Here is a 118,862-nt window from a genome sequence, read left to right on the forward strand (position 1 = left end):
TGGAAGAGCAGGAGATTGATGAAGCGTAAAGGAGCAGTATCAGAGCCTATGAGAGCCAGCTGGTGTGATGCCGAACTGAAGGCACCCTCTCCGTTGATGCCCCCCCCCCCACACACACACACACACACACACCACCTCACCCGCCACCCCCCCCCCCTGCCAGCAGACGTTACGTGAAAGCGTAGCTTTGAGTGACTGGGTTGCAGGACACACTTTACAGTACTTACTAAAGCAGACCCAGCTCACGATCCAACATGATCTGATCACCTTTTATTGCAAAGTACTGATCAACTACCAGCTTTCTGTGCTTTCTGTTCAGCAGCAAGCCGGGTGAACTGTTGAAGACAAGGCACGCGGAACATTTATTCCAAAATACGACATTTTAAAGGATATTTTGTTGTCCTACTTATACATATTGATGCAAGGTTCCCCCCCCCCTCCCTGAATCAGACTATCCGAGCAACAGAACCTTGAATATATATCCTCTTTCATGTCAAATTATACAGCAGGTGTAGGTCGCACTTAATGCTCCAAGGAAGTCGTTCCCTCATTTTAAAAAGAGACACCTTTCAAATTACCGAACCATTTCCTAAAATAAATAACGTCTGCACTTGCTCGACATCATTTTACTTTAAAGCAACAGAAGCCTCTGAACAACAGCATCTCTCATGTGATTTTCTAAATGTCTCATTCCAAAAACATAGTAATTATAATGCAGCTACAGCAGCTTCTGCTCTTCCGTGGAGGGCGATGCCAAGACTTTGTGAATTTGCCGGCATCTGCTCTCATTCAGAGCATTAGTGAAGTCGGGCACTTACGTTTGGCAATAACGCCGAGATGAGAAATGCCTCCGTCACAGTCCTCCACACCGAATGGAAAAAAAAAAAAAAATGATGTTTCAAAAGAAGTTTGCATATGCTATACAAGGTGCAATCCAAAAGTTCAGAGACTGTTCCCGTTGCACACCAACGGCACGCTAACGTGGTGATGCGTGCGGAGCAGGTGGAAGCAATAACTGGAAGTAAGCATTGTAAGTTTTGTCGCTTGATCCAACACCAGCAGCTGTTAACGCATGTTTTTTTTTTTGCGACCGCTGGTACGGTACGGTGCACGTTTGCCATCTCACCGTGGACCTAAAACTCGAGAAGAGAGCGCACTTCAGATTTAGCGTCAAACTCGGGGGGGAAACTGGCGACGGAAGATCGTTGAAATGCTTCAGAAAGCCTCTGGCAACGAAGCGGCGAGCCGGGTGAGATGTTCCGAGTGGGATTTAGGTTTCGAGAGGGACGGAACGTCACCATCCGGGACCGAAGAACGTCAGGGGCACAACCGGGAGGGTTTTTCTCTGACATTCACCGAGTCGTGAAAAGGTGAATTCGTCTCCCAGGGTCAGATTGTCGAAACCAAGTTCTGCCGTCGCTTTCTGAGGTGCCCCGAGGGGAAATATTTGGCGCAAACAACTTTGAACTGTGGCGCGATGGTGATCACAGATAGGACAACAAGAAATTCACCTAGCAAGCGCATAGCCTGTGTGATTACCTCGTAGTCCAAACTTGTATCTTGGATGTAAATGGGCAAAATATTGGCAGAAAGACTTTTGGCTCACTGGGTGTAACTCCTGACTTCATTCTTTATCATCAAGTCATCGCGGTGTGGAAAGGAAGTTGTATTTATATGTACGACTCGCACGATATTGTGATATATTTCAGGGATAAAGCATCCTAAGGTAGACAAACCTTGCTGAGGCAAATGTAGGCTTATAAATAATTCTACAGATAACAGGCTGCTCTTATATTAGAAGACTTCAACACAGGGGATTCAATAGCAAGGGAGACACAGAAAATGAATTACGATGGGACGATTCTTAGAGGCAGTAGGAAATATATAAAAGCCTTTGATCCAAGTTAACTATGACAGAATAGTGCTACTACCTAGAAAGGTGAGAATTATAAGTGTCCAGAACCTTGAAAGGTCCCATTACCATGTGATGTAGAGGCAACTTGCTGTATCTGGTAGTGTGCAGTGAAGGGTGATGGCGGAGCGGCTGTATGCTTTGAGGGCTGCTGCTGCAGCTCGGGCAGGGATCCATCATGCAGGTTAGCTGATGGCACAGAGCTTGATGGTGCCTTCGAGCTCTCAGTTGGCTGCAAACAGCTATGTTTTTCTCATTCGGGCAGGAAAAGTCTCCGGCGGGGTGCCGCCAGTGAAATCAGCTTTTAGGTATGTTATGACATATGCAGTACAAAACTAGTCGCCAGCATCCCTTTGTAAACTTTTCTCTAAGGCACATTCTTTTCTACCTTTTTTTTTTTTTTATATATTAAAATGACACGAATTTATATCAAATGCTTCCGGCCTTTGATAGCGATCACAACCCATCTGTCTGTGTGTGTTTCGGTGAGGTATTCCAACTCTTAGTCCATGCGTGTTACTAATCACTTGTAGGATGACTGCATCAGTTCATTTCCTGTGACGGTGATTTAAAGGTTCCTCGCCCTGATCTTTTTTTTTCTCACCGATCCGACTGAACTTGTTGCCTCCCTGGAGGGTTTGGATGTTGTAGAAGGCACTTGGAGAGACTAAAAAAAAAAAAAAAAAAAAAAAAAAAAGGAATGGGGAGATGAAAATGGTGGTGATGAAATGTTGGTGCGTCAACCTGTTAGCCCTATAACCCAGATGAAAACTTGTTTTAGCTCTCTGACTCAATCAGATATGGGAATTCACTGAAGCAGCATAGACGGAGCACGCTCGGGCTCAAAAACACTTTGATGTGCAGAGAGAGAGCGCCGGGGATTGAACCATGCCTCCTGAGCCACAGCCATTGGACATTATGTTCCATGTTCCTCATAGCAGGGAAGATAAATAACTTTGCTCCGGGGCATATTTGCAGCAGTGGACTCGGTTCTATTGCAATAATGCAAATTTGGCTAGAGATCTATCTAGCAGTCTTTGGAGTCTCCATCTCCGTTTCAACACAATCAATTTAACGGCTCAGGGGAAACGACCTGCGCTGACATCCAGGCCTTGAGCCTGCAGACGGACGGCTCACACAGTATCGGCTGATCCACACCCTCACGGCCTGTTTATGTCCTCTCGGAGCACTTCAGAACAAGACCAAATTGTTCCCAAGTCACACATTCCTCATCTTAACAAAAAAAAAAATAGACAAAATGGAGAAGTATTATATTCCTAAATTCAAAGGCACATATTAACGGATTTATTATCTCAACAGTACAAACTCCTATTTCGGCCCCTTGAGTAGTGTGTGTGTGTGTGTGTGTGTGTGTGTGTGTGTGTGTGTGTGTGTGTGTGTGTGTGTGTGTGTGTGTGTGTGTGTGTGTGTGTGTGTGTGTGTGTGTGTGTGTGTGTGTGTGTTGGTGTGCACAACACATGTGCATCCCAGAGGAGTTAACACATACTGAGCCACTTTTACTTTTTACAATATCTCAAAGACTATACAGAGATATATGTGTATATATATATATATATATATATATATATATATATATATATATTTATTTATTTTTTTAGAAACATCAAGTGATGTAACTATTACTTCATACCCAAGAGTCATTTTTGCTGCTGGGCCTGACACTCACTGTAAATGTGTCGACAAGTCTATGGATAGCGTGATCATATGTTCTTCTCAAGAACATAAATGCAGGAGAAAGGACACATCACATCGTGTACTTCATGAATATTCTATTTACAGTGCATTTTATAACCTTTTCACAAGCTACATTGACGAAAATCTTTTGAAGGATTGCAAATTAAAAGCACTTCTTACATAACTTCAGTGTCTTGACATTGAAATTGTAAGGAGTGTGAAACTTCGCACTCATAGTGAGTTGTTTCTATGGTTTTATTTTGTTACGGTGATTATTCTAAAAGCCTTGGGCATAGTGTGCATATTCTGATTCATGGATCTGTCATTTTAATGCTGCTTTCAGCAAGACACAAAGAACACTTTAGTTTCATCAGCCGCAGTCGTGCACTTTCTGTGAGTCAGTCGTCAGTCTGCACAGTATTGTCTCGTGAGTTCTTGAGCTAGCAAAGCCGAGACAATGTTTTGCAAATGAGAATGCAATAGATTTTTACCCATACATGACATTTCGGAGAATTAGCTGACATTTGTCCAGAGCAAGGAGTCAGCAGTGGTTCGCTAATTTCCTCATATTGATAGTTAAACTAGCTGCAGCTTGGATGGAGAGAGCCTCTGATTACAGTGATGACTCGGGCTTCATTCGAAGTCTATGCTTTGTTAATTGTGTGGCATGCAAATTCTTGTTGTTAAAAGGGAAATTGCAACACCATCATCAATACAACATCAATGTAAGTTTCTCATCAAAAGCCAAGAACATTAAAAAATAAATATTGGCAAATTTGTTGCTTTGCTTATTATAGACTATACAAGGAACTCCTCTGCTATTCTCATTGAGACATCAATCTCTCTTTCATTATTCATGGTTCAATGGCACTGCTTAAAGTCATTTTGATTCCAAATGGAAGCAGGCAGTTATTTAGCATCTATTCAGGAGCACAATGTTATTTTTTTTTTCCCATGATGTGAGGTTTTTGCAGTTCTGCTCAAACGTGAACCTTCATCTAAACACCCTCAACAGACAAACACGTGCACATTCACATGCAAACAAATGTCCAATCACACCGTGCACATCTACTGCAAAACCAAGAGGTAGCTCCAGAAGAGACTGAACACAGTAGCTGCTATGAATAATGCACAGGCCTGCAAATAGGTGAGGATTGATTTGAATGTATTACTTGTTGCGAAGTGATTTGATACCATCACATGTTCTCGGAATTGCTCAACTGCCGAAGAGCACGTGGGGCATGCAAGGCAGGCCTCTGAATAATTATGTGAAATTCTATGGTAATGGAAAAATGCAAGCAGAAACGTGATCTGCTGAATTAGTATTGTTGTGTACATTTATATGTAGCCTATATGTAAATATGAGTCTGTAATTCTGACCAGATTTTAATTGACAAAAATAACCCCAAAACAGTCCACAATGATCTTTCTCAACACTTGGCCACCAGTGTCTACCTGTCTACCGAGAGCCTCCGTTCCAGCTGTATTGTTCTCGTGGCTCTTATTGTTATGTTAAACCAAGTATGGGGCATTTTAATCTCAGTTAATTGATGTTCACAGCTGTGTTACAAGCATAACAGGAGACTATCCTCCAATAAAGTACAAGGGCAAGTAGCTTTTTATGACCCATAGTTATGTTTCCTTCATAGACCGTGTACAAAATTGGGCATTGCTCCATGGTCTGAAAAGAGATGTAAATGCACAAGTGCTTTAAAGTGCAATACCAATGAGAGCCGCTAGGGGCTGGCCCTATAAAAAAAATTAAAAAAAAAGTCCTTCACTTCATAGACTCAATTTAAATTCTCTCATGAACAACAAAGTCAATCATTTGTTTCCAGTAATTATGGTGTCATTAACTAAATGTACTTCTTCCAATGAGTGTTCTGATGGTCCATCTTAATAATATAATTTCATAATTATGTAGATGTGAGCTGTGGTAGGTTTGCTGAGATATTAGCATAGTCAGATCCACTGCTTGCTCCTCACCAGTTGATCCAAGTATGGCCACTTCTGGCTCCAAAAAACTAGATCACGAGACCCGATGCTTCAGAACGGCAGTTCTTAATCCAATGACGCCTATCAATCCCATCACGGTATGTTGCCGCTTATTGTGACACCGTCCTCCAGTGACCAAAGTACTGATTATGGAAGCAAAGTCGGTGATCACCAAATTTCCTCCCTGGACTCCTCCAAAAGAGGGAGGAGGGGTTGGTCCAGGAGGAGTAGGGAGGGCAACAAGGCCAAAGCCGCTCGCACCACGCCAGGTTAAGTTCTAAGTCTTGGGCCAGAACCAGGTGTCACCAGAGAGGCTCCCAAACCGGCCACCGCAAGCACGACGTGAAATCTGTCAGCCCTAACAGTAGGATACCTTAAGTGCATTGCGAAAGGTTTAGGTTGTGGAGGACACGTGGAGTTGTCAGCTTGGTTAGCGAGGCCCAGACCGGGGGGAGGGGGCTTCATCTCACAAGGGCAAACGTCAGGTCCCCCACCAACTGCAGTTTCCGGCAGGGGAGGTGTGCAACGTTGACGGGGTTAAAGAGAGGCCAAAGCAGCGGTGGCCCTCACACCTCAGCAGACACAGAGAAGCCCCACGGAGAGCAACAGCGGGCGAAGGGCCGAGGCCCCCCGCCCCATCTTACTGTATTTTACAGTGTTTTTTATTTTACTATATTAGTGGTATACCAAGGTGGAGGAGAAATAAATTAAATACTTACAACACTTCTAAAATGAGTAAAGATATTCATATTTCTGAGCTACGCATAAAATTGCTCACAAACATGAAAAACGTGAAAAACTGCTGAATAAAACGTCTGATAAATAGAAGGCATTAGCGGCGACATATGCTGCTATCGGTTTGCCTTTGCACCATTTGGGTAGAAAAGTTAATTAGGATGTCGTCATTGAAAAACCTGTTTCTGTTCTCTTAAGAGGTACAGCTTCACGTGTGGCTCTTATCAGTGCGATATGCAATGATACAAAGTGCTACTTAGGTAGACATATTTTTTTTTTCCATTAGGAAGCAAATCACATTAAAGATAAACCTGCAGACATCTATGGAAATAAAGGAAACTTCTATGCAGTGTACAATTTCCAATAATTAAAATGAATGCTGTTCATTACAAACCAAGTTAAAAAGAGAACACAATTTCAATTATGGCCGCTTGTGTGGAGCCATGAAATGGCTCTGCAATGACTCCAATCTGAGGTACATCAGAGGTAGAACAGAAGCCTCAGTGACCTTCCCTTACAAACAGAGATGTGATTACTTGTGGTTAACGCGCCTTAATGAAAAGAACACTGCTTAATTTGCAAAATACTGAACGTACCTTGGAGTTGTTTTGTGTGCAATGTCATAATCATCCAAGATGGCCAACTAATAAACTGTTTTTAATATACTTGGAGGTTATACATGCAGATTGTGAGTTCCTGCTGTGTTTTTGATCGGTGTTTGAAGCATCAGTGCTACAAGTCTATTCGTTAGAGGTTCGTAAAATTATACCTGCCAGGTTTGCTGTCATTGGCGTATTCTAACATGGCCATAACTTAGGTTTGTATTATTCTTACGTAAAAAACAACAACAACAATGTGCATCAATGCAAGTATATGCATTTGTCCATATAGTTTAGATTTCCCGTATACGATTCACTAATTGCTCAAGAAACTAATCAAGTAAGATTGTTATTGCTTAAAACTGTTGTTGTTGTTTTTTTTTTTTTACCAAACTGTCAGATTACGTGCACGAGCATTAACATAAATAATTCAGTGAATTGTATCTCGTACAGAAGTTGTAAGAGGGAGACACACAAGGTCTTTGTGTTGTTTGGAGGCCTTATGAAGAAACGTCTGACTCCATCTATCCTTCTCTATCCAACTCTCTTTTCTGTCCTCTCACTTTGGCGTTTGCGTGCCCGCGACATGACTGGCTGCTACAATTAATTCCAGCGGTGTCCTGTCTGTTGTAATGAAAGCTCGGTTCAGTGATGCGCATGGTTTATGAATTAATCACCCTTCGAGGTGGGGAAGGTGCGAACGGAGCACGAGTGTAGGTTTGTGTGTGTTTGCTTGAGAGAGAGAGAGAGAGAGAGAGAGAGAGAGAGAGAGAGAGAGAGAGAGAGAGAGAGAGAGAGAGAAAACACTAGGTGAGGGAGCGTTAACTGCAGCCATCCCACGGAAAAATATTTATAGTGGACTTCAACAGCCTGTAGACCTCTATGGAATCATTTTAAACTTGAGAAGAAAATAGTATTCAGAGATGAGGTGAAATGACCTTATTCTGTATTGGAGAGCGTTGGTTGCAATCTGTGATTCCAGTGAATTACTTCCTCATACACATTCAAGAACCATAAAGCTGTCTCTTAAAATCGTTGGAGAGAGCCATGGTCGCAATCAGCAGTAAGGTTACCAGAGGAGCATAACACTGCCACGAAGTGTCGTTTCCATTGGTGCCGTGAACCAAACACCAACATTACATCTTTTAAGGGACCTGACAGGAGGAGGCCTAATGCTCACAATGTTGTTCAAGCAAACCACTTTTATTGACTTTTCTTAATGCCGTTATCCATACTTCTCCACTGTTTCTGAGCCATACAGGCGTTTCCTGAAGGTAAAGCTTTGTGAAGCGTCAAATTCAAAGTTCTGTTCTATAATATACACCATATAAAGTTGCTGTGTCTTTTCAGACTTATTTACTCTAAATTCACCAAATTTTGAAATATTTCCCATCACTGCTGATAACTGGATTAATTTCGTTTTCAAGTTCATGCAATTTGACCCCCCCCCCCAGTCCTTTTTGGTTTCCATTAGCCAGTATTGTGACGGAGAAGCTATATTTTTATAGTACTTCCATGAGGTTGTATTTAATGTTCACGGGGTGCTATGATGATGTATGATACACCGACACAGGGGAGTTTTTTTTTCTTTAATCTCGGATACATGCCATTAAGTTGTCTTTTCATCACTCTTTATAGCGAGACCTAGCAGGGAAACGGCACGATAAAAAGATGGAACTTCATTGATCCCCAAGAGCTCATTTTGATTTCTGATTGAACTAGAACCTGGTACCATTTCTGTCCCGTAAATTAGAAGCAGGTATCCTCAGGTGTTTAAATTTCATTCAAGAGTCCGAGGTCGTGAAAACGCAATAGTCCAAATTGCATGCAGGTCTGAATGTTTGCGTCTGTCTGCATGTGTTCGCCCCCGATAGGTTTGAGATATATCTGGAGAGATACAACTATACAGCAACGCAGGCTTATATCGCAGAGTATGCAGAATACGCACTGCCGATATCGCGGTATAAAGTGATTGTTAGCTTTGGAAGGAGCTCTGGAGTCAGTCATGCATTCGTCATGTCCTTGGCTTGTGCTGCCGTAGTGGAAAAGTTGTGTTGTATGGCTGTAAGTTGCAAGGCAGCGAGAGCCCTCGAGCAGGAAATGCTGCAACAGATATGGAGAGCGTGGGAGCGCAAACACAGTGGTATTGCCACGGTGTGTGGTGTATTCGCGTCTGTACGTGCACGCGTAGCTGTGTGCTTGTACGTGGATGCGAGTGTGTGCTGTCTTGGCAAAGACCAGCTGCTCACAGCAGCAACATCACTGGCTGTGGGCATGTAATTCTTCACATCAGCAATCCTTACGGATGGAAAATGGTAATGAAAAGGGCCCCAGGAACAGCTTTTGCTACGCACCACATATGGGTGTCTTTATACAAATTGTCAAATATCTATATTTTCAACTATTTTTCTTCCCGGGGTCGGCTGTGGATGTGGCTGTGAATGTAGATGTGAGCTACGGCTTTAAACCGCTGCCTTCATGTGTCACTTCACCGTCACAGCTGATAATGATGTATTAGAGGTAGAGGGCTCTGATGAGCTGCAGAACATCTTACCGACACTGTTTTGAAAGCAACACAACTCCCAGAAGTGTGAGCATCCTTACACGAGTGTAGGTTAACTGTCCTTTACGCCAAGGGACTCTGTACCTGAAATCAAATTCATGCGTGTCCGGTGGGCAAAATAGTTGCATCTGGAATCACAAAAGAATCAAACATTACGGGACACTTGGAAAAAAAAAGAAGTCAAATGTATATTAGTATCTTCTGTTATATCTTGTAATCTGTAGCTGCTAGAGATGATTCTTGACAAGCATGGCAGATGTTCTGAGCCGTATCAGCATCACACAGACAATAATTAGATATGGAGCTCACAATGAGGAAATCAGCTGGATCACAATGTTGCTCAGATTTAGGAGTGTAAATATGAAGCCTCTTTCACTCTTTAAATCATAATTTGTTATATTATGTCACTGTATAAACTTAAAATCAGAAAACATAAACACAAATTGTGGACTAGTTTTTAAAGTCAGATATTTGAATTTATTTCAGTGTAATGACAACCGTAACTCGAACGCCATTTACTGTTGCTCTTCATTTTATCTGTGGTCCGATCCTTTTTTGCCTTTTTTTTAATTGAGTTCATAATGTCCGATGTGGATCAAAACTTGTAAATAAAAGCATCAGTGTAATAATAGCAAATAGTCGATTAATAGTCAATTTGTTACAAGCAATTTTAGAATAGTATTTTTGCTTGAAATGCACATTGCTAATATGAACGCTACTTTGGTGTCTCTTAAACATTTACTACTCCACCCTTGAGGAGTGTGTCTGCCACGTACAGTACATAAAAGTAAGAACGTCACTAACTCTGGCTGAACATTAATTGGAGCCTTTCCATTCAGAACAAAATCCAGTCAAGCTATATAGCATGATGAGATAATGAAGGTGCTACAGCTGTTCCTAAAAAGCGGAAGCGTTTCGGTACAATTGTCTCCCGATGTCATAAGCCATGTTCAGACTGCAGGCAAATCAAATTTTGTTTCTCGTATGACATCTTTTGGGACAGACAGTCCGCACTGTTATCCAACCTTGATAGCGCTCTGCTAGTGGTCGCAAGGATCCTGTTCGCAGAAATCCCATTTCATGGTTTTTTTGTGTTTTTTTTGCTTCTCAGACTTTAAAAATCCATCTGTATACAATCTGGCAGTCTGGACAAGGCTACAGAGAGACAACTATTCATTGTGAGTGGACAATAATGTCAATTGAAGTTTTTGAACAAAGGTAAACCCTCAACAACAACAAAAGAAAAAGAAAAAAAAGACTAATTGAGTTTTGCTTTTTGTTTCTTGTTCTTGAACCAATTTGGTTTTTTTTTTAAAACAGAGAACAAAAACCCTTCGTGATCAAATCCTCTAATAGCAAATATATGACTCCATGGCAGGTGAAACGGTGGCTTGGCACAACTGGCACCTCATAAACATGTAGAGCACTTGAAAAGACAACAGCTGATATAAAAAAAAAAAAATTAAAAAAAGGAAACAAGAGGGGGGGTACTCTAGAATATTAAGTCTATATGACAGATTCTATAGGACAGATTTAGTCTTTGGTCCACGTTGCCGTGTTGTTTTGATGTGATACAGTCTCGGCTCCTTATACAGTACTGCCGACAGCCCTTTCAGAGGAGCTCAAATGTGTTGCCACTTTCATCAGGTTGGCCACAGAGTGAAAACTGCAGAGTCTGGAGAGGGAAACTGGCCATGACATTGATTGTGCCACAATCAATCTCATTTGAGCCTGAAACTGTGGTGCAGAGTGTACAATGAGCATTTACTCAAGTTGGTGGTGAGTGGCTCAAAGTATCACTGCCTCCTGCCTGACACAAATTAATCCCTCTCACTTATGCTCTGGCAGCTCCGAAAATAAGATTTGCGCTTCTTCTCGTTGACCTTCCCAAAGATGAAAAAGTGTCTCTTTACAGTACACTGTGAATGTTAGTTGCATCATTCATATTCATACCCCGGCAGATTCATCTGTACTTATTACAAAAAGCCACCAAAAAAAAACACCAAAAAAAAAACCCACAACAAATAACAGGATGATAATGAAAGACAACAGGGTTGTTCTCCCTAACTATATCTAGTGATAAAAAGCAATTGGAATTCTGTTCCCCTGTTTGTTTTAAAGTGCTGGAACGGTCAGTCCCATTTACAGGCCTGGACAGCTGATTGCAAGGCCACCTGCACAGAGTGTGAGGAGGACTACTTACCAACGTCAGGTTCCATTTGCTGCATGGGCAGCATCAGTAGGTTACGCGGACAGCTGGCCTCAATAGTCAAATGAAGGGTGCAGTGAGAAAGGATGCTCGTCGACTGGTTGTGCAGATCGCTGCAAGTGGGCGAGCACACATCGTTAGATAAACGCACACAGAGACGATGGCAGTCACAGGCCAGCTCGTGCAAATATTTGAGAGCCAGAATCAAGGTCGTGCTGCTGAATGCCAAAATGTGTAACAGTGAAAATGATTTGCTTCCCTTGCTGCGTCCACAGTCAATATAACGGCACAAAAACAATTCCACAGATGTTAACCACGTCCATCGATGCACACGCGAACCCCTGAAGCACGCCCAGCGCGGCATAAAGTGTCTATATTTTTACCGCCTTTGACACGAACACCTGCGCAATCACGCTCAGGTTTCCAGCCAACGGGAAAGCACGGGGGTTTACCGCGATGAAGCAACGGAAGCACGGGTCACCTAACAGCTAACCACGGCCATTTACGATTCCAACCATTCCTCCCAACGATGTTTAAAACAGACGCCATCCTATAATGTGCTGGTTCGACGCCTTTAATATGAAGCAGTAACAAATACAACTCTGATGCGGTTGTAATGGAGTGATGAGACAATGATATAAACTCATAAACAGTAATGTTGGATTGTTTCATGGGAATCTGTTCTCCATTTGTGGGCAACATGCTGTAAAGGTAAACTCAAGACAGTTAACAAAAACAACCTCTACAGAAATATGTTAAAATGAGTTCGATTGTTACGAACATTTTAAGCGTTGCAAGGAATTATTTTGGTTACTAATTCTTTTTGTAATTTTTTTTTTTTTTTGTTATTGATTTTTTTGCCATTCAGATTATAGAAAGGTAAATTCAGTTATGTTTTTAGCTGACTTAAGAAGAAAAAAACCGGATCATTTTTACTTTGAAACAACCCGTTTTCATTTTTCATTCTTTTCCAACTCCCCAGAGGCCCAATTCCACTCATATCAGCCAAAATAGCACGAAACACAAAACTGCACCTGAATGCCAGAACATTCAGGTGGAAATGTCAAAAGTTCCTGCGGCTTTCCATCACTGAAAGTGGTTATAAAGGATAGTACCGCACTGTGAGGTATCAGATTAGTACAATTCAGGGGTAACATGGCTGAGTTTACAGATGCAGCTGACTGCACCTGCATAAAGAAATGTCTTATCTTTATTCAGAGGTAAATCCCACTATTTCAAGTGTACAATTTATCAAGCAGTGGAGCTGTGCAGCCCACAGGCATGAAAAAGCATGATGAATGCCTCGCATAAGCACAAGCAGTTCCCTAAGTCTCTCCAATGGTAATTATAACAGCATAATAGGTCTCTGGAGACTCGTTGAAATTACTAGGCAGGACACAGAGTGTCAACAAAACAATCATCCTCCATATATCACTGTTACTACTGGCGCAACACTGAGAATGAAACAAACTCCTCAAAGTCACGAGGAGTATCTTTCAAGGATCGCAGCTCAGTCGAAGGTGAGGAAACGAGGAAGGACGACAGTCATCATAGATGAACAACGAAAGAGAAAGCTCGGGGTGTTGCACTGGAAGCAAGTTTTGAATCTAGAAATGTCATCGTTAACTGTACATCTAATATTAAAACAACCTCACTTTTCTCAAATTTGACCATGTAGCTACTTAATATGTTGTAACGAAAAGACCAACCAAAGATTAAAAAAAAAAAAAAAAAAAAAAAAAAAAAAAAAAAAGATGCAAAATTCCTGTGTGTGTGTGTGTGTTTGTTTGTGTGTGTGTGTGTGTGTGTGTGTGTGTGTGTGTGTGTGTGTGTGTGTGTGTGTGTGTGTGTGTGTGTGTGTGTGTGTGTGTGTGTGTGTGTGTGTGTGTGTGTGTGTGTCAGCAGTAGTAGAGGAAGAATTGACTGTAAAACCTCTCAATAAAGCAGCTGTTTAGGGCTTTGATATGAATCCGTTGTGGCCATGTCCACCGCTGTAACGGTTGCCAATTAATTGTCCAGTCATCGGTTGTCTTTCACGCTCGTATGCGACCACTGCAGATACAGCAAGTGATCTTTGCACTTCACTTAGCATTGATAGGTAAGTGTGCACTAATGATGAACGCGGTCAACTTGTTCCCCTAGACAAGGCGGTCTGGGAATAGAGGTGACGGTTCAAAATTTAAACGAGCGAATGTTGGTGGATTTGTGAAAACTACACAATTTGAAAACATTGACTTTTTTTTTTTACTACCGTGAAAACACAATTGCATTATTACTTTGTCTCTAGGTACCAGATGTCTTGATGCATTCTGTTTTCTTCTGTTTTTTTTTTACACAGAGCAAAATATCGGGATCAGGAACCAATTTCATGTCACTCAGTGATCAGAGACGGGTAACTTTGATGACATTTGTAGCAGTAGTAAGAAACGTCCCCTGACTTTTTTTTCCCCCAAAACATTTGACAGACTGACATTTGTCAGATTGAGTTTGCTAAGACTGTGAGATACAGTTGAAAGCTTAAAAATAAGCTGGTAAACCTTGAATTAAGATTTTTTTTATTTTTTTAGCTTGAAATGTAACCCAGATTTATTGCTACATGTGTTTAAATATAAACCTTTTATAAGATTACAATCTTTTCCAATAATTTTCCAGCTCACTTCCAACACTTTGGCATTCATTTGTGGCAGAGCAATAGCGCAGTAAATAAATTGTTTATTGATTTAATATATTTTACTGTGCATGGACCATTGCATCGGTGGTTATGATCACGTATCTGTCCTAAATATATGGGCCAGTGGGAACCTACTTGGTTATTATCACCCATTTATTTCATGTCCCTTGTGAAAACAAAACTTATTTTACGTTACTTTACGTACATCTCTTATACTAATTTGCAAACGTACTTATGTTAACCCAGACCTCAATCTTTTGCTAAACCTAACAAAGTAGTTTTGGTGTCTAAACCTCACTAAACTCTGATCGACTATGAAAGTCCAATACGCGTGTCACTGGTACTGTCCAACAGTCATATATTTTGTTGCTCTCTACTACTAGCCCATATATTTGAGACGGATGAGTGACGATAGCTGCCCATTTACTGATCTGGTAGCAGTCAAACCGGGGAACCCATGCATATTAAGTATCGTGAATTATTCCATTGCTGATTCTTTGTTCTCACGGCGTTGTTCCCGGTGGGTGATTTGTTTGTTTCATCTTTGAAGAAACTGGTGTTATGTTGGCACGCTTTGAATCCTCTTTGCACTGCGTAGAGATAAACAGTCCTACATAAAGTAAAGTCACTGCAGCATAGTGGTTCAACTGTGTTTGTAGTCGCTGTTGAAATGTGTGTATTTGCTTTTGGCTGGATCAGGAGGTATGCTGCTGGATAGGAGCTCCACAAACGGTTTCATTTACCACCAGTCTCCCAGGTGTTTTCCTGTAGTTTGCCTGCAGGCTAAGTAAGAAAGTCCAGATGTCCCACTCCCCTGCACTGTTTCCCTGCTCCTTTAGGGGGAACTCGAGACCAGATGAGATATCTAATTTGTCCAGCTTTTTCAGGGTTTCCTACCAGTTGAGCGTGCCCAGAGGGCCTCCAAATCAGATGCCCAAAACACCTCAACTAGCTCTTTTCTTTGTGAACAATCGGTGGCTCCACTCCAAGCTCCTCACCCAGTTTTTAACGCTGCAGTGAATCCAGCCATTCAATGAAGGAAACTCATTTTGGCTGCTTGAAATTGTGTTCTTATTCTTTTGGTCACTAACCAAAACTCACGACCCCATTGTAGGTGAAAGTTGGAATGTAGATCGACTGGTAATTTAGAGCATTTCCCTTTGGATCAGCTCTCTCTTCACCTCTGTGATACATTGTCCAAATTACCGCTGACGCTGTACCAATCTACTTGTCGGTTTCACACTCATTTCACCCTCCCTCATGAACGAGACCCTGCGATGGTTAATCTGGGGCGGCAACTCACTCTGAGCCCGCGGGGAGGGGAGAACCATGTCCTCAGAGGAGGGGCTGACTGCCTTTCTGGCCGCTTCACACTTGGCTGCAAAGTGCCCCACTGCACGCTGAAGGTCGTGGCCTGATAAAGCCAACAAAATCACATCATCTGCAGAAAGGAGAAAGGCAATTCTGAGATCCCCAAACAGTATCGTCTCCAATGCCGCACCTGGAGAGTCTGTCCATGGGAATTACAAACAGAATCAGTGAGATGGGACGAGCCTGAAAAAAGGCCAACACCAACTGGTGGCGTGTATGACTTCCTGCCGAGAACACGCAGCTCTCGGTGACATGAGGACTGGTTGTCTTGTATTATTGGTTCCGGTACCCAGACTCCCTGAAGGTGATGGACATGAGCTCCCTCCATGTCCACAACGGGTTCGGTGTGGACTCGGCAGGCGAAACTCTGATGACCCCTCAAGTGTGCTTGTACAATAAACTCACAAAAAGGCATCTTGGTTGAAACTGCTGCTTTTTCACAGAAAAATCCACGACGGAAGATGAAACTTGGAGGGTATAATTCCAACAATATGCAGAACAGTATATAATTTTATCATGAATTTCAGTATTCTTATTTTCCTCTTTATACATGACAAAATACAGTTCACCTACCTCATAAATTATGGTGCTTGCCAACATCTGACTTAACAGGAAGGAGTTGTTGTTGCGCTCCTTAACAAGTGAAATGTGTGATTCAGTTCCTCTTTTTTGTATTCTGCAAAATAATCCTGTGATTTATGATCTCCTGTTGTGAATATGGAAAAGCTTTTCAGGTTTAAAAAAACCTGACAAAAACCACAGAGAATATCTGCAGTGAAATGTCAACATGCACACTAAAAGAGCTATTTTTCCCATTCTGTTCCTCATTTCAGAAGTCATCTGTTTTCTCTCCGTCCAGCTACTCCCAGTGCTCCTTCATCTCTCCTCTTGTTTATCCTCCTGTCCTTCCTAACCTGGTGGGATTTGCTCCTCTTGGATAGGCTCAGAACCAGATGGTGCTCAAAGGCTTAAAGGTTCTGACTGGCACTGTTTCTGATTTGTGCTTATCTGGCTGCGAGCTGCCTCGCGTGCCTCTGAAAACATCCGGGCCAGTGGTTCATGTCTGTTTATGCATAGCGCAGCTGACCTTTGGGATTCCGGCCTTCTAGTCTGCTGCACAGGGGACAAGCTGCCTGCCCCAAGTGCTCGATGATGCAGGGCACTTGATACTTGATAAATCCCTGACACCACATGCATATGTGTGCGTGTGTGTGTGTGTGTGTGTGTGTGTGTGTGTGTGTGTGTGTGTGTGTGTGTGTGTGTGTGTGTGTGTGTGTGTGTGTGTGTGTGTGTGTGTGTGTGTGTACATGTGCGCTACACACACACACACACACACACACACACACACACACACACACACACACACACACACACACACACACACACACACACACACACACACGACAGCGGGGAGGGGGGGAAGCAAACCAGTGAAAGGGGCAATTTAATATCATGCTCTGCAACTCTGAACAGTATCTTTCCTTATCTGCCTCGTCATGCAAACAGCTGTGGGTGTTCATACTGCATGTGCTCCTGAAGAGGTGCGTGATAAGGAGAGGAAGGAGGGTAGCTAAAAAAAAAAAAAAAAAACAAGGACGTGACGGAGATACTAAAATGATTATGTTGGTCTGCTCCAAAAGACAGAGACCATGGCAACAGCATTATGAGACCAAAAAAGGGATTTAATTTTCCATTGGCCTTTTTTGCAACATCTTGAATATCCCATTGATTGATTTAATGGGATGAAACATTATCTGCCTTCAGTGGCGAAGCTGCAGATTTACTGATGTTTTCATGAGTGCAATTTACATTTTTCCTTTGTTCAGCTCAGAATGGACACGTTGAAGCAATTAAGGTGACCGGGTGCTCAGTTACCACAGTGGATAACAACTAAAATCTTAATAATCCTCAAAACTGTCACATTTTGTAAAAGGTTGTATTGAGCTAAGGATTTACAGGTCCAGATTACCAACCAGGCAAAGCAAGCAAATGCCTCAGGGCACCATTACATCTCAAAGTATACAAAAAGCCTTAATTTTTATTCATGTGTGGTCATCTGATAAACTAATGCAACATCTTCACTGTTTCTTTATTTGGGAAGACATGAAATATACTGCAGAGTGACCGTGAGTCAAAAGTCTCTCTTTATGGGTCTTGGAGATAGATCTGATGTAATAATGATGATGATGTACTTACTTTTGGATATTTAGCAGTTTTAATTTTTTGCCCCACACCTCCCAAGTGGGTTAATCCAGCAATGAGCTTCGTCATGGAACAGGTTGGGCCCTGCATTGGTCCACTCAATGCACAGTTTTAACTAAATTCAGGGTTAGCCAGTAGGTGACACTGTTCTCTGTGAAGATCTTTGACTTTGGAGTATGACTTTCAGTATGTTTTTCCTCTAAAATATTCCATGGATAGAAAGGCAGTGACAGAGTGCAGGGAGAGAGTCACAAAAAAAAAAGTAGGTGTTTTCCTGGGCCACTAATTGTCTCTTAAAGTGATTGATTTCTGTTTTAGAAATGTAGCTCTTTGTCAAGGACAACGGCATCCTTTTCACTCCATAAAAAAAAAAAAAAAAAATGCCACATTTGCATCTCAGAGGATGTGTGCATCCTGCCTACGCGGCTGTTACCTAGATTTCATTTTGTCCTACTTTGCTCAGGTGCATGATGGTTCTATACTATCCGTACCCACGAGTCAAAGATGACGAGAGCAACCCATCTCCTCTAACAGGGGGCAGGAAATTAGTTGACTTTAAATGCCCTTCAAAATCAGGACTCCTGACAGCGCTGCACATCGGGAATGTATTTGTGTTTCGTCTCAGGGCGATGTAGAGAAATGCTGTAAATCTACCGATTACATTGTGGGGACACATCTGCTTTCTTGTGTACGTTTGTGTGTTGACGTGTGGACATGCGAGCGCTAAAAGGGTGCACGCATGTTCAGTGCGTACATATAATACTGCGGTGAATACGGCGGCTGCGCATGTACACGTTGGGCTTAAATAAGGCTCTCACTTCAAAGGCCGTTTCAGATATAAGACGTAACAGATACAGAAATATGTAAATAAATAAACTCTATTTACCGCGTTGCGATTTTATGCCTCCACCAACCAGTCAGGTTGCAGTTGACATCCATGTCTGTCCAGACTCGTATATGCGGTGAGGACATTGAGGTTATTTAATAGAAGGTGTTAGATGTATTTTTTTTTTTGGAGAAATGGAAGTCCTCCGAGGTGTACCTGTCGGGGGATGCAGCTCTAAGTTGGACTGCGAACCTGATCAGCTGCTAACATGAGCATCTTTACTACTTTAAGTAGAGGTAGGGTGCGTTAAAAAAAAATGCTGATATTCTGGTCTCGTTTTTAACAGTTTGAGGTCAAAGTTTATACATTGATAGCTTAACGTTCAGATTTAATTGTGCCTTTTTTTTTCTGCAGTCATGCAACGTGTGTAGTTGTCATCCACTCAAGTAACATTATAAATATAAACAAATAAATACTAGTTACGACATTCTCCTGAGGCGTTCCGGGTATTTTGCGTTCACAAGAATGGGCAGACAAGTAGACGCAAGATAATAACATAACATAAACCATATTTGTTGTGAAGGCATTAAAAATAAATAAATAAATAAAAGCACAAAGGCCTTTTCTTGTACCACTATTTGTCATTATATGACCTTGGGCCTCAAGTTCTCTATACTTATCCTCCTCTTCCTCTTTTCATCCCATTTTTGAAAGGGTTTTCCCTTTTCCTCGGTTACTCGCAACACCTAAAAGTATCAAACCATTAATAGTTCGAGTTTTCTCCTTTCTCTTGACTTTCCATGCCACTCTATCAACCTTTTTTCTGTATCCTGTTTTTCTTAGTATTCCTGCCAATACACATTCACTTTCTTCCTTTCTCGATCACACACACACACACACACACACACACACACACACACACACACACACACACACACACACACACACACACACACACACACACACACACACACACACACACACACACACACACACACACACACCCTTTAGCTCCTTTGTGCCCCCATCATGGGCAGCATTTTTCCCATTCCCCTTCCATTAACAACTGAAGGTCATCCTAATGATCCACTGGCAGACCAATGGAATAGCAATTTAAGACAAAGACAATTAGGCATTGATAGGACAGCCCACCCCCACCTCTGACATATTCATACACACACACACACACAGTCAACAGCAATCATTCTACTCCTCTCACAAATCCCTGCCTTGATCACCATCATTCTCCCACTCTCAGCCATTCCATCTGCCATTCTCTCGCTCAGTCTCCCCATCTGTCCTTTTCTCAGTCTCATTGACCGTTTCACTCATTAGCTTCTTACTCACAGTTGCCCACAAGTGGAGAATTCCAGCACTTTCTGCTCCATAAAATTGCTCATTTGCAGCTGGAGAACACTAATACATACAGGGTACAGGCAAAGTTTCAGGTAAAAGTACAAATCGCCGCATTGATGTGCAGAAATTTCACATGCAAAGAATTTTAGGCAATAAAAGGGAAAGATTGTTTCAGCTAAATCTGAAATAGAATATTTGTCTTGTCTGCTTGACCACAATTTGGACCATTTCAGTATTAACCAAGGTTATAATCCTTCCTAACATTAATCAAATGATGCCAGTAGGTAGAGTATTGTATTGAAAAAGATCACATGAAAGAAATCATTGAATGTTTTGCCGATATGCTGTGTATGGGCATTTGCAAAGATGACTATGTTGATACAAAAATATTGTTTTACGTGGCATTAGGCCTATTTAAAAAAAAAAAAAAATACTGTCTGTGGTAGATTAATACATAGTTTGAAGGTGACATGGCTGCTAATTGAGATTATAAGTACCTTTAATTTAATTTGATGAAGGGTAAGTGTAGGGAAATCACGGTTGGTGTTCCCTGAGATCTGTTAGGATAAGCTAACACACACACATTGGTTAAAATAAAACCATTCAGTTTAAGGCACGATGTGCATTTAGAAATGTTCTCCTGCTGAAATAAAAAACAAAAAGAGAGAGAAGGAGACATTTGAAATGCCAGTCATGAGTCTGTGCCTGGTCTTCAGGGAGGAGCAGTACAAGCAGGAATAACCACAGTGAGCTGTTAGATTTGTTCCTGACTTGAAATAAATCAGTGCATGTCACTCTTACTACCCCACCTTTGACCAATCTTAGCAGCATCAAGAGCTCCCAATGTTCACCCTTCTGCCAGCATGAACCCAGAAGAAACTCCCTGTTAACGGGAAGAAACCGCCGACAGAACCGGGCTCAGAGGTGGGCGGCCATCTGCCTCCACCGGTCGGGGTGAGAGGAGAGCAGAGAGAGAAAAGGACAGCATGGAGATCCAAAACATGAACTGGCGGTGGGGCCGACAAGTGACAGAGCGGAGACACGCGGCTCCACGGCCGGAGACATCTGAGAAAGTAAGAACAGAAACTACGCGAGCGAGGGAACTGTACGGAGAGGCAACAGACAATAAGCAAAAACTATGGGGGAGAAAAAGCATGAAGTTAATGAGATGTAATGGTGAGATACGAGTGTATAGAGAGTGAAAGAAGCTCAGCGCATAACGAGGTCCCCCAGCAGCCTCGGCCTATAACAGCATAACTAAATGAGTAATGAGTAATTTGGACATCCTAACAACAAGGAAATACAATAATCCAGTCTGGAAGTAACAAATGCATGAATTAGCTTTTCTGCATGACGCTGAGGAAGGATTTTCCTGATTGTATTAATATTACGTCGATGAAAGGAGGCGGTCCTGGAGATTTGCTTCATGTGGTGGCTAAAGGACAAATCCTCTTCAACGATGACTCCAAGGTTCCTCACAGTGGTGCTGGAGGCCAAGACGACATCACCTAGAGTAACTAAGTGATGAGAGAAAGAGTTTCTGAGGTGCTTAGGACCAAGTACAACTACTTGTGTTTCCATTTCATACATCACAACTTTTGTTGCCAGTCGGTATTGCAAAACTCCTTCAGCACGAGCCTCATTTTGATGGAAATTGTGCATCACATACTCTAATGATGAAGCGGAAGCAACTGAAAGATGGGGCTAGACGCTGAAATATGTACATAGATTACAGCTTCTGTCTTCCATTGAGCCCGCAGGATAAATCTCTTCAGGGCAATGACTCATCTCGGGAAGTCAAAAGTAGCGCGCGATCGAGTGTTTTCCGGCAACTCATACAACACCCAGACGCGACCGCCTCAATTTGGAGGGCTGTCGTGCTGTTTCAAGGGAGTTGGGAAAGAACAGCACACTTAGCTTCCGTGCGTGTTTGTGTGTGTGCATGCCTGTTCAAATGCTGTGCACTTAACATAATCTCAGTTGATGAATAGTTTAGTAGACTTTCATTCAATCTCATTTAAGGGCGAACATGTCTCCCTGGTTATGGGTTCCTTCTAATCTCATTAAATCGCTCCAGAAAAGCAAAAAACTTCATGAGCATTAGCGAAGGAACATGGCAGACTAAGATGAAGTCGCTGTCGTAGCCCTTTAATGGGTAAAAACTGTGATAAAGTTTGGTCAGTATAAACGATTTGTGCCGATTTGTGTGTGTGTGTGTGTGTCAGATGGAAGACCTTTCTTGATGTCACAGCTAAATAAATATCCACGAAGTATTTTCGGCAGTTGAAATTGGCTGCAATAAGGTCTATTACAGGTTGTTGTTGTTTTTTTTCCACAAGTATATAAACGAGTTGTTCTTTGGATTAAGTTGTGTTTGTGTTTATATTATCTTTTATTAAATGACTTTTAAGATGTGGAAACAAGTCCGTCCCGAAAGTAGGAAAAACGTGAAAGTGACTCGGAGGTTCCCGGATTTTCGCACCAGCGAGCAGTGGCAGGAGCTTGAATGAATAATACCCTGGGAAGGAGGGCTGTAAAAATCCTTTCAACTCCTGAAATTCACTTGAGCGGTACAAAAAAAAAAAAAAAAACACAAGCCTCTTCATAACTGTTGAGCAATAACGCCAGAATTTAGCATGAGGACACAAGTTTTAGAAGAACCTAAATGTCAGCATGGTATGATTCAGTTTTAGTTTCAGTTAAACCACTTAAGTGTAAATGTGATGGTGCGAAATAAAAAAAAAAAAGACCTTTAATTAGAAAATGCACATGGAAATGAGAACACATTAATAATTCAATGGGAATCCCCTTAATTGGCAAGATCAATGTAGGAATGTTGCTGCTGCTAAGGTACGCTAAATGCATACCAATTACATTGGACATACTAATTAAGCTGAGATAAATATGCAGTGTTCTCTGCCATATCTGCCTGACAGTAAATATACAAGTCAGGGGTTACAAGAAAAACACTGACCCTGTGCTGCAGTTGTCTTCTTTTTTTTTTTATTTTTTTTATATCTGCTTGCTTTTCTTGATCTGAGGAAGTGCTGACTCAGCTGCACTTTTCTGGACAATGCACAGAGAACCCCTTCTTACACCAAAACACAAACCACTTTTGGTGCTGCATGCCACTGATAACATACTGGAAACTGATAGGTGAAAACACTTCTGAAATGGCGTCGACAATAAAACTCAGTGAACGAACACAACAGGAATCCGAGGTTAACATCAGAGGAGTGGGCTATTTCCAGAAACAGGAATATCAAACGTTTGCGCCGCAGTGTACTTTCACTTGGTCGAAGGGGTGGAGAGACAGAACAAAACAAAAAAAAAATAACGTATTCTAAATGAGTAAAGGGAGTCAGGAAAAGATAAAGAAAGGACTAGGAGGAAGACTCTCAAATAACATATCTGCGGAAGGAAGCAAAAACCTTGAGGCAACAACAACATCGAGGTGCAACGCTGGGCTGCAGGTCGCCGACTCATGATGTCACACCTTCTACCTCGACAAAATAAATGAAGGACAAAACATTTTTCTCGGGGAGCTCTCCTCTCCACGGCTCACAGAACACCTATTGGCTTGTCGTGTTCCTTGTCTTGCAGGCCGATTGAAGAATAATTACTCCCCGAAAACACATCGGGGTTCTGATGCTGAGTGTGATCCTTTAAGCTCTAAACGGGTCAAAACGGCTTTTGCCTCTCTCCCCGGGCCCGACCCCAAAATGACTTTCCAGGCCTCTTGTTAGCGTCAAATCTCGGGGGACGTTCCCGCTGCGGTGCTGGTAAAGATCGAGCTTCTTTTGCCGGTCCGGGTCGGCTTCAATGTGTTGACGGGGATTGTCAAGCCTCTGTCAAACACTGCAGAGGCCGTTCTCAAATCCCAAACACGTGCCCGCATGCTGTTTATCCTGCTTGTTCAGTGATGCAATCCTAACAGGAATAACACAAAAAGACCTTTGTCTGCAGCTTTACGCGGCGTTCAGCCACTTCGGCAAGACAAACTCAAATTGAAAGCCTGTATCCTGCCAAAGTGTGTAATACATCCGTCGGTCCACTAGAGGATACGGCTTAAAAAAAAAAAAAAAAAAAAAAAGGCAGGTCGGAGGTGTTTGGATTTTCAAATGCCATGTATATGATATTTCTCGCGCAGGTTTTTTTTTTTTATCTTAATTCATCTCCAGTGATTTACATTTCACTTTACACACGACTGACAAGCTTTTGAACACGATGATGTACGATCTGAATGGTACTGTTAATGCATGTGCGGCTCCCGCAGCACAGTCTGACCGCGAGCTAGTGGAATTACACGGGGGAGCTACTGCAGATGCTTTGCATTTGAAGCAGCCATCCCAATTGCCCCCCCCCCTCCGTGTTGGCACACACATATGTAAAACTCCTATTGACACATGCTAACTTGTGCATATAATCTATAAACAAATCAGCACACACACACACACACACAAAATGCACACAAATAAACAAGCACATGCCTGCACACAGCAACGTACTCCTACACGAGTTAAGTGATTCAGGCTTGTGGCGAGGTAAGGCAGAAAACAGCAATACGCTAAAACAGATGCACCCAGTTCAAAGAAGTCAAAGCCAAAAACACAAACAATTAAAGTTAACATTGATTGGCATCTTTGTTGTTAAAATAAGTCGGTAATCTTACATCATCAACATTCTAAACAATGAAAACCGATACGGCAACACAGCGTTCGAGACAACCTGCTATTACCAGAGACAAGCATAGCTTATAATTATGTCGCATCATTAAAATCGCTCTCCGGACTTTTCTGTTTCTGTGAAAGAACAGAAGAGAACTGAATTCTGTTGTGATTGCCTCGGAGCCGAGGCTAATGACTCATTTTCGAAAAGAAAAAAAAAAAAAAAAAAAAAACTGCTGGCTTTGTCAAGTCGCCCTGACGTTCAGTGAGGAGGTGACATTTATGCGGGCGCGCGCACACCGGTTTAGCCCATCTTGACTTGAAGCTTACTATTCGCACGTGCGCCGGCCCTGCCAGAACACCGGTTCACTTCACATAAACGCATGTCAACAAGTCCGCGAGCCTCAAACAGGTTCCGAGTTGAAACACGCGCACCAGCTGGCGCTGCTGGAGAGAACCAAGTCCCCTCTCCACCTCCAGCTGGTGCTCTGAAACACACCCACCCGTGCTGCAAACAAATGCATCTTCACCGCTTCCCTCTTCCCGACGAGTTTCTTTAAAAGACCTTTCCTCTGATTTCCAACCTCCTCTAAAATATCACCGAGTCCTTCGCTTGCTCTGCTACTTCCCTCTGTCCGTATTTCCTCCTTCTAGAAGCATATTTTGCCATTAAGCTACTACTTCTGTGCTTAAGTACACAGCTAACTCTACTTCACTCTGTTGTTCATGCCTTGAGGCAATGGTAAACAATGAAGCAGACTTCTGGTGTCGTCACACCGGAGAGTGGCGCCGAGAAATCCATCTGTGCATGTTTGCTTAAATATGAGGCTGTGAAGCCTCGCTGTCTACTTGCAGGACTCGTTGGTAAACTGCTGAGATAAATGCTACCGTGCTAATAAGTTCGGACGTTTTACCGAGCTCCCACCCAAAGATCAAACCACCAACCGTTTAATCACTGGGGCACTTTTATGTACTTTTTTTTTTTTTTCCTTTCTTTTTTTTTTTTTTTAATAGAGGGCTTTACTTGTAGTTTTACTTTAAGTATTCAGAGTGTAAATTAGAGAAAAGGTGGGAATCAGGGCCGATGGCTGACTTTGCCTGAAGACCTAAATCACTGAATCAGCTTCCTTCCGGCTTCCATCGCTCCTTCTTTTCTACCGTGTCGTCCCGCTCCCTTTTGATTGACGCTCAGAGCAAAAAAGAGACGAGGAAAAAGCAGAACTCGAACAAGTGAAGCAGTTCCTCTGCTGACAGCCTTCTGGCCGTCCCTCCAAACCCAGGTCAGGTGTGAAATAAGAACAGTCCAACCAGAACTCTTTCTATCCGTGTACTGTATGTGATACTGCATGTATGTGTGGACACATGACCTGATGCGCCTTCTCATGTTTCTGTGTACAAGCATGTGTGTATAGGCATGTAGGAAACTACTTTTACCAAGCAGTGCATGCTTCTCTTGTTTCTTCCTTGACAGTGAGTGAACAGAAGGCTGAGAAAATCTAATTTAATTATTCTACCGTAATCAGATCAAACAAAATGTGGACTGTGCAGCCGTTCCGAACCACCAAACCTCCGAATTTGAACATGTCGATCATAATGACGGATGAGAGTATGATAATTGGCTTTGTTTGAAAATTGGTTTTCTATCCTTGGCAAGTATAGATATGTTTTCAAAATGTCTGGACACAACAAAGGCCTGGTTCTTGCCTCAGTTTGCCTGATCTGAACCGTAGATATTTATTATCTTATTGATTCCTACTGGGAAGTCTCCCGACAAACCCTTTCTGGACAAACCTCCTTCCCTAATTATAGAAACCAGAGGTGTCATGATAAAATCATATATCATAGACCTCCTGGTCTACGTTACCTGCTGTCCCAATAGACTATTTTGCTAAATGTTTATCTGCATGAGGCATGAGATTAGAAACGGGTATCAAAAATCCGAACATAAAACAAACAGCCTACATATTCTACCCACATGTCAGATTGAAATAACAAACAGGGCCATCGATTCACCTTAAGTGAAGTTTAACAAAAGCTTGTGGCTGTGGGAATGATAGGCACCTCTCCCGATGCACAACTGGACACAGTGGAGTGATTATTGATTTAGTTTGTCAATGGCTGGCACATGGGACTTGAAAATTGAATGAAAAACAAAAGGCACATGTACTAAAACCTTAATCCAAACTAAAGCCAAAATAAATTCTGAGAAAAACAAACGCCCTAACAAGTCTCTGGTTTATTGTTCAGTACATCAGCATTGTGAATTCAAATTTGTGTATTTGGCTGGTAAACAGTTAATTCACCTCCGACAAATCCTTTGTAGGTACAATTTGTATGCAGTCCTTATACGGTTCCAAAACTTGCAAGGCCATTACGGTCCCTAATTCCCCACAAGCTCTAGAGGCAAATGGAGGTTGTTGGCCCCACGCACAACGTCAACCCACTCCAAATTACACAAACAATAGCAGCCCATAAACGAAACGGGAAAGAGCACACAGACATGCCAATGAGTAGGAGGCTGTGGGAGCAGCTGTCAGTCAGCGCGTTGGCCTAAAAGTAGAGCGGAGCGTTGTAGGTGTTTGGATTCAGGCACTTTGGCCCTTGTCAAGGTTGCTCACCTGAAAGCCCCAGCATACCAATGAACACACACACACACACACACACACACACACACACACACACACACACACACACACACACACACACACACACACACACACAGAGAGAGAGAGAGAGAGAGGAATACTCGTCAGATTGACTGGATGCCTCGGGACCTTTCCATTCTGGGAAAGGGCTTTACGCAGAAGCATCACATTCACCACGCATGAGCAAACATGCACACTAACACGCAGATACATAACCACACAAAATAAACAACAACAACAAAAAAAAACACCTGCAGAATTGAATTAAATACCGTCTCTCTCTGTAATTATTCTACAACAAAACACTAACAAGTCATCGATGCAAAAAAAATGTCAAGTACACTTTTACCCGATTCAACGAGGCTTAGCAGAAAGCCGAGCTGTCCTTAGGAAAATTAAACATTCACATCTTTTAATTGTGCATCAGCAGTATTCAAACAAGGTAGGGAGTTGGGCCAAGCTTCTGCACATTTATCTGGCAACGGGACAAGGATTTTCTTTTGAACTGGAAATCAGGTAACCACAGCTTGTTGGATAATTGGGTTTCAGTGCCAGCTGTTGCCTTTTTAACAGCATTCACTATAGTAAATCTACAAGTCAAATGATTCATGTATAATGAAACATTTTAATACTTAGTTTTTAATATAACATACAATAAAGTAATATGTGAATTTGCATACCATAGAGTTTTGCGCCAAGTATTCTGCTTGTGATGAAAAATCAAAGTGCAGGTAATTTAAGCCGAGTCTGAGACGGCTCGTCATCCCCGTTTGTTATGTAGCTCATTACCGAGATGACTTAAATGCTACACGTATAAGAAAATGCTAAATCTGACATCCAGTCGTAGAAACAGAAACTGCAGCGGAGACAACATGTGCACTCAGACTGTAGGTGTGATGCATTATATATTTCTATAACAGCAATACCCTCTGGATTAGCCGAAATACTTCAAAATGATGTTGACATACTGTCAGGCTCTCCTGTTTATATATTGCAGTTATTAATCCCATTCACTGATACTTCCTACGGTTATGGGAGATTATTTATTTTCTCAAGAGGGAACTTGTTTTTATGGTGAACCTGACATGGCATTGATGTGGAACTACCCATGAGGACTTTGTTTGCCGTTAGTCGCCGTCCCTGAATGGATAAGAAACGTACAAATAAGCGGAGCTCTGTGGGGTGTGAAATATTTAAGATTCCATCTCCACTCCTCTACACACCGGAGGTAGGAATGCAGGCCAACTGCAGGAAACAAAAACTTTAGGGAATACGTTTACTGACCTTAGGACAAAGAAGCCCCAACTTGGAGCTTAAGAGTGGGAGTGTAAGGTTCACCCCCATGGTGCCCGGAGAACTGTCTGCATTAATATCTGTAAATTACTCCAGGGACTTGGGAGTCCACGAGGCAGAAAGGAGGTGTTGCAGAATGTTCATATTTTTATAGCATGGTCAGCATTGGATTACGTGAACAGGATAAACTTGGCATAATAAATTCCAGGCCACACTGTGAAAATTACTTGGGGAACAACACAGTATTTTTTTTTTTTTATCAGTGCACTGGCACTGGAGTTTCCTGGCACTCCTTTATTTACATCGGCCAACTCAAACCGTTTTCATTTTATTTTGGTGTTTCAACCAGAAAAACAGTTTTATAGATCTCATTATGTCTTAATGGGGATGTCGGTACATAAAGAAAATGTATTGTGCAAGTAATGCGACTTTTAAGTGCCACTGTAATGCTTATTATTGACCTTAAAACTAATTAGTAGATAGCCAAGTTCATTAACAAATCAAATAAGCACAATATCATTGTTACAGTGTTTTAAAGCAGCAACTCTTAGGTACTTTCAGACCGCAATCGGGTTCTGCCGCTTGAAAGCAACTTCACTGTTTTAATGGGGGCTGTTGGGGGGTGACACTCTCCAGCTGAAATGAAGTACACCGGACTTGGGCAGGCTGACTAAAAAAAAAAACGAAGAAGAAAATCACTGAAATAAAGAGATTTTTGAGCGGTGCAGTGATTTTCCTCTTTGAGAGAAGCTTTTGACAATCATAAATCTATTAGGGGACCAGCAGAAATATATGTCTATTTTGGGTTTCCAAAATGAAACCATTATGTATAAAAACCTATTCGGTATAAAAATTTTTTTTAAAAAAAACAAGTTTTTAACAGTTACAGATGTTTAAAAGTTTTGTAACACAGTGTGCATCTTTTACATGGATACAAAATGGCACGCTGCACTCTAAGTTTGTGCATACGTGTGCACTTGCATGTTGATGAAATGTCAACGTTCTGCTGGATGAAAGGAAAAAGACTCCTGTATTATTGGCTGTGTTCCAGCTAAGCTCATTATACTGATGGTGCTTTTTAATTGATGTTCATAAATAAATGCAAGAAAACCGGATTGGTTGGTTTCACTTGCATCACAATACCCATTCTAATGATAATAAAGAATTCAAAAAGTTCGAGGCGTTTCGCAATTTTCGGATTGGTCAGGGTGCTATAGCATGATCTACGATGCTGAATATTATATCATCGAAAAACATCCCAGTGCCCCAAAGCAGTTTGTTAGCTTGTAGGAATCTCTTACTTTATGTAGCAAACATTTCCCCATTGGCAAAGGCTAACAATCCAATTACTGAAAAAGTTTTGAGCTCACCAATTAATCAAAGATAGATGTTTTTTTTATTTTTTTTTAAGAGATTGATGAATTTCCCATCACACGCACTTTAATTAAAATGTCTCGAGGACATGTTTCTTTTTTTCTTCAGGTTGCATTGTCTTTTGAATAGTTCCTCACCACTCGGGATAAAGGAGCGGGTTACAAGTTATAATTAGCTTCCAAACTGGCTTTTACATATTGGCTAATTTGTCCCCTGAGGATAAATTCAAGCCCTGCCAATCCATGTTTTTGAGCATTTGTTCAAAATATGTGTGGATTTAGAAAGAAAAAAAAAAAGCTATTGAAATCCTACTACCACAAAACATTTTCAGTGCAAAAAATATGAAACACTTAATAATATTGTATATCTTTCCTTGGGTTTGAAGAGTTTGAGAGCAAGTTCAAAGAACGAGAGGCTGCAAAGTCACAGTGACGGATTCAGTTTCTCAATGTACTCCGTGACTACATATCCTTAATAAAAGTATCACTATTACACTATTATCAATGAAAGCATCAACATTAGTGATGAAGCAAATTTCTTTAATAGGAGGAATTAATAGTAAATCTCAACTGAAAAGACAGCACGGACAATATGCCGATGGAGAAATAGCACTTCTGGGTAAATCTATTTAGGGCTACAATATTTTAAACCTCCATGAGCTGTGACTTCACTGATGACTTCTCTTTTTCTTTTTTCTAAGCAGACCAAATTATGCGGATGACCTCTGCGACTGTACGAAGAGGGAAGGTAGGTTTACTGTTCGGACAACCAATCTTTTCTTTTTATGTGACCCAAAGGAGGATACCCGGTTGCGGGAGTCTATGTTCGGTGGTCATCAAATGACCGGTTATGTATGGTGGGAGAAATTAGGGACACAATGAGCGATGAGAGTGTTGAAAGCTAGGTCACCTTTTGTTTCATACAGCCACGTGACCGTAGGAAATTAGACCAGGCCTTGATGTGCTCTGAAGTCGTTTCCTTTTCATTGGGACGGGTGAGAAAGAATCACAAAAAAATGCCACTTCATCGAATGAAATGTTCATTTCACTCGGGGTTTGTTCGTGTTATCAATCACTTATTTCACTGGGGGTTTTTTTTGTACCTTGTCTTTCACCGAGTTTTCTTTCTGAAAAAAAAAAAAAATTACAAAAACAATCATCTATAACACAAAAATCAAGTTTATTCGACACAAAGGGATTGTTTTTTTTGCTTCGCGGGAATCTGCTAAATCAAAACTTTACAAAGGCCCAAAAGCACAATTTATTCTCTGATTTCACAAGTCTTCTGGCAAAGTGCGTCTTTTCTTTAAAAGTCACTATCTGTAGAAAAAAACAAAAAAAACAATGGCTGACAATAACTGTTAAAAATGAAATGCTCACACAGTCACCAAAAAAATTGAATAAACTTGGCATGTGTAATAATGTCAAGGCGAATGGTCGACACGTTCAGTAACTCTAACTGAAAGTAATTTGGATAATAACAGCCATTTCAACATGAACCATGTTTTAGTTGCTGTAGTAAAGAGAGCAAATGCCGTAAAATGTGTTGTCAGTTGATAATGAATTTGGCACCCTCACTTGGAAGTTATTAGAAATGTTTCCTCATCATGAGTTGTGTGTACCGATGCTGTGTGTTTGAGACTTTGGCTTGTTGCATGTCAGTGAACATGACTGATAGAAAAGGACATGCTGTCTACAGTAGAGCCTGTGGCGACAAAGCATTTACAGTAAAAGCTTTCAGAGGTTCACGGTTCTGTAATTCTAAGTGGATCTAAGTGTATACATTCTTTTAGTCAACCTTATCCAAGTTGTATTTTTTTTTTTTTTATCCTAGTTATAAGTTTTAAATAAAAAATAAACATGTTCACTTTTTCATTGGTGAAAGGACAACTTCCACACATTGGATCTCTTGTGTATACGTGAGAAGAGATTCTAAACACGTGCTGATCCTTAAAGTACGTGTTACGCCGTCAATGCAAATACTGTCGCTTTGTTACTGCTTACATAAACAACCCGGGATGGATGTGACAGATCCCATTAAAACCCATAGATCCCTTAAGTAGTTCTCCACCTCAGCCCTCGGAGAAGTGCAACTATGGTCCTTTTGCATTTTAAATGCTGCTAGATATGCGTAATGCTTTAGAAATATTTCAATACTGCTAACCCATAAATGTGGGCTCTGATTCAATTTTCTGACAATCCACACGAGGGATTTACTCTGCATAAGACGTCTTGTCGAAAGCTTTTCTCCCGACTTTTTTATTTCAGACTCCCGTGACACCCTGAAGAACAAACACGATATTGCCAACATAGTTTTACAATTCAAGCAAGACACTAAAATTGGAAGACGAGTCAAGGCCAGGGACTTCTCCGTTATTGTGTTTTGGGGCACATGAGAGACCTGACTGCAGTCTCTTCAATTTCCTGTATTGTTTCTCCATCTGCATCTTCCCCCCATCACATGCTGTGTGAGCTTGCATCTATAGGAAATGTAAAGCTGTCATTGTGAATAAGGCTGATAATAGCAACAGCAGCCTTCCCGTGACGGAGTTTTCAGTTTTGAGTCTTGATTGAGGATATAAGAGAAGCCCACTAGGACACTGAAACTGCAGCATACTCAGAAACCATTCTGTCAAGAAACACTAGACCATGAATGTCAGCATTTTGATTTATGAAAAGTTCTTATAATGCACCCATTTCGGAGACATCTCACGTTATTTCCCGCAATCGTGTTGCAGTGCCATATGCTGCTCACTGGTAGGGGCCGATGGGTTTATTTTTGGCACATGGCCTGTGATTATAACACCTGTTATCTAATAGCGAACACCTGTGTTTCTTTATGCTCCCTATTTTTTTTTATGTATATAGGATGCAGTTTTAACTGCTGGAGAGGAGTTGGGACATTTATTTGAGGAAAACTAACAAAAACAAAAAACAAAAAAAAAAAACAGCATCTTTGTATTTGGCTCAGTTTTCAGGAGTTTTGTTGGAAAAATTACTCAAGAGGCCTGGTTCAAAATCAAACACATTGGACATTTTATTCTTGCAAGAAGGAGCAACTACGTGCACCCTCAAAGAGAGGTGTCCAGCAGTGCTCCCCCCCAGCAGTTCTCTAGCAGGGCTCTCCCATCCCTCCCCAGCAGTGCTCTACAGCAGGGCTCTACATCAGGGCTTTCCAGCAGGGCTCTACAGCAGGGCTCTTTTCCCCAGCAGGTTCTATCCTCCGCAGTCCTCTCGCAGTTCTTCTTCAGCAGTCCTTCCAGCAGGGCTCGCCCCAGCCTGGTTTCCCCCAGCAGTCCTCGTCTCTCCTCCTCGTCTTCCGTTCTCCCACTCAACTTCTTCCTCCTTAGGGCAGCTTTTATACAGTTGGCAAACAGTTGACAGTCACCCCCATTCCCTTTGTATCTGCTTTTGTATGGTAACACCGAGTTGGTTGTAGGTCACAAGATAAGGACACAGGGGAGTCATCAATTAGATGCGGAAGGAATCACTTGACCAGAGACTTTCCGGAGCCACAATGCAAACAAGAGGAAGAGACAAATCCTTTTTCCCCATCAAGTTTGTAAAGGCTGGTACCAACACCAAGTTGTTGATGGCCAGTATGTATATTTTATGATGATATCCAAAAATACTTAAACACTTTCATAAGCACACCGAAAATTGCAAGAATTCTGAATTCTATCCAAATTTTTGTTTCGTTTACTGCTCCAATCTTGGATTATTCTTGTTCTTGTTCTTTTCATGCCTTTCCTCGTCATTCCGCACCCCGCCATACCCGTCCTGCTCTTCCTCAGGCACCTGATCAGCACCATCGTGCACATCTGCCCATCAGTCGCCCTAATCAGCAACTCACTATAAATACCTGACCTTTACTCATTTGCCCGATAATCTACTTTAATACGCAGGTGTATTAATGGTGGTTCAGTTCCATTAAGTATCCCAGTAAGGCGAAGCAGTGAACCAGCAGGCACAAATGCAGCCATCATTAATACACCTGTGCTTTCCCTACAACGATAAGTCAAAATGTCTCCTGTGAAAAAGGTATTTCGTGGCTCATGTCCTAAAGGTGTGTCTGATTAAGTTGTGAGGCTGTCTAACAACAAGGTAGTTTGAGATAGGGATGGGATTGACCTCTCATTAAATGAAATAATACAACCAGCATGGCTGCAGCAAGTGCCAGTACAGCGTCAGATGTTCATGTCAACAAAGTCCTTTTTTAACAATCTCTAAGCTTACATCTCCGTGTACTTTTTGTTATCCTGCTACCATTCTAGTCTGCGTAGTTTGTTTGAAATCCTTCTCTATTTCACTTCCTGCCTGCTTTTTATCTTAACCGTGCAAGAGTTGTTTGGTGAGCTTTGGCCTCAATGCTTTTAGTTCTAGCCCTTGTTGTTCCCACCGGTTTATGATCTCTGCATGCTTGCTGTATATTTTCAGACTGCCAAGCTGTGAAAAAGAACAAGTAGTAGTTTTTCTATACCTGCTTTACTTCTGCTGTTGGGTTCACACAACATTTCCCAATTAGGCCGTTTTCCCCATCTCCTATTTTAATGGCAGGAGAAGCACAGGTGTTACTAAAAAAAAAAAAAAACACATAACCAACGGTTGCAATCACCAAAAGCGCCGACTGTGAATATTCCAAAAGCTATTTCTTTTTACAGCACCTACTCATGGTACAACATTGGCATGGAAAATGTGGAGATTGGACATATCAGGCCTTAAGATTAGTTTTTACAAAAATAAGGAAATTAAATTTCACTGACTGAGACTGCAGCCACATCCAGGAAAAATAAATCCTCATCATATTGTTCAAAAGATTTATCCGTCTTACACTAAGCCATATCATGCACTCCTCGTCTCTGTCCTTTGCAGCCCTAATTATTTCCCCTATAATCTGTTGGGCTTGAAACTTCACAGAGCTTTATCAGATCAACCCTGGTGCTTTCCATTTACCAAACCACCAATCTATACAAGGGGTCAATGTCTAGATCACTGGCCACCATCTACGGTTCAACATTGATAGGGGGCTGAAATGTAGTGACAACAGTGACGAGCTCCATTATAGCAAGAAAAATACGTTAGTTCTACACTCTCCAGACCAACATATTCATAGTCGAGGCACATATCTTCATATTACTAGGCAATAACCAATAATCAAAGACTGCAGGCAAGCTGAGAGTGAGCACAGAAGCCATGGCCGATGTGAGTCTGCTACCAATGATGAGCTAAGAGTAGGTACTCGGCAGGCACCATTGGAACTGTGGTGCCATTGCAGAAATGACCAGATAAATGGCCAGGCATCTAGGAACCAAATGGCCTTCAGGAGGAGCCAAGAGGGGCTGGCTAACTGACCGAGTGAATGACTCATTCTGCACGGCCACATGGTTTAATCAGAGAGCACACAAACATGAGAGTAGATGCTGTGTGGGGACGCGAGGCACATTAACATTCACATCATCTGTCACATAGCCATGCATGCAGGGCCTAGAGAGCAGACGCACCCCCTCACATTCAGCAAGACAATCAGCATGCACTGGGTGGCAGTGGACAGTTAAATTTCACAGTAAAAGAAAACATTCACATTCCACAATCGGCAATAAAAAAATATAAAAAATTGGCAACTGTATGAAAACTCTGCATTGTGGTCTGTGTAGAATATATTTGGGAATGCCGATGAGACTGACGAAGTTTGACAGCAGGGTCGCCACGCTCGGCCACAAACTTAACTGTTTATCTTCCTCATCCGGGCGGAGGTAGATCATATCAGCTGTCACAAAATTCATGTTTTTTCAATGAGTCACACAACAACAGGCAAGAAGAAAACTTTTGGCTAATCTTTCTGCAGGAGAATGTTGTATAAAACACATTAACGCAATGAATAAATGAATTGTGTTCCCACATTTGTATCCCAAAACTCAGGGAAAGTGCAAAAAAAAAAACAACAAAAAAAGTGTGGGGCCCTAGAAATGTCTTTGCATAGCCACATTCATACACTACAATGTGGATGACTTGTATACTGATAAAATGGACAATGCCAGTTTTAAAACACATTTTGCTCTATTGTTGTGGAACCACAAAGCAGACAAGAGGCACAATACTGTACACCATATTGGTCAGGTGAAAGACAAGTTGGTTTTTTTTTCCATTAACATTGTAAGATGTTATGCTGAGGACTCTTACAATTTAATGTGTCAAATGATAATCAGCATGAAGATTAATCATGAAAACACAAATTCGGCCTATATAAGATTTGAAGAATTTAAGATTTGGTCAGACACTTAAATTAAAAGTAGACTGAACGAAAATGAGCAAATACAGCAGCGTCAGTGACCAAAAGCAACCTGGTTAAATCCCTAGTTTCAGGAAATACAATATATTTGATTCCACTGAAAAGAGCTATCATTAATGCAAACAGAAAAGGGTTGCATTGGGATCTTTCCATTGGGAAAAGGATCTATCAGTTAGATCCTGAAAGTATGTTAGACAATTGTCACAGTGCAGAAGACTATGGGAGCAGGGGATTCATGACGGAACTCGTAGCATTGAAGGGGATTCTTATCTTCTGGCACAGATTTGCATTAATTCATTTCCATTTAAAACTCTAATTTGCTTTTGAAAAAGTGACATTAGAGTCTTATGCTCATATTTTTCACTTTGTTCATTTATCTCTGGTATTATTACTGTCACAGCTAAAAAGAGTCCCAAGCTCGTATTACTGTCCGTGACTTTATATAGAAAACTGGCAATACACTGTTTAGAAAAACGTCAGCAGTATCCAGTATTATTAGAATTAATAACAACACATCTCTAGTTGTCCAGGAAAGGTCACAGATTTTTTAATAATCAACACATAAATAAGGTTGTTTTTTTTTTTTTTGTGATAATGGATGACTCTTAACATTGGAGAAACGTTAGGGGAAGAAACAGAGGATTATTTGTTAGTCAGCATTCTCTTTCTGTGAAAGAGCTGGTATTCCTCCAAACTATGTAACAATTACAGTGATTCATGTGTTGGTTGTTGCTTCCATTCATGGCTGCTTCCAAAGTGCGAACATCTTTCCGTCTGATGAGGTGTCAGCATTTCAATATGTTTGATCATCCCGTTTGTTACCCCACTATGCTGTTTCCACTATGTTGTTTCTCCTTTTGGAGATGGAAACGCTGTTTTATTTGATGAAATGCTTGCATGTCTGTTGTCTGTCATGTTTGTTGGAATAATGAGAACCCTTGGTGTTGGGGCGGGAAAACACAATCCCTCCAATATCATCATGGATGTCACAATAGAGGCAGAGAAAGGATTAACAATAATACAAATCTTTTTTTTTTTGGTGTACTCGGTCTTACTTTTAATGTCACGTCCTGTCAAAACCAGTCAACTATTGTAAAAGTGATACTGCCTACAGTCTGAAATCACTACGGCGTACTTGGAAAGTAATGATGGAAAGTAATGATGATAAGAAGAGACTTATCGGCATTGATTATATGCATGCTGGCAGACTGATGGGGACTGCCACACTGCTGCCACATCAAGCGTTCTCATGCACATGACGTGTCCGCGTCTACTGGTTTTAAATCAAACACTATAAATTGTATTGTATTTCAGTCAAGTTCGGATAAGCTGACGTGCATTATGTAAAACTCCACGTGGTGAGGTAAATGAAATGAAAGCAATATACGGTTACATGTTCACATCAATGCATTCATGAATGATTTTAATAATGGAAAGGCTATGATGCAGTTCTAAAGGAACGTATATGACTGACGCCGACAACTCTGGAATATTGGCTGTTTTTCAGTCACCGGGATATTTGCTTAACCATTTAAGCAGAGTTTAAAAAGTATAAATAAATCACACAAAAAACGCAATTTCCTTTTATCAAGTGTGTGGAACAAAAAGGTGTATTTAGTATCTTAGTACATGTCATCACCCTGAACCGTACCTGACGTTTGGTTTTGGATGCATCTATTATGAAGTACAATCTGATGCAAACAATTACTATCAGAAGCCTACAATGTGTAGGTACTAGTGCGGGGTAGGAATCGATAAACCGATGTAACAAATGAACTGCTAAATTTGGGGGAAATGTTCCAATAGGTTCATTTTGATGCAGTGTTGAAGATAATTGCTAAAACTTTGTATTAAGCAGCAAACCAATCCTTATAGAGCTGGATTCATACCCAGGTGACACACAACGCCATTTAAATTGCACTGAGAGGGGACCCTATTCACTGGCGGGTATAACTTTAAAACCCAACAATTAATAACCCACAACTAACACTCTTTAACAAGGCAAAACAACATGCCACACAATTTGGGACACAAATACAATTTCCGACACTATTAATTGAACATTTACAAAATTCAACCACCGAAAAGGCATGCTGGATATGCGAGCCTGCTAGCTGGGTATTATCACCGTTAACATCTGGGAGAGGCTCTGTTGCAACAGTACATTCAAGGAAAAAAAAAAAAGAAGAAAGATTCAGAATGAAAGAAAGACCGACAGATGCACAAGAAGAACTTGTGGCCAAGAAAAGGGCTGCGGCTGCTGTTTAAAAAAAAAAAAAAAAAAAAAAAAAGTCTGTTGAAGACCAAAACACTGTCAAGTGAAACCAAAGGGCCCGACATCTCTTGAAGCAGCATTTTCTCGAAGTATTACGTATGACAGGAAACGCAATCGCTTTACAAACGCAATAGCAACCAAATGTTACACATAACATATAAACCCTTATGACTTCTTTTGTTTTTACAGAAGAAAGCCAATAAAGAGCTTATAAATATTTCACATTTCCTTTCTTATATGTTGCCGCAAATGTGGCAATGATATAATGTTGAAAATAATTTGCCTACGTGCGCAATGTGTTTTCACTATTATGCCTCTAGATTCTATAATCCCCCCTAATGCGAAGAGATTGTAGGTGGGTCTGTTCTCCCACACAAACATTTGTGTTTTGTACAGGTTTCTTGTCCTTCAGTATCCCTCCAAAATGAAATCAATCAGAGGCACAATGCCTAACTTATTGAAATGTACTCCTGGCACAGTACAAGGATTTTATAAATGCATTTACTGGTCTTTTCAATATTTGGCATCAAGTGTTTTGTAAGATTAGGGACAAACAAGAATACATACGTGTGTGATGTCTATATTTGTAGATGATTCTATTCAAGGGAATATGTTCAGTAAACCTAAACATACAAATATTACAAACGAAAACGGGTTCATTTGAAGGTGGTATAGAGTGACAGACACACACACACACACACACACACACACACACACACACACACACACACACACACACACACACACACACACACACACACCCTCTATTCCAATGATTAGTTCTAAATACAGCTTTAACAAAAAGACACTTGCCTAATTCAACAATCGTATAACAGTGCAAAACGAGTGTGTTCTCCTGTCTTTTCAATAACTATTGTCCCTTTTCATGCTGTTAATGGTGCGTAAATGAGCATGTCAGTGCTGCTATGTGGAAGTGGAGCTATTTCGGACATCTTGAGCACTATAATTTAGCGCTAATGTGGCTAATGTGCCGTTTTCTTGGCTTGGACAGACAGGACAGTCCAGGCTGTTCGGTTCAGCTTCTTCCTCCTCTTATCTTTCCTATCCACAAAGGCAAATTAACACGTAATTATGCAACATTTGTGCACAGCTAGGGCACCCTGTGGGATCCACCTGGCATACGCAGCCCATGGAGTGGGTTGCACAGCATCTCTCTTCCTCTGCACATGCTACTCATCGGAAGTGGAGGTCATGTCAAATGACGACCTCATCCTTCCTGTACTACGTGTTTGGTTTTTTTGTATATACTGTACACAAGTGATAATAACATTGTCTACGTTAGAAAGCAGCACCAGTGGAGGCTTTGGAAGGTTATACGCAATTTTCCATTCATGCTTTTTTTGGTCACTTTTAGATATTTGCCAAGAAGCTTTTCCAAATGCCATCAGCGTCTGTGTTACGATGTGTTTAATGTGTGCTTAGGGGTGTGGTACACTATCATCTGAGCATGTGGGCTCTCCATACCGTCTGTCCTAAATTGCCCAGTAAATGTCTGGGCATGAAAAAGCACAATACTGATAAAGTGGTGATAATCAGCAACCATCCCAGAATGTTTACTGCGCCTGTGTTGTGGTTACCATAAACCAATATTTGCTCACAGTAGAGCTGAATAAACACACCAAATGTGCAGTGAAAGTCAATTTAATGCCAACTTATTTCTGAATGTATTTTCAACCTCTCAGACGAGCTTGACATTCCATAATGAAGACTTTCAAATAATCAAAATCTCATTCCCTCATATCTGGTGAAAGACCGGCTGTAGTGATTCCACTTGAGAGTTAATCTAACAATATTTTTCAGCAAGCGACAGAGTTGTAAACAGAGCCTTATTACCTCATATTGCATTCATAACATGCACTTATTCTGCCTACTCTGGGGAAAAAAACAACACCCAAATTCTCCCAATGTGAGGGCATTAGAGTGATCATAATGTAAATATCTATTTATTTTTCCTTTCCAAATAATGAAGCTGCAATTCAGAAAACAATAAGAACTAAGTGCATATTTGGTTTCTAACCAGTACTTTAATACACATCCTTAAATGCCAGTAAACGCTGAGATACAGACAAAGCATCCCCAATATTTACTATCTAAAATAGATCTGACAGAAAAAAGACACACCGATGGCAGCAAAGAGCTTTCCTGCACATATAAATATCTGATCACACGTACCACTAGATTTGTGAGCGCCTTTGATGCACATTGATCAAACAAACAACAGTTAAATGTGACACTTAAATTAAACATTCTGCTTTTGAAAAGTGGAAAATAACCATTAGGAGATGACAAAATCTTAAAACCTTCAAAACCCATTCATTTGAAGTGTAGCGTAGCAACTACACCGCCTCTATCAAATCAATGAAATCCATCCATTGTCTATATCCGCTTTTTCTTGTACAGATAAAGCAAGTCCCCCGTTGACCTGCAAGTTTAAACCTTGAACCTTCTTGCTGTGAGGCGACAGTGCTTAATACTAAACCACAGTACTGCCCTCCAAAAAAAACATGGTTCTTAAAAATACTTAAAAGCTACTGCAAATGTAAGGTTTCTTGTAACAATAATTAGATTGCGTAAACATAACATTACCATACGGTAAAGACATATCAAAATGAGGGAGCATAAAGCATAAAGACACATAGTTTTTTTAAACACACAAAACGTGTAAACCCACCTAAACACCTTCCTCATGCGTCAGACTTTGAACTTGCAGATGAAAATGCAGGTGCACAAATCTTTGCGCGTGTGTCGGGGGGGAATCTAGCAGCTGGTGAAATGACGTCAAAACCCATTTGGACAACGCTATTTACTCCGTCGGCCTCTCAAATAGAATTTATGAAGACAAAAGTGTCACAATTTTGGAAAAGGCAAGGTTGATTTTGGATGAGAAGACATGTCAAACGTTATATTTGTAGGTGTCCTTATAATTTACTTTAAACACTTCAGATAAGAATAATAAGGATTATAAATTCAGTGGATTTAAGGGGAAAAGGAGCCGTTTGTCAAGTCTTGTTATTTTATTTGACATGGCTGGTTCTGTAAGATACAGACCAAAAAATAATAATAACAAAGACTTTTAGCCAGGAATTTTGCAGTTTGTTAATATCAAGTGATGAATTATGTTCTACGGGTAAACATCCAAATGTTACATTAAAGCCTGTATAAATCAGCGGTGGGGAATGCAAGGTTTCCCTTCTCTTTGCTCATGGAACTATTGTGGTGCCAACAACGGCTTATCCAGTTTTTATGTAAAAATAATGTACACTGAAGGGACTGAGAAAAAAAAAGAAAAGAAAAAAAAAAGGATTCCCATGTCCTGGTCTGCAAGATAGAAGATAGTTGCTAAAAAAGCTGTGATGGTTATTCCCTTTGCCTTCCTCTAATTAGCCTCACTTGGTTCCTTGACCCTGAAGATGTAGGTTTAGCCTCAAGAATAATGAATCAAAGGCATACAGAAAGTGAGATATGGAGAATTCCACACTTTCCCAGTCATTTTTTTGACATTTGCGACAACATCAGAAATGTATAACTTTGCCAGAGCCCGAAATTGAACAGCAGCTCAAATCTGGACAGTAAATCTGACTATTGTCTCTGCAGTATATATATATATATAAAATGTCCCTCATCAGGGAACATTGAACTTTTTTGTTTTTTTCCCGTTATATGCTCCTCTCTTGCTCTCTTTGCTTCATCAGAAATGACCTATTTAAATAAACTGCGCACTAATCTTCCATGCATGCATGGCTACACATATATACTGTAAAAACTATGCACGCTGTTACATTCATGCTTGTTCTATAAATGTGATTAATATACATGACCAAGACAACAAAGGGGATCCAGCCTCTCATGGAAACAGGGGAAAATCTGAACCGCAAAGACCATCATGTTTGTTTGTATGAGGACGTACACGTCCACGTGTATTTGTGCTCTTTGCCCTCTGGTATTTATGGGTCTTTGTTGATAAATAAGCATTTGGCTTTTTACATTGGTATCCAGTCATACTAAAACATAATAAGGTAGATCTATCATGTAGAAAATGACCTGCTGCTTGGCTTTTACCGAATCATTAGAATAAAGCAGCTTACTGTTCTTGTAATTTATTGGTATTAAGTTCCATCATGAGCCTTTTTTTCATCATCTACAAAGGATTCTTCTGCCAGCCTGAAGCGAGAAGTGTTTTTTTTGTTTGATGAACAATGCGAGGAGATGACTGGCATGGCTATGAGCAGAGAAATCCAAATGGCTGTGGCAGCCACCTGGTGATAGACAGCATGACTTCAACCCCGTCTCCCGGGTGGGATTAAACAGAAGGAAGCCATTACCGGATACCTTAAAGACTTCGGTGTGTGTGTGTGTGTGCGCTTGTGTCATACGAGTATGTGATATAGGAAGAGGATGCATGATGATTGAAGAAAAAAAGGCAGTTCCCCTGTGGAAATGTTTTCTGGAAGGCGAGACTCAGTCTGCGAAATGGTTTGGCTTTTTTTTTTTTTTGCTAGCAAAGTGACATTTTTACCATTTTTCTCCCTACAGCTCTTTTGTATTTTGGTCATTAACTGTGAGGGCCAAAAGAGATTGTGTCGGCAACCATAAAGTAGAGCACTGCAATTTTGGTGGCAAGGATTATTAGGATTTGCTTCCAATCTTCCCTTGTACTTAGATTAAAGATGCATTGAAAAATATAATCAGATCAGATCAAAATGGTGAAAGTGCATATAACTCTGTTGGAGTTGAACACCAGTGTTTCCCCTGTCATTGTCTTGGGAGGGCGAGCAGTCCCGCCAACGAGACCTTGGGTTTTGAGGGGTTGTAGCATTTCACTGACAAACAGCTTAAAGTGAACCCACACCACACTGCTACGCTCAAGCAGCTATAGTCGTACTCTGCTCTGGTCAACATCCTCATCATCATCATCATCATCATCACACACAAGCGCTCTATTACTCGCACACTATAGTTTTGGGCGCAGTGCCTAAGTGTTATGATGGCAGGGAAAAGCCTGGATCCACATTTCCAAATAAAAACAAAAAAAAAACCAATATAAATAATGTACAATAAATGTCATTTTTATGATTAATTATCTGCAGTTCTATTTTATAAATCACTTTAATTATAATGAGAAATGAAGTGATATATTCCCAGAATGTAATGTTTTTAAATTAATGGGAAAACCTTCAATGTCACTACCAATGTTGGTTTGGCTTTTAGCCTGGGATTTATAAACAGTTTCTTACAATAGGCGGTTCTCATTCTAGGACCAGAGCAATGCATTAAGCAAATGTGTTTTCTCCTCCCAGGCTAAATAATTTTAAGGTGTTTTATCCTTCCTCATTGCAATTCTGCACCTCCCACACAAGGACATCAGTGGTTAAGGCAGATCTGCAGTAAATCCTTGTCTTTCCTCCACCAAACTGTCGCAGCACTTTTTTTTTTTAAAAAAGATTAGGAAAAAGGTGTGCTCTCATGAATAATGGCATCCCCACCACATCCGCTCTTAATGCATTTCTTTTAATCCAGCCCAATTTTGAAACATCACTGCATGCCAGTACGTGCCTATGCATGTAATGTATTAATATATGGCAAAGATCAGCCTCTTTAGTGTCACTGCAGTCACTCAAGGCTTTTCTATTACTGTTGTTTTTGTTGTTTTTGTTAGATCAACATTCAAACTTTTCAAGTAAGTGCTTCTTAAGCTCACACAACATTGCTTTGTAAGTTTTCAAATACAAAAACATGATTATTCCTTCTTCAGTTGTTAGGGAAGCTCAGTACAATCAAAGTGGTTTCAAATAACATCATAAATGAATCTATTCTCTGCAGTTCATTCCCCAGCGCACACATCAATGATCACATCAGTCATGGTGTGTATTCTGTATTAGTGAGTTATTTAAGAAGGCACCTACAGTGGTGACTCCTTTTTTTTTCTCAACAGGAGCTCCCTTCACAGGAGAAGTGTCACTCTTTCTTCCAGCCTACAGATGCTGGATTCCTGCTGCCTCTCAGCAATGCTAATGGCACAGCGTGTGTTCAATGCTGGGGATAGGTAACTGGAGAAAATCTATTAGAATATAGAAGAAAAAATAAATACAAAATCTGCTGCAGCAAGGACGCTGGAGAAAAAGGATGTAAAACAGCAGTAAAGAAATAGGGAATATACGGGAAGAAACTAGAGTCATAAAGAACTGTTAATTCCCCCCTCCTCCCCCCATGTATTGCAGGCTAATTTAAACACATTAAAAAAATTTAAGGAGTCTGACATATCGGTTACTGTCTTGTTTCCGCCCAGAAAATCCTTTGACATTTTCTCTTTTAAGGTCAGAATCTTGTGGACACACTGATTTGTTGCAGAAAGTGTGCACTGAATTTGTATGCAATGATAATGTTTGAAGATCGGTTGACGTCCGTACCACCATTTAGAGATACAATTTGGTTCAGACATTCATGGTACCGATAGTTTGAATCCTACGGACTATGTCGATCATTTGACTTTTTCTGGCACCTTGAGGCTGGCATTTTTGGGCTTTTTAGTCAACCGCCTTTGAAATTGTTGTATAAATTGCAATATACTGTAATTTGGTACATAAATCCATGAATCAAAGTACAAGTATTGTACTAATTTGGTGAACTCCAGACATATTTTCTCTGCTGCTCCACCAGCAAGTCAAAATTTTAATTTGTCAGATACTTTGGTCTATAAACAAATACCCATTTAAAGTATTCACACCACTTTACTTCAAGTGTGCAAACAGTGGACGAATCTGAATACTTTCTGAAGCAAGTGTTTATACATCGCCAGCATAACTGATGACAATCCCTTCAGGCTCAGCCGCGGTTTTGTTTTTACTGCTACTTAGACGGTATTAGCATGCTACCATGTCAAACTCAAGACAGCAAACATGTTTAACCTTATACCTGCTAAAAGAAAATTGGCAGGTTAGCATGCTGCCACTGGCTTCTGTGCTCCTAGGCTGTTTCTTGAGTGGAGACAGATTCATTAATCAGCTGGCTTGACACTTAGTGGTGGGCATCTGTGACCTATGTAAATCAGTAAGGACCTTCCCTGGGTCAGTTTACATAGATATTCATGCGCGTCTTCTCAGCGGTAGCATAATTCCAGCATCTTCCCTTCTCAACATGACACTGCAGCAACAGTCACACGTGTACAGTGCCGGAAATACATACGCAGTAAAACAAACCTCTATCTTGAATTAACCTAAGCAAATATAATATGGTACCACAGAGTGGAAGTGAAAATCCCTTAAGTAAGTCAATACACAAATTGTCAAAATATCATCGTTTGTATAGAGAGAAAGGTTTATCAAATAGTTAATGGCTTTGGTTTTGTCTCTTTTCAATACGCAGTGTGGTGAATGTACATGAAGGAAAAGTGTCTAATTTTCTCCCCCACAGGCAGAAACATGGCCTTCCTGGCCCGCACATTGTAGCTTGCAGTGTTCAAAGTGACACTCGGCAACAAAACAAGATGCCAAACACACACACAGACGTAGGCACAGTCACAAACTGTGTTCCCGAGTTAAATTCAGCCCGTGTTCTGTCCAAATCTGGTTACGTCCACCTACTCAACAAATCCAACTCCTCATTCCCCGGCTGAGTGAGATAATGAAACTGGGTGTTTTCATGAAGTGATAATTCACCATCATAGCTAAGAATCGGTTTCATGTTTTAACCAGAGAACAAAAAGACACAGTACGCTGTGTAATCTGTTCACCCCAGTGCATGTTCGAGCTGGGGTGATTTCCTCGACAAGCGAGCCAGCGGCAAGGCACACAAATAAGCGCACACAATCACACGGGGTGCACACATTGGGACCAGCTGACAGTATCTTCACTCTAATCAGAATCTTAATTAGTCTGCTAGCAGCATTCGATTAACATATATTCCTCCTAATTAACTAGGGACACACACATACAGAGGGAGAGAGGCAGAGACAGTGAAACTCAAGATGTTTCTTGAGCTTTCATAAGATGGGAAAATAAATTTTCAAAGCAGAATAACTAAAGTAAAGCTTTAATCTGTCGAACCTTGTTCTCCCTTACTGACAGAAACAGTTCAGCTCCAAAGCTTTGGTGGGAAAAGACTGCCAACAAAAGTCAATAGAAATTAGGTTTCACTATTATAACACTGTACTCTTGGTACTGTTCCTGGCCTTATCAATTCAGCCTTGTTATGTGCCTGGATATTTGTTATTGGACAAAAGACGGAATGAAAGGGAAATGAAAAGGAAGGGAGGAGGTCAAACTCTTAATAAAAACAAAGGGAAGGCAGGCAAAGGAGGCCATTCGCACAGGATATCAGTACAAACGCAGGGTTTAGGCTCTCCCGCAACACAAAATAAGACCAACTATCATCACGTTACAGAAGTGGACCTCGAGTCAGAACCAAGACCAAGAACGACCATTCAGACTGCGCTGGTCACATCGTTCTGCCCGTCAGTAAGACACACGGTTTTTTTTTTTTAAAGTGAGTTTTGCATTGTGGATATGGTCTACATTTCTATCTCATGGGACAGACAGATACAACATACATTGCTCACCAAACCATAATGACCATTTGAAGTCAGACATTTGTTTATATACCAACAAAGGTCCTTCTTTTCTATTTTATACCAGGGTTGTCAGGCGTGAAGTGTAATTGCAGGATGTATCTACAAAGATCAACACAATTTGGGCACACGATTCTGACTAAGACATAGACAGATCCGGTCAGCTTATTGAAAAGCTATAATGTTAAAGTGAGCCGAAAACTTGAATGCATCTCAGCGCTCTGCAGCCCTTATTCTTAAATCAAATTATGATTTATGAAATTATGAACGATCATCGAACCACATAGATTAAAATGCAATAGAGCTCTTTTAGCAACCTCGAGGGGGAAAAAAAAAAACAACAACAACTGTTTGTGCTCACCGTTGCTTGGAAACGCGTCTGACGTAGAACTTCAACTTCACGTGCAAATGCAAAGCTGGTCCTCCTGCCGGAAGTGGCGAGTCTCGAGGACTTCTACTGCAACAGCCCGCATTCACATTTCAACAAACACTTAACGTCCCATCGTTTAACTATGAATGTATAAATAACGCAACATTAGAGCTCCTGTATTTCATCCATACTCACTCAGAAACGTCGATTGTTAAAGTTTCCTCACACGAGCGGTCTTTTCTCTTCCAAACTAGCACGTGTTAGCTAGCTAACCACCCCGTTTTTTTTTTGTCTTCTCATTCTCCTTCGCTCCGTTTCTCTCCGTCTTCCTCCTTTTTTTTTTTTTTTCCAGATTTAACGGCAGCTTGCGTCTCAGTTGTTGTACTCCTGCCATCTTCTGGCGTTAATGAGCTCCTAATAGTGAATTCCTGCTTCGTCAATTCTGTTCTTACAAAGTTTGTCAGCGCTCGATCCGTTCTGCACATGCGCGGAACATCCCGATCACGTGGGTATAGTTTCTGCTACTTTACAACGATCATAAAATAATAATAAATTATTCTGTACATTGGAAAGTACGTTATCTTTAGATAACTGCGTATTCTTAACCTGCTGATTTTCTCCACTTTTCTATTTAGTTCCCGCGGCTATTTCTCAGAAGGAGAGGCACATTTATTTGTAAAACGCATTTCAGCAATGAGGCAATTCAAAGTGCTGTAAAAGGTTTCACAAAGCATGAAAGGCGAGACAAAATGTAAAACCAACAAGAATTTAAATTTGAAAATTGAATAGAAACGTATTTTTTTCAACAGTTAAAGTTACAGTGCATTGCAAGTGAAATGCTTTGATTTAATAAAAGGTCGTGCTGAACCATAACACACATGACGCAAAACTTTTCACATAGTGACACTAAATAAACAGAGACATTATTGAATATGTAGCAAGTCAATAATTGACAAGTTTGCCACTTATATCAACAGTTCATTTTACCTCAACCCCTGTTCAAGCATTTTTATTTATTAATACGAAACTGAGAGGACGCAGTGGTGAAACCAAGACTGTGTCTTTGTGGCTATAGGGAACTTTTTGTATCCGAATGTTTATCTGACATTATAGGAGATTAACCCACTGTTTTTTTTTTTTTTACCAATTTATCTGTGACAAGCGTCAATGGAGGCTAGCTGCGGCCGCTATATTGGAAGATTCATCACTAACTGATCAGTCATGTTACGACACAAGGTTGCAAGAGCCAATCTCATCGTGTCAAACAAGATTACATAAACTATTTTAAGAAAGTGGAAAAGAGACTTTATCGGCAAACACATACACATGTAAGCACACTTCCGGTGTCTTATCTTCTTCAGTTGCTTCAGATGCAATTTATCCCAAAGTCATGTTTTTATATCACAAATATCCCTCAACAGTGAGTCACCCCTTACAATAATGCTGGTAGGATTTCTTGGCTGAACAAACACCGCTCCCCTTTGTCAATTTAATCTGAAACTGAAGACTGTGGGTGATTACCAAAAAAGGTGTTGTGGGTGAAAGATGAAAAGGAGCATTTTGCATTAGACTCTAATGTCTTTGTTGTTGTGCCAGGTCTGCCTACAGTTCTGTGTCATGACTCACGTCCTGCTATCCAGAGCCACCAGAGGTCTATTTCTACAACGCCATGGCTCGGTTTCAAATCTCAGCATCACGCTGTGCTTGTATGAAAAAGGCAATGCAAATGTGAAAAGATCTTTCTTGCCATGGGGTGCAGATTCTTTTGATTTATCTGGCAAGCACTGTGCTACATACATACATGTGAAAAAGATAAGACCATTCATTTGAAATTTGATATTTGGACAAGCAAACATTTCATCCTCCCTGAAACAGTTCCTACAGATAAAAGAGGTCATTTGAAAAAGGGAAAGCAAAAGGAAAATTAGCTTCAATTGCAAAATATCTGATAGTTTTCTTGCATGTACTGCCCATCTCAACTTTCCCAATGGAATCACATGAAGAAATAGAAACAACTGAGACAAGTGAAATCCACAGAAGAACTGTGCCAAGTTTTCCAAGATGCTTGGAATGGCCAACCTGTCAGTCTGTGACAGGCGTACCAAGAAGAATTAGTGAACTGTGAATATACCAAGTACTGATTTGATTTAGGTTTTTTTTTGTGTTTACTGCACTTTGTGTGAAGATAACTGACAAAAACGTATTCACTCTTCACAGTACACTAAACATCAATGGAATAAACCAGAATTTAACAGGGAACTTCGATGTATTGTTCTACAAGTTGGCATGAAATCTAATCAATTATAAAATAAAATTTTCTTTCATCTGGGTTTTCTGTTTCTTCAAATTATGTTTAAAAAGAAACACACAGATTTAGAACTGTATACAATATTTATTGACAATGTATTAATTTCCATTGGTTTTTCATAGTAAAGACAGACACTGACTTTTACAGGGCTTATCTTCGAGAAGGTTACAGCTCTGGGTTTCTGGGAATGTACTTGTGAGTGGCACATACAAGGATTTTTCAAGGTGGAGGGTGTTGAGAGAGAGGGTAAGAAGGATTGATGCTGCTTGGAGTGAAGTCCAGGGCAGCAGGAGGCTAAGGCTTCTTCTGTGAGTGTGTGCAAACATACACTGTCACCAAGATGTGTCATTTAGGCTTTTAGGATGTCAGTCTGTCCTTACTCTCCAGAGAAAACTCTGATGTCTGCTGAAAACCTTGCATTTCCAAAAACCTCTACTTTCCAGGAATGAAGAAAAAAACATATTTTTCAAACCATTTACATCTATGTTTTGGTTGTTGTTGTTTTTTTTTTTTAAATTTACACAAGGTTTTATGAAAGGATTTCATCAGCATATATATCATTACCTTTTCTTTATCCCTATAGGACAGTGTAATCATTCTGTATAGTATAAATATGAAAATTGCCAAAATTGGATTTACAAGGTTTTGCCAAACAACAGTGTTTGCAGTTTTTTTTTTTTTTTTTTTACACTGGAATATAGAAGTATAAAAATATATGAAACAAAAAAGCGCTGTGAAGTACAAACACATATCCAAAGTGTAGAACTTATGAGGCAGAAATTTCTTTGCCAGTTGACAGTGTGCTTTGGAAACACATTAATATCTGGCCAACATACACCCAGTGCACACTCTCACCCTCAAATACACCATGTCATACCACATACAGTATTATTGTAAAGATTAAGAAATATATTCATATTGGGTAGCTTGAGATAGGTCTATGGCTGAGGTGGATTAATTACCTTAATGACTTTTCAAATATTAAGGTCTTCAAATTTAGCTGAAAAATTGTGCCGTATTGTTTGTAATGTAAATGTGTACTGTAATATTGGACTTGTGTTAAACAGAGAAAGCAAACAAATGATAGAAAAAACATCAGAAACAAGCTTACTAGGCTACTTTTCCATGAGTACAATTGTTGGGTTTTAAGTTGTAGCTTGTGGTTGTAGTGTTGTTAGTAGTGTGAAATGTGCTGACCTGAGATGGTTGAATTTTGGCCTGATATAAAGGCATTACTAGCCTCTATCACTTGGCCCTTTGTGTGTGTGTGTGTGTGTGTGTGTGTGTGTGTGTGTGTGTGTGTGTGTGTGTGTGTGTGTGTGTGTGTGTGTGTGTGTGTGTGTGTGTGTGTGTGTGTGTGTGTGTGTGTGTGTGTGTGTGTGTGTGTGTGTGTGTGTGTGTGTGTGTGAAAAAGGTGTGTACATTAAGGTGTAGTTAGCTAATCATTGGTACAATAAATTGTTACTTTTGCTGACATATTACAGCAAATACATGCTGCAAAAGAATATCAACTACATTCATGAATACATGTTTACATTTTGGCAAAAAACAAAGACGTGCTTTGATGAAATGGAGCAAAAGGAAACAAACAGTGATCCAATGACATTGTAAAATAGACTATTTACATTGTTTCACATCAGCCTTTGCATTCTCATAATGTTACAGTATAAATTATACTGTATGTCATTTTGTCTTTTTTGTAGAAAGTTCATAGGTATTTATTTACAGGAATAACATGTTCCAATTCATGATTAATTATATACTATTTTATATATACATATGTAAATATGTTTTTTTAGAACATGATCCCAAATTTGAGTTCATCTAAAGAAACATTTACAATGCCAATAATCAGTTTTCTTCGAGAACCCTTCTGTTTTTTAAACATACTTACAAAATAAACAAACTCATTTGAGAGAAAGGTAAATTAAAAACAAGAAAGATATAAAAAATATTGATGTCATACTAACCAGAACTATTTAAATAAACTACAACAACTCACTTACTAAGTGCAGTTTTCAGTAACTATAAACACAATGTGAAAGTGACTATTTTTGATAAATAACATGTAAACAGTGAGGTGAAAATCCAATGTTCAAACTGAAGTGTACTTTTTTGTTAATTAGAACTGTGCTCAATATTAAAAGTTTAATGCCGGGCAGTGCTTGTGAATATGCATCATTATGTCGGTATCCAAAACAGTCGCAACTGTTACGTAAATGCTTTGTAGAAAAAAAATTCACGATCAATATTTGATATTTCAGACATACTTTTTTCATAAAGCTGTAATTACACACACACACACACATATTCTAATTTGTTAGGTGACTTAAACACAAAAACCACAAATCAAATGAAACAGTTGTATGAGAAAGCGATTAAAAAATAGAATCAAGGAGTCACTACTGTACAGAGCATGCAGTGAGTCATAACTGTATGTGGCTACGCTTTAATTAAACACTACAATACTAATGTTTCAGTATTCACTCACACCTCCACAATCAAAATGAATAACACAACATGAGGAATGAACCCTTTATGTCAGATCTTTGTTGTTTATAGTAAAATCGATAAAAGCATGTGAGACAATGGAGATGAAGGCTCCAGTTCTCACTTCGGTGTGATTTATCAGAGATGCTGTATTTGGAGTCACCTTCTCTTCTTTTCCATGTATTAAACAATGTCCACAGGTACAATTTGACATACCTTGTATATGCAAAGAAGAGGCCATGACACCACAGTTCATTCATACGGACAGTGTGTCAGATCTATGGGGAGGGGGATATGACACTCTGGTGAATTGCAGCCCTAGGTTTATGTTTACATTTTAAACTTGTTGTAACTGAAACATAAAGTGTGGTAATATTACTGAAGATCCTCTTAAGACAGCCCCCATAAGCACCAGGTATTACAAGAACTACGGTACAGCCTCTATGGCTTTTAAGAACTTGTGTGCAAAACCATTTATAAAATCTATTTTGTGACCATACAGTCAAAAGCACGGCATCATTAATCAATAATCTGTAGTCATCTGTGAGAAATTCATTTTTGGATTGACGGCTATGTCTTTTAGGATTATCAAACTATTTTTTTTATTTTATTTGAAAACAATACATGACTAAGAGATTTTAAATCTATGACAATAATACATATCTGGCTTGGGAGGCAGATACAGTATACAAACCCATTGCAGTCAAACAGAAAATTCTTGAAACAAAATTAATATTCAAATAACACTGTCAGTAACTGATAATTGATGATGTTTTGTGCTTTTATCCCTTATGGGATTCCTGTGGCCCATAGGGATCATTTAGGCTTCACCATTTGTGTTTTTCTTGGACCATTAAATAATCATCCAAATAAAGTGCCTTTTTAGCAGTTGTGAACACATTTAATCTGCAATGTAAATATGTATCCAGAAAAGTGAGAATAGAGAGCTGAAAAGGGAATTTTTGTATGTCACATTATCCCTATGATAAATGCTATACATGTGATATTTACAGATACACTTGCTTAAAGGCTAAACTCCTTTCTTCATATACTGTAGTCTTCTCCAAAGACATCCAGACCATGTATGTGTGCTTTGGGGTAACATGGAATAATATTGCTTATAACAATATATGAACGAATAAAGGCCAGTTAGACCAAAGACATATTTTTTTTATATTTTCACTCTTTAAAAATTTTGTGGGATCTATACTCTCTGTCAGCAGTTTGACACAGTGACCAGAAAACATTAATGACAATCCAAATTGGCTGTATTCACTTCACTCTTCATTACGTTATGCCATCTTTTTTAACATTCAACAAGCTTGTTGAGTGCAATCTGAATTTAAACCTGGAAGTTCTGGAATGATTTTAGCTCATATTACCAAATGTCACCTTAAAATGGTTGACAAATGGTAAAAATGCTTAGAAATAAATGATATAGTGCCCCCAGTGTATTAAAATAGAAAAAGGTTGATCGTAAATTTCTTCCACAATGAATGATATTGTAAATTTTCTACCTTTAAGGCCTTTATACAATTAGGGTGAAATGGATTCCAGTATTAATAGATGTAGGCTTTTTTTTTTTTTTTTTTTTACATAATTAGAACACCCTGTTGACCTGAAACTTGCTTCAGCACTTTTAAGTGTTGTCAGTGAAAGTAAACGGCCATTTGAAAGTCATATTTTAACTTATCAATTTGTATCTAATTGATATGGTTATTTTGGCAATGAATTATGTATACTGTAAATCTAACATAATAAAAACATTTAAAAGAAATGCAAACAAACATTAAAAAAAAAACTTCAAGAAAACACAATTCACAAAATAAGTAAAATTCTAAACAATAACTCGGGAACAGGCACCTTATATGTTTGTAATCTCTCTCCTATAAGGTTATCACGTGTTAGCCAGCAAAAGTGGTATTCCAAGATATGATGGATCCAGTCCTGAATACAGTAATTCAGTCTAGTATTAGATCACATAAATATGAAACAAACCAGATACAAACAAGAAATGAGCAACATATTTTGCTGTTTGTTCTTGCCCTCACTGATTTTTTTTTTCTTTTCTTTTTTTTTTAATTGACATAATAGAGCCAGTAAACAATGTTGAAGAATGAGAAAACAGTTGGGAAGATTATCCTCGACCATTTGTCAATAGAGTTTACATCAGTCAAGTCTGGGATGTTGATTTTAAGCTGTGAAGCGCGCCTTCGTAGTCGGCTCTTCTTTTGAGTCATGTGGCGCTCCAGCGCATTACGGCCAAAGTTGTGCCTGGCCAGCCCTGCTTTACGATACTGTAGAGTCGAGCTGTCGTATGTCAGCATGGTATTTCTCGGGTCATTGAGACCCAGAGCCAGCTCTGAAACGCCCATGTCATTTTTGATATCCAGGGTGCCCAAAAGGATGTTTTCATGTGGGTCCATCTGTCCAAGGAGAAGAGGCAATTATTTCTAGTGTATTAATACCATTCAACAGCATTTTGGAACAAATCTCCTTTTTATTAAGATAAAGTACCAAATCATATTTCAAAAAGGTCAAAGTCATAAGTAAATATTTTTTTCAAAATATGAGTGAAATGAGTACATGTAATGTGAAAAAGGCTCCCTAGCAAACCGACAGAGAATTATTACTAACTATGGATGGTTTTAGTGTCTTTCAGCTCATTGTTTTGGTTTTACCTTCCCAGTAGTACACTAATTTGCAATTACTGTTATAAGGTGACAATATTTTGTGTTTACATCCTAATAATAAAAAGAACAATACCATTTTTTTTTCTTTTTGTAACAATAATAGCAGTTGGACATTTTGGATATAGTTTTTTTTTTTCTGTACCTTATTCTTTTGATCGCCAAGTCCAATTGCTGCATCGTCCACAAAGATTGGTTCCCACATCGCATCATGGCCATCGAGATCCCTTTGTTTCATTCTTGCATACAGAGTATCATCTCTGCCAACTACATTCCCCACGAGCCACTGCAAGCACAGTCAAACAGAACAAACTTGCTGTGGTTTAGAGGAAGAGGTTTATTTGTGTGGGTGGTTATTGTGAGTTAGCAACAATTACTTTACATGAAATAATTAAATTCTTATCTTTATGATTGCAAATACCTGCGGACATGAACTACACAGTTCACAGTACACAGTTTTTGCATTGGTCAGGAATAAAGCTTACTCTTTAGAGGATTTAAAATAGTTTCGTTTTATTTTCCTCCTTTGCCTTCACTTGACGTCACGGGACATTTTTTGTCCCCAGTTTTGTATTAAATAGAAATCAGCAGCCATGTGGTGGTGATTATTTTCATCACTGTTAGCAAGCATTTGGTTCATTTCAGCTGAGGACACAAAATGGAAAAGTAAATGCAACTCCTGTTTTATGAAGAAACCAAGTGGCTCAGAGTCCCTCTTTCCTTCTATTTCAGCTAGCAACATGTCACGTTTGGCTTTCAAACAGGGATAGTACAAGCTTATTAGGCTTGCTTTACTGAGCACAGTGAAGGCAGGACACATTAGGTCAACCCTCCTTTTGAAGTGGTGACATTTTTTTTTTATTTGCTAGTAATTATTCTAAGCTCCTTAGACAGCTTTATGAATAATCAAATTAAAATTGCACTGCAAAGTAAAGAAAACACGTGCTTTCATGAATCCAGAAGAAAGAAAACATATTTAGCTTGGAAATGTGAGCAAATAGAAGCTCATATGGAGGATATGCTTATCTGAAATGCAGAATTTTCTACATACATGAAGGCATTTTTGTAAAAATAATTTTTATTGTGGGAATAACAATTTCTTTCTAAATGGTGGTAGATCTACAATGTAGGGAAAGCTGAGCTATTAAGCTGTTACCTTGTTTGGATCCATCCTCATCTTTTCGTTGTTGGCTGTAGCAATCTTCTCGGCTGCCTTTTTCTGACGCTGAGGGCCCCGGCCAAAAAAGATGTAGTTTACCAGCGCATACTCCAGCAGAGCCATGAAGACGAAGACGAAGCAGCCCATGAGGTACATGTCTATGGCTTTGACGTAAGGGATTTTGGGTAGGGTTTCTCTCAGGTGAGTGTTAATGGTGGTCATGGTGAGCACCGTGGTAATACCTGGTGGAGAAAGAACGTCTTGAAATATACTGGAAATATAATGGATAAAAAAAAACTTTAACTGTATAAAAGAGTTAGTGACACTTTCTAAACTACGTCAGAAGTTGAAATGTGTCATTGTTATGTAAAAACCACAAATGACTGGAGCGAGCACAGTTACTTCATGTATTTTTTTTATTTTCTATTAATTTAGCAACACTAAAACCTCACTTACACTATTCTAACTGAATGTGTGACAGTGTCATTTCTCCTGACAGCGAGACATCCTTGTGATACCATATCTGTGCTTGATTAAGCCTACCAGCATCAATGAAACCGAGGGGCTTACCCAAATATTTTTTAAAACTTGCTCTGGGAGACAAGGTAGAAGACGTGCACTTGAGGTGGTGCAGCAATTTGAAATTCAAATGTCAACCTTGATCTTGTTCATCAGTGGGTAACTCCTACTGAGACAAGTTGTAGACGGTTTTCAAAAACCTCAGCTGGCAAGCTGTGGCAATAGTTAGTGTCAGACTGACTGTGCATATCAATGTGTCAAGATTGTGCTTGTTATGAATGGCACACTAACTATTGCTCCAAGTCATTTCATTTCTTATTTTTTTGCATTTTTTGCAAAGCACTGGCTCTTGGATGTTGTGTGCTTCCACTAGTGTGTCTGTGTTATCCATATAGAGGAATTACAAATGGCATGAGAAGCCTGATTCTGAAGCTTAGGTATAATTTTCCATGCATGATTAAATAATTGCATTCATAGCTCCTATAGTAATGACAAATCCTCTGACATGCACCTGTACACTCTACGTTGAAAGCACACAACAGCGTCATTATTTAAGGTAATTTCTATTGAGTCTCAGTAAACAAATACTAAATTAATATACAGCTGTCACAAAGCTGTCAAGTGACCATCACTCAAAATAGGATTCAGGCAATTTTTCCAAGCTGTTGCTCCAAGAGTTTAACAATAACAACAAATGATTTTTGGCCATGTGATTCAGCCATTACAGGTCCATTTTAATGCCTGAAACCAGGTCAGAGGAAAGTGGTTCCTGAATCTATTGTAGAAAGGGGGGGGTGACCAAACATTTCCCAACTCTGTTGACCTGCCTCCATTATGGAGCATTACCTTATTTTTCATTAAATCCCCCCCCTCCCCTCCCCCGATCACTAAATGCAGCTCAGTCGTCAATCAGCGAAATTGCCTTGTCGACTAAAACGAGGGATGGGTAGAGGGATGGATGAAGCCGGCTGGATGGAGTTGGGTAGAAATAAGACAGTGAGCTTCTGATAAACACAGAAGCTCAATACAAACCTCACGGGCTACATGAGGGTTTACATAATCGAGGATGACTGGGGGGGGAAATTGTGACTTCCAGAAAAGCACAGAGGTTCTGGACTCAAAGTAGAAACACATCAACCTGGTCATCCATCATAATACGTCTGTGGACCAAAGCGGCACTTGACGGATAGTCGATCCTGTGCCTGTAAAAGATGTGAAACGCTGTGCAGTGTGGTGTAGGATCAGCACGGTGATATTCTGTTTCATTTACAAGCTGTGTAAGGATCAGTAATTAATAAATTAATATAGGTAAAAATAGAAAAGTTACGATAATAAAAAAATGAAGATATAACATCCTTTACAATTAGAAATGATGCTCTTCCCAGGAAACAAGTGTATCTGTGATGATCGATATTGTAGAAAAGGTTTTATCTCCAGCTTTGTATTTGATACAGCACACAGGTTGAGCAAGGTTTCTGCAAGCCAATGCTTTTCCCCCTTTGTCATTATATTCACCTAGAGCCACTCTGGCAGCAGAGGCATCATAGTTGATCCAGAAGGAGACCCAGGAGAGGATAGTGATGAGGATAGAAGGCATGTAGGTCTGCAGGATGAAGTACCCAATGTTTCTCTTCAGCTTAAAACTCAGGGACAGACGAGGGTAAGAACCTGTGGAAAGGAGAGAGAGGGGAGAGAGGGTAAAGAAATAATGAAAAATTTGCGACAAATATCAGGACTCCAGTACTTTATGTGTTCTGATTATGCTGTTTTAGAGATAACTCGCCCTTTTTCTGCATATTTAGTGTGCTGACGTCAGCAGACGTTTATGGTTTCTGACCAGCCACCTCGATAGATCTATGGTTACATTTAGGCAGCATACGTGGTTAAGAATATCTTATGCCTTGAGACAGCGCAGGAAAACAAGTCTCTGGAGTTGAAGTCAGACATTTTACTCCTCATTATTAGTCCTAGTTTGAGAATACATCGCATAAAGGATGCTCAAACGATCACCTCGAGTGGACACCGACGTGTTTTATGGCACGATAACAAAAAAATGTGGATACCCTAATGTGTGTCTGTTTTCAATTTGTAGAAATTTGTTTGACCCAAGTGATTTCATGTTCTCACATAGCTGCACAGACTCAAAATAAAAATGCGGCTTAGCTGCTATAACCGTTTTTATTTTGCCCACGTCTTTTGATTGACTAAATCAGGCTAAAAATGAGCTGTCCGATACTTCAAACTGCTGAAAGAGAGTATGCCAAAGGCAGACGCTACAAAATGAGCCTCAAAAGACTGAAGGCTAAAACACATTTCCTCCATTACTAAAACTTGTTGAGAGGGTCATTCAGAGGCATTAGCAGTTTTCACTTGTCACAGTTACTGTAACTCTGAGGTTATAGTGTTATATACAAGATGACGTCTTGATGACGAAGCTGGAACTAGTGAATGTTTGGCACTTTGGCGTGATAAATCATCATCCTTACATTATCAATTGCAGAAGCATTCAGTCAAAAAAACATATGTATTGTCTCTGCTAAACTCAGCGCTCTTCAAAATTACCCGTTTTCCACACAATATGGCTGGAGGTTTAACAGTGTTCTTTTTTGCTTGCCTCTGCTGTTTGAAAGAAGCCCACTAAGGCTTTAGGTCGAGGTAAATTTTATCAGCATATATATCTCTCTCCTTAGGGAATTGTCTGTATTTTGATTTGAGTTGACCAAATTACAAGTGGATGGGGGATAGCCCCACAAGAAGAGCTAGAATACACTGTAATGTAGAGTTTATTTGAAAGCCGTGCAGAAACAGAAGAGGAAAAAGGATTATGTCCTGTTTTTCATGAAATCCACCAGGCTTCTCTTGGAATGATACCACTTAGATCTGCTATTTCAATTGGCTAATGTTAACATGAGCCACTGAAACGATCACTGAATTACTTCTTTATGAAATGAGGAAGCTGCTTGGGTAGAAAATAACAAGGCAGAAAAAGATATGGAGAATATTTATTATTCATAAGGGCAACAATTACTTTGCTTATCCTTGGAGTGAAACACGACACTTGCATGGGATAAATGCCCAGGCGCTTGCGCTGATGTTTGCATTTCTAAGTGACCCACAGGTCGGTCCCTTAATATCGCAATAGAAAACACGTTAAAAGGGAATCCCCCATCTCGCACAAACATCCAGCACACTGCAGGGACATAATCCAGTGAACTTGCTTGCATTTCAATGACAAACAAACACACACACACACACACGTACGCACAAACATTGTGCATTCATCAGTAAGCATTGTGTTTATTAATAGGCTGGCGTGGAATGCGTGATCCGTGCAGAAAAAACACGCTCTCATTGGTGGAGTCTCTGCATTCTTATTGCGTCGATATTATGCTCACATTCAATGCAGTGGCTACCCCAGAAACAATATTCTGAAGAACCACTGGTCCGATTACAAATGCTCGCTTGCATGACAAATTCATGAATATGAAAATGTTGAAGAGATTAATATTTCATTGTATCAGACAGCATTCTTTTTGTTTATTGCTGTTAAATAAGTCATGGTGTCTTCTGTCTCCCAGGACGGCCCTTTATTCGAAGGTTCGATGGTATTGCATGACATTTAGCATTTCTGGAAATTAGTGGGTGCCATTTTTAGAATGAGTTCAAACAGCGAAATGAGTCAGTATGCATGAATCATACCCTTTTTTCAGTAACATAATGATGAAATAGAATATAACGAAGAAAAATTGTGGCATCTTTTAATGGAAATAAAGGAGAGTGGAAACAGTAAAGTTTGAATATGTAAAGATAATTACACTTTGATGCTTTTATGATGTTTGAACTTGTTCATTAACATTACCTGTGGAGAAGACAACATTCTTGGAGATGAGTTTGTGATCCACAATGGAGAACTGGGGCAGTTCAATCTTGTCCACCCCTGTCACAGCATTATCTCCTCCTCGCCAGTAGAATTCAATGTCATCTGTAGTGTAACCATCTGAGAGAGGGTACAGAGAACAGAAATTATTGAGGATTGTTAAAGCGCTGTATGCGTGTTCATAATCATGTCCCATCTGGATCTCGTGCGGCCCTGTTAATTAATCACTTAGCATGATTAGATTTGCATTTGTCACCATTTTACGTTCTGCTGACGGCGGACACAGTAATTGGCCTTTGTTGCACTGACTAAAAATATGAGGTAATCCCTAAGGAACGGATGAGTCTTATATCCAATTGAATGTTTGTGTGTATGCATATACAGTATGAATACATGTGCCTGTTAGCTACGCCGATCCATTTACCCCACTTTTACTTCCATACTGTATATTCAGAGGAAAAGATGCAGGCTAAATTGTACTGGACTGGGGAGGATGTATGAAAGTTCGACATCTAGTTCCATGATAATTAATAATTTAAATAATTGTAATATTATCTTTTATGCCTTGACACTTTTTCAAGTACCAGCATGGACTTATTTACCTGTTAATATTACTTTATAATATATAATATCTTGACACCTCTCGAACCCTGTTTCTAATAGTTCATCATGATATAACTAATGACTAATGCTGGATAGTGAATTGTGATTTTCTTCTTTTTTACTGAGTCACATAGTTATATATATTCAGCTGCCAAGTGCAATCACAGTTGGCCAATGCAGAGCTCAACATCCAGGTACCTTTGAGCAAGGTACATGCAGATGCCTGTGCTATATTCTTAACAATAGTTGTATTGGGAAAAAAACCTCTTATGAATTATGAAATAAAGTTAAGATTTAACACCCTCGATGGTAGATGAGGGCAGCCCTTTTGTGGTTCAATATATATATATTTATAGATCTATGAGTAAACTTTATTATGTTTTGTCCCTTGATTAACTAAATGATTAATACCAAAACCAAGGGTGATTAAATAACCAGGCTTGGCACCCATTTTCATCACTAAAACTCAATAAAATCTGCAAGGGGAAAAGAAGCACGGCCATTAATATTAATCTGAACCAAAGCTACTCCCTCTTTTGCTCTCATTTTGGCCAAATCAGTACAGACATGGACGGCATAGCGGCCAGTGGGCAGGAGCAATAAATGATTGAGTAACATGGTGCTCTGTAGTTTAAACTGAAGACAAGCGATGTTGAAAAAAAAAAAAAAAAAAAAAGTCAAGAAGCAAAGTAGAACATTTTCATTTGACCATGAAACTTGGCTCTTGCATAAACCCCTGCCTACTCTCTGCTGCGGTGCAGTTGTCATGTCTGCTGACTTCAGGGCATAAGAGCATTGGTCTCACAGAGAGGAGCAGACGGGAATAAAGGAACAAGGAGAGACAGGAGATAGCTGGAGTTAGCCCACTGTTTTAAAAGGGCTGCTCACTATTGAAACCAAACTAAAACTGCATGGAACTCAATTAAAGCAGAAATTTGCAAAGTAATATATAAAAGAATCAACATATGTAAGTGTGTTTAAATGCCTCCTTCCATAACACTGAAATATAGCAGGAAAAAAAAATAGATGATATTCATCCCTTTTATACCTTGGCACAAAAGGTGAAGTGACACAAAGTTACCTTTTATAATTGCTCGTTGCTTTATTTTTGTATATAAACTACAAATACAACATTTCATCTCATCACAGTGACTGTGAAACTGATAAACAGTTTAGTTTTTCTCAGTGTGCATTTGTAATAATTCATTTTAGGCAACAGCAGGAAGATTATGTAACAATCAGGAATTTTTTTTTTTTTTAATGATCTCAACATGCAAGTAAACAATCATTTGTAATGGTTGCAGCACTTGAAAAGACTGCGTGTTTGCAGAGCAGGTTATCAATGCATGTTAGTTGAATTTTCCTGAGTGATTATTGTACTGTACATTTGATTGCACGCGTAGACTCAGACTCAGACTCAGGGTTTAGTATTGTTGTGTGTGTGTGTATTGTGTGAATTAACATGTTTGATTTGTATGTAGTGCAGGATGTGTGTGTATCTATGTGTGCGTGTGTCTGTCAGTGCGTGTGTGCGTGTGTGCGTCTGTGCGTGTGCGTGTGTCCGTGCGTGTGATGACAATGAACACGGGGCTGGGCTGGATGACATATAAAAGCATGTTTGACAGAACAATTTCAGGGAACTCCCACGCTGGTTCATTGATTAGTGCATAAATTATCCAATGTTATACCACACCTCCTCTCCCCTCTGGTCCTGCCTCACCCTCCCCATTTTTTTTTTTTTTTAATATTTCTCTTTCTCCCACCATTTTTTACCATTTGATTACCCTCCTCTTCTTCCCTTGTCACTGATATTTACCTGTCATAACTACTGTTACATGTCCATCTTTCTTCTTACTGTACCGTACCTCTTCCTGCCCCCCCGCCCCCCCACCCTCCCCTGTAAAAAATACGGTGTCAAACATCCATGTTCAGTGTACATAGTTTAAGAAGTCATATTACATCATCATCTTCACCATCATCATCATCACATAGCATTAAAGGTAATCAATAAAATCTCAAAATGTATTTCAAAGGGAATAAGTTGGTGAAGAAAGGGTGGTAAAATTAGATGAATGTGTCCTCTTCTATCACCTCCAGTAAAAAGCCTGGCAGCTGCATTCTCAACCAAGTGCAGACGATTAAATGCTTCTCTACTAAGTGCAGGGTATAAGGAAATTCCATTAGTCGAGATGGAATGAAATAAAGGCAGGTCAGGTCAGGGGCAGACAGAAATAACTTAATTTTGGAAACATTTCTTAAGTGATAAAACTACAAGTGAATAACCCCCCACCCCTTACTTGAGATTCAAAATGTAAATTTTAGTAAACGGGTTCAGTCCCAGTGGGTCATTGACCGAGGATGAAAGCTCCTTTACTTGTGATTCCCTGATCTTTCCTCTTATGCTCCAAGCTGGGCCAAATTTTCACTTGTGCACCAGGCAATTTAAAATAATTGTCGCAAATTTATGGCAATCATTCATTTCTCTCGTGGTTGAGCCTTTTGTATTTTGTTCACTTATTGCACTTTCCTTATGTTCTATCTCACACCAAAATATAAACTTTTAACAAACAAATAAACAAATGATATATCTCAGGGTCTACGAAGTGATTATAGCAACATAAATGAGCCCAATAGGATAAAACCTTTTGATTTAAAAAATGTCTGGCACCTCAGGACGAGATTTACATTCTAAGCATGCGAGTAAACATTTCTTTCCTACAGCATTTTGGAATTGTGGGCTGCTAACATGGGTTTATAGGAATGCCTTCTAACTGTCATAAGAAACTGCCCCACGGACAACAAGTACACTCACACTTGTTATATAAACTGTATACTTACAGTAAAGAAGAGTGAAACACTGTATACGATCATAATTTTAAGTGCTCCGGTGTCTATTCCACTTAACTTTCTACATCATTAAGGCTGACTTTGCAATTTTGCCTCACTTTGCTCTCATTCTGGCATTATTGTGTCACCGTGTTTGGCACAGATAGAGCGCTCTGATTACCAGCCGTCATGAAATTAACTTAAAAAGAAAAAGAGAAGAGTGAGACGGAGGAAAAATACAAAGAAGGAAAAAAACCAGAGCGTATACCTGGTAACCATGTGAAATGAGAAAATTAACTCGTTGACTCTTCAGAGATGCAAACTTCAGCATTCCTGAAAAAATTAAATATGGGTGTGACAATATATATTTAACGCCAGCATAATGGCTTCTCTTATGGATTTGAAAGTCAGAAAGCGCTGGCAGACCAAAAATAAATGAAACAGTCCATGATAACATCAGGGGAGATAGCAATACAATACTAAAGCTATTTAACTGGGACTCTGGCATATCTCCCTGACCGAATCTGACTCCAGGCCTTTTTTATCAAGCTTATGAGATAATGTCTCAGTTGATTTGTTTTAATGGGCGAAGAAGGATTTTGGAAGGAGATAAAACACTGGCTTTGATATTGCTTGAGGCAAAACATAATCAGGGATAACAAAGTGTTTTTTGTTTTTTTTGTTACCTCTATGGGGTGCCCTGAAACATCATATACCTTTAATAAAGGTTGAAGAATAGGCATAGTTTATATGATGTAATAAACATCATAGCCACAGTGACGTATGTGTTAAAGGCCATGCAAAAAAGCTCCAACAGCAATCAAAACAATCCTTTTATCTAATTTCATTCCCAGCTGTAATTGAAACACATGGCTTTCTACACATACAGCATTTACAACACTATTAAAGAACAGTATCTTAAAATAAAACCATACCACAACTCCCTAATTTATTTATCATGAATAGTATTATTGAAAATTCAGAATCACCAAACAACCTTTTAGATTACTCCAAGAGCACAAAGAGAGCCTCGGGAATGGTTGTAAATGATTGAACTTATATGTTGCATACTACTGGTTGTGTGCACTGAAAACCAAACTACTAAGTTGAGCCTGATGAGATATGAAGTGTTCACAATGAATGGTTTGAGAAACCTGATTCTTTCTCCAGTTTGTGGGCTGAAATGCACGTCAACGTGATGCATATTAATAGACAATTTGTGGTGCATGAGTAAACACGTTCGCATACATGTTAAGACGCACATGCTTGCGCACCCACAAAAATCCTCACAAACTCCCACCAATGGGCACTCCAGATCAGCCCCCCCCCCCTGTCGGCCGCCTGTTTCTCGCCCTCCCTCGCCGCCCGAGAACGCTACTCCACTCTTTAATATGTCTCAGATGAATTTTTGATTTCGCGAAGTTCAAAGCCGCTTTAATGTTATTCCTGGTGTCGTAATTAAAAATGTCTTCAAACTTTTGTAGCGCACGGCAAGCTGCAGCGGGCTGCATGCCTGGACAGGGATGGAACATCTAAAAGATAAGATAAATAAATAAGCCACGCAAGGCAGAGTGTAGAAACCATTCACACCCCAGAGGATGTGTGCAGTTTCTAAAAATGGGCTCTGATGAGCAGAGATAGCAAGAAAGAGATAGAGAGTGGAAGTGGCTCTGTCCATATGATGTGGATCGCTGGTGCAGAAAATATAACTATTGGCAGAGATGGTGTAATGAAATGATAGTTTCATTATAAGTGCACAGCAACTGTGTGAAATATCAGTTGTCATGTGCCTTCCACTCTCAGAGTATAGAGAAATAAACAGATAGGTTGTCTGTTTTGGCATGCAGCTGTGAGGATGTACGCATGGCAGCAAGTTTGTCTTAATTTGAGCTCTACGCTTATCAACGCAACTTCAATTCAATTCCAGATTTTGGTGTCTGAAGATCCCTTTACAGTCCTACGTATGCTAAAGCTAAAACTAAAGCTGAAGCAGCTTATCAGGGCCACAATGCTTCTGTGTAGCATTCAGCGTTTACCGGCTGAGTGATCCTAACCTGGTTATGATTTATTGAAAAGGTGCGCAGCTGCTGTTCTTGTGAAGCCGGTGTTACAGCTTTTACTAAACTCAGCTTCCTGTGAAGTTATGACTACTCTTCAGCAGCATATACACTGTATTATTGTTACAGTGACCCAGAACATCAGGGGGGGGGGTTAACCCTTTTAAATGACGTAGCGAGTGGTTTTTCCTTGCACCGAGGTGAAATCATGTATAGCCTACTGTGCTAGCTAAAGTGCTGGATTACGCATTGCATCACTTAGACAGGACTAATTCGTGGTGACACAGCTGACTCGCAAGGTGATGAATCCAATCTTTTTTCACTGCAGTTGAACTGTAGGTGGTGTGGTATTGAAGTCAAGAATATGTTGGATGGTATTCTACTTTTTCAGATTTTCTTTTTTTTTGTATTACTAATTATATTTATTTATCAACAAAAGATTTTTTTTTTCTTTTTACTTTATTCGTGCTCCTTTTTTCCAAATCCTCCTTAAGCTTTCAACGTCATAGACAACCGTTATGTTAAAATGAAATACCTGGTTATGCTTACATTGTTAAAATCATCTGATGTTGACAGTTATTAGGCTGAGTAAAGAGTCAGACATTTGATCATAGTGTTTACCTATTTATTTGTTAATCATTCTTCTTTATTTATTAATTCTTGTAAAATTCTAAATAAAAAATACGAGTGACCGATCCACTAAACCATTAGTTTCAGGTTACGAGGAGGGAAAAAAATCACTTTCATCTATCCATCCCTACCTTTGTACAGATGAGGGATTATTTGTTTTCTTTATAATAGTACTCTCTGTTGGCTCTGTGTGAACGCCATGAATGTAAAATGTGTTACAAATGATGAGCAGTTGCTTCTTGTCCATGCATCAAATCCTGGTGTGGTTTAGGACAGAAAATCATTAAAAATATAAACTGAGACTAAAATGGTGCCGCTGCAAGCAGGAATTGGTCAAAGTAGAAAGAGTTGTGCAGCGAGCGGTACAGTTTACAATGGAAATGCTACCAGTTAAGAAATACATTTGATGCTATTTTCTCCAGGATCAGTAAAGATGGAATTCACTGTGTGAACTGTTAATGATAGTCTTTCTTCAATTGTCTTTTATTTCACAAGTGACTGTGTAAGTTGTATAAAGAGAAGAATCTCAACAAGATTAACATTGTATTGTGATTTTTGTTCATTATAATAACAACTTTAACATGGAAATGAAAACAGTATGGTGGTGCCATCTCATTAGCATTGTGCTAATAGAGCAAGCACTGTGCCAAAACCGGTTCTTATTGCTTGATTAGAAATGAGTAATTAAACAGAATTAGCAATTTAACTTTTGCCCAAAAAATAATTAGAAAAGGTCAACATGAAGGGCTTAAAGATTGATCCATAAATGAAAGCTCTTTGATAATATATTCAACATGTCACATTTTATTAAATCACCGCCATCCCTCAGTGGCTCAATACTGGGAATACTAGATGTTGGAGTTATAAAACTCATGGAACGAATGAGGAAAAAAAGCCAAATATAAAAGGCAGAAAGAAGAATACAAAGAGAGACAAGAGGGAAAGAGCGACGGAGGTGCGTTGTTGTGACGAGAAAAGTGAGAAAAAACAAAAAACAAATTAATAGACGAGAGAGCTCCATAAAAATCAACCATCTAACACAATGAGTGGAGTCACTGAAGACAACACTCGATCTAAAACAGCTCATACCAGCAGGGATCTCCTTCATAACACTGCTCTGTGAGGCTCTGTGAAGAAACAAAAAAGGGAGTGTGTGTGTTTTGTTTTCAAAAATGTGTATCTTGCAGGCACATTGCATTTTTAAGTGCCTGTGAATTACACCCACATATGCATGCATACACACAGAGTTGGGTTACTACTCCCCAGCCATTGCCTTTTAAGCTTGGTGGGGAAAAGCCTGTCACCAAATTAAAAGAGAAGGATGAGTGCTTGGGGTACTGATGACTAGCTGTGTGATGAGGCGCACTCATTTGTAAACAGCCATTGTCCCTCTCTGCCTCCCCCTCATTTGCTTACTTGCATCATTCTCTGAACTATTTTCAAACAAGTATTTTAAGTGGACGCTGCACAGCATGAGGCTTGCAGTGACAAACTCTACACCATCCTACCCAAGGCATATCGGGTTCCCATTCAGGTTTGATTAGAGCATTTTTGCTTGTTGGTCCCCTTGGAAAGAGAAACTATTGATGATACACAAACAGTTGTGTGTGCGTTGGTGTCAGTGTGAAGGTCAGCCTCTCCACAGCAGCATGGCCACACTGCTACTTCAATAATGTACTAATTTCTCACTGGTATCTGGTATTATGTGCATCATTGGTGTTTCTAAATGTAAAAATCCTAACGGCCAAAATCTTGTTTTTCACATTTAGAATTTTTTTTTTTTTATTTTTTTTTTTTACCCAGTGGAGTAGTTCTTAGCGTCAATTAATAACCTGAAAAAGATGCATGAGTAAATAACTTTTTAGCATAAGATTAAAAAATAAACCATTCAGTGGTGTCAAATTAAGCACCTGCTTGAAAAGTGATAAAGAAATAACACTGTTCATAGCCACTGTACTCCAGCTCTCTTTTCTGGGAGTGAGTGCAGGTTCACTCATCACCATCAGGTGAGAGTCAAAGATAAAGTCCGAAGTGTTGAGTTTTAGAGTGTTAGGAAGATTACTGACTGTACAGTCTCTACTGCTGTGTTCACAGAGGTCACAGCTTCTATTTGTAAGTTTTTGGCAGTAAAAATCTTGATAGCAGACAAAATTATTAGATTAGATTATTAGTATTATATTTTGCTAGTACTTGAATGCACCTTAAGTCAGCTGTACTGCTCTCAACTTGGACAGGTTACAAATCTAAATTTCATACTTTACTGCAATAAGTCCAATGACAGGTAAGAAAACACATGCAACAAACTGTTGCCTTTCTGGCGTGGTAAATATAGATTAGATATTTAAGAAGATAGTAATCTTAGTGAAACACAGACATGGTTTTCTCAGAGGCCAGACAATTGATATTTTACAGATTAATTGATAAATATTTACATATTTGAATTCTAACATTGTTTGTGCTCTACTATACCTATTGCATTTCGTTTTAGATTTGGGGAAAACCTGAGTACGTGTCTATGAATTTATCAATAATCCAGTAATTACTGATATGGTCCACTATACCCACATCAATCCTCAACTCGAAAGAGTGAGAGCACCTTTGGCTAGCTGGAAATATAAAAACAAATCCCTGGAGGACTCTCTGCATGGGAGACAATTCCTGCGTAAAATGACATATTTACATTATTTGTCAATCTGTGTTGACAGTCCTATTTTAGCAGCCTGATTAACATTTTGCCATCGTAGCATTAGCAGGTCAATTGGTGCACTGGCCTCTCATTTCAGCTTCATTAGGAGGGAGATCCTTTACCCCTGGACAGTCAGTTACTTTAAACACTTTTACTTTTGCACAAAGCATTCTTAAATCGGCGCGAAGAAGTGGCAGTGATGGACAGATTGGGTCGGGAAAAGGGCAGCGGTGTTGTATCTTTGATTGACAGTTTAGATTTGATAAGGAGCTATGATGCCAACTGTACTGTTACAGAGGGAGGCTTGTAGCTGGCCTAAGGTCATCTTATCAAACCTGCTGTAAAGAAAGTTCAATTGGTTGGCTCCCCACTGGTTCCCTTCAACTATGTGGCCACCAGCTTCTACGCTATAATGTTTCTTGTACTCCGCAGTTTTTCCACAGCCACAGCTTGATTCTTACTCGGTTTTCTTCTGCCTAAAATTTCACTTTAAATTTCTTTATATGTATATCTGTCGATATCAACCTAACCATCTGTTTTAATGGAAATTTACTTAATATCGATATAGAATCTGATAACAATTTGTAATGCATTTTCGGAAGACTTATGTGCACCAGGCAAAACACATTCTAGTCCATTAGTCTTCCATATAGAAGAGCCTTCATGCATTACTGTAACCACACTCTCTTGTAGCAGACTGCTGCAGAACAAATGGACTGTGTGTGAGTGCAGAACAGTTTGTAAAGTGGTTACAGAGCTGTGTGTAACCTTAGCTTTGCAAACAGAACGTTCCAGTCTCGTATTGTTCCTCACTGTGTAACTTCCTGCCCTGTGTGCTCTTGACTTCACAAAAACTCTTCAACAACCTCCTTTGCTTCTTTATGCTCTAATTCCTTTTTTTACATCAGCACCAGCTGTAGGCCCTCCAGCTCAGTTGCACAATCCAGTGCAGCAACCTTTAGTCAGCTCTGTATGCTACATGCGTTCAAATGTCTGACTAAATGTTGTTCAGGTTTAACCATTTTTTGTTTCCAGGAAAATCAAATTTTTCTCTTGACGGTCAATGAATAGTAACGTCACTCCTAACTGACCTGATTTTCATCCCTCTGTACTGTGACAGCAACTAAGGCAGTGTGAGGTTTTGGCAAATCCGCAGGAGGTTTCATCTGGGTTGTCATCAGCACATCACACAAGTACATTTATAAATATACAGAGAATTTCTTGCATCATTTATCTCTGATATTAACTGAACTGATGGTAAACCGAGCAAAGAAAACTGAAAGAAAAGTCGAACGATGCTTACAAACTTTAAAACCTTGCACACAATAGTTCTTATCTAGTTTAGGTCTGCCTTAGAGATGCCACCGCACTCCCACAACAACCTCTTATGATGTACTTATTGTAAATTACTGCCATTTGAAACAAGACAGCACCTGTGAGCTTCAGCCAGCATTAGCAGTAGCTCTTGTTTATCACTTCAGCACCATGGACAGAGCACATTACACAAAGTAGTCCACAGCTCTAGAGAAGGTAGAGGCACTTGAGCTGGGACGAGTAGCTCGTTTGATGAGGGCTATTTGGTGTTAATGATGAATCATTTATACCAAGCCATGATGAAATGAACCAAAATACTAATTAGGCTGCTCAGAGCCATTTTACTTAAATTCCCAGTATATAACAGTCTTTTTTATCAGTCTGTCTGTCATATCACTGTATTTAAAAAAATAAGAATACAAATTTATGTGAACTAATAAATTCTATTTATGAGGGTAAACTAAGCTGAGGGTAAATTTAGAAAGGAAAGAAGGCTTCTACTTTTACCAGGCAAAACACTTTAAATTGGATGGAAAGGATTATGTTAAAAATACCAAAATTCTGAGAAAATCCCTGTACTACAGTGAAACACAAATTGTTGGTGGACCCAGTGCAAGCCCATCTCCACATAGCTCCTGACAGGTGGCTGAACAAAGCTGAGGCTCTGTCATTCTATGAGGATGCAGGCTGAAAAGGACATGTTTGAAAAGCTTGACATTTATTTTTAGTTTTTAGCTGTCGAACCAACTAAATCCACCAAATATAAATTCAGTTATGACAATAAACAACATCAGATGATGACTGATGATTAATGGAAGTAATTACTTACAACTCTCAATCTCAAGTGTGCAGTTTTGCTCATCCAGTGGATACCTTCTTAGGTCCATCATACAAGCAGCAGTGGTAGTGATCCTGGAAAGACATGACACAATCAAATGTTCAGTTCACTGCACTGTGCAAAATCAAGCTGTGTTTGAGACAGCAAACTGTATGTTTCAACAGGACAAGGACAGTGAACCCTAGCATTAAATAGAAAAAGATAATTGATGTTTCAAAGATAAACCACCACTGGACTGGACTGGACTAAGTTATACACAGCTGCAACACAGATATTTAGGTCCATACCTGGAGGGAACAAATTGAGATTTTATCAACTACGGTGATTTTGTGATTTGTAGAAAGCTGATTTACATGTTTATCAAAATAAAAAGTAAATTTACATTTATTTAGCCAAACGTCTTCGATTTTACAAGAATTCTCATGACCATTTGCAATCCATGTGACTTTGAGTCACAACACAAGACTTAAAATCTTCCAAAACCTCTACAGGTAAATGCTTTGAGGGGTTGAGATGGTGGGGTGGTGGTGGTGGTGGTGTTGGTGGGAACTCCATTGGGGATTAGAGGGCCATAGCTAATCCTTATGTCCCAGTTTTAGCATTGTTTGGATAATCCTGTGGGTCTTCTGTTAGGCCCCACCTGAGATGTGAGCCACTGCAGGGATCAAACTCGATGGGACAGCGGTGACAGCAATAGGCCAGAGATAACAGAGGTAGTGTTTGTACTCTGACAACTGCATGTCATGTCGTCATGAAATAGGTGGGATGAAAGGGAACACATCACAGGCTGACGACATCTTGACTTTTCAGGTCGAGATTATTGCTTGTGTTCGTTGATACTTCGACTGAAGAACTTACAGATTTTTAATTGCCGATTTAAACTTTTCAAGAATTGTTTTTTTTTTTGCTATTTGTCTTATAATTAGCTGTTACAACCATTCAGTCATAGACCACATCAATTCACTTATCAGCATTATGTTACGTAACTTCTGTTTCATCTCCCCAGATGGCACAGAGATTTTCTTTTAAATGTGCAAGGCTTTTTTTGTGTAAGTATGTTCTGGCACAGTTGTTCATCCCTGCCTCTCTTAATTTGACTGACAGCGCTTTGTTTTGTGAACATTGTTGTTGAGTGAAAAGCTGCGTGAATAAACAAGAATGAAAGAGATGGTGGGAGGTTCTTTTATGTTTGCCTTCACTTAGAATCAAAGCCCTTTTCATGATTTAAGTTCTTAGCCCATGAAGTTTCTCATATAGAGGGAAGTCTGTAAGAGGCACTGGCACAACACAATAAGATCTGATCTATTATCAGGTGCGATGAAATTGTCTCCCCTCTGTGTCTCAAGACACCTATGAAACTGTAGCTTTCGGACAATATTGTGTATTATACACAGAAGTAAGCCTGTCAATGTTCCTCTGAAAATAGTATAAATCAAAGACGATGTTTTGATTGTGTGTAACATGTGTCTCCTCAAATAGGCCTCTAAAACACTACTATATATATCATCCCAACACTGTTTATTAACAAAAGGTCTCAGAGTAATCATTCACTTACGTTTTATCTGAGGAAGTACTTTAAATGACAAAATGTAAATTATTTTCCCCTGTGGCAGGCTGACGTGGGACCTAGTTTTCGTCTCTAGCACCTAAAGTGCCACAAATCAACACTACTTGACTCCTGGGAGCATGTTGACAAAAAAAAAAAAAAAAAAAAAAAGAGATCAATACAATGGTAGATTATCATCTTCATTTCAGCTGGGAAGGCCTCGAGGGAGATTGTATGGACAGATTCAAGTGGAGCATAAAGTGGACCCCCGAGGCTCGATTATTTTACTTTCCCTTCAGCAGAATCCAAGTCTGACATAAGAAACATGCCTTTTTCTTTCCTGCTCCTCTCCTATTGTATCGTACTTATAGATATATCACCATAAAAGCATTTAGCCTCCCACTCACTCTCAAAACAAATAGACAGGGTTGGATAATAAGGGATAATAACAGCAGCCAACCATGAGTCAATAGATAAGGTTATGTTGTCCATCAGACTTTGTGAAGAGAACATAAGGACGAGGCTGTGAGTAATAGGCTGCCATTCTTTCCCTGGCTCTGGTCTTGTATGAGAACTTGACTCCCACAGAGGGAGTTGCCACAGAGCAGCACAGCATGGTGGGTAATCGTCTAGGCACACCTGACAACATAGATAAATTTGTGCCAGAGGAGTGGCTCATCTTGAGTCCAATCCTCTGTGTTACACAGCAGAGATAATCACCTTCGTGTGTCTTTGTGCCACTTTCTTTCTCTTTTCCTCTCTACTGTGTTTGCTCTCGCTTCTACTATTATTCAAGCAGCCACCACGATGGCAATATATTTACAGGTGGAATCTACACATTTCTAAAACCCAAGTATACGTGACAACAATGAGAAACAACTTTATGTGATATCCTTTTGAAGATTTTGAAACGATGACGCAGCAATGCTACGAGACTTTCGCAAAAGCTCTTGTGGTCGGTTGGAGGCATCCCATCACCTGTGTCTGTGTCTAGGCAACCGAGCTCACCACACGCAACATATGGTCGACAGGTGGGACGCATCTACCAAAGTCTACACAGTCCTTGAGGTCAGAGCAAAATCACCAAAAAAAAAACAAAACAGGGAGAAATGTGAACCTGTAGTTCACCAAAAAATATTCACCTTTTACCATTATGTCTGCAACAAAATGAAGCTTATGCATGAGTTCAGAAAGGATGATCTGTTCTCTCACATGCTGTCTTTATTCCTCTTTGGGTGAATACAGAATGCGCTATTCCTGCTGCTCTCTTTCTTCGTCACTTCAGCTTTCCCACGCTGTCAAATTCACTTCATAGACTATTTCATCATCGCTTAACTTGTCCAATGATCTTTCTGCCAGCATTTTTGAGCCAATCAGTCCCCCTTCCCTGCTCTTTAAACATCATTGAAATTCGGTCATTCTGCTTTTTAGACCTTCTTCTGTACAACATTCCTTCTCCCCATCACCTCATTCTTCTCGTTGTTTAGAAGTTAACGGAATTTTCCATCCGCCAACTCTGCTATACCAACTCCAGTGTCTGGACTCTGGGGGGACCTGTCCTGTCTCCAACCTACATATGGAACATTAACCTCATCGTCAAAACTTTATTTATTCGCCTTTAAAATGACCTTTCCTTTCTATACTGGTAGTTGCTGGCACTGGTCTTTGTAAGCCTCCTGCACAAAAACAGACATGCCCCGAGTTCATTCTTAAAAAAGAAAAAAATGTATGGGATCTTGAACCTCATAACACCAGTGTAAACAACGGCACTTTGAATCTTAAAACACATAACTACAGCAGTGTATAAACGAGTCCTTAATATTTACTCTGTGTGCCAGATTCTACTTGGCATGCAGTAAAATGGGTAGTACAATAAATGGTGCATATTTTAGACTATTTAACATCAAAACCAATTGACTATGTTGGCATTGTGATGGATGGAAGGACAGATGATTCTGAACAAGTCCACAGGTGACTGAATTATCAAATTTGGTGGAGATTGTCAGTTGGAGAATATGGTTAAAGATGATAAAAAAAAAAAAAAAACTATCATGATAAGGGTTCATGTCATTTTCACTTTTCTTCTTTCACCTGTCATTTCTCTCTTTAACGTATTTCTAGGATTACTTGAGTTCTGTGATTATCCGGGCTTTGCAAGGTGGTTGAATGACGACTCTTTTCACTGTTTCACAGTGATTTGGCTTGTGTTACATTAGAAGAGAGCAAAGTCATGAATAAAAAGTTATATACAAAGTAATATAACGTACACAGTACGTGTCCTTTCACCTTCTAACAGCCACAGTGATTTCCTTTAACTATGTAGTTTGCCCATGTCGTTTTTACTGTTTTAACATTTTACTATAAAGCAGTCAATGTTGTCATTTGTTGTAGGTATGCAGTTCTCTAATAAGGATGGGAGGGGCAGCAGGCCAAAACAGACCCGGCGTGTCATGATGAAAAGAGAGGAGATGAGAAAATAATACAGGACAGAGGATGTCAGGTGAGAGCAGTGAGGGGGCTATCGTAACAGTGCCTTTTAATACCAGTAAAGAAGTTGAAAGGGAAGAGTTCTAGCATTAACATGCTGTTTCATATTTCACACCTCAGGGATTTTCACCCCCCCCCAAGAGTGTAATGGGAGGGTTGTTTGAGCCTAAGAGGTTTAGATGGATTCTCCTTTTCTCTCTCTCTTGTCCCCTGTCTTTGTCAGCATTTATTTCTCTCTGATGGATTTGCTGCTCGTGATGGGGCGCCGCGGCTTCCAAGTGTTTAACCAAGGAGTAAATTGCCGGTTACTTTCTGGCAACTTTCTGATCTCTGTGTCAAGATAGAGTCAGCAGTGTAGAACTCAGAGCAAGAGCCTCTGGCAGAGTTTTTTGAAACCACTGTGTGGGAAAGGTAAAGGTTACGCATGTTTGTGTTGGGCAGTGCGTGTGCATTTGTGTTTGTTATGTTGCCGTCACTCTGTGGATGTGTGTGTCCAAGTGCCTGGTTGTGTTTGCAGGTGTCTGGCTCTCCATTTATCCTCACATACTTTCCCATTTCTTCCATCCATCAAATGATGCACAGCCGCATTTCTCACTCAGGTCTTAGTATAGTCCTTTGGTTGCTTGGCGACTGCCCGAAAACACTGCCAACAGCACCAACTGAGCCCCATATGCTGCGTCACCTGCAGTAACCCGCCATGTTTACCAGACTGTGCTCAAAGATTCTGTTCCTGGATGGCTCAAACTTGTGAGGTCAAATCTGGGCCAAGTAGCCTTAAAGGTTTCCAGCATGTCATTAAGTTTCAGGCCAAGTAAATGCGTTCGCTAATGGTCTCATACTCAGACATGCAACATAAAATCACTCCTGTTATTTTCACTCAACTATGCTTGGCTACTTATTTATACCATCATTTGCTTCGGGTCCCAGTCTACAGTGTTATTTTATGCCACTGTTAAGTTTAGCAGAGAGAAACAGCTAATGCTGATCTGTAGACCAACAATAGTTTAAAGTAAACAAGATGTCCATATAAAAGAAAACTCCAAATATTGTACTGCATCTCTTGATGTCGTACGAAGCACCCTGTCTCCTGGAAAACACATTTTATACAACTAAATTGTTTCCCCAATTATTTTTAGGTGGCAATGTAATTGCTTGCCTATACAGAATTGGATATTTTGGTGGAACAAAATATGTTGTCAGCAAACCTTTATGTCTCCTAGACTCCGTATTGATGTATATGTCATGTCCAAAATATGTACTTTATCAAACAGAAAGACAGAAAACATGTTCAGGTTGCAATTAGTTTCCCTTCAAAGTGTATTTGCTGTTGTAAATGAGTTGCACATAAGCATGATCAGTTTGATAAGCGAGGCTGTGTGAAGTCAGTGTTGCTGGTTTATATTCCAGTTGACAAACGTGATGTTGTGGTCATGAGAGTGAAACACAAGCTTTTAAGCAGTCAATATTGTCAGTCATGATGGGGCATCTGCTGAAAGAGGAGAGCGGGAGATGGGGGTGAACAGTGAGAATTGTGCTTCATATTGATTGGAAAAGCCCAAAGTATTTTCACTGTGACCAGCTAATTTAACATTAAAATCATCAAATTGTAATTACCAGAAAGAAAAAAAAACAGGTCACTCTGAAAAATAAGTATTTTTCCCTTTTAATAATTCAATGCTTTTTTCTTTAAAAGTATTTCCGCGTCTCTAAATATTGAATGCATGATCTGTGCTTGGAATGGAGTATTGTTTTCATAATTGTGGCATAGCCATTTTATTTTCATAAAGGATCTGAATACTTCCATTGCTGTACCGAGTTTCAACCAGAAGCACAAAATGTGCTGAGTGCCAGAGATGCATTATTTGATATTTTAGATAATGACAGCATCCAGAGAGCAGTCATCCCATACAGCCAGCTGCTTCCCACCCACAGCCTACCATAAAAAAACATAGGGAGTAGGGTGCTCACGGAAAATCATTGCTATTTAATGTTCAAAGACAAAATGTTATGATTGTCATTTACTGTGAATGCTTCGTTAATCTCTGATTAATAAAGTCAGACGTTAGTTGTGTGCTAATTTCTCTCCCTAATTGCCAGAAAGGCTGTGTGTTACTGTGATCTTACTGCTGTTTTCCTTTGTACACTAATTTTCAATGATAAACACACAAGTCAGTTCAATAAAGAATATTCAGGCCTTTCTGGCAGCAAACAACCCCTCTGAAGAACGAAGACAAGACTGCGAGCCCAGATGTGCTTCCTCAGGCCTAACCTGACACAGAGAGACACTTGTTGTTTGTCATTTGCGTTTGCTTTTGTTATTATTTTTCGTAAAGTCAATTTCTGCTTCTTGCGGTTGTTTCCCAGCAAAGGAAGAAATGCCCTAGAAATAATATGTTTACTTTTGAAAATCAATGTGAGGGTGTTTTAAGTTACGAAGAAAAAGAACAGTCGTTTGCATGTAAAGAGATGTGTGCAAATAAAAGCATATCAACCCACAAAAGGGTTGGTTCTGTTTGCCTTTTATCCACCATAATGAATCCCTGAGATGAATTAGCAGTTCAATGCAAGCGTGTGTGTGAATATTCACTCTTTGTTTGTACATATTCTGTGTGTGGCTTTCTCTGTTATCTGCATCTATGAATGCTGCATCCAAGTACATTTCTAACAAACAGCCTCAATGACGGGATTCTTCTTTTCAACAATGTGTCTTGCTGAGACACCACAGATCCCGAGACGTGGCTGAAGGGACATTTCTTTTAGTATTATTATGCTCACCGTGTACTTTCAAAATAATCTTCTCTCTGCAGTTGTGATAAGACATTTTCAGATTTTGTCCAATTTTTATGTTAAATGTTACGTAGCTTACTGCAGCACAGCATTGGTTTTAGGGTCAGTTACGCGCTGTGAATTTTTCTCGGTAAAAACACCCCCCCAAAAAAACAAACAAAAAATTGTTCTGCACAAAATTTCCTTGGGTTATCTCGGATATTAAGTTAATCTAGAGATAGCTCCAACACCCAATGAAACAACAAATTGTTGTATTTGTATTTTTTTTGTATTGAATAAACAAAGTAGACACAATATGAGTGTGCTTTAGATGTATTGTGAGGCATATAATTTAAACTTTCAAAAGAGCCATGCTTAATGTTTCTCTCTGCATTTAGTCTATATTTAAAGCTAATCATCTCTTCACTCTGCAGCCTCATGATTAATTTACACAATTCTCAAAATGTCAAACAATTAGCACTAAGTTTGTCTCTGAATTGGAATACTGAATACACTGCCTGTATTAATGTTGCATATTTTCAGTCTTATATTTATCCTTAATATATCAGTATTATTATCAGAGTATATTAGCATTTGGATATCTTCAATTCCAATTCATACTTGATTTTCTTCCATGTATGGTTTGTAATTTGCTTCTACGATGTCCCAACTGTCATCCCATGGACCATTAAAGTTTCATGTGTTCTAATCTAATCTATTGGCATAATAAATTAAATAACTGCATAATTTTTATTAGGCGACAGTAATATGCTGTAGCTGCATGTGCTGTGTGGATTTATGAGCACTCACTGACATGCGCAAGATCCCATGACCCAATTTTGGATTTGTAAAAATCTGGGCATCCTACTTACATGATATTGAGTGTCAAGGGTGATGGATTTCTTCCCCCAGTTTCAGACTAATCCTACTTCATCCAAAGTAATATTTGCACTGACTTTGTGTCATAAGTTCTGCAGTTCATGGGGAATGTTCCATACTCCGAGTGATTATGGCTTTTTCATCTGCATATTGGATTCAATGCATGGCTTGATACTGCAGGTTATCCGTTTCAACTCAGATGGCCTGACACAAGAATTATTTGTTCTATTTGAGTTCTATTTCAGTATAATCTGACCGGCACAATCTGCTGCTGCCTCTAGCTTTCTTCTGTTCGCTTTTGCCCACTTGCCATTCCAGACAATGAGCATGTTGGCTCTGAATCAAGAGAGAAACCCACTGACACAAAGATCAAGCACCAATCATATTAAATGATCAGGAGGAGCTCTTGTAATAGATCTCACATTAAGACCCATGCGACTGAAAGTATTCAGGGACATAAGTGACGAAGTCAAAATGTATCTGCAATTGACTTTATTAGAAAGGCATTTGATTTCCTCGGGAAGAAAGAAGATCTTAACAAATCTGTCTCCTGGAAACTGTTGACATTCAGCCGCCGTGGTCATGGCTGCATGGAGAAAAGGAAAGAGGTGCCATGACGACCAGAGCAGCTGCTCTAAAGGTCTAAATACTGAAAAACTCCCACTCAAACACTGGAGCTTCCACATCTGTCCATCCATGCTCAATCACAAAACAGTGAAGCACGTGGCTATGATTAGTGATTACACTGTAAAGACTAATTTGTTATTGTTAATATTACACTTTGAAACGCTTACGGGCAATATGTTCTTAATGTATGGATTAGTCTGCCTAATTTAAGTGCCAGGCGGGTTTAATGACCCAGGGTATATAATTGTGTTAGAGAAAGGATCCATGAACATGAAGAATGTTTATGTTAAAAAAAAACTAAGTTTAACAGGAGGATTTGTTTTTTCACCAGGGGGTTTCAAATCAATGATCAGGTTAAATGATAGACAAAATCCCAAATATAATACAATATATTTTTACAGTTTACAATATCTTTGTTTGTGTTTTCATCTTTTTATTTTTTTGAAATTTGAGGCTTCTGCACTTTATCTTTACAATTAAATTGATTTAAAAAAAAAATCAACATTTTAGTCCAAGAAAATGTAACATTCACTACTTTTATCCATCTCAAAAGAGTTTGATTGCTCTTCTTTCTCTGTCCATCCACCAAATCCACCCATGAATACTGGCGAAAAAAATACATCTGCACATGTAAAAATAAGTTTGTATGTGTCTTAAAAGTGGCAACAGTCTTATTTAGGAATAATTGGTGCTCACTCTGTCAATTAAAAAATTATGAAAAGAGATTTGGTCATATAATTGTTCACCTATTTTTATTTTGTGAGAGAAACATTTTAAAAAAAAATTTTTTTTACCCGAGTTGTCATTAATTTTGATGTTATCGAAATATTATATGAACTGACCTAATGCAATAGACCTGTGCAAATATTAACATATTTAATGAATGCTGTAACAGGGAAGTGGGTAAGTAATGAAGATGGACAACAGCACTGAAGGACACAGAAGAACAAGAACAGAAAGATGTCTCTAATCCCCTGCTTAATACCTCCCTCTCTCATGCTATATCTCGTCTCTCGATCTCTCAATTTAATTTCACTCTCCCACAGCACTGCCATGATGGCCATTAAGATGTTATGATTTTCAATAACTTTTTATGGAGTTTGGGCATCAGAGGCCTATTTGCAAAATGAACTGATGAGACATCAGTGAGGTGTGAAAAGTGCACCGTCATCATGTTAACTTTGAGAGGTTGAAACTCAGAGGAACGGGTCAATCAATTTATATCATACAACGGGGTGTTTTTGTCTCTGTCATCTGGAAAACAGCTGCGATCTGTTATATTAACCATTAAATTAAAAAAAATCTAGTCTTATGCAAAAATTTCTGAATATAATGATCTCCCCGAAGAAAATTTTAAATAAAAGACCAAACTTAATGGTTTTTAAAGGCTGCACTCCAGAGTTTGTATCTATGAAAGCTTGCTGAATGTTGAAAGCCATCACTGTAAAAAATTACCACCATATGCTCTTTAATTGGTCTTTAGCAGGGAGCATGATGGAGATGAATGGATGATTCAGTCATCTTACCATATCATATTTAAAGTCCAACTGACAGTAGTGATTCTACTTTGCAGTCAGAAATAATATCAACAATCACAATACAAAAAAAATTGTATTTGAGTGGGGAAAAAAAATAAAATAAAATGTGCTTTTCATTTAGTCCCTGAGGTGTTGTGTATGTGTAAACATTTGATTGACACGGAGCCGGCGAGCTGAGCAACATCAGGGGACTGGAGACGTAAATAAACTTGAGCTGAAAAGTGTGACAGAAAGTGTTTCGTTAGTGGTGGTATTGACGATGCACGAATCACACCAGCATCTAAACTAACTGAAATTACATTTAGGGTTTTTAAGCATTGTAATGTGCTGACTAGCGAATTAGCCTGCGAACTGACTTTAGCCGTGCACATGCCTGGTGGATTTTGAAACAAACAGAAAAGCCATTTAATATCAGTTGAACTTCAAGGATTTACACCGGCACCTATTCTAAGTGCAAATCTTTTAATTTTTTTTTCACCTTTACTTTTGGTGGTTGTATAAATTATGCGGAGACTTTGCTAAAGAGTTGAATTTAGCATTGCATAAGCCTTTACCTGATGATGTGCACATGTCCTGTAAATGAGGACACAAGTAGGTCACTTCATCAACATTTTAATTTTCGCTCAGGGGCAATATTGCACCTCACATCAGTAGTTTTCTTCATCTGGTTTTAATGAGCTAATTACTGACTTGGTCCAATGCAGCAATGGCTGACTCATTGTTACATTAGAGCTGCGATTAATTTGTTGTGTTTTTTTGTTGTTCTCCCAGGTTGTCTGTGTAATTAAGAATAGAAAGTACGCTGACAATGGATTAAGTGTGAAGTGTTTGACAACATAGAGTAGAAATAAATTGCGTTTGTGCAGCGTAGTCTATCATTATCTGGTACCGTACTCATGCAGGGTTTTCACATGTAAAAAGTAAACCCCTTTGTCTTGTTGAGTAGTCAAACGTGTTATTTTAAGAGATTAAAATCTCACCTTAGACCGTACAATACGGTGCCATCCGGGTGCAGTCGGATCATTCTATTTTTCACTGTGACACCGTGGACAAACGATTTCTTGTCGTTGAGGAAGTAGGTGTCGGGCACCCAGAGCTGGTCAGCCACCCGGTTATCTAAGGTCAGGTTCAGGGGAATCTCAGAGTAGGACAGCCGCTTGTCTCGCCAGGCCTGCTGGAAGTACATTGTCAATGTGTAGTCCTGTGTGCACAGAAAGGTGCAAAGGAGGACAGAGAAGGGGGAATAAAGCAAGAAAAAAAGGATGACGAGGAGGATGAAGTGGGAGAGACGAGACGGGGAGAAAAAGACAGAAGAGACGGGTTACTCCAAAAAAGCAGGCATTTTACACGGTAGTTCTGTAACGCGTTACCCCCGCAAACTCTCAGATGAGATCAGACTGGGCTTCAATATTGGATGAAGTTCGCTTTAAAGCAAATGGACCAGTAACAGGACAGGCCAAAAAAAAAAAAAAAACTCTCAGTACAAAGCAATAGGGAATTCCTTCTGTTCATAGAAACATGAGGTTAAGACCGACGGTGTGAAAGTGTGTGTGTGTGTGTGTGTGTGTGTGTGTGTGTGTGTGTGTGTGTGTGTGTGTGTGTGTGTGTGTGTGTGTGTGTGTGTGTGTGTGTTTGTCAGAGGGGAAGAGCGGCAGAGACAGAGAGACAGATGGTTAGGGTTTAGTGCGTGTGTGTCAGTTTGGGTCTGTTAATATATGATAAAGTGATATAGCATATGTGTACGGCTTGTTCCGTTGGTTTATCATGTGCACACATACGCACACACAGACAAGAGAGAGAGAGAGAGACCACATATATCAGGCAATTTAAAATAACCTTCAGGCAACCTCAAAAATCACTTATACAAACTACCTATATGCTCTATTTGCTTTGATAGTAGCTGTCTTTCTGGGATTAGGAATTGTTTGTGGAATGGGTTCACGCTGCTGTACTTGCGTAACATATTCACCCATTTCCTTGTGTTTGTTCGTCCCAGAGCTAGAATGGTCGACCATCGTCTCACATCACATCAAGTAGCGCACAGACAGCACACAGCCTTACAGGGGCTGTATATGTCTGCTTTACATAGCACAGTCAGACGTCAAAGTGTAATGGACACAATATGTATGCATGTGTTTATTTATTTCATTTGCATCATTGAAGGTACAGCGTCGAGCTTTCGAATCATAGCTGTGCTATACTATGCAAACATTTTGATGAGTTTCATTCTCATCTCAAGACTTACATGCATCTGTGCAAGGCTGCAAGCATACGAGGATGCAAAACTAATTCCTGCCGATGCTATCATGCGGTTTTGCTCATCAAGAGTTGGCAGGGGTACGAACGGTGTACCGTAGCAAACGAAAAAGTGGAGGAGAGGACGGCAGCGAAGTAGCGGACATTAATGTAAAGAAAGTGATAAAGACAAACTAAAACATGATTAAAAAACAATACATTCAGTGTAATCTTAAAATTGTAATTCAAAGCATATGCATACAACTGTTTAATGTCAAAGTTGTACTAAACATAAAGGGGATGCCTTTTCTTTGGTGTCAGGCGCATGCACACAAACAACCTGAAATGCATACAGCAGCTTAATAATGTATAAAGAAATAGGGGAAGCTTGATAGTTTGCACAAAAACATTCCCTGATGGTAAATCTAGGACACGTTAAAAACAGTCAAGCCAGCAGTAAGATGCTCATGTTGTTCAGTGAAGGAAGAAGCCTACCAATCATCCATGAAAAACGAAGTTAAATAAACTTGCTGTCTCAAGGAACTTTTTTTTGTCATGACTGGCACATCCACTTCCTGGCAAAGAGGCTGAACATGCATTTTTGAATACTGTATGCCCGTTGGCTACAGATCTGACATCCCACAGCACCTTGGGAACTGGAAGCTTGCATATTGACTGGATGGACTCAGGGAAATGGGAGCAGCTTTTCTCACTGAAGTCCTTGTTTGACTTAAATTGGTTTTGTCATGTTGTTGTTGTTTGTAGCTTATTTGGCTGGAGGTGCTGACAACCACGAATTTGAGAACCACGTTTTTCAGAAGACATAAGTAGTATAATGGCAATTCTGGCATTCTGCACTGTAATTGGACTTGGAATGGGAACAAAATGATTTGGGGAATTCCGGGGACAAACACTATATTGGATTGTTGAAATTTCCATTTTGACAGCCTTTTTTTTTTTTTTTCCACACATGAAAGAACCGCTGGAATGTCATATTTAGGGACAGTTTGAAAAGAAAAAAAAAAAAAAAAAAGAGGTAGGAGAGGCTTAATATAGTATGTAGGGAAGACTGATGCAAACACAAGTCAGTAGGATCCAACATCAAAGACATAAAAAAAAATAGCAGAATAAACACGTAGCCTGTAGTTTGTTTTTAATCTTTTTCACATCAGATAACTGTGGAGGTTCTGAATACTCGAGTAGCCTCAGACTTGCACCAACGGATCCCTGGCTGCACGTGCTTGCCTTCCCGACACTTCCATCCCTGGTCGGTGGTTATGTAACAGCTCACACTCTGCTCTTTCTGGCATGCTGTGCACCACAGCACGTGTGGATGAAGAGATGCTTGTTGCCATGCCATCCTCCTAAACTATCTCCTCTGCACTCATCAGTGCACAGCATCAAAATAGGTGGATTTACTGGTGATGTATGATCCATCGGAGAGGCGTCTCTACCGCTTCTTCTTGTGAGCGTGCACATACGCACACACACACACACACACACACACACACACACACACACACACACACACACACACACACACACACACACACACACACACACACACACACACAGTATCCTTTCCTGTCATGGCAGACACGTGGACCCCGAAAATGATTTCAGCGTTCTTTCTCAGACCATCCCTTTTATTGATACTGCATCAAGAAATGATGCATGCGTTGCACATCTTAACAATGCCTGCTCTCCGCATGTGCGTGCGTATCAATGTATTCTGGATACGTGGGTTTGCATAGACATTTGTGCTGTGTTTGTTTTCGTTGTGCTTCAGCGATTACCGCCCCGGCTAAATAGAGACACAAGAAAAACAATGCAGCTGTGGTTTTCACCCGGCAGTGTCAACTGTGCAAGTTTTCTCAACGTCATGGAATCCTCTGCAATATGTAATAATAAGGATTACATAACAAGAGTCGAGAACTTGTGTATATTACATCACATGGAGCCTGAGCACTCATAACAAGCATCATCAGTAAAAATCCATCAGCATTTTTGGCACATGCAAAATGGTCCCCACCACAGAGTCCACTTTTTGAATCTGAAGTACCCTTGAGTGGCCGCGTATTTTTGTATTGTTAGGGGAAAAAAAAGAAGACAGCCATGGCGGAGTACGATGGGCGTTAAGTGACATGGGGCATCATTATTAAACTGAGCGAATGTTTCTATTTCCCTCCCGGAGAGCCTATTATTGCAGGCCCATGGACTTGAGGAAGTCGTGGTTTGCTTTGTGGGACCGGCCCTGAGGCGGTACCACTGTGGCTAGTTGACTGTGAACATAAAGCTCTACTCAAAGACAGCTATAGTAGGTCTCTCTTTGTCTCTGTGGAAAAGGGAGGGTGTAAATCACCAGAATAACTGCATCACTTGTGTGCGTGAAAGTGCAATGGAGGCTGTTATAATGAGCATCAGTACATAAACTATATGCTGGCGAGAGAGAGAGAGTGGGAGGGAAATGGAAAATAGACAGAGAGTGATGTAAGAAGAACGATATTGAATTTATGAGTGCAAAATATGCTGCGCTTCCAAGCTGCCAAAAAGAGGACAATACAAAGTCATCATTAAATTCTCACACTCAAAGCTATGACAGGATCCATTGTGACTAATAACTAATATGCACTTCCATAGCAATCCAACTGTGATAATATATTTCCTAAATTTTAAAATGTCTTTGTTAAGTATTTTTCTTACTGATCTTTGATAGATATTTTCTGGTCTAAAATCTTTCAGTTCATAATTTACAGAACGGATAACTATACGTGGAAACAGTAGAGTGCTATCCTGAAAAAGCAGTCGAAATCTTACATATGTGAAAAAAAATATGACACCCCTTAACGTCATATGTTTTAAGCTGAATACTCTTTATTTGTTTATTCCCATCCACTTACTTTTGTTTTTTTTATCATATATATGTGTCTTCATCTGCATTTGTATAATTTTAAAGAAACATTAGGGTAACAAAACAAACATTTTAACAAGCAGTATGAAGTACAATTAATGTGTCTTCTCAGCACACTGGCACATGGACTGGAGCAGCTTCATCATCATCAAAAGCTTTTGCATGGCTGCGCTCCACTGCCGGGGGAGAATCTGGTGCTGTAAGATCATTTCTATACGGTGTGCTGACTCTGCTCACCTGCCCCGCCGTCGGCGTGCTCTGCCACACTCAGAGAGGTTACTGTCATCATCACTCTGGAGTAGCTCGTAGCTATCTCAGCGAGTGAGATGCAAATGGGACAGGCTACAATTATTCGGCAGTGCATATTGAAGTAAGTCCTTTGACCTGCCCATCATCTCCAGTCATCTTCCTCAAAGCTACATGCGGGTGACAAACCTCGAGCAGCCGTAACAAGCAAGGTCCTCTCAGATATAAAAGCAGTTTATGTTGAATGCAAGCAAGTAACTGATTTGAAAATAGTTCAAATGTTGCTGTGAAACACGAATAAACAACTTAAGCTAAATGTTTAGTAAGATGTGCTTTAGGCACTAATGCTGTTACGGAAAATTAAACACTGAATTTTAAGACTCTTTTTCAGCGTGACACAGTTCTCAAAAAAGAAACAGGGGAGTCCTACTGAACTATTTAGTAGTACCGACAAATGTAATCTATATTTAGAACCGAATATCCTCAGTTATTCAACTCAGATTCACCTCAGGTTCACTCGGATGCCGACGGATTCCAGCTCCTTTCTTTTTAATGACTGAATCACAAAGCTTTTTGAAGGTTGATAAAACTTCCACTTTAAAGATAAAAAAAAAAAAAAAAAAAGTACATCCTTTTTACTCAAACATATACATTAGATGAGGGAACTGCTGTAAAACTTGTTTTTTTTCTATTGAGATATATGAAGATTAAATTGAACGCTCTCTTATGTAAAAGGTTGGGGCTGAAACTAAGTGAATCAACTGATAATCACCAGATCTGCGTGGCACAAATGACTTCATGCCCAGGCATAATTATTTGGATTATTTATTATTATTAATTATGTTTCTAAACTAAACATATAATCTGCGACAAAGCCCGACCCACAGGCTCTGTAATCCCGTCCAGATGACGGTCTCCCTAAACCAAGTCTGTATTGGTGTGTTTTTCTTCACTGAAAGGGCATATTTTACAGCCGTAGTCAGTGTGTGGGCAGATTTCTCAGACGAAGGCAAAGGTTCCAGACAATTTTATTTGCAGTACCGACTTGGTCAGTCAGCCCTTCAGGCAGCTAAATTGTGCAAAATTGCTTATTTGTATTTCATGCCATGAATTACAGTTTAAGCATCTCGCATTGCTCAAATAAAAAGCAAGTCGCAGGCTTTGTGCTGGACAAGACTCATCTATGGCAAACTCAGCCTCTCAAGCATTGTCCCTCACTACTACAGAAAAACTAGAAATCCAACTTCCTTCTGTGCATCTTTTCTAAAGAGATTAGTGAAGATCAGTAGTTGTAAACTTATGGAGAACAAAAAACAATTGGAAATAATAATAATAATAATAATAATAATAATAAAAAAAGAGATGCTGCAGCTGCCCACAGTGACCTCGTCAACCCCACTCATCCTCCAAGCTGCCCCGAACACTAACCCTTGACATCTCATCCCCACCCCCGCACAACATGGCCTCACTCGGACTCAGAACAACACGCAGAACAAACATTAGACTTATTTTGTTGGACTTGTGTCATGAGTCCTCACTTAAACCTGACTTTGTATGTTGATTGTCACATGTTTCTTTTTGTGTTTTGAAAGAAAAACATTTCTAAAGAAAACCAATATTCCCATCAGTAGCTGGTGGAGAGTGAATATTCAAATTCAACAAATATCATATCATGTCAGAAAAAGACAAAACAAACTTAAATGCATAAATCGATCCACGTTGCCTCCTCCTTATCTGTGAATATAATTGTGATCATATAAAGTCATGTATCTTGAGGAGGAGTACAAAGGTGGAAGATATGCTGGAGGAGAAGAAGAGGAGGGAAATCAGGGGAAAATGTTGAGAAGAAGTTGGGAGTGATGACTTTTGATTGTTGGAGGACAAGGTTAGACAAAGAGGAATGGAGGCTTACGTCTGCGGGGAGAGAGAACATAAAAGAGGATCAGAATGAGGATGACTAAATTGTGAGTACTGGTTATGGTTATATATCTCTTTCTTCCCACTTCTCTTGAAGCCAGTTATCCATTTGAGCGATGTGGAATGGTGTGGTGAGTTTGCTGGAAAGGACAGGGGGGTGTGGGAAGGTTTTTATAGGGGGGTAAATGAAAGGCATTGGAAAGCTCAGTGGAGCAGTGATGCAAATTGCTTTTATTCTCACAGCTCTTCACTTCCAGTCTCTGATTTCAGCATCAGGAATGACCTCCCTCTGCTATGTTTTCCCTCCTCCTCTTTCATACTTCTCATCTGCTCCATGCATTTATTTTTTTCTCTTTCATGCAATCATTCCCCCCCCCCCATTTGATCTACGATTTCCCCCACGCCATTTCACAAATCTCCCTCCATCTACTTCACCTTATAGCTTCCCCTCTCTCCTATATTCACTCTCCATCTATCCATCTTAATCTCAGCGGAGCTCCTGTTGCATCTATTTGCATGTGGTAAAAAGAAGGGAGTTGGGGAATACATTGGATGTGAGTGTGAATGGCTTAGATGATTACCACTAAACAGACATACCTCGGGGAGCCGTCGGGAGAACGTGGCAGCTGGTGGATCAGCTAGATGGGTTCCGAGGGGCTCAATTCAGGATTCCAATTTTAATAGCTCCTCCTCAGTTCATTCCCAAAATACATTTTGCTCTCAAACAAAAGGACAATCAATCAACCAAATGATGTTTGGCCAAAATTACTGACTTGATATGCTACTAATATTGACAAATCATGTGACTATAATGTAATTCTGATCTTAAACAAGACTTTTGTTGATGGCGAAAGAAGTATATGTTGCTTTAAATCACTGCTATAGTGCTCTGACCTTGAAGAGTGGGGTTGAATCCTCAAGCAGCCTGACTACAAAGCCTCCTCTGCCTCGGTCCTCACTGTGTCTGCCTCACTCTCTCCTCTCCTTCTCTCTTTGGAATACCTTTAGTGAGGAGGAAATGCGATCCCTTCACCACTCAGCCATATGTCCATACCGCAGTCTATCATCCACGTACTTCAACTTCTCCAAAAGAAAAGCCCTCCAACAACAAGTGGCTTTCAATTTCCTGTCTCACATGGTCCTTCATGCCACCAGCGACCGGGGTATGAGGGACCTGGCATAGGGCGCAGCATTTCCAAAGAGGCCTAATAATAAACATGCCCATCCCCGCAGAACTGAATGACATATATTCCCCAGTCTTTGGAGATCTGTGCGTGGAGTCCTTAGGATTCAGCTCTAGTATCTGGAGCAGCTTGTGCACTGCATGCAGTAAATCGACAACAGGAAAGCAGACAGGGGTTGCTGCAGGGGTTTTATTTGGCCCGTTTGCTCCAGAATAGATCATGTTGGTATTATTTCTTGCAGTCAGGCTGACACGAAAAAAACATTATGTCATATATCTAAATCTATAAGAAATGACTTACTTAAGTGTATAAATATTGTAGAACATATTGTTGTCATAGTTGGCTAATTACTAAATTTAATGGATCCTTGTCAGAATTTAAAATGTATCTAAACTCTCAAATTTTGTTTTCATACATGACTCAAAATATCAGTATGATTGTAGCTGTAGTCACTCATTAATACATGTGCTTGATGAGGTGTAATTAGTTCATATTTTTGAGATAATAGCAACAAAAGATTCTGCTGTTAGACAGTGAGTGTGCATTTTTGTGTTGTTAATATTAAACTCCCCTGAGGACGTTACTCTGACCAAAGCTCTCAGACTGAGGACAGTTTGTATTTTTCTTCCCCTAAAGCCCGTTTCTTTACTTTATGGCCTGTTCGAAACAGGATGACAGATTTCAATAAAGCTCAGACTCTTGTTTGTTTACTTGTACGGTGTCAAACCTCCATTTCAATCACAGGGCTCGCGTCTCTCTCTTTCTCAGTGTGTCTCGCCCCCTTCTTCCTGTATATATATCCCCTTTTCCCTCCGTACTCTTTCATCATTTACTTTGGCCTGGACATACTGTGGCTTTCAAGAGAGCTCGCTGAAGGTGAATCAAATTTAGAGGAACCTTTTCTTTTTTTTTCAGAGTTTTCCCAAAGCAGAGGTTTGCAGCTTTGCCAGTTGGCAGTCGTGCAACTTAACTGACTACATACAATTTATTAGAGTCGATTGGAGCATCTGCAGGCCCTTTTGAGTCCCTGGAGAGGAGTAGAGTGGAGTGGCAATTCAGAGAAGGGGCCAGTGTGGAGGGGATGATGAGCAAGGTAAGATAGGGCAGAGCAGGACTCAGATTATTAGGGTACTTTTGAGTCCCGCAGGAAGACAGGGGGAGGAGGGAGGGGAGGGGGGATTGATTGAGTTTTCAATCTCAGCTGTCATTCACACAAGATAGAAAGTTAGCTAGCCAAAGGCACGAAGGACAAAAATGAGTCCAACTCTGTGCACATCATTTGTCCCACTTAATGCTTCTCCTGCTTAAAGAGTTTGTGTGTGGATGTGGATGTGGATGTGGATGGGGGGGGGGGGTCATGGACCCACGCAGACTGAATATATGCTTGTCGTGTGCAAATAAATATGCTATGCCCGTTTTACTACAAAACTTGGCAAATTTCTGCCTTCCTGGTGCTGCTATGGCTCCAGACATCTGTCATTTGACTTCCCCACATACACTATACACATACAAATATACTGATCCATTGGAGACGTCCCACATCTCGTGCATTATGGAAGTCTGCTGAGCTGAGGAAGAAGCTGCTTGCTATTCTAACAGAGTAGCAAAAAGCACACACTACATGTACACATTGTCAACAACGAGATAATGCAAAATATAGACAATCTTTCGATCGATGGCACATATAGAGGCAGAGTGAGAACAAAACAACTGGTTATCAGTGTATATCTGAACCACAAATCCAGTTTATGTATGTGTCTCTGAGTGTATGTCTCTTTGTTGTCCATGTATAGAGTTGTGTGAGTCGAGATTTGATGGCCTGCATACAGTATCTCCTTGAGCAAGGACACCCTTGAAGAAGCAATATCTCCTCACAGTTGGACTGACCTACAAGAGACGCAGGGGTGCTTTCGGGGTTTCAGCTGTGCGCGTGTGCGTGTGCGTGTGTGTGTGTGTGTGTGTGTGTGTGTGTGTGTGTGTGTGTGTGTGTGTGTGTGTGTGTGCGTGGCAATGACATGCAAGGATAACACCAGAAACATGTTATTGTGGAAAGTAATTCAATCCATTTTCACAGCACTACTTTCCAAAAAAAAATCACAGAAAATCATATTGATGCAAAGGACATGAAATAGTTGCAGAACAATTCTTCAATACAACAAACGATTTCTTTTAACTGTGGGGAACGGATGGCTAACAAACAGAAAGTTGAAAGGCTTTCACTCAAACTGGCTGGAAAACAAACTACTGGAATCACGAGGTAATGGTGCAATGAAGAAATGAAGAAAGTTTAATTCAAAGTTTATTTTGAAAAGTCTTGAAGAATGAACTTAACATGCAGCTCGGTGAGAGATTCTGTGTCACTGCGACAGTGCCAACGTTTCTAAAGTCACTTTGTAGCTCTTTAAACACCAAATGAAATCACATTACCCTCCTCTCTGTTGGAGTTGTTGCATATGTCTCAGCACAAATTGCAGTGTAACCCTTAACAATCAGCACTTTTGTTGCGCGACGACAATTTTATTTTTCATATTCTTGTCCTACTTCTTGCTCTAAACACTAAAACTTTACACGTGGAACCACTTGTACTTTGAGAGAGAATGAAATTTGGCATCACATGCAAACAGTAGTAATAATAAATTGATGTGAGCATCAAGAGTCCTTAATATTCACAGTACTCCAGATCTAAAGTGCATCTCACACAAGCGCACGCATGCATCATGTTCAGCACTAATCCCTCCAATGTCATTTGTTTTTCCACAGAGTTGTTCCTCTCCTCATTTCACCCCAGCTAACCTCTGTAACTCTGGACTGGTGGGAGAGATTAAGACTTGTTTTTCATTTTATTTCCACTGGCAAAAACAAGTATCTCCAATCCCAATTTTGCTTAATGTGTTTGCATTTTTTTTTTAGAAACATAATTGTTTCAAATTTGATATTGATGAAATAGAAGCAGACTGGCTGCATACAGTGGCAAAACATATGTTGAAATTACCTGTTTTTCTCCATTAACTGGATTATCTGATCTTCATCTGGGTCACAAGCATACACGAGCACAGTGTGAATTAGTTAGTAGCACATGCACGGATAAGCAATAATATCAAACAAGTAGCTGAGGCACAAAGCTGAACAATTTTCAGAATAGGACAATTCTTTATTACAGAGCTGCTTCAGCTCAGCCATATTCTCAGGATATCTGGTGAGAACAGTTATCTTAAGGTCATTCCACAGCATCACTATTGGGTCAAGGTCCTGGCCAGTCCAAAACACGGATTGTCTTTGATTGTGGTCATTCTTTAGTCGGTCTACCTAGATGTTTAGGTTCACTGTCCTGCTGCGTCAACCACCTCCTACTGATCTTTAGCTTGCAAAAACCTATTCTAACATAACCTTGACAAACTTGGGAATTAATTTTCCCATAGTTTATGATATGCTGTCCAGGTCAGCAGGCAGCCCCAAATTATGCCATCATGTCACTAAAGGAATGCATTTTTATGTTGATATGCTATTAGCTGTTACTTTGGGATTCTTTTATAATTCATTGAGCAATCTGCGTTGTGCTTTTGGAGCCATTTAAGATGAACGCTCTCTTATGGGACAGTATTCAATAAATTAAAACTCCTATTAGGTGTTTGTTAGCCTATCTTCGGAGTAGAATTTTTTTTTTTTTTTTCTAGCCAACAATGTGAATGAATGATGTAACCAATATGTACAAAAACAATTCAGTGATTTGTATGTTTGTTAAAATAGATTGTGTTAAATGAAGGTCTGACCACAGTTCAAGACACATTTATAAATGCAAATCATTCCTAAAGGTTCACTTTCTTTCTCAAGCAACAACATAACTTGTTCCACTTATACAGTCAATACAAAACCTACTTCTCCACTGAAGAAGAAAGGGTTATAATGGAAGAGTCGACTACTTCCTCTGGCCTGTTTTCCTGTGAGCGCTACCACCACTTACCAGTCAATAACAACTGCAAAACCGTAGACATATAGAACACACTTAGGAAATCCCAAGTGCAACAGTGTACTTATGATAGGGATCACTTACAGCAATCCAAAACGGACGTCCATTTCTTTGCATAAAGAGATGCACAAGAGGAAGAACTTACAGTAACTGGAGGAAAAGCACTTCAAAACACGTACATGCCTGGCTGACCTCAGATCTAGGTTTTCTTTTCTCTTCATCTTTTCCTTTAATACTTCATCACAGCTGAAAATATGAGGCTGAATAATTTAAAACAATGGAAACTGTTTCAGGCTTCATCTTTAGCATAATGTAAAACTCCCTTTAATAGCACAACAGACAACAGCAGCACTTGTTCTCGGCTATATTGTCCCAATTCCTGCAATCAAAAGAGAGAGGGAAGAACAAAGGAAGCTACTACCTGAGACTCTGATCAACAAGTTTGTGGTGACAATGATTTTGCACTGTAAAAAAAAATGGACATTTCAACGAAAACTCCATTTGTAACGTGCTAAAATAAACACTGTTCGTGCTATATCGCTGAAGCCAAGAGCAACCACTGCATTTTCCCTCTCAACACCACCACATTATCAGCTCACGGTGTCATGTTCAGCTGCTGTGAAAATAAATCCACACCCGCCGTCTCTCCTGTTTGGCCATTATCAACTTCTTGTATTTTGACAAGCTGTGATCAAGCAGAATCTAATCCTGAACTCCATTGACAGCTTGCAGCATGAGTTTCCACGTGCTGTGAAATCTGTGTGTTGGTGCCAGACATGAGCCAAGTCACGGTGATCCACAAGACCAGTTGTAAGACTGAGATGACAAGACACAGCAACCGGAACTATGCAAATAAATCTATTCAGCATAAAGGAAACACACTCCTTTAATCCTTAGAGCACAAAAATACTTTTATCTTACACAAATTAAATGCAAAGACCTTTTGAAATTGGCCAGTTGTTCCTGTTTTGTGTTTTTTTTATCCATCTGTCATCCCCCAAAAGGGAGCTTTTTGGAAATGCTGTCCAGGAAAACTGCTGCCTTATGTAAATGGAGAAAAGTTGGTACCTATAACAATTACATCTTATTTCCAACCTTTGTACTACATGGGTAGTGTATTCAGAAGTGTTAAGAAGCTAATTAAGAAGATAATACAAATGTCATCTAACTTTGCGTAGTGGCCTGGTCCAAGTCAACATGTCCTCCAAATGACACACTTAGTGTCACATAACATCAAATCCAGACAAACAGACTACACAGACTTTACAAATACATTTTTCTAGAATCTGTGCCACCCTTCAGTATCAATATATCTGATGTCCATCCAGAACAAACATCTATAAATCCACTTCGGAATTAAAAAAAAAAGGAGCTCCTTGTCTTGTATTCATCAGGTGATTTATACACAAACAGAAACTGCGGGTAGCCAAAGTTGTGAAGTGTGGCCCCATGGGTCATTATGAAACACTCCTGTGTCAAAAGACTTTCTCAATTATCATAACGGATTCTTTATACTCACTATATTTTCATCTCTTCCTATTACATCCTTCCAATTCTAAAGAAAAGTTATGCTATGGCCCAATAAACTATTCTGTATTACTGGATGACTAACAGTTACGCAGCATTTATTTAAAATGTGTTTAGACATATTTATTCTCTTTTTGGAGCAAATTCCAAATACAGAATTGAAATACATATAGTTTTTGTAAACTTAAGAACACAATACAGATCGAGATAAGTAGCTCCGTCTGGTACTGCTGTTACCTGGGACTTAAGGCACTATTTTGCTATGTCACAGCACAGTAAATCTAACAGCTGAAGCTACACTCACACCATTTTGACCTCTGTTAGGTGAGTGGATGAGCCAAAATGAAGCAATCTCACTCTTCTCACACTTTATGTGATATCATACTGAGTGTGTCAGTCTGAACATGTTACCTTGATTAACAATCTAAAAATAGGACTCACACGGTGATGAGTGTTATCCCCTGAACACATCACCGGGCAGAGATGCTTACACACTCACAATCGGTTTCAGAAGAAACAAAGTCGACCCCGATTCGACTCGTGTCCTTTCTATTAAACAAATAACTACATTCATGAGTTGAGTACAATCGTTATTTGCAGCTTTTTTTGTTTGCTTTTTTAAAGACACACACCTTAAAGGTCTGGGAGTGTAACAGATATAGAACTACTTTTAATAATGAGCACTTGGCCTGAAGCCATGTCAACATCTGGCTGAAAAGTACTCGTCAACACTCGTCAAAGGCAAATAGCTGTCAGTGAACATTTAGCACTGATTAACAACGGAGAGTATTGTCATCACACTGAGCCTTTGGGTTAAGGAATTCGGGAATTTCTTTAGCATTTCAAGTTCAGATATTTATCTTTCTTCATCAATTTCCAAGACAGCTTACTGTCTTACTTCACGTCAAATCATAAGACACAAGAGTTTCCGTGGGTATAGTACAGTAGGCTAGTCCTGGCTACTCTAGATGTGTGTCAGTACTTTCATAAAGAAATATGAGGGTTCACACTGATGTGAAGTCAATCTCCTCTACGAGAAACAAACAATGCAGTTGCACTCGTAAATTATTTACATGTTCTGAAACCACAAGGCTTTGTTGCATTTGTATGTTTTGAATGTGGGTTTATTTACGATTAGAGGTGAGAATGAGTCATTTTGGGGGTTCAAATTGTTTTGTTCAGCTCTTTTAAAGATTTGCCGTGCCTGTAAGTAGTTTCTTTCTACTTGAAGCAAGGCTATTTAAAAAAAATTTATGCACAACATGGTTTAGTTCTTCACCTCAGTAGTAAATTCTGGTTCAAATTGCTTCATTCTTCAAAGCCACTCTCTATTGAGTAATATGCACAACAATGATGTAAATGCAACTTTTAAGTAATTTTAAATCAACAGTGAGGGAAGCTTTGTCTCTAAAACCCACTAATTCGGTCACATAGTCTGTCCAGCTTTAGGATTCAGTGGGTTTATTTCTTACATCCTCAGAGGACACCTACCTCCAGTCAAATTTAAGGGGTCAAACCAAAGTCACAAATTGTACAGTCACATGATGTTTGTTGATGTGGCAGAAATAACCTGTCATCCTCTGAACTTTGACTGCTGAACCTTTTATCTGCCCCGAACAGCCAATGTACTTTATGAACTGTACAGAAATGAACGGTAAGCCAGCTAGTGGTGGATGTGTCAGAGGGAATGTCTGTGTGTTTTTGTTCAGCTCAGCCTTTGAATGAACTCAGAACTTACTCCTAATCCTTTCCTTACTGTCTCTCTCCTTTTGTGTCTACACATCTATAAATTTGAGTCATAAATCTCTGGGATAAACGCAAAGTTTTCATTTACAGAAAGCCACATGGATGAATCACCTAGTACACACATCCCAAATTTGAGTCTAATTGCGCATTTCCATTGACTATATATGAAATCATGCCCCATTAACAATTAATTACATCCATTTGCTTTCCTTAGATCCAATTTTTCACTCCTAATATGTTTATGAAGGTAAGTCTATGAGAGGTTTTAAGAAGTAGGTGTTGTGACCGATACGGTTTTCACCACGACAACTCTGAGCTTTACTCGTGTGTGAACAGTAACACATAGAAATCGTGCAGTGGGGCCAGTGAACAGACAGAAGCCTCCTAAAATAGTAGGCTACCCGATTAACCCACTTCGATTTGTAACTCTGTCTAATCCACTGCTGCAGCAGGGCCCCAGCCTTGTGTCATCATCAAACAGGCAGCGAAAACACGAAAATATGAGAGAGAGAGAGAGAGAAAGAGAGAGAGAGATGAGAACAGAGGGACAAGCAAATGTAACAGAAGAGAGACATGGGACAGGTGTGAAAATGATTACCCTGCAATAAGTGGATGGCAAAACGTGGATGGCAAAAAGCTGTTAATTCCCCGTGCTGTGCCCACCGACAAGAAAACAAGATGCTGTTAGACCTACTGCTACAGGGGAACGGGCTGCTGTCTGCACATCCACCCCATCATTCACTGTCACAGGCAGCAGTGAATCAGATGCCTAACTAGTGTGCTTCTTTAACCTGGGGGAATTGATTACACGCCTTCCTTCCCCTGACATTTAGAGCTGTGGCACTAATTGTACAATAAGCAGGGTCTGTAACATTAATAACGATCTAAGGACTATATCTGTGGCGCACACGCGCGCGCGCGTGTGTGTGTGTGTGTGTGTGTGTGTGTGTGTGTGTGTGTGTGTGTGTGTGTGTGTGTGTGTGTGTGTGTGTGTGTGTGTGTGTGTGTGTGTGTGTGTGTACTATGATGGCTGCCCTGTATGTTATTCCATTTATCAGTGTTAGGTGCTGCGCATCAAGCTTAAAAGATAATCAGATTTGAGTTGTTTAGCAGGACATAAAACGCACCGGCCTGATGGTGGTCACACACTTGAAGAATAACTTCACAGACAACAAAGTGTAGCTGTGGGGTTCTTATGTGGCTTAATGAAGTCAGCTTTAAAAGTTTTAGAGAGCTTGTTTTGCAAAAGGGAACTGAGAAAGGGCTTATTTTTTCTTCAGAACCAAGGGGTGAGCGTACACCCACACTACAGCTGAATGTTCATTTACATAATGTTTTTCCCCACTTTTGTCTTTCTACATTGTGTCTGCAATTTAACAGGAAGTAACCCACATGGGTGTTGAATTAAGCCACACTAGCAGCTCTGTGAGGTCATACTGAGGCAAAGCAGTGCTTCAAGTGAAGTATCAACGTGAATTATTCTAGCAGGTAATGTTTAACTAGTCTTGCATTTTTAACGAGACTGTTGCTCACAGCTTCAATTTCTTCGCTGTGAATACAGTCTGGTAACTCGGCTCAAATTAACGTTTGCACAGCCACTCTGAATCAGCGACCAGTGTCGGTGGTTAAGCGCGTCTGTCCCGCCCCTCCTTCGCTGTGATTGGATGGCTGGTGACAGTGACTCTCGGTGACCCCGAAATGTTCAGCGTTCAGTGCAGAATAAATACCCATCACCTCGTCAAGCTGATGCCGTTTAATAAAACCATTTTTTTTTTATTTTTAGAACAAGCTGTACTCAGGAATAAACGCTTTGGTGGCCTTAGATAGTTGCAGCGGAGTGTCGGCAGGTTTTGTCGCATGCTGATTTGTTGAAATTAACCAATAATGAAGAGTAAGATAAGTAAAAATGAAACGACAGATGATTAATAACAAATGTTCAATTCATCCTGTTGGGAACACCTGAAACATAGTTAATGACAGTCAGTACCAAAGATGCCAACCTGCAGGTGGGAACCCTGAATGTCCGTATTATATTCTATGATAATCCATTTGGCATCTGAATATTCTGTATTTCAATAGACAATACAAGTTCTGACCTGCTCATGGTGCTGGAGAAAAATATCAGTGAGAATAAATTGCAAAGCAAATAATTAGTACTGTCCTGAGGCATGAGAATATAAAGGAGGGCATGTGGCAAGGGTGCAAACTGTGCTGAAACACGGAGGAAAAAAAGGCAATTTAAAGGCCAAGTTTGGCCGACTGTCTCTGAAGAAAAACCTGTTGCAAAGACTGCTGATGAGATTTAAAGAGATACCTGCAGTAAGAACAGAAAATAATGGCAGTCTAATGCTTCAGTCACCATTTACTTCTTCTTTGTACACACAGTTTATGAGATTTTGGCTGCACATACAGCTGTGGTAATCTTGCCATGGCGACAGCTGCTCCATCTACCTCTCCTCCCTCTTCTTCTTCTAGTTCGTCTCACTATCCCCTGTGTCCTGAATACTGTAGTATCTCTTTCAGCTGTGCCATTACCTGCCCACCAGCCATTACTCTTGAGTTTTCTGTTTTCTGTTTGATACCTATCTCAATTACCTGCTTACCCAGATCTACCCCATCTGCAATTAACTCAATTAAAGATAAAGATGGTGCATAAAGAGCCTCTGCCAGGTTGCCCATGCTGTTTTGTTGCCTTGTTTTTGCAGCCTTCATTCTGTTCTCCCTGTTTATGGGACCATCTGCCTGCCTTTTGAGTAACTGCCTGTTACCATCACTAATATATATTTGTTTGCTATATCTGATTGACTTTGTTTCCAACTGTTACCCTGCCAATTTACCGGGTGAATACTTGATTATCTCTTGAGTTTAGGACTCCCACTCTGCAATCCAGTGTTGGAATTCTTCAATAATCTCTACATAATGATTGTTACTCTATTTGTGTCACAATAATTATTTTGCTACTACTTTAGTGTTGCTATTTTGCATTAGAAACTGTGTGAATACTAATTGATCATTACTAAAAGAAACAAATGTTTCTGAAAGAAAAACACGTGCAAATCTTTGTTTTGCTTATTATCAACAAATCTCAGAACAAAACCAAAAACAACAATGCATTCATGGAACGTTCTGACCTCCCTACCCGGTCTGACCTCCATGCCTGTCAGCACCGGCCCCTTTTCTCCCACAAAAACTATACATCTTTAAAAGAAAAAAAACCAAACAGGTACAGCTACATACTGTTGTGATTAAAAATACTCAAATTTCCAAGAAAAATCTACCCACTGTTACACAAACAAGAGCAAATACTGCATTTGTCGGGGACTATTTTCAGTCACGTATTAATCCACATGTCGGAAAGAACCAGATGGGGTTTCAACCTTCCTGTCTGAAAGTCTGTACTCATCAGCTGGTCCCCATTTTCACTCAGATCTTAAACCGATCCCTGAAGCCTTCTAGACCGCCTGCAGTGTGTCTACCAGAAAAACAGGTTAGTGGATGATTCAGTCAACACGGGACTGCACTGTATCCTGCAACACCTAGACTCCTAATGGACATTTGCAAGGATTATAGGCTTCAGCTCAGTGTTCGACACCGTCATCCCAGAAGTCCTCCTCTCCAATATCACCTAATTCAATGTGCATGCCTCCACTCGTCAGTGGATCAGAAATTTCCTGACAGATAGAAGACAGCAGGTGAGGACGGGGAAAATCACATCCAGCACCAGGATAATCAGCACTGGAGCCCCCCAGGGATTTGTTCTCTTCCCACTGCTATTCTCACTTTACCCCAATGACAGAACACTAGTCTGTTAAACTCCTGAAATTTGCAGATTGCATACGGATGGGAGGTACTGCTAGCACTGTGGTGCAGGCACAACAACTTAGACTCGCTCAAAACTGTGGAGATGACAGTGAACTTATGGATCCCGTGTCGACTATGGAATCCTTCAGGTTTCAGGGATCTAAAATCTCCTGGGACCTGAAGTCAGAAAACAATATTGAAATAATCATCAAAAGCAGAGGATGTACTTCCTGTGACAGCTCAGGAAGTTCAACCTGCCTAACGAGCTGCAGGTCCTGCTCTACACTACAATCATCAAGTCTGTTCTCTGCACATCCACCGTGGTATGGTTTGAACTGGCCACCAAACTAGATGGAAACTGGACGGAAACATACTATAATGGACAGTCAAGTCCTTTAGAAAGGTTTATTGATGCTGACACACCCACCATTCATTAGTTTGTACACAACCACAGTTGAAAAAGGGCAGGAAAATCACTACCGACTCCACACACCCTGAGCATAACCTGCGACGTCTCCCCTCTGACAGCCGCTACAAAGAACAAAACTATCAAGACACAAGAAACGTTTTTTCCCTCACCATCATCCAGATGAACAATTAAACCAGTCACTGGTCATTGTCAAATATACAGTAAATGTCACCATCAAAAACATGTGTAATTGTCAAATAAGTATTCAAGCAGGCTGCGTATACTTTATACAGACAAGCATGCGTGCATATTTAATATAGTCACTGACTATATATAATGTATTTTACTTCTTCCTCATTTTGTTCTATCATCTAGATCATCGTCATCATCACAACACAATCACCACTTTCATCATTTATGTTGAGTTAATTGGTTCTACCAATGAGCAAACACCTAGCCATTTTATGTGTTGTCACTGCTGACATAAAAAAATCTTCTTTCTAGTATACAAACAACCAAATTCATGTCTGTCCTTTTACACTCAAGTAGACTTTAGATGTAATCTAAACAGATAACTAAAACGCTACAGGGAGGAATATGTATCTAAACCTACTAGCATCAACAATGCAAGTTGGAGAGATTTGTATCAATGCTCTATTCACACAATTCCTCCACTTTTCCTTCACCCCCTCCTGCATCTTTCGTGACCGTCCTATGGGGTTTTCTATTTTCTGTATTTGTATGTATACAGCTTCTGTATGGTTTCACTTATTCTTTTCTCTTTCTCCCTGAGTGTGTTGATGAGTGTAGCAGGTTGTTGCTGAAGCTCTTCAGGTGGGAAAGAGAAAGCCGGGTGGAAAATACAAGGCTTCATGAAAATGGCTATTAAAACAGGAAATTACAGAAGAATTTCCCTGAGAATATTTTGTCAGCTAAAAGCCACCATGCATCAAAGCCCAATAATAAAGGAATAAAATAGATTGTTCCGGTAAATGTTCCCTATAATGTAGAAGTGAACAGAATCCACCAGAACTACTTTTTTTGAATGACCTCCATATCAACTTTTATTAAACAGTAAAGATATAAAGGGAGTACATTTCATTGGGAGCATTTACACTGAAAGAATCAAGTTCCTACCACAACTTATCAAATTAATGATAGCATTACTATGTAGTGAGGGACATTCTTCATTTCCAAAAATGTGCTTCCATTCATATGTCATCAGAGGACAAGCATTGCTAACTTGACTATTTCCAATGCATTTGCAGTGGGCTGATTAAATGTTGCAAATTAATGCTTTGAATTTTAGGAGGATTTTTTTTGACTTTTCTGAAATCATGGATCCATCGAAACGGAGAGTGGACTGGAAGCAACACGACACACAAAGTAAATTCTCGATGGTGTGTCTTTAGGCTGCTTGTATGTGCATTAATCAATATTTCTATATGAACTCAAATGACTAATGTGAGAGGGGTCACTTGTAATAACGAACTTTGCACTTTCCCTTTACCCTCTGTGGGGCTGTTTAGTGTCTTTCAGCTCATCGATTTTGTTTGACGCCTTGTGACTTTGCTGTTTTGTTTTTGTTTACTTTCACTGCTCCTAACTAATCAGTTTCATCTGCAGTAAGCAGCTGTTTTCACGCAAAAAAAAAAAAAGCTCTTAAAAAGCAAATGTATGCTATCTTGGTTAAATTTGTCTCTGCTCTGTCTCTTACATAATTCAAGCAGCAACTTTCCTGGAAGCTCTGTGAACATACCAGTTCGTGAAGAAACATGGCCGGGGACTAGTGGGGGGATTAGGATTTGTGAATGTGTGTATGTTCATGAAATAACAGAGAGAGAGTGTGTGTGTACATTCTCACTAGAGACACCCTAAGTGTACAAGTATGTCCATGTCTGCCCTATGCTTGTAGGCTTAATATAGACTGAGGATAAGGAAGAGACATTCTCACTACAAGAGTCACTCCAGAGGACTTTTGACCACTAAAACCTTTGATGCAGCAGTTTTGAGTGGTGAACATTTAAGACAACTCAAGAATTTGAATTATATGATTATAACTATAGCACATTTTTAAAGAAAAACACATTCAATGTGCCCATTTTTGTTTAGAGAATTTCCTCGTGTTGCACAATATTCAAACCAAACATCTTAAACCGTACCTGTCTGATAAATACTTTATCGTCTACGATTGAATCTAGAAACTGAGATCAATGCCTATTGGCTCATTATAAGTTGTAAATATAGAATGGACATCATTTTGATATTTTGACAGTTCATTTTACAATGAGACAAAAAAGTCAGCGTCTTTATACATTCACAGATTTTAATTGACTTTAGCACATTTCTTTCCACAATTGGAAGGTGTATCAGACTGAGAATCTTCACACCTTCGCCTCTACAGTTTCACTAGTTATTATGAAACCAGCATGGAGATAATATGAGCACTGACAAAGACTGTGCTGATCAACCTTTGTGTAATTTTGTTGAGACCCCACCAGTGTACAGCGTCAAAAGAGAAAATATTTACAGAATTCTTTCAAGAAAAGAAGTCGCATTCATCATCTTCAATGATTATTTATGGGATCTATCAACTGATGAGCATCATTACCATTTTTATGCCCTGATTAAGGTGATGTTTTCCTCACCATTGACATTATATACCATGTGTAAAAAGCGTATACCCGTGGCACGGAACCCTATTTAAAATAATATTGACTTCAAGTCCAACTTATTGGCTAATGTCAACTTCACATCACTTTACACTTTCCGCCCACATCAGCAACAGGATATTGAAAGTGGCTGTGAGATAGAATTAGAAACAACTATGTATGCAGACTTAATATCATTTTAAAGTTGTTAGGTTTGGATGAGATATTACGCAACACCACATAAGCACTTCCACAATCTTTCTTCCCTTTTATTATCATATGGCAAGCAATAATCTCTTTCCTTTCAGCCAACATCCATTATGATGTATCATATCTTTATATTATATAGTATAGGTCTAGTTTTCATTGCAATCTTTATGCATTTACAGGAGACATGCTGAGAGGTGGAAATACCAGGGTACTAAAATGGGGGGCTCTGAATTTCACAGTCCTTCTCCAACAATCAATACGCTCCTCTTGACCTTTATGTGCATCAATAATGGTATTTCTACCTTTTAGAGGAGGATAAGAACTTTAATTCATCCTCAGACAGGAGAATTTCTCCCCTGTGAAAACTGCTGGCTTATGATTCAAGTGCTCAGGAGCTCAGCCAAAAGCAAATATTGAGACTTAAATGGCAGTGGAGAAGACAAAAGTGAAATTGCTGGGAGAAAGAAATCCACCAGTGCCTCAACATGCCGACATAATTTCCATTCTTCCTTTGTCCAGTGCGAGAATTAAGGCTTGGTCAGTCACTTGCCTTGGGTTGAATGTCTAACATGACATTGGTATTCAGTGTGTGCGTCCCTCTTTGTATGTCCACCTCTGAGTCATGCAGAATGAACCCTTGGCAGCACTAGGTACATGACCTTCCCTCCAACACCAGCACCGCTGCTGGCTCTCCACATGGTAACTTGTTAATGTCAGAGCGCTCACTCCCATCTATCTCTGTCTCTCCCTCTGTTTCTTTATGTCACATACTCAGAGGTGAAAACTTTGACCCCTAGGTCTAACACAATCATACCCTATCCCTTTTCACCCTCGCAGGCTTGGGACTTTGGCTCTGACACCCAGGAACAAGTGACCTTTCATGGGTATGTAATGAGCACCGGTCGCATCTTCCTCATTCCACGTCAGGCTCCAGGCCTAAATGACATGGGATGTTGTTTTCTACACGCTATAGGACTCAGGAAAACTAAGTTTTAACAACTAAACACCAAATCAGTCATCACCATGGTATCATCTTGTAGAGACGTGTCTTGTTGAGGTTTGTCTTTAACTGTCAACATTGGATTTTGGGGGAAACCCTGCAACATGTTTTGAGTGCAGGCTGTGCATTTAGACATCAGAACTGCTTATGTGACAAATCCCAGCGAGGACTTCGTGTCCTCTGGGCCGCTCACGCTCGAAGGCTTGCGTACTTCATTTGGTGACTCATCTGAAGTGAGCTGGAGGCCTATGTTGTGTCTAAATGGGTTTCTGCTCCATGACATGGGTAAAAAAAAAAAAAGAAGTGCTAAAACAGATGGTTTTTAGACAAACCTCTTCGCAGTTCTTTATTTTAATGGCCCCTCTGGAAAAGTCCAATGTGTATACCATGTCATCACCTGCTCGTGTCTCTGTTAATAATGTGAGGCCTCCAATAGAGAGTAATAGCAAGGGGATGGAAGATTATATTGTTAATACATACCAAAACATGGATGTCCTGCTCTGCCCTAATGAGAAATGGGGCCCTGTTGGATGCATCCCTCTGTGACATCTCTCCATTATCCCCAACCCTGTGTCTTATCTGTTCACTAAAGAAAGTACACTGGGTGGTTCTATCCCAGCACCAAAATAAGTGGCAGACAGAGAGCCAGATGGGGTAGAGGAAATGGAAGAAGGGAAAGTGCTTCTACACCAGCTGCTATCCTGAAAAGTGGTTACATTTATAGGAAGGAGAGCAGATCAAAGTTGCCGAGACCATTACACACACATGTGGCCTCTCCTTTTCATGACACTGGAGTGGGTCAGGTGGTAATGACTCCCCTTTCACATTAGAGAGTGTTTAGTAGGCCAAACCTACAAAAGAATGAGATGATCAAAGAGGCTGCACGGCTCTGGCTTTGTGTGTTTGGATCGAGAGTGGGATTTTTTGTTTTTTTGTTTGGCCATGTGTGTGGGTGTGTGTGTAATGATGCTAGGATTTACTCAATTTTTTTTGGTTTTTCTGAAAGCTGAAAAGAGGAAAATAGTGGCAAAAATAGTTTTAAAATAAGCATAACAGACTTTGGTGTATCCTGTTGGATTAGTTGTGGGACCCACACTACTGTATATCATATATTTGAAACACCATGATTAAAAATCTAGCCAGCGCTCTTTCAGGGTTTCCTCACTAGATGTTTTCACTATCTAAATATCAACATTTATAGCCAAGCACAATTTTTCTTGTTTTTTTCTTATTGGTTTGGATCTTAATAGAAATAACATCTTACATAATACGTGTACTTGATTCTTGGAAATACATCCTATATCGACACTTAGGGTGCACACACACACACACACACACACACACACACACACACACACACACACACACACACACACACACACACACACACACACACACACACACACACATGAATAAATACAGTGTGAGGCAGCTTTCAAGCTCTTCCATTGGTTACTCAGGGACAATGTGCCTTTAATTAAGAATTCAAGGCCACTGTGAAGGGCTCTGTAGACCTGCATTGTGTATGCGTGTGTGTGCGTGTGTGCGTGTATGTGTGTGTATGTGTGTGCGTGTGCGTGTGTGTGTGTGTGTGTGTGTGTGTGTGTGTGTGTGTGTGTGTGTGTGTGTGTGTGTGTGTGTGTGTGTGTGTGCGTGCGTGCGTGCGTGCGTCTATGAATGTGCCTATGGTTGTGCAGGTCTTCTCTGTAAATAGACACAGCATCATCTGTTTTCTCATCTCATCTCGGCACATCAACATAGTCTACAGGAGCACAAAGATAACAACATGAGCAAAAAGCCTTTGGGTGCTGCTGCCAAAAATATTCTAGCGTGTAATCATTCCCTGACATCAAAACATGACTTATATTGCAGCTAGTAACATCAAAACAACTGCAACAGCCAAATTATGTAGAAGTTTCAAAATTAAAATATGCCATCTCCAACAGTGAAGGTCAACCATGGAAAAAGACAATGGTTCAAGCATAAAGTACAAATGACAATGGACCTATCAAAAGCTCATGCATATTACAATAAATATACATTTTTGCTCACCTTGTCAACTGTATCATAAGTGTCAAGAGTGACCTCCCATGACGATATCATACAGCCTTGTGTTTCTCTGTAAACTGAGGTGCAGTTCTACCATCTCATCACTAAGAGGTGCACTTGTATGAAACTTAATCTCCACTTATCATATCCACAGCTCTCATTTTCATTCACTGTCACTGTTTGAAGCAAAGCAACTATAAACCAGATTTGACCAAAAAAAAAAGCCAAGACATTGCTCGTAAAGAAACATAAACAACATGAGGAAACAGGAAATCGTGCAGAGGTTGAGACTTAGGGACGATATTATAACTTTGTCTGTGAGGCATGATAGACGTGAGCAAATTTGACTTCTTTGACTCCCCCAAATTCATTGATTTTGTGACGTTAGTGATGGGGGGGGGGGGGGGGGGGGGGGGGGGGGGGGGGGGGGGGGGGGGGGGGGGGGGGGGGGGGGGGGGGGGGGGGGGGGGGGGGGGGGGGGGGGGGGGGGGGGCATGACAGCAGCCTCTGCTCAGCAAAATAAGCAGCAATCAGCTTAGAAGACCAAAAACAAATAGTCCATCTGTGTTAGTCAATTTCAAAGCCACAGAGAGGTTGAATTTGTGTCATTAACCCCTGGACACATAACGACCATTGCCTTTGAAGTCTGAAACCCCTAAATCGATGCCAGTGATCCGAATAAAGACACAAAGTCTCAAACCCACAAGTCAATGCGAGTGATCGGAGATGAGACACATTTACGCAAGCCTGCATTAAGAGGGGGGTTCCCCGGTGGTTTTGAAGGGTATTTCCCCAGATAGGTTCATGCATAACAGCAGTCATTAGTACAGAATGGTCACCCATTGTCAAAAGTAGAGGTGATAATGGCCTACTTACCATATTGACTTCTGATACCATGTCTATGCTGGCTATGTCTATATTCATTCCCACTCCAACCGGAGCACCTGGGACAGATCAAAACAACAATAAGCAAAAGACACACTGTACATGAGGTGCAGCCCGACTGAGACATGGACACATTTCAGAGGAGGCACTTTACGAGAAACGTTTAATGGAAAGTACGTGACGGGAACACAGATAAACACTCGTGAATGTAGCTGTTGTCAGCCGGATGATAGTTTACAGTGTTCGTGTCGGGTGGGATTAGATGCGCTGACCTGCAGTGAAAGCGCCGGAATTCCCCCCGAAAAGTTGTCAACTTTGAATCACATAACCTTAAAAAAAATACATCAGTCGCACTGAACACCTGAACTGGAACATGCACATAAAGAAAAAAAGGGCATCTATTTGACTAAAATTCCGACAGACGTGCTCAGGGAGATGACAGTCACCTATTTTTTTTTTTTTTTTTTTCTCACTGTAGTGATTTTTCATTCAAATTAACGAGCTGGCGTAATTTATCGTCTGCATTCACCCATGAATATCATTACTCGTGCATTATTTCATTATGTCGGGTTGTTTTGACATCTATTACCGTCACTGTATCATATAAAATGACAGACTGTGGCACCTGCAGAACCCGATAAGAAATGTCTCTTTTACTTTCCGAAACAGCAAATGTAAGCGAGTATTGTAACAATTGAAACACTGTACGATCACACGGGCTGACAAGGCGCAAACTCGAGCAGAGTTGGTGATAATACGAGTTCATTTACCTCCGAAATCTGGCCTCAATCGTATATCATAACCTTTCAACAGTCTATCCACCGTTTCTTTGACCAAAGACATATTGCTGGGGTCATTGGCACGGACACTATGGAGGAGAGAAAAAAAAGAAGAGAGAAAAGGAAACAGCAGATGTAAATGCGAGATATTCTTGGACCATAAGTGTCCAAGTATTTTCCATGCCGTCTGTAACACAGTCACACTTTACAATGAGTGGAGCATCCTCCGACCCTTTCACTTACCTTTGTGCGCTCGCCACAGCCACTACGATGGGGAACAGCCAGACGCAAAAACACCTCATTCTTCTTATTCTCAACACTGCCATACTTAAATTATGATTATAATTTTTTTTTATTTTTTATTTTTTTTTACTTTTAGTATAGACAGGCGAGCTCCAACTTATTCTTGCCAGTGCAGTAATTCCAATGCCGGGCGCATGCGTATTCCGGACCACAACATGAAGAAGCTGCGCCGCTGCTGCTGCTGCTGCTGCTGGTAGTGGCAGAGGCAGACACAGAGGGAATTTAAAGGAGAATCAAGACTTCATGATACTCTGGGGTACACGGGGGTCTCCCTGTTCTTTACTACACCTAGCGTGACTGTTTGAGAGGTGGCAGCTGTGACGGGAAAGTCGGTGGTTCGAAACCACGCGGAGGAAGTGGCGAATGTGGGTGGGCTTGTCTCTTTCCATTCGCTCCTGAAACACCCGTCAGCCAACTCGTCTGTCCCTGAGCAAGGCACTTAACCTCGCTGCTCCAGCAATGCTGCTCGGGGGCTCCCGGCTGAAGACTGGACAGATCCAGATCCAGTAAATGGGTATTAAATATAACTCATTGTGCGGAAATGAGAGCAGTTGCGGACGATTTAACTTTCCTTTAGTTTCGTAGTTTTTCCCACGTTTGACCACCAATCCAAACTTTCACCTCGGGGGAGTGGAATGTTTATGAGACAATAATGAGACCAATAAAGATCGTATTAGTATATCGACTATTGTTAGTCATATATATATATATATATATATATATATTAGGCTATTTGCTATTATTCCACGGCGCCATTAATATTAATCAGTAACCTCAGTGCGTACGTGACTTGTGCAATTGACTCATGAGGCGGCGCCGTGTTGTAAATGCATCCCTGCACCAACAGTCGCTCACGCATCGATCTCAACGCACTCGGGGGCCTCCGACGAAAACGAGAAGTGTCTTCGTACCCCGAGAGGCGCTGTGCCAATGCAAGTGCCTTCGGGGTTGGAAGCAGGTTGCGCGTAGCAGAGCAGCGTGCACCGAAGCCTACACTCAGCACATCTCTCGGTGCACGCCTGTGGCTCCACGCACTGGTAAGCAGGATGTGCGCCGCTGCGTAAACTCGGACACAAATCGTCATGGATATGGTGGGATCAGAGGCGGATGCTAGAGCAGCGAGCCCTCGTGTAGGGAGTCCTACAGCGACTCTTCTGCCTGACAGAGAAGGTTAAACCGAAGAGGTCGTAACCAGGAAGGAAGCTGCTGAATTTTCTCTTCTGTAAAAGAAAACCTAAAACTCTTCTTCATGTTACAACCTTTTTGCTTGGTTCACTTAAAAAAAACAAAAAAAAACAAAACAAACAAAAAAACGGAATCCACTGTATTATTGAAAAATCCCGTCTAATTCTCAACCCAATTTGACCTGATGGGGACGCTATAATTAAAATTCGTGTAAAATGTTAAAAACTGAATAGTAAAATTAAACGCAAATTGAACTGGATAATAAGAAAACCCCATTTGAGCCCCATTTCACAAATTGACAATATCCACAGGGGGTTGATATTAGAGACAAAGATTAGTTCGGCAGCAGCATTTTTGTCGTTTAAACCTTCACACAAGGCTGTGAATTATGTAACATGTACTTACAGTATCTTGCATCTCACTAGTAGATTTATTTGGTGCATTGTCACAGAGATAACCGCCAAATTCCATGTAGGGCCTCGTTTACGGCGTAAACATGGGTCATTGTTTGTTTCTTCAGATTTTTCAGAGCACAACAATGCACTAATTTAACAAAAGAAAGTACAAACAAGTTTATACTTTTTGTCAGTAAACTTTTTCTCCAGCTCAGAACATGTTATGATGAGTTTTCATGTTGTTTTACTTCAATTAATAAGCTATTTTAAAGTTTTAAATTAAAGAACATGCACACATGATTTGGCCACTGCAAACCTTTGAACACATTGACGTGGTTAATGTCAGACCTCTTTTGTAGCTGACAGTTGGCATTAAACCTGATATGGTCATTCAATATGTCAGTGTCTGCAACTATTATTTCAATTGAATCACTTCAGTTAAAGTACTTTTTTAAAATGTTTATTGCATTACTACTTTATCTCCTCGGTGTAATAAGTGATGTCCATTGTGTTTCCGTTTTCTCTTTAACGTGTTAAGATTGATAAACATAGTGTATTTTCTTGAAATTTGTTCAAATTAGTTATGTTCAAATCAAAGCCAAGCTATAAACACAGACAGGGAAGATGCAAGCTCAGAGATTCAGAAACTTGGGTATGTCCTGAATCATCAGGCAGATTAGATACGGACACGATAACTCAAAATACTACAATAAGATATGCTTTCAATATGCTGCCTTGGCTTTCGAAGGAATAGTTTAGTAAGCAATCTCTACACAGTGGAGATGGCACAGATTTAATATAGTGTGCACATAAGATGACGCTGATAACAAGCTAGTCTGGTGGCTGGTTGTGGTTATATCTGGTGGGAACACCAAGAATTCAGTGTGTTCTTGAGCATGCAATGGGTGCTGTCCACGGCGCTGATTCCTTCTGGGTACACTCAGTAGTAGGATCAGCACCATGGATAGCACTCATGTCATTATGTACTGTATATCATTTCCTGATGCAGTTGCCACCATGTTTTACATCAATTATGATATAACAAGACTCAAACTCAAACTGTTGTTTTACGTACATGCACAGATTTCAGTTATATAAATAGCAAGTCAATCTGTGTAATGTTTGGTTGTGACGCATATGATGGACATGATCACTATTTGTCAGGGGTTTACATAGCATGACATGTCTTTGACCATGCATTTCATATCCCACTAATATTCATTAGAGAATGAGCAGATGGTGGAACGCTACTGCTTCACCGATAATAATATTGCCGCTATAAAAAGGGATCATGATGTATTATAATCCCCGAATGTGGATGTTGACTTAATTTGAAACTGAGGCAAACAAACAAATATTTTGACCTGCTTTGCTGTTCTTAATGCCTGATCTGCTCAATTGTTTAACATTCCCAAAAGGCTCGAGCTACTCTATTTTCTCTCTCCATCCATGTCTTTCTGCATCTTTGCACTAAGAGGAAAATAATGACTGCTTTTCTGAGCCCCTCAGTGAAACATCATGCAATTCTGCCAGCGCAATATCCAGGTTGTCCTGTGCTGATGAATAAAAAGGGATGCCTGCAATGTCTGAAAAAAAAAAGGGCATTTGTGTTGTTTCATGTCAGTAAACAAGGGTTTGTTTGCTGGCATCTTGGCAAAATGATGGAAAATATGCGTATGCGGGGAAGAGGCTTGTGATTGCGCTCTGTGTGTGTGTGAGAGAAAGAGAGTGAGGACTCTGTGCCTGAGTACACAGATAACAGACCTCAGTTAATCATCTGCCATGACATTGACTTTTACTTTTTGCTCCACGATGAAAAACTCAAACAATGGCAGAAGACATCACACGGCGTTTAGATGGGCATAACTTTCGATGTTAAAACGTGTTTTCTTCTTCACACATGCAAAAACTTGTTTCATACCGGCATTTTGCCACCAAATCGGGGGAAAGGTGCCACGTTCTGACTCTGGAAAGATTTTGATCCCCACATTATGAATGATGTGTAAACACAGCTCTAAAACCTTTGAAGTAAAATGAATCCTCCTGCAATCATAGTTATGGTCTATACAGTAGAAAAAAAAAACATCTATTCTTTTGATGGTCAAAGATTTGATTATTTTTCTAAAATAAAGTAATTTCATGAAGAATACAGGTTCATATCCATTATGATGTGGAGTTTTCCATGTTAAATCATGTGTCTTTAATTCTATCTCTACCCACCACGCGTCTCATTTATGAATGTTTCCACAATTAAATCTTTCTGACACTATTTGTAAAATCTCCCAAAAACTGGCAAACTAATAAAGCCATTGCAATCAGCTTTTATTTATTTACACATTCCAGGCGTGCAGTGGGAAGGTATTAATCGCAGAGGGTGGATTGCTATGCCTCTACAGCTTGTGGTCTTATTGTGGAGGTTGCACCTGGTTTGTTGGATTACTATGCCTCTACAGCTTGTGGTCTTACTGTGGAGGTTGCACCTGGTTTGTTCTCAGCAGGTTCTATCTTCCATGGATCGACTTTCTGATATCCATCCAGCCCTACAGAGATGGAGCGGCAATATGCCAGAGCACAAGATGAGCCAAAATAAAGTGCCATAATTTCACCCACGTATCGTCTATCTCTCTATTTGTCCTATAAATGTGCACTGGCTGTCTGATCAAAAATAACCAAACAACAAAAGCCTCAACAGTTAACATAAATAACATTTAATGTAAAATCAAGCGATATTTGTCAGCCAGAGATGGAAATTGTTCTGTCTTTCCCTGTAATTAAAACACCTCTCTATATTTCTCTTTATGTGTACTGCAATTATAGCATTGACACTGATGATTAGAGCTCCTTAACTCAGCAGGAGAGCTCTAATAGAAGCCTTGGGGAGGCAAATTTAAACTATGGCTTTCTAGTTATTGACAATGAGAGTATTTTGGTCAGTGAGCGTGGTGTGATTATAGTCGGCCACAAAATTGATTGATGTTACTTAATTTAGTTTTTGCTGAAAGCATCTATATCTGGACAGGAAAAAACAGAACCAAATATTTACTGTGGTGCAGCAAAAAGGAACTAGTCAGATGTTTTGTCTAAGTTGAAACCCTCCTGGACTAATCAAGGTAACTCCTGAAACACGAAACAATCATCGTTGGTCAGACAAATCAAGCAGGTTGTAAACAAGCCAATAGTTCAGCTACGCTATTAAAACCTTCTTTATTTGGCTGTAAAACAAAAGGTGAACAGGAAACTACAGAAAGCACCACAGTCAGTCTGTAAACTGTTGGCTAATGAATTCTGCAACAAACATTTTGGGTTGGTAATTTTATGGTTCTCTTTTAAATAAGTTTGACAATCCAGTCAGCTTGTTTAAACCTATAAAGTTACGACAGAGAGTTCATATTATAACATAATCAATCAATCAAAGCCTCTGAAAATTTGGTCTCAAATCTTCAAAATATCAAAATTTGAAATAAGCAATTAAAAGGTTTTTTTTTTCTTTCCTATGTGTTGCTTTTTTTTCAACTTAAGTACCCAACTCCGAGACTGGACTTGCAGTTTGAAAAATTTGTGCAAATAAGTTGTCACCATTTTTCTACAGGGTCCCTAACACGTACAGTGAGCGAAGCACACATTACACGGCACAGACAGTATTCACACGTCGAGAAAACTTTTCTGAATTTTTGTGCTCATGTGGGATGTCGTCACTGACTAAGAAATTTTGTTTTCAGGGTTAAAGTATATGTACTTAATTACATTCCACCACTGTAGAGCTTTTGTATAAATCTCTAACTTTGGTATAAAAAGACAAATCCCTTTAATACTTCAATGCAAAGTCGTTTTTATATTCATGACTTCCCATCAGTGATGAATTTAAGACATACTCATCAATCTTCCACTGAATAATCAAGATACTAATACAGGGCTTTCCTTCTCTCTGCTTTCACCAGCAATTATGTTCATGAATTTTTCACCATACCTAATAGATCCATAGTCCACTGTGATATCTGCAGTGGTTGCACTCCATCCATTAGTTCACCTCTACTGAAGGCAAAAACTGCACATCAACATCGCCTTGAAATTTCTCAGGACCATTTCCTGGACTGCAGGGTTTCCGCAGAAGCTCTGGCACAACTACAGAGCTGCCACTAACGAAGAACTCCACCTGTCCCGAGCAAAATGTCACCATAGTGGTTTTGACCTGCGAAGTGTAGATAAGCAAGACAAACGAAGTTCATCAGCCAACCTTTATGCCTCATTACCTTTCCTCTACCAGAGGAGGCGCCACCTGCTACCTCTTCAAGGTTGTTGTAGTGTCCTTCCCTGCCTAGCTAGCACCAAAACAGCAGATTTTTGGCCGAATCCATGCCTACCTCCACACTCTCTTACTCCTCGTGCCTCTCTCGGTCTTTCATTCTGCCCCTGACATACGTTGGTTATTGGTGCCAGAACTGCTGACGGGAGTCCAGGGTGAGTGTCAGATTTAGCCACAGTTGGATGGGTGGAAAGATGGAGGGACTGATGGAAGGAGGGAAGGATAGGAGGATTATTTGAGGGCCTCTGCCAAAAGCCCCTCTTTTGGTGTCTTGGCGTCAGAAGAGGTGATTTAGACTGTGACACAAGATGATAACGCAGCAGTTGGCCTCTAGTGTTGCCATTCCACCACGCCACCTGCAGATTACAAAGATCAAGAGCGACTGTAAGACTGTAAGAGGAGCTTCGTTCCAACATGAGATATAAGCTCTATAAATCAGGGAGACCTACGCTCCTACAGTACAGACATACTCTTAAACTTTTTCACGAAGATGTATTTTAAAAACTCCTTTCAAAATGTGTTTTTTTTTTGTATCGTCAAGAACAAAGTCAACAAGCAGTCCAACAGTGGATTATTAACATTCTCTTTGCCACTTTTAACCAATCCTCGCATGCTTTTAGCATCCTTGACAGACAACCAGCTGTTTTGAGAGGTCAAGTTTAATCGGATCAACTCAGTTTGAAGACACAGCTCAGCAGAGTTAGCCAAGAACCACCTCTGCAGGCTCACTGACTTTAACTTGACATTGATTTTTTTTCCTCTTTTTTTTTTTTTTTTGGAAGTGGTAACCATAGAGACGAAATACTGTAACTCTCTGTTCTTACATCTGCTGAACTAGGAAAATCATATCCACGGCAATGATTTGTAACATCAGCACAAATTTAGCGCCAGCTAAATGATTGGTATATAAAACAAGCAAAGACGGAACGAACCATTTAACTCTCCCCTGCACATCATAGTTTGCTGTTTGTGTCTGAGTGGAACTTTTGCGGTTCTCTTTAGCTTTGAGGATGAGTTTCAGACCTCAGGTGTTTTAGTGAGGTGATCATTATGGCCATGTGTTAAGAAAGGCCAACAACTACAATTAAAAATGTAATACACCTCCAGTGTTTTTTTATATTGTCACAGTTTTGTAGACACATGACTGTGTCATGTGATTTTGCAACGATAAAGACAATTTAAAATGTTTTATATAAAAATACAAAAATAAGAACATTGAGAAAAATGTAAAACAAAATTTTAAAGGCAATAAAAAAAAAGTGCAAAGCAGAGAGCTGAGGAAAATACACTTCTACTGTCGCTCAAGCTGAAAAACATTCGATGAATTTAATGAATTTCCACATTTTTGTGAATTGATGTGTTTTGAGAACTTGGTTTCGAAAAACAGTGAAAGAAAAATTCAATAAGCCTTTCATCCCCCACTTAAATAGAAATGTAAAGATTACACACAGATCGGGTTATTAAAGAGATACATTTATGCTTTCAGAATCAATACAAACATATAGGTAGCACATACTATTTCAACTACAGACAAAAGCATGCCTCTGCACTACACTCTACTACTCTGCCTCTAGACGAAACCCCATAATATCAAGTTGTTAAAGTGAGTCCTAATTTTACTTCGTCTTCTAAATTTATTTTCTGCCTTCTTTGGATTTCACTTGGGGATTTTGGCAGTTTTGTGCTGCTAGTTTTGTATTTATTTTGGCTGCAGTTCACAAGACAGCTGAGGCAGTAAGAAAACAGTTTTAACAATTTGTCTTAAACCTAAAATATGTATTGTATGTACATACAGTACATATGTACATTCTGTATATGTATATGTCCGTATATATGAACAAATATGTCACGTTTCTGTTTTGTTTTACCACTTTTATTCCCACTCTCTCTACAGCAGGCGGTTGGCAACCGTTCAGCACACTTCATTGTGAAGCTTTTGGCTGTAGTCGGGCGAGAGGTCAACTGAGGCAGTGAGGACAACTGTTTTCTCAAAATCCACATTTTATCTTACTACGATATGGTTTGGTCTCCATGGAAACTGCAGTGGAAATTTTTTCCCAACGTCAAATCCTCTGGAGGAGGTGCAGCACATCATGTCTAAGGAGGAGATATTTTAAAGAACTACTGTTTGTGTCTGCTGTTGAGGATGTGTGACTATGGGGGCTGAGAGAGAGGGAGAGAGTGAGAGAGAGTGTGAGTGAGAGAGAGAGAGAGAGAGAGAGAGAGAGAGAGAGAGAGAGGCATAACCCAAAGTTTTCTAACGACTAAGTTTAACGGAGGTCTTATGCAATGACATTAGCGATGCTGAAACACAAACTCTATGTTCACACACAAATAATCTCTAACCAATACTTTTCTTTTCTAAACCCTAAAACGCCCCTTACCCCTAAATAACATTCCAAAATTCAGGTCTTACGTCTAGACCTCTTTACCACCACATAAAGAAAGAAACTTAACTCACACAAACCAAAACTTAACTGTAACTTTACCCTGAATCTCTTCCATGACTGTGTTCAAGTTACTCTCAGAAGCAATAAGCATTAATTCCTCACCTTCCTACTGTTGTGGACACATTTAGATCTTAATAGTCACACACACACACACACACACACACACACACACACACACACACACACACACACACACACACACACACACACACACACACACACACACACACACAACACACTCCCATTCCACCACACATGCCGGGTTTCTTCTACTGTAAGTAGTTACCATAGATACCACATTGCGGGGCTCATGAAGTACAGTCGATCCATCTCACGTGGGAGAAATCATGTATTTATAGAAGCACTGTGGCGTGGCCAGAAATGAGTTTAGACAATGGCCTTTTTGGCATAATAACAAGCGATGAAGTGGGGCAGTCTGTACGAAGGACCGCGAGGTACAGTGTACGAGTATGTCAGCGCTGACTTTGAATTGTCATTGTGTATAGCACTTTAGTGTAATAAAAATAAGTTGGATGCTCGAGCTGTCCGTGGTGCTGAACAACAGATGCACAGCAAAGCATTCCCAAATATTCCAATCTTTGAGCAAGAGATGGGTTTCTTTCTTCTTTCTGCATATAATATTCTGTTTTTGGAGCTTTTTCTTTTCCTTACAGCATGTTTTTGTATTGTCAGTCTTTTTCCAAAGAATAATTTGAATCACTAACACTGAGCATGCAGCTTAACAAAAAAAAAAAAAAAAACTCTCTGGTTCTGCCATCTGAGAGCTCCTCCTCTCTCTAAAGGTCAGCGAGTTTTTGGAAAGTTTCTTTCAATAAACTGCTAGCTCTGCAACCAGCTCCTTGAGAGGCTGCTATATGTGTTATGGGGAATCAAATACAGAGCGCATATCATGACATGTTTAATTAAATCCTATTTTGTTGAATAATGAAGTAATTAACAAACTCCTACTGAAAGCTTTTTCTTTATCAAACACATTGGATTTTGAAGTATGTCCCCTTATCTTCCCCAAGTAATTGTACTTCCTAAATTGACATAACTGAATTGCTACCCACCCTGGCATATGAGGTGCATTGTTCTCATGGAATGAAGCATACCTAATTGCAATCCATCATAATCACTGCGCCTTTTTCATCTCAATTCAGAACTTAAGCCTAATGAATGGTTCAGTGATTATATTTTGTGGAAATATTGTCGATTAGATATAATGACCTCCCATTA

At 39.9% G+C, this 118,862-nt stretch overlaps 1 protein-coding gene across 1 annotated transcript; it reads right to left on the reverse strand.

Annotated features, from left to right (window-relative positions):
• Window positions 1-50,008: 50,008 nt before the first annotated feature.
• LOC138632441 (gamma-aminobutyric acid receptor subunit beta-2) lies at window positions 50,009-109,973 on the reverse strand. The gene is made up of 10 exons (XM_069718013.1): window positions 109,231-109,973; window positions 108,979-109,076; window positions 108,200-108,267; window positions 82,451-82,671; window positions 71,619-71,701; window positions 60,656-60,793; window positions 58,312-58,464; window positions 56,275-56,519; window positions 55,264-55,404; window positions 50,009-54,854 (listed from the first exon to the last, which is right to left on the reverse strand). Exons 1-10 carry the CDS (start codon window positions 109,311-109,313, stop codon window positions 54,507-54,509), a joined length of 1,578 nt encoding a protein of 525 aa, XP_069574114.1. The 5' UTR covers window positions 109,314-109,973; the 3' UTR covers window positions 50,009-54,506.
• Window positions 109,974-118,862: the final 8,889 nt, after the last annotated feature.

Source organism: Brachyistius frenatus, unplaced genomic scaffold (assembly GCF_029030835.1).
Source record: "Brachyistius frenatus isolate BFR_SWC_R1_liver_20210118 unplaced genomic scaffold, ASM2903083v1 Contig_5, whole genome shotgun sequence".
Taxonomy (NCBI): Eukaryota; Metazoa; Chordata; class Actinopteri; family Embiotocidae; genus Brachyistius; species Brachyistius frenatus.

Excerpts from the sequence above, each read along its gene's own strand:
- LOC138632441 (XM_069718013.1), bottom strand. The coding sequence starts at position 109,313 with ATGGCAGTGTTGAGAATAAGAAGAATGAGGTGTTTTTGCGTCTGGCTG. Across the intron at positions 58,465-60,655 it reads GAATGTTGTCTTCTCCACAG|GTTCTTACCCTCGTCTGTCC; the intron begins GTAATGTTAATG and ends TCCTTTCCACAG. Across the intron at positions 54,855-55,263 it reads TTGGCGATCAAAAGAATAAG|ATGGACCCACATGAAAACAT; the intron begins GTACAGAAAAAA and ends CTCCTTGGACAG.